The sequence below is a fragment of the Diadema setosum genome, chromosome 22 (assembly GCF_964275005.1).
Source record: "Diadema setosum chromosome 22, eeDiaSeto1, whole genome shotgun sequence".
NCBI lineage: Eukaryota > Metazoa > Echinodermata > Echinoidea > Diadematoida > Diadematidae > Diadema > Diadema setosum.
The window spans coordinates 13,205,376-13,349,554 of NC_092706.1; the positions used below are offsets into that span (position 1 = coordinate 13,205,376).

The 144,179-nt window shown below is 39.1% G+C and overlaps 6 protein-coding genes across 6 annotated transcripts in view; 2 read left to right on the plus strand and 4 right to left on the minus strand.

Moving 5' to 3' along the window:
* Window positions 1-56: 56 nt before the first annotated feature.
* LOC140245070 (uncharacterized) lies at window positions 57-10,561 on the minus strand. Its single transcript, XM_072324666.1, has 4 exons — window positions 10,496-10,561; window positions 7,118-7,290; window positions 2,927-3,073; window positions 57-1,610 (listed from the first exon to the last, which is right to left on the minus strand). The coding sequence occupies exons 1-4, from the start codon at window positions 10,500-10,502 to the stop codon at window positions 1,419-1,421; spliced, it is 519 nt and encodes a 172-aa protein (XP_072180767.1). The 5' UTR covers window positions 10,503-10,561; the 3' UTR covers window positions 57-1,418.
* Window positions 10,562-16,591: 6,030 nt separating this feature from the next.
* Window positions 16,592-39,297, plus strand: LOC140245318 (carbohydrate sulfotransferase 11-like). Its single transcript, XM_072324901.1, has 4 exons — window positions 16,592-16,709; window positions 34,486-34,738; window positions 36,147-36,280; window positions 37,124-39,297. Exons 2-4 carry the CDS (start codon window positions 34,564-34,566, stop codon window positions 37,997-37,999), a joined length of 1,185 nt encoding a protein of 394 aa, XP_072181002.1. The 5' UTR covers window positions 16,592-16,709; window positions 34,486-34,563; the 3' UTR covers window positions 38,000-39,297.
* A 2,326-nt stretch (window positions 39,298-41,623) lies between these two features.
* Window positions 41,624-45,186, minus strand: LOC140245463 (homeobox protein Mohawk-like). Its single transcript, XM_072325037.1, has 5 exons — window positions 45,023-45,186; window positions 44,158-44,308; window positions 43,069-43,551; window positions 42,443-42,515; window positions 41,624-41,880 (listed from the first exon to the last, which is right to left on the minus strand). The coding sequence occupies exons 1-5, from the start codon at window positions 45,170-45,172 to the stop codon at window positions 41,793-41,795; spliced, it is 945 nt and encodes a 314-aa protein (XP_072181138.1). The 5' UTR covers window positions 45,173-45,186; the 3' UTR covers window positions 41,624-41,792.
* An 11,886-nt stretch (window positions 45,187-57,072) lies between these two features.
* LOC140245009 (diamine acetyltransferase 1-like) lies at window positions 57,073-64,570 on the minus strand. The gene is made up of 5 exons (XM_072324600.1): window positions 64,504-64,570; window positions 59,337-59,488; window positions 58,577-58,756; window positions 58,187-58,227; window positions 57,073-57,327 (listed from the first exon to the last, which is right to left on the minus strand). The coding sequence occupies exons 2-5, from the start codon at window positions 59,458-59,460 to the stop codon at window positions 57,100-57,102; spliced, it is 573 nt and encodes a 190-aa protein (XP_072180701.1). The 5' UTR covers window positions 59,461-59,488; window positions 64,504-64,570; the 3' UTR covers window positions 57,073-57,099.
* A 2,041-nt stretch (window positions 64,571-66,611) lies between these two features.
* On the minus strand, window positions 66,612-72,239 carry LOC140245069 (thialysine N-epsilon-acetyltransferase-like). The gene is made up of 4 exons (XM_072324665.1): window positions 71,856-72,239; window positions 68,778-68,957; window positions 68,374-68,414; window positions 66,612-67,374 (listed from the first exon to the last, which is right to left on the minus strand). Exons 1-4 carry the CDS (start codon window positions 71,977-71,979, stop codon window positions 67,147-67,149), a joined length of 573 nt encoding a protein of 190 aa, XP_072180766.1. The 5' UTR covers window positions 71,980-72,239; the 3' UTR covers window positions 66,612-67,146.
* A 22,423-nt stretch (window positions 72,240-94,662) lies between these two features.
* Window positions 94,663-144,179, plus strand: part of LOC140245347 (protein PALS2-like) — a 54,011-nt gene continuing 4,494 nt past the window's right edge. Inside the window, exons 1-8 of the mRNA XM_072324925.1 lie at window positions 94,663-94,744; window positions 98,554-98,675; window positions 136,817-136,969; window positions 139,186-139,338; window positions 139,850-139,925; window positions 141,476-141,627; window positions 141,983-142,114; window positions 143,375-143,483. Coding sequence (XP_072181026.1) covers window positions 94,669-94,744; window positions 98,554-98,675; window positions 136,817-136,969; window positions 139,186-139,338; window positions 139,850-139,925; window positions 141,476-141,627; window positions 141,983-142,114; window positions 143,375-143,483 — 973 coding nt within the window. The 5' untranslated portion in view covers window positions 94,663-94,668. The remainder of the gene's footprint in view (window positions 94,745-98,553; window positions 98,676-136,816; window positions 136,970-139,185; window positions 139,339-139,849; window positions 139,926-141,475; window positions 141,628-141,982; window positions 142,115-143,374; window positions 143,484-144,179) is intronic.

Here is a 144,179-nt window from a genome sequence, read left to right on the forward strand (position 1 = left end):
ATGGAAACATCTATGTTGTACACGTACTTCTTTTTTTTTTTTAAATGATAGAATTTATTCAACATTTCTCAAAGGGTAACATAATACAAGAATACATGTAGATGAATCAATATATGACATCAAAAGAATAAAAGAACAATCAGCCAAGTCTGCCATGACAATAAAGAGTACAAACACGAAGCATGTTGTACTTGATATCGTATAGGGTTTCGTTTATTCCGATGTTTGAATCTTTGAATATCTTTGTTTAACATAGAAGATAACATGGAAAGAAACTCAGCAAGTTACCTTGAAATGTTTATTCACACAAGTGGTGACATTTTGCGATTAATACACTAATGTACTTCCGCGTAGATTAATCGGAGAATATAACAAAATTTATTTAATCTATAATTTATATAATTCATCATTTAAAGTATGGTCTATTTAGCGTGGATCTAATTTCAAACTCCACGAGCGTAAACACATCACAAACACAAATGTATAGAAGCACCTACATATTTACATTACGTCGGACAGCTCTAGCAGGAATGGTAAATACATTGTATAGACAAGGAAATATTTTCTGGTCACTGTTGAACGTGGGAAATAAATAAGATAAAACTTTCAGTTCAGTGGCCAATGGGCCCGTTCTATAATGTGTACTAGTTCGTTCATTCAGAATGCACATAGTTTCCATGAAATTAGTTTTCCCTTGACAGGCTTAAGTTTGCCGAATATTGAATAGTTGGGTAAACTCAGTAACATCCAGTTTTGATGACCTTAGGGAGACTAATCTGTCTTTAGAATTAATTGTGATATAAATTTTGCTTTTCAAAAGGTAAAATTCATCACTCACCCTCTAACACTGTTTGTCTATATTTCTCGTTGTCAATTAGGAGATTTGACCATGCTATGTGTGTGTGCTTTGTAAAAGAATGTAAGATTATATTTGCTTTCTCTCTCTCCCCCTTGTCTCACAGATATATATCAGCTGCTTACATGTCTCTTTTCCTTGCAGTTGGAATATGAATGAATATAAGCCAATATTTTCAGTTCTGTCTATTTTTGAGAGAACGGAAAGCATATACAAGAGTAAAAACCAACTCATAAATATTAGGTTGTAACAGGGAGGTGAGGGGGCCACCTCCCTGGTTGTAATAAAACTCTTATGTCTATATAAAAAATGTACTCAAATACACCTCTAGATATTGGAAGAGCTAAAGAGTTATGCCTTTGTACAGAAGAGCTGAATAAGCAGATTATTTTTTCTTGGATATAACGAAAATATTATTATCAAATCAGCCCGAAATGACAGCAATGCTTGTATTAGTATACCATTCACGAGAGGAAGTATTGTACGTGAGTACTTCATACAGTGAATAGGTGGTGACGAATGCCTAGGCGATCAAACGGTAAAATTTGAACAGTGTGTGCAATCAGCGACCATCTTGGAGGCCAGCTTGGTTCAGCAGCTGCGGCAGGATGGCTACGTAGTACACGACAAGGAAACCATAGAGAATGACCTGGATGACGATACCGGAGATGAGACCCGCCAGCGACCACCGTTTGGCTGCCCTCGAGGCGTCCCGGGCCCCTATCATATCACCAATCGTGTAACGGTTCCTCACCTGTGGATGATGGTTAGAATGGTTGATTCGTCTGGTGCACGTTGCAAGACCAACACCCACGAGTCCTGCAGCCCATGAGTTCAACACTAAGTAAACAAGGCCCAGAGACCGTCACGTTAAGCCCCGTGTTGTAATGTCGAACTTGTGGGCTGTTTTTACCCAGCGTCGAACTCATGAGCCTTATTTGCCTAGTGTCGAACTCGTGGCCTGTATGACTCGTGGGATGAACCCGACTCTTCTCATAGGCCTCTCCCACTTCACTCTCTGCCCATAACAGACGGAGATTGATATCCTACATTTCGTTCCACGTTGAATTATTTTTGTCTCTTCATGCAGTTCAAAATGACATATTAGTCAAAAGTAAAAAGCAAATTATATTAACAAAGATTCAAGATTTGATTTGATTTCCGCCTTTTTTATAAAAGGAATTTTACAAAGAAATAATCCAAAAATTATTATAAATTGAAAAGTATTACGTATACGTGTAGTAATCATAAACTCCAATATACTTATCATACAGTTGAAAAATAATCAAACATCAAGTCAAAATATTACAGCTAAATGCAGGAGACCGCCATCTTAAGCATACCTATTTTTTTTTTTTTCAATCGCGTTCCTTTTGACGCGTATTCTTAATGTTTTTTTTTTTTTTTTTTTTTTTTTTTTAAGTAGGCCTACATCAACTAAGAATGCCGTTAGTCTTCGCAAAACTTTACAGTGATGTGCGGTGTACATGATAAGTGCTTCAAGACAAGACAACAACACGTGTGCACTAAGTAATATTACTGTTTACCAACGTGTCCAACCCGAAGCAGCAAAGCCCCTTAAAATATACCATATTATCGGCAAAGTCTAAAGCTCCCATATTGGGCATGTCCTGTTGATAACTTCGTTGGATCTTCAACTCAGGCTGTATTGAAGTCCCAACAAAATTACATTTATTCGTAAAGACCATCTGCAATCAACTATTTGGCTCTGTTCTGGCGTGAGCGCATGTTTTTGTGCGTATGTGCAGGTTTCATCCAAAGTGAGAACACAGATACACACACACACACACACACACGCTCACAAATGTAACATCCGGGTATCTTTGTTCGTTCATTCATTCATTTAGTAGTTCATTTATTCATGCGTTAATTCCGAACTATATACTAAATTAATTTATTCACTTATTCATTTATTCAGTGGCGACTTATTCTATTCTATTCTATTCTATTAATTAATTAATTAATCATTATTACCATCATCATTATTTGCTAATGAGCGACGGCGTCAACTATCGTTATTGCCAAAACATACATGTACTAGACCCTTACCTCCATCGCCTTGACGACACCAATGATTCCGAAGGGAAGACAGCAGCAGACGGTTACAACGAGAGCCAGAGGAAGGTAGTCGGGTGGTTGCGGCTCAGTCTGGCGCACCATGAAGCTCGGCTGTGGGGGAGCCTGGTACTGGGTACACTACATGTGAAAATAGAATATCCACGGAATTTACTTTAAACGTAATATCGATGTAATAAGAGCGATTAGAACATTACGGTCTTATTTATCCAGGACAGCCTCTTTAGACTTATCACTTGCAGAGGACCCTGCACTTTTTACTATCCCCCAGCACACTGGTACCTGTGTATACGCCCGAGTCAAGAGGGATCTTTCAGAGGGCAAATCATCTTGTTAAGTGTGAGCGCACCGAGCCTTACCAACTACTACAAGTATACAAAAATATGCGGCGCCCCCACTGTGACGTCATAATGATATCGGGCCAACGACTTCGTTTGCAGGAAAAACTCTAGTCATATATAGCGTTTAAAGATTTCTGAGGCAGAGATGGCTCTCTGGACACTAACGAAATAAAAATAATGGTCGGGGAGCTATAAACAGTTGTTACGAATTTGCTCATGTAATCATTTTAGAATATAGTTCTATGTTTTATGATCATGTGTATGTGATCACACGTGCTCGATCGCGAATGTTTGTAAACACCGCCGGTTACGTAATCTTAATGTTGAGTCATTCGTTTTGAACCGTAGCTTTATACACTTCGCCCAGGTTGAGTTTGATGTTGTGAATATATTACGCCGGGCGTGCCTGGTGGAATTTTCCATGTATGTGAGAATACTCATGTTAAAAATCCATTGCTCGCGTCAGTCGACAATCAGACTCCGGTTAGAGAGGACCGTTATAGCTTTCTCAACGTCCCGTCCACGGTCTTGGGAGAAACTGCTTTCCCTAAGACGAGTATTCTGCGAACTGAGTTAAAGTGCTAAACAGCAGGATAATCCAGGAGATGTCAACCTGCTTCTAGCCCGTTTCCCTTCGACGACGACGGCGTCGGTAAGTTTTCGTTGACTTGGCCAGGCGAACCACCAGGCGGTCTGGAGCCAACGCCCACCTGTGATTGCTACACGGCAACTCGTGGGAGCCACGCCGAGGTCGATCCAGGGCGTCGAGACTGTGTGAGTGGCAACGCGCACCTGGCGGCCAACGCCCTTCTGCTCGGCGTAGTCGCGGAGCCGCAAGCTGACCTGAGATAGCGTCGCCCGCTGATTCGACGACGTCCCCGTGCATCGACGCGTTTTCGACGTGATAGCGTCTGGCGTCGCCTCCCGGTCACGTCGCAGATGAGTTGGGCCCCGACGTTGGTTTTCTTAGGGTAAAACCCTGGCCAGGTACTACATAATCTGTCTTTAAGTTGCCTTTCGTTGAAACGATCCCTTCTAACCTTGAATTGTTATGGTTAATTTCGCTGTAATGTTTTAAACAAGAATTATTATTCCGGTTGGAAACTGATTTTTAAGCAAATTCCTAATAAAGCTCCGGAAGATTTGTTCATTTCAATTCACTGAGACCGCCTTGCATTCATTTGTGTGAACTTGACCGTAACACAGTGGTGCACAGTGGTAATTAAGTGATCGTCGAGATGTGAGAGAAAATTGGTTTATGCATTCTTTTTGCAAGGCGATAAATTCGTTTCCATGCAGATCGAAATTGATATCTAATTTACAATAAGATAAGTTTTTACCGACGAAGATTTCTCTTTCTTGGTTGTAACAGCTCATATTATGTTTACAGCAACTAGTTTAAATAACACCGAAATATATTTAAAGACGAAGTTTTGGAAGCTTCGCGTGTTTTTAGGAAACTGGCATCAGTCATAATCCAATTAAAATCTGGATGAAGTAATGGTATCATTTATTTCCGGAAATGTCCTCCGATGACCTTTACGGAAAAGTTTACTAAATATCGATTTTTCAATGAAATAAAAAAATAGTATCTTTTTTTTTTAATGATATAGTAAAAACGGCTTTCGAGGGTTGCTGAATCATTGCTTTCTGTAGCTATTCATATCTATGATATTGCAATGCTCAATTCAATCAAAGATTTGTGAGGGTGTAATATGAGCACTTCACGTTATTTGCCATACCATTTTTGCGTGCAAAAACAAACGAACAAAAAAGATATCATGAAACTTTGAAATCTCCATGATTACTTTATATGACAAAGTGATATTTGATTAATTTGTTATACTGGAAGAACTAAATAATCTGATTCTTATTATGTTGTCCCATTCAATAAGGACCAGTGAACCAAAAATGTTTTCGTCTGCGCCCTGTCTTTATCTCATAAACCTCTTTACTACCAGTACTTGGGAATATACTGTACCAACTTTATTGATAATATAAGTTAATAATGTATAAAAAAAATATGTTTCAGGGAATTACAATCTCTGCTTACATTGACATCCCAGGTCAGCTTATACTACGTCATATGAATAGACGAAATCCAGTCTAAATATAAGTCAGTCTAATAAGAAAGAGTAAAATATTACGAATTCAACGGCATAATTTTGATCGAAATTGGATGAAAAATAAGAGAGTTACAGACATTTTGAAGTTTCGCTATTTTTGGGTGAAACAGCTCTTGAACAGTCAATATGAATATGCAAATGGCAAAGTGAGAATGTCATCCCTTCTCAATTTACCATATAGTTTGTGGATAAAATGATTAAATTTCCATTTTTTCAATCAAACGCAATTATGCCCGAGGCTCAAATCCTCGTATATCTCACTGATCACTATTCTGAAGTTATTCAATTAGGAATAAAATCATGTGTCGAGTTTCAATGACAGAACCATTGAATTTTCGGTGTTTTTTTATTTTTTATTTTTTATTTTTTTATTTTTTACACGATCAATAGAAAGTGGTAAGGTTATGACATGGTAAGCTCACTCATTTGCATATTCATATCCACTGTACAAGAACTGTTTTGCAGAAATTAGCAAAATTTCAGAATGTCATAACTTATTTTTACCGTTGAACTCGTAAGATTTTACTCTTTTTTATCAGACTAATATTTTAACTGGATTTCCCCTTTAAAAAGAAATTTCTGTTTTTCCCAAAAATTGTTCCTGTCAATTTTCTATTGCCTTTTCTGACAAAGAAATGCAATCTGTACTTTGCGTAATTATTTTCATATGTCACAGAATAAGCATGCGATTGCTTTGTATGTAGTTATATTTCCTCAACTGAAGAGCAATTTTGTTGCAAATGAATCGCAAATAAAAAAAAAATATCAAGACAAATGTGTAGCAACATGACTTGAAAGGAAATAAAAAAAAAGAAGCAAAGATATGTACACCCTAGACAGAAGATTTCCCTCAAAATATAACTTTACAAATATAATATATGCATATGTGTATATATATAATATATATATATATATATATATATATATATATATATATATATTATATATATATATATATATATATATATTATATATATAATATATATATATATTATATATATACACGTATGCATATATTATATTTATAAAGTTACTATTCTATATATATTCTATATATATATATATATATATATATATATATATATATCTAGAGTTTGTTTGCAAAAACCGATAAGTCCATTTTTGAAGATTTTGAAGTACGGTCTCTGTCATAAAGCATACAAAATAATACATTTGAAATGATATATTAGTCACTATTAAAGGTACATTTTTGAAGTTATGGTCAAAAGAAGCAAAAATTTTCTTATTATTCTCTGTATTTTTCTTGACCTTTAATCGCAAATATCTCCATTCGGCAAATATGGACTTATTGGATTTTGCGAACAAACTCTTCAATATATATTTAGTATCAGGGCAATTATCCCCCGTCTAAATACTGCTAAGTGGTAAGGTTAGAGTAACGATTACAGTAAGGGTTAGGTTTAGGGTTAGGAATTTGGGTTAGGGTTAGGATTAGGTTCAGGATTAGGATTAAGATTAGGGCCAGGGGAGAGGTGCGGGGTAATTGCCATGGGGGTAATTGCTGTAGACCCATATACAGTATTTTTATATTTATATTTATATTTATATCTACATTTACATTTACATTTACATTTACATTTACATTTACACTTACACTTACATAACTATTATAATAAATATCATAATAATGTACACGTGTAATATATTTGTATATCAATAGCGAAGATTATATTTACCGCTTGCTGGAAATTCGGATTCGACTGGTATACGGGCGGTGGCAGGCCTACTGGGGGGACTGCCCCCTCTACGCAATCATCAGGAACATTGGGAAGGGGGGCATAACCATTCTTTCCGACAGCTGGTGAGGGATGAAGCTCACCGGCCTCTCTGGCTTTCTCCGTGGCTGGCGCTGGAAGGGGATGGAGATAATATAATAATAATAATAATAATAATAATAATAAGGTCTTATTTACCCAGGGTAGCCTCTTCAGTGTTGCCACTGTTCTACCAGAGGGCACTGCTATTATTATTACCCTAGCATTGCCAGGTACCCATTTATACACCTGGGTCGAGAGGGACATAGTGGGTAAAAACATCTTGTCCAAGGACGTAAGCACTGGGCGGGATTCGAACTCGGGTCCTCCGATCGGGAGTCGGGAGTCTTATCCACTATACCACAGCGCCCCCACTGATAAGAAAGATAAGAAAGAATGATGACTAACCCCCACTTTAAAAAGTAATTGGTTGGGATGAGGATCCAGCTTTTAACTTTTTGCAAAATACTTAATAACCACTAACAAAATGTTAAAGAGCATACTAGATTCTATGAGGAACTCAAAGTATGTTTATTTGATGTAATTGATTTTAAAGTAGCTGAAACATAAAAATATATAGTCAAACAAAGCGATCCTAATGACAGGTGGATTCAACCATCAGTAGGCTACATGGATCACTTTGTTTTGGATGTCTCAGCCATTTTTATCAAACACATGTACATATTTCAAATTTATTTTACGATTATTTTACGATAAAATGAGAAATCGACAACTTCGTGAAGTACTGCTGTTTTGAAAGGGAAATGATTCGTGATAGGGGTGCTTTTGCTTTGCTTTGCATATTAATTTAGGCCACTTCTGTAATGTACAGTACTATACACGGTTCTTTTTCTATACAGCCTAGTGTAAGCGAAACATATTGTTATTCACCTAATCCATTCCATTGAAATTCACATTCTAAATAGGGAGAAATTCACATACACAATCCATCTGTAGTTGGCATAAGTTAGGGTAAACCTCCAGCAAAGCTTTGTCATAGTTAAGCATTTCCGTGTCAGGCCTTTGGGCAGTGTGTATAACCCTATGGGGCTTTCCCTGCCAAACGACACTCAAAGCAGACAAAGGGTTGAGGCGATTATTCTTTACCCCCCCCCCCCCCCCCCTCAAAAAAAAAAAATGAAAAAAAATAAATAAATAATAATAATAATAATAATAATAATAAATAAATAAAATGAAATAAATAAATGAATAAATAAATAAAGAATAAAAAAATTATAATAATAAAGTAAATAAAAAATTAAATAAATACAAAATGCATAATTTAATAGGCCTATATCACAAGGACAGTTTCTTGTGAGAATGTGAAAAGTGCTCAAAAATTGAATTTCAGCGCATGCCATCAACGATTGTGTTAGGCTGTATTTACGTGTACATGTACATAGTTTTGCTTTCAGCTTATCCAAACCATGCCAACAGAAAACTAATACTGTTAACATCCTTTTATGGACAGAATAAAGTAACACTTTGAAGTTAACAACAGCCCTCTTACAACATTACAACTTACAAGATAATACAACTCACAAGAATTTCATAGTAGGACAAAGAAGAAGAAGAAGAAGAAGAGAAGAACGACTTTCTTGAACTCGAGGTGTCAATTGGCAAAGAGACATGCAATTATGAGATAATATTTATACAAAGAGAACTGTCACACAACGATAAAGAGGACATAGAATGATCACATGTCATACATTGTATGTACAGGACTTCATTTGGTGTGCCCATGGAGCTACCATGGTGTGCCCTTACATGTATTCAATTGTGTATAGAATGTGGGAATCCCCGGGGAAATTTTGTTTTTTCAAACTATCGCTCCATGAAGGCAAGTTCTGCTATCGTTCGCGTTGATGAAATCGTAGGCATATCATAATGAACATAGAGATCTGTAATTTGAATTGTTTTTGTGACCCTGACATGCTCTATTTATCATAGTTCACATTCAGACAGATTACGTCTGTAGTGACAGTATTATCATGGACACACACACACACACACACACACACACACATATATATATATATATATATATATATATATATATATATATACATATAAATCTGTGTCATAGCAAAATTTGATTTCAGTTTCTTCATCAGCGAAAAGAATATGTATAATATATAAATGTGTTAAGAAACTTGATATTCTTCAGTTCTCATTCCTAACTGCAAGTGCAGATATGACAATTGACCGAAAGATCGGTCTGTATCTAGTCGTCAGGGATATGTTCCGTCGAAAATGCGTCTGGCTTCACGGATCCCCTCTGGAGGAGAGCGATAACGTCAAAAAAAAAAAAAAATAAATAAATAAATAAAAAATAAAATAAAATAAAGGATTCCTTCGGACAGACGGATCTTTCTAAGATGACAAAGGAAATCGGTGCGAGATATTTCTGTTTTAATATACTGGATCGAACGATGCACTTATTCTGTAGTTTTTGCCAATAAACATGATCCGAAAACTCGCTGCAGAATAGGGAAATAGGGTTGTCCCAGTATTAACTGCGCTGGCAGTTAGGAATGAGGAATGAAGAATATCAAGTTTCTTAACATTTATAATAATACGCAACAAAAGACTACAACATTAAACGTACAAAACACCCTGAAGTCTGTCTTAATCAGGGAAAGAAGCTAGCAACGGGCTGGGATTATTATCATGTCGTCAGTTTGACTAAACGTGCGCACAGCATGAATCGATCATGCAAAATCGATAATCGCACCGCAATAATTTACATGATCCTACAGACACATCGTCATCAGAGATTTTACATTTCGAAGCTATGATTTTATCAACCCAACAGGGCACGAGTTCGGTGTCTGCTGAAAGCCTTCTTATTTCAAGGATCTGTAGCATTGCATTTCCCTAATCCCTAATTCCCCTAATCAAACACTCGCAAATCGTTTGCTGTAGCGTGCACTTCCTAGTTTCTCAATCAACACGTCCTGTACTGTACATTGGGCAATTGGGGATTTGGACCTCCCTGTTTTTATGCACTGCGTCATGCTTTCGCATAACAGTACAGTTTATACAGGGAGGTGAGATCTCACCTCCCTGGTTTATACGAGCCCTCCTATACAGCGCAGCGCGCCTTCAGAATTCTGCATACAATCTCTGCTCACGGCACGACCACCATTGCTGGGTACTTCCCTGGTACAAACGAAGAATACAACGTACGAGCCGTTCTACTCTATTAAAACTGGTCGACTACAAAGTGCTATATTCTCGTTCGCTTTGCACACGTACCAATTTATTTATCACTTAAAGAAACCGCATACTGGTACTTACTGGACATGATGATGTTATAGCGTTTTACAACACGAAGCTGGAATGATGTAGACAACCAGGGCAAACCGTCTGTCTTTTGTCTACTCGTGTAACAGTCGTGTTGACTCTCGTTGGTGTCGACATCGATTTTTACCATGACGTCATTCTCAAAAATAGATTCGAAGTCTTCGCGATGGATATTTCGAGTTCGACAGATCAAACCAGCTGGGAAGATATGTCGACGCGGAATGTCGATTAAAAACGTGACAAAAATATCCTTGTTTTCCTTGATAATGATTTCAGAACGACGATATCATATTTTTCCTTTTTTCTTTTCTTACAGATTAGTTTTGCTTGTACAAATGAAAAAAGAAAGACTACAAAAATGCGTGAACGCGTGAAGACAAAGATGGTTTGCTGTAGATCGTGTCTTTCTCTTCTACCTGTGGTTGTATTATTCAACATGGCATTTGCATCTAAGTTGACAGTATTAGTAACGCATGTGATGACGAAGATACCATTTCCATCGACACGGGCAGAAACATTTCATTTTGTTGATGATTAACATGATAATGATATGACAAAAACATTTTGAAAGACATGTTGGCTATATGAATCTTTAATATTGCTACCATTACTATTAAGCTGATGTTGTGTTATCATTGTTATTATTGATAGCAGTAGAAGGCATATGATTATATACCAACATTATAACTATACATATTATTACACCCGTACTATATACATGTATTATTGTTATCCAGTCCTGCTCTTTGAATAGTTACCTAAAGTGAAATGATAATAGGTGATAACAATGATGGTATCTTAATCATTAGTATCATTTTGATATCATGACAATAACAACAATAACAAAACAAAAAGAAAAAGATACACATACGCCTCTCCCCCTAATGTGTAAAAACATGCATGATAGTACAAATCTAGTCACGGTAGTATACTACAGGACCAAACGATAAAAACTATCGGTAATGCATGCTGCCACGTGGCATATTTCAGAAATATTTCCGAATTTGAGCGAAACTCACGTTGTTCAAAAAACAAACAAACAAACAAACAAACAAACAAACCGGTGTGCATTAAGGTTGATATTATTTACCTCCTTCATAATTTTCATTGTACTTAAAAAAAAAAATCATGACGGAGATTTTCATGCTCATTAGTGAGGAGAAGTAATAGTCGCCCCAAGGCTCACAACTTGCGCTAAGATCATAACTATATTCACCAAGTCCACAGTACTGTGCACGCCGAATGAAAGGAACACACACACACACACACACACACACACACACTTACAAACTTTTCCCAACTATTGAGGTGTTGCAAATCTCTGGCAAAATGTTCGCAGATTCTTCTACATTTTTTATGCACTGAAAATCTAATTTTCTGTTCGAAAATATTCAGGACAAATTTGCTAAATCAACTTATTGTTGAAATATCTCTGTGCATTCTCGCTCGCTTCGCACGCATGCCAATTTATCTATCACTTGAAGACACCGTATACTTACTGGACATGCTGATGTGATAATGCTTGACAACACGAAGTTTGTCAAATCAACTTATTGTTGAAATATCTTTGTGCTTTCAGGATCCTTGCAATCCATTATGGTATAACATCAATAATATCGTTTAAAGGGGAAATCCAGTACAAATATAAGTTAGTCTGATAAGAAAGAGTAAAATATTACGAGTTCAATGGTATAATTTTGATCGAAATCGGATGAAAAATTAGGAAGTCATGCTGTTTCGAAGTGTCGCTATTTTTTCGGGAAACAGTTCTTGAACGATCAATATGAACATGCAAATGGCAAAGTGAGCATGTCATTCCCTCACAACTTACCATATATATATATATATATATATATACAGTCAAACCTGCCTTAGCGGCCACCTCTCTATAGCGGCCACCTGTCTGTAGCGGCCATTGAAAAATCCCCCCGAGAGAAAAGCCATGTTAAAGACCCTGTGTATAGCAGCCACCTGTCTAACGCGGCCAGCGGCCACAAATTTTGTTTCCCGCGGTAGATTTTAACCTGTCTATAGCGGCCAAAAACCCGATGGAGCCGTAGCCGAGCCGATAATTCAGGGTATTTTTCTGCTTTTTAGCCGTGCCAGTCATTTCTGGGCAACATTCAGTGATCGCCACCGTTGCATTCATCACTTATTCAGTCACAATAATGCACTAATTCATGACTGTGCACATGTTACATCTAGTGTACTGTGCAACAATTTCATAAACACCGGCATTGTTCTATGCATGATACACACGTGTGCATACCTACACACATAAATGTACATGTATATACAACGATGATACATGCACATGTAGGCAATGCACACAAAGTTGGATTACCTGTCTATAGCGGCCACCTGTCTATAACGGCCACTTTTTCCGTATCCCTTGGGTGGCCGCTATAGACAGGTTTGACTGTAGTTTGCACATTGGGAAATTTCTAGTTTTTCATTCAAACGCAATTATGCCCCAGGCTCAGGCTCGTATATCTAACTGATCACTATTCTGAAGTTCTAGTATTCAACCAGGAATAACATCATGTTTCAGACTTCAATGACAGAAACATTGAATTTTCGTCATTTTTTTTTTTTTTTTTTTGTACACGATCAATGGAAAATTGTGAGGTTATGACATGGTTAGCTCACTCATTTGTACACTCAGCAAAAAAAGAAAGTAAACACTTTTTCGAGGTCATATTTTTTGTAGAAGATTTTTCTGAAAATCAATGTATTATATACCATATCAAAGGTTATTTAATTGGCTATCAAGCTCATAGGGTAATTAAAAAAGAAAACTTTACACATGAGTGAGTACATTCGTTTTTGTCCTCCAAGGCACAAAATTAAAAATTGCAAAAATTGACATGTTCTCTTTCATTTGCAAATGCCCTTCACGATAACATTGACAACAAAAGACCAGTTTAACACAACGAGATACATGAATGAAATAGGAAAAATAAGTTTTTGTTCTCTTTATCTCGTTATTACCTCTGAGAAAAACAAAGTGGGAAACTAAAGGGGAAAGATAAGAATTTTCTGTCAAGTCAAACTTCAAATGACAAAAGGAATAGAAAGCATCAAGATGGTTAAATGAGCAGAATTTCTTTATTTGTTTCTTTTAAACTAGTGATTTAAAATCCATGTGACAATTTCAAGAACCAAACATTATTTACAATTTCCTAATTTAAAAAAAAAAACCCTCAAATTTGTACCATTTTTGTTAATTATTACTTCTTCTCTTATTTCATTTGAATTTACATTTGACATAAGATGCTTTATTTTCCTTCATTATTTTTAGCCTTAATTGGTCTTTTAGGCTTTGAAGATATCATAGAGATCAAAGGTTTGTTTTTGCAACTTAATTCATGTTTCTTTTTGTGTGAAATTTTTTGTTTGTTCTTATTGTTTTATTGAAGAGCACATCCGCATGAATCGGACAACTTGTTCAGTTTTGCAATTTTTACTTTTGTGCCCTGGAAGAGAAGAACAATGGTGTTCATTCATGCGTTAAATTTACCTTTTTGTTGACCTACCAGGTTGATAGCCAATTAAATTATCTTCAATATGGTATATAATACATTAGCTTTCAGCTAAATATTCTATGAGAAATCTAAATTTGAAAAAGCGTTTACTTTCTTTTTTTGCTGAGTGTATATTCATATCCACTGTACAAGAACTGATACAGAAATTAGCAAGACTACAAAATGCCATACGTCCTTATTTTTCGTCCGATTTCAGTCAAATTTTTACCGTAGAACTCGTAAGATTTTACTCTTTTTTTTATTAGACTAACTTATATTTTGACTGGATTTGGATTTCCCCTTTAACTTAAACAAACAGTCTCCTATTAATACCAAGACTGAACATAATATACCAACGGGATCATTATCATAATCATCTGTAAAATTAGCATTCACATCGGCATCATATAAACCCCTAGAAGAATATTTACATCTTTAAGACTTATGTTATAGTAGCAAATATTACTATTGGATTTATATATCTTCTTTTTAAAAATTCCTACAATTGTCCATATTCTGTCAGGCCTTCAAATTTTCCAGACAAAATGGGAAAGCTACCGATATCAAAATGGACGGATGAAAAATCACATTTGAAAATAAATCTTCCATCAACAAGTCTAAACAGTGGCGAATCGGTGGGGGGAGGGGTGCACTTGGCCCGCGGCACCTTTTTAATTTTCTCAAATAAAAAAAGAAAAAAAGAAAAAGAAATGAAAGGGAGGCGCGTGCGCCCCCTTTCATTTTCGATTGTAGTGTCAGCTGAATAAACCCGGAAGTGGCACCAGAAATATTTTTTGCGCCCCTCCCCCCTTTTACGGAATTCTTGGATCCGCCCCCTGCTAAAGCAGTGATCAAATCACGATTTACACCCTGCATTATTTTCCCCATGATAAACATAACAACAAACAGTTTAAATTTGTCATTCTTTTTTTCTGGTCACCATATAATCTTATTGATAGATTGCTTTCCTTTTAATTCGATCTTTACACAAAATCTTTACATAAAAATCCGCCAAAATGTATAATCATCCATTCTACTTGAGGAAATAACATTGAGGAACCACTATAAAGTGATGAAAAATATTACATTTTGACAATAAATATTTTTTCCATAAGTTTTAAATCGCACACAGACACACAAACACACACACACACACACATACACACAAACACAAATGTATCCAGATCATGGGCCAGATCACAGCACCAAATACTTATCAGTTGTTCCTTTTATCACACTGGGCCTAATAGCTATATCCTGAAAATTTCATCAAAATCCATTCAAAACTCTTTAGAATGATATTGCCATCGAAAAAATAAATAAACCCAAACAACAAACAAACAAACGTACGTTGGGTTGGATCGAATCAACAACTTCATGATTGCTACTTGTTGTTGCTGGTTTGTTTGTTTGTCAATCAGTTACAATAAAAAGGATCCCCTGCTGTAAGGGATCATGAACCATCGAAAGGTCGTTTGTCTTTAGTGGATATTATGACACCTGTCTCGCAATCAGGAGGTCGTTGGTTCGAGTCCAGCCCGAGTATTATATGACCATGATTTTTATCATGACTACTACTTAAACAGTGAACAATCAGTGCTTATTTACGTCGACGAAGGACAATTACTTATCAATCAGCCGTAATCAGAAATAACAACTCAACGCAAGAATATTAATCTAGATAAACGAACAAACGCCTGCAAGACACAATCTCCTTGGCGGTATTTAACCCCCCGAAAATCACAAAAGTTATCGTGTCGACAAGATGTAATACCAAGGAGGTACTAGGCTATACCTCCTTAATTGAATGTAGGCTTACATACAAGTTCGTATACACCTCCAAGACACCGCGCAATTGCTCTATAGAAGCGTAAGTACTGTATTGTTCGAGAGAAGAAAGGGCGACCATACGAACGAGATGACTGCGTCATCCGTTCACAGTCGTGTTAGCCCGCGGCGTCGACTGTCCTTACCCTTGTCAACAAGAAGAAAAGAAAAGAACAAAGATACATGTACTCGTATAATTGTTGAAAGCTTTTGTACCCTTTTCACTTCTTACACGAAATCAGCTGATGCAGCCGTCTGTTTATCCATGGACCCTACCACAAAAGGGTCCATGGTTTATCGAACACACCCTCCGAGCACGACCACTGATCGAGGCACTGTCGCCACACACACAGCGGCGACATCCGGATCCAAGCACATAGTGATCTTGAAGCGGTGAAGCCATGTACAGTGTATTTTCAACAGGAAGGAAAGGTTTGCAATTCAGTGAACGTGCATGATTATAGCACGGTGTATTATGCTGTGAGGGCCATTTTGATACTGGTGTTGACATGTTTTGAAGAGCGCAGCAAGACTGCCGGCTTGTTCGTATGAGAGAGATCCATTGCTTTCAAATAAGGGTTGGCGGGGATGCGCATATAAAGGTACACGTGTGTGTGGAGATCCGATAGACATCAGTACTACATGCTGTAGGATGGGGTGATGTAGCATCACCTCATCCCAGCTAGTGATAGTTCGAACCCCTCGGTCTGTTTCCGCAGGGATATGATTCGGCCAACATACGGTTTGTGGGGAGCCACATGTGAACAAGATTTGTACTCTTCGATGATGAGCGGCAGTGGTATATCCTGAGAAGAAACGCGAATGAAGTTCTAGTTTCAGACCTCCCCGATATACAAGTAAGTAGAGCTATTGTCATACCAATGAGCTAAAATGTCAAAGATATCGTTTATATGTTACTGCTTTGTAGTGAATAGGTCGCGGCCGGTAACGTAAGACTGAAAAATCCGTCCGTCCGAAGGAGTTTTGACGTACATATCCCCGACGATGAAAATACAGAATGATATTTCTGTCAAGGGACGATGAACTGTTTTTATATCACATAGTGTGTGGATGTGTGTGTTCTGGGGGGGGGGGGGGGGCTGCTATACCCCCTGGTTCCGCTGCTCCTGCACTGTGTTAGTGTTTTTTTTTTCTTAATTTCCAAAACTACCAGTTATCAAAACAACTACTAAAAAGGACCTTCGTCATTGCGAGTCAGTCCACCTTCATAATTATTATACGTGTAGGCCTATATGTGAATTTAGTTAATTCAGCAATATTAGTAGAACACATCAATGACAGTTGAGTCGGAAAATCTTTTCAAAAGTTTCAATTCAATTCTTTTCAATTTCAATGTCAATTTCAATTATCAATTTAAGTTATGCATTTTAAATTATCTGTGCAGTCACTGCTGGATGAGAAGACTACTACAGTGTATGATGTCACATACGATAAAGAAAATCTAGGAGAATTTCATAAAATTGTGTTCTTAAGAAAGTACACATTTCCTCGATTTGTCACTGACATATATGTTAAGGATAATATTATTCCCCTGCCTTCTGCTAAAGAGGCAAGTCAAGCGTTTTCATAATGCGAGAAAAGTGAAAATAATAGGTTAAATTTTCTGTATTATATTCTTTATATCGTGGTACACATGTGATATCACATGCTGTAGTTATCTTTCATCTAGCAGTAAGCAGAAACTTCTACCTGTTGGGCTCCTTGCCCATGACCAGGGAGGTGGGAAGAGATACCCTCTCCTTTTGTTTCTTTGTTTTGTGTCCCTAGCCCGTCCCTGACTGTTCTTGTTGTGTGAAGTCCTTATATGTGATTGCTTTCCCTGCCTGTTTGTCATTTTGCCTCTGGCGAAGATTCTGCTAGGATCGAAAGCTCAGGCTCCTTTTTCCACTTTATTCCATTGGCTCGCCACTATCAAAGTTTTCAGCAGCTTTTTTTTTTGTTCAAATTCATGTTGCAATGAAAACATCTCGACGGAAGAATTTCATGAATTTGAATAACAAAGCAGTACCCGCTGCATGCTATAAGGACTAGAACCAACACTCGCTGTCGGGCGAAAGCTCGGTGGTCTAGTGGAGATGACGCCTGTCCGGTGATCAGGAGGTCGTAGGTTCGAATCCTGCTCGAGTATGTACGCCCATGATTTTTTATCATGGTTACTACTAAAACACTGGTCAATTCAGTGCTTATTAACGTCGATGTAGGGCAATTTGTCAATTAGTTGCAATGAAAACGTCTCGACGGAAGAATTTCATGAATTTGAATAACAAAGCAGTACCCGCTGTATGCTATAAGGACTAGAACCAACACTCGCTGTCGGGCGAAAGCTCGGTGGTCTAGTGGAGATGACGCCTGTCCGGTGATCAGGAGGTCGTAGGTTCGAATCCTGCTCGAGTATGTACGCCCATTATTTTTTATCATGGCTACTACTAAAACACTGGTCAATTCAGTGCTTATTAACGTCGATGTAGGGCAATTTGTCAATCAGTGGCAAAGCTTTTTTGTTTGTTTGTTTGTTTGTTTTATACTTCGAAAATGTATAACTTTTGAACGGATTGTCTGATTTTCCTCAAACTCTCACTGATAATGTTCTCTACTAATACTCGGTCCACATGTCTATGAAGGTGGACTTGTCCTTTACCACTGGTATGATTACATACTATATTTGTAAAAAAAAAAGTCAACATAATGCAATATCCCACACGGAAAACGTAACAAAAGGACCGAAGTTCATCCGACGTCTTAAAAAAGCTGTCGATGTGCGAATACTGTGGGGATTAGTCTCAAATGTATGGCCCAGTCTACAACTCGACGTGTTGGTGTTATTCATGTATTTGTTCTTCATCTTAGGAAAAGGAGCTGATTCACAGTGCTTTAACCCAATTTTCCCTCTGACGTAACAATAGATACTAAGTCTCCGATGAATAGCATTTGGCAGCGCTTGAGCAGCCGGTACTCAGCCATTCATGTCGGGTATGCCCGAGGCACCCCGTCCATTTTAATATGCCTGGTCGGTCTTCGTTCTACTTTGTACCATGGCGCTACAGTGTAGCGTTATGGTATAATCAACCACGTATTTGTACCGGCGCAACGTCCCAGCTAGTCCACTTCCTGGACTGTATTCGTAGTGTGCCCGCGTGTGTACGGACGTACGTAGCTCCATGCGTTGATGGTGTCTGTATGTACAATGTATTACACAATTCACCCCTCCTGAATACAGTCCAGTCAAACCTGCCACTTTCCCCTCATTTCAGGGGGAACTCGTAAACTCCAGGCTCCACCTAATTTGCCAACTCCTCCGCTGATTAGCTTATCGACATGCCAATCAGGCTGTATGCAAAACGAAGTCGTAGTCTGTTATTCTAGACAATAGGATCAGTAACAAGGTTTTCTTACATGAGTTAGGTTGTCAGAAATTCAATTTTGTCGAATAAAAATACCGTAAAATGCATAGAAATGTATTATTATTATGAAATATTCTTGTTTAGAATTAAATTACGTACGAGTGGCCGTCACTCGTAATGCATATTCATTAAGAATGGCTACGTCTGCATATCAAATAGATGATGTCATACTACATTATCGTGATCGCTCTGGCAGGGTAGTCTGGACGATTTTTTTCGGGAGTACCAATTGGTGGAGTGTCGCAATCAGCGGTTGGGCGCATTGGGTGGGTGCCGAGTGTGTGGGGACTGCGGATGATAAAAATCGTCCAGTATCTGGACTACGTCCCAGCAATGGTTAGTCTGGGCTCCGTCCCCTTTTCCTTGGTGCGACCAAGAGAGGGCGCAAATTTTCTGATTGCGATAATCGAGAGACTGCGCGCCCAACTCGGGTATCGCAGTTCTCGGCGTATCGCAATCCTCGGTTGTCACGCCCTCATACGGCTTGTCGCGTACAATCACGGCTACGAGTAAAAAGAGTCCAGAAGCTAGACTAAGCAATGGTGTGCAAAATGGTAATGATTGAATTTACAGACGCCGTACATCATTCAGGGGCCTGTGAGTATGATAACATACCAGTAACAAATGCTGTCGCTGATGGCGCATACACTATACGTCCATGGTAGTATGAAGGTTTTGTCCGACAAATTTGTCGAACAAATTAAATTTTATTTTCTTTGCCAGTCAGACGCAAGGATTTCAGTAGCTTACGTAAGTTTGTCAAAAAAAACAAAAACAAAACAACAACAACAACAATTCTGACAGAACGCTTCATGGAATCCCCCCCCCCCCCCGACTGCCTCGGGGCGGCTGGATAGTAAGTGAGCATAATTATGGCTGCAGACGCCACACTGTCTCGAAATTGAGCAAAGACTGACACACGATGAAGGAAAATAATGTTCAAAGCCGGCTCAGGCCCCTGTTTTTTTTTTTTTTTTTTTTTTTTTTTTTTTTTTTTTTTTTTTAATGAAGAGTTTATTGCTTATATAGTTGATTAGCTATCATAAGTCTGTGGCAGCCTGTGTGGTAAGAAATTTACAATCGATTATATCTTTTGATAAAGCGGGACCCGGATCTCATAAACATCGGGTCGCTCGTGAAGACATCTAAATTGAGTTTCTCAGGCTCCAGCATCAGCAACTTGAACTTTTTGAACGGTGACAGAAACTTCTTGTAGGCATCGTGTTTCGAGTTTCGGGAAAACTTCGGAATATAATTCACATCTTCGTGTAGTCTTCGTGTGAGGTTCAGGTGCTATCGTTTGACCTTCTGTATAGGCATCGTACTTCCTTCGGCTGATGTTGATTGGCTTTTCGACCAGTTCGGTGCCAACTTCGCACGAAATTGAAAATTCCATATCATCGTATTGCTATCTTGTCTTTAGTCAACACGCCAGTTCGGGGTTTCCCTTTGCGCATGTGCAGAAAAAGGCCATTTGTGACCTACAGGGTATTTTTTTTTTTATTCACTATAAGCATCTGTTTTGTAATGATTATTCGAGTAAATTCTGATAAATGGTGCTTGCAGCACATCCACATGACGGCAGAAGTTGTTATTTGGCAATCAACAGAAAAAGATCACGAGTAGGCCTACATTCAATGCAAAATGATAAAATTGATGCTTTCCGAAATGGTAATTGATGGACCATTCAGGTCACTTGATCTAGGGGAAATACGAACAAAACACCAAAACAAGAAAGGCTACACTGTAGGTTGCCTTGACAGCAGCCAAGAAGAAGAAGAAGGAAAAAAAAAAAGATGCTCTTGACTGTTGAGGACATTTACTGCAAATATCACAACTTTCACCATTTCAGACATCTCGTTGAAATTTGTTTCAGCTAAACTCTCGACGCCGGGAAACACGATGAACATGATAACACTTCCACAGCATGACATCAAGCAGAGCAGCACACAGATTTTTGTTGTGTTTTGATGATAATAAGTATTATTTACGCACTATATACTGAGCAGGAAACCCCCCCCCCCATTATAAGTGGAGGCGCACATTGCACTTAAAAAGGGACACATTGATTGTTGTTTCATGTCCCCAGATAAATCTTATGAGCCCCCAGTGATTCCTACATGCCCTCTTTTATCTGCATTCTAATAGGAAAGTATCTTGATTATGATTTAGTTCTGTGTTGTCCCACTTCCTATGGGAACCCAGCGGGCTGGGGTTTCAGAATTCGGCATGGAACGGGTTAACATCTACGATGATAACGATATACTGCACACATGTGCAGATATCACTTGCGCATCGTCTGTCCTCTCCCCTCCCCTTTATATCCCCTTCCCATCTCTCGTGCATCAGCCTTTCTGCACGTCATGAGAAGTTGGCTGTCTTCGTCCGGTTTGCGTTTTATTACTCACGAGTTTGCACTTTGTTGCTCGAGAATACAAACTTGAATTTCATGAGGTATGAATCACTCAAGTCAAGTCCTCCGATCCGAAATGCAAACAGTTCGCATGTTTATTGTAAGATTCAACCATTTCTTCCCATCTATATGTCTACAACCCGCCTTTAGCACTCTCCTACCTTGGACAATGAATGTTTTCGTTGGTGTGAAATTGTTCATAGGTTGGACTCCCTGGTTTAATGAACAGTGCCGTCTATATGTACACATATTAGGTCTACGCTTTAGACCAATTCGGGAGGCTTCAAATACGCCTAACAAAATATGATTCATGCACTGGGTTAGCAACGCACCTGGCTCATTGCATAAGTTACTGAAAGTGCTTTTGTTCTTCTTTGGAAGCTCCCCAGCTATGGCCGCCATAAGTTACAGTGCTTCGAAGTCACCATGAGGTGATGGCACTGGTTACAAAGAATGTGCAGCGCCACCATGGGGTCGTTCATGTCACCCAACGCTTTGATATGCGCCTGCTCTGATCTTCTCGCGTGATTCGAGCCCCGTAGCTCAAAGTGCAATATCAAGCCAACTTTAGGTAAAGTTGATACTACCACCACCACCATCACCAACAACAACAACAACAGCAGCAACAACAACAACAACAAAATGGCAGGAGTTTTATCCCCCTCCGACCCCCCCCAAAAAAAGTTGTGCCCTAACCACTTTGATTTTGATATCTCAGCCATTTCAAAGACTGATTTTCATCACATAGGCCTAGACTCTGATTTCTTTTCAGAATTGTATGCTCTCTCATATTTCATAAGTACTTTCCCACTATCTAAAAAAAAAAAAAAAATCTGAAGGCTCATCTCGACCAAAATTATACCATCCCTTTAAACGGTCTTTTTGCCAAAAATGCAAATGGCGGATAACAAAGAGGTGTGTAATGATGATTATGTTCTTCATATCTAATTAAGGGCGAACTCACCTGAACGAGAAATATTTTCAGTGAAAAGAATGAAGAAAGGAAATCAACTGGAACGTTGACACTGAGAGCAGTTCACATTGAAAGAGGTGAAAGGATTGGCAAATCTTACAGAAAAGTCGATACTCCAAATCAATACATTATGATAATGGCATGAAGGGATATAACCCACTCCTTCAGATTGACATTTACTTTAAAAAAAGTCAAGTGAATAAATGTGAGAACAATATAATCGAAATTGCAAAGAAAGAGGTTCTGATAGGAAAGGGTATATGCTATATATACGCACTCTGACTACAAAACCATTCCCCCGACATCGAGGCTATACCTATAGAACCCCGATAATGATGACCCGAACTCTTTGATAACTGGTCAATGCAAAATGGACAGTTATTAAGGTGCTCCTCCTGCATACAATGGTGCGCAATAACTTGTAACCTATCACAGTAATAAGATCATTTATTACGATGTAATTAATATTTACATACATATTGTAAGCTCTGGAATGCATTCATTATTGCTCTTTTCTGTCTTTCTTTGATGTCACGGAATCTAAACAACCCACGGTGTATCAAGAGCTTCTTACATTGTAAATGTCATGTTTTTGAGTGCTTATTTGGTTGTGGTATTTGAAATATTTGTTCTCCATTTGGAAAAGAAAACCAAAGAGGTGATATAGAACTATTGTATTGCCTTCTTGATTATTGACTATGGGGGGGGGGGGGGGTTGTCCATGCACGTGGTGCGTAATAATCGAGAGGTGTACCAGATTTCCACCAGTGACCTCCCTCGTGTCACTTTGCATCGTGTACACACACACACACACACACACACACACAGCATCAAGGTGATAAAGGTGCGTGTAATGTCGTAATGTCAGTTTAGAAATGAACAGGGGCCACACACCACTTGCCCTCGGAGCCAAGTTTTTCCTTTCATTTGGTATATAGATGAGATAGGGAATAGCGAATGGCCATACATGATTATGGGTCTAGAGCAATTACCCCCTGGGCAATTACCCCAAAAAGAAACAACGACAATTTATCAGTCACGTTTGAGCATCCAAACTCACGTCCTGCTACAGATTCAGCTAGAATCAGGCCACGAGTATGTTTGATTATTCCCGTAAATGTACTTCATAATCAATAAAGATTCTTGAATGCTATATTCTAGGCTTTCTCATAATAACATATTACGCCACTCTGTATCAACATCCTAGTTATTCTATTCTCTCCTTCTTTATATACTCTGCAGAATTCTTCTGGGAACATATCAAACTTACGTATTTCTCTTATACAGATGTAAATTATCATGACAATGTCGATGGTTATGACAGTTAACTGAATTACAGGTAAAGGGGATGGCTAGTAACTGATCAGTGGGAGTGCTGGGGATGATTGTTCCAATTCTTGTGGGATTCATTTAAGAGTACATTATATATCTATTGTTGTGTGAAAATTATTCGCTTCAGAACGGTCTCATATTCAAGTAATATGCAGTTCAATGCCCCGTCACTGTACAGGCATGCTAACCTGGAAACATTAAACTGCGCATTCCTTGAATATGAGACCACTCTGAAGCAAATCATTTTCACACAACAATAGATATATAATGTACTCTTAAATGAATCCCACAAGGATTGGAACAATCATCCCCCAGCATTCCCACTGATGCCCACTGATCAGTTACTAGCCATCCCCTTTAACGTACGCCTTTTCTGTCTCTTTTTAGTAGTTGACGGTATAGTAAAAAAATGGTCTTCATCATTTGTCTGTTTTCCGTCTTTCAGTTCCACATGGAGAGAAAGAAAGGGAGTGGTTGACGGTAAAAAAAAAAAAAAAAGAGTCGAGGATTTTTCCACTGAATTCCTCATTTTATTTCCATGAGAAGAGAAAGAAAGAAAGAGGGAGGAGATAGGTGTGAGAAAAGATAAAAGCGGGGAAGGGAGGAGAGCTCGGGGTTGTGTGCAATTCCTCTCTCTCGGGAGAGAGAGAGAGAGAGATGGAGAAAAAAAATAGTAGGAAAGACACAATGCTATATTGTCTGTTGAAATGTGTTTAATAGAGCGGCGCTGCTTACATCGGTTCCAACAAGCTGGACAGATCCAGGAAAAATGAACAGCGATTAACGGGGGAGAAAAGAAGCATGGAAGCCGCCTTTTCTATCGCTGTAGTATACCAGGAGTTTCATTAATCGCCTTATTCGCCCTAGTGCCTCCATCTGATGACTGTCAAAAAAACCCGCTTTCATCAGAGGGTGTCACCAGCAGTGTCCATCAGGCCGTGGATAATCATAGGTGGTTCTACCTATCGCGAAAGACACGCAACCTTGGCGGCGGAAATACACTTCGCCAACGCGCACACACACCGACAGACCGTTCTTCGGGAATGGTTCTTGCCATTTTCAAGTTCTAGTCACTCCGTTGAAAAGCAACTGTACGGACTGGTGGTCCAGAAGCTGTGCGCCACTGTCTTCCTACACACTCCTGATACGTGTTTTGTTCCTCTATTTCTCTTCTCGCTATTCGTCGAGATCTTCATGGAAGGTAACTGAGCTCAATGTGGCTTGATAGAAATAGAATTAGTCAATCGAATATATATATATGTATATATATATTATATATTTTATATTATCTGTATGATATTTATATGCACGTGCTTAATTATTGGAAAGTGATTGGCATGCAACTGTCTCAGAACAAGCGGTATAGAAGTACCAGTCGTAACTAGTGTTATGAAAAAAGGAAAATAATTGTAAGTAAAAACCGAATGTTAGTGTGTTAGTGCAGGTATAGCAGCGATGCTATAGTATACAACAATAACACTAAATTGGATGCAATCAACGTGTAGTGGTGATAGTAGATGTAGTAATATCAAGTAATACCAGTGATGGTGGTGGTGGTGGTGGTGATGATGACGATGTATCTAGGTAGGCCTAATCATTATGGTATAGTAGTCATTATTGAGGTATTGTACAATGTATAGTAGAAACCTGTACATTCGCCCGTCTCCTGAGCAGGGAGGTACGTCTGGTAACACTCTAACAGACACGATTCCTAGAGCATGGAAAGATGTAATGTTCCATATCATTTATTGCCTCTTGAATTGGAAACCAAAAATATGGGTAGGACTTAGAAAGATATTGTTGATGATCATAGTGAAGCAAGTAAGATAGCAGACTAGGGAAGATGTTTCCAATGTTTTTGGGATGTTTTTTTTTTTTTGTTAATCATATTAATACTGTCAGTGGGAGAATCTTGGTTTCGAAGATATTCGGTTAGCGTATCCAAGTAATCTGAGGAAATATACCTGTAGTAGAAAACTATTTTGAAATGAATATAATATGGCTCATATCTATTCTTGTGACAACATAAATGATGATCCTGGTACTTGTATCATGAATCAATATAAGCCAAGCCAACATGCCTTAATGCTTAGTTGCCTCCAGATTGTGTGTGTGTGTGTGGGGGGGGGGGTATACATAATATTATTATGTTTACTTATAGGAGAGAAGTGACAATTCGCTTTGTGGCACGAAGTCGTACGTGCAATGTGTACCGATAATACAAATTTGATCTCTGAAAATACTGAGTACCAGGCAGGTGAATTCTTGATTTACTCTAGCCAGCACTAATATATATAATTATATAGTATGGCCAATGTTTACATTTGTATTTGTTTGTCTGAGACGGATGAGATAAGTAACACTGTCTTCCGATGGAAGCTAACAGCAGGAAATGGTGTACAACCAAGCAGTACCCTTTAACTGCATGCCATGAGCCGCACCTCCTGTATGCATGATACAGCGTATACAACTCTTGTATAGCAAATTTACACAGCGTCTGGTGCTGCATGGTGCATTATTGTCACATCTGTGCAACCTCTTCCAAGTACAGTGCAATTTGCCACACTAATCGAAATATGATGGCAGTGAAATTCCAATGGATTGTGACGTTACAGCAGCGCGATGCGATACACCAGGGAGCTAGGTCACCTCCCTGGATGAACTCAGTAGATGGTTGGGTTCCTTACGTAGAGAGAGCCACACGTAGAATTATTAGTCCTCTCAACATTAAAAACGCATGCGTTTTCCCTTCAACTTTTGAATTATTTTTGCTAATCTGTCTGCATTTCACTGAATTCACGAATATGTCTGGAAATTGTTCCATTTGAATTACAATTACAGGCACCTCTTGAAAGAGGGTGGGGTGTCAATCATCAGACGTAGGTCCTATACAGTTTTGGGGTTTGACCGCTGTACAAATTTTGCTCAAGAGGTTTGAATCCTGGCAAACACAGTGCGTCATGTGAACGAAATAATCTAGATTTGATTAACTCGTTTGTTTCCTTTCGTGTCGTGTATCCTATAGCAGTCATATAAGGTAAGAACAAGAACGAAAGTATGTGACCATGCCATTCCTTCATTGCGGAGATTACACATCAGGCTTAGGCTTATAGGCCCAAACAAGATTACCAAAAAATTCGATCAGATTCTATCTACTGTACTTTCCATCTGCTTTCGACCTACCTGCACTTGACAGGTATCTTCACCCTACGTACGATGGTATCAGTTCTTGTCGCGTTGGTCATGGGTTTAGGAGTTTTATGCGGTGTGATTTTATGGGGTAGGCTACCAGCATGACCGTTGTCAGGTACCGACTCTGGAGCCGATATGGATCAAGATGGACATTCTTTTTTTCTTTCTTTCTTTTTTTTTTCTTTTTTTTTTCTTTTTTGGGGGGAGGGGGTTAAAACGTTGTCCGAACATATACTTGCATCAGTTTAGCTTCGAACCCATGCATGTACCCCGTGTTTATAAGCACAGAGCCTGTAACCACGATACATGGTGTTTCTGCAATGGCAATAGTGCATGCATTGTTCTGGCAACATCCGGGGTTGGGGAGGGAAGCGTTTGTGTGGACTACTATGTTGTCTCCCATCTTTAATATGATGCTTTTTAAGATAAGCTCGAATGACAAATCAGTGTTTCATGAAGTATAGCAGTCGGGAGTGTGGTACGGACGTGGAAATTGCTTTGTATATATACTGTCCCTTCTCTCCATTTTGCCCATCATCAAATCCGATTTCATATTTCTTGCAAATTACCGAGTGTGTTTCTCTAGTGTTTTTCCTCTTTTTTGCTTGCTGCTTGCTGTTGTTGTTGTTCCTTGTTTTCCTTTAGGCTGTCAAGTTGTCTCCTTGTACAGCTTGTATCATGGTAGATAAACCTGGTGTATTCCTGATGTCAACCGACCACAGAACTTGGAAGAGTTGCCACTCAGAGTCACAATGGCCCTTTATCCTTAAACGTTTAGGAGACCTTAGACCCCATCTTCACTCATACTGTGCTAATGGAGGCTATTATTTCCTCTTTTTTCTCTTTGTGTATCTCTTACTCTCTCCATCTCTCAAAAGTTTGAGAATTTTAGATATACCTGTTTATCTACACACTCAGCGTGTGGCTCTTCAAATTTCCTTGATTAAAAAAACAAAACAGAACTAAAAAACCATGACCTTTTGTGCTTGGGTATACTTGCAAGTCGTACACGTTCAAAAGATAAAACACACACGCTCCCTCAGATGGGACGCCTATCATTCTGGATCTTATCGGGAACAATACGAAGAGCATACTCAAGATTTTCTTCTTTATTCAATTCACCCCGAACCCTACCCCTCCCCCTTTCTCTCCCTCTTTCTTTAAAGTTCGTTTCTGTGTCGCTTTGTATTTACCAAGCGACTTACGATCTCACTTTGGCCCTCAGAGTGTTGATTGAAGAATTTTTCTGCCTTTCCTCCTCAAAGTAGCAAGCTTGCCTTAATGTGCAATGCACGGTTGTATTTCTGAAGAGTATACCCTACGGTTCTTTTCGTCAGGCACAAGATTTTCGCACAGTGTGAAGCCACAGCAATGGATGAAACAAATAACTTTTAAACATTCTTTCCTCTTATACTTCTCCGTTTTTTAAATGAACTCAAACACTTAGATTTACTCTTTCAGTACACATCAAAACCCCCACTTCTCATTTTATTGACCATAGTATACTCTTTGACTAGAACGTGCAAATTCATCAACACACGGACATACAGGCACACCAACAAAAATTATATTGACTCATACACAATTTTTGTATTGTCTGCCCGCCAAATACGCCACACCGCGCGATCAGACTGGCTGCCACCATCCACTGTCTATATTGATCATGTCTGTCTTTCTCTCGAAATTTCTCCTCCCCCTTTCTCGCAGCTCTCATAACTTTCCAGATTTATTCTTTATCCCCTTTCTTCTTGTAAGGTGTTCTTTTATTCTCAGTTGTCCTTTGCGTGTGTGTGTGGCGGGTGGGGGGGGGGGGGGCATCCTACTATCCGCAGTGCAGTCCTGTCCAGGATCTAGCTCAGTCAAACGTTTTTTCTTGTTGGAAGTTTAAACCCAATCTTCCATTGGCTTCACACCATTCATGCAAACTCTTTTCCGTCATGTTTTAGCTTGTCTATTTTAAATCCCTGTCGTTGACACCGCCTTTGGTCAACAAGCGGGGAAAAAAAAAACACCAAAAAAAAAAAAGAAAGAAAGAAAGGGAGATGCAAAATAAAGAACGTCTCCGATTTGGGGACGAGCAGTCCGTGAGACGCTCGTAGAAAGCCGCCAAACTTTTAACAACATTATACAAATTATTTGCTATGCTTCGATTTTAGTACCTCAGTGCTTGTTATAATTATCGATCGCCCTGGGGTCTGGAGACCGATAGCAACATAGCAAACACGCCATGGGGGAGTCTCAACGAGTACAAGAACAATACCAAACGACAATACCCGTACTCATTGTCAGTCAACGGTCAACGAAACGATTCTGTTCTTGGTTTTAAGGGTATACTGTTATTCTCGCTGTCGTTATTGTCGCAAGTGGCTCCTCTGGGTTGCTGTTTTATTTTATGCTTCTCGTGTAAATATTTGAAGTGAGTAATCGCGGAAGCAGTTTCAGGTCTTGTAGACAAGACTTCACGATTCCCACATTACGATTGGGTGATTGCTTTGATTCTTGGATTGGAGTGAACAACAGGTGAGTTTGTGTTTGCAGCTGTTTGGGATCAACACCCAAGCTTTATTGCAATACACATGCTCATTAACTCTGTTATTAGGTGATCCGAGTATCCTCTCGGATCACCTTCTGTATCTGTACTGATTCTTTGTGCTTCTTCTTCTTTTTCTTTTTCTTCTTCTTTCTCCGCAAAAGTTGTGTATCGCTAATCTCGGAAAGTCCTCTTCCTATCAATGTCGAAATTATACCATACGTGTATCAAAAACGATCCTTCTAATAAAATCATAGTGATTAGTCGACCGTGACGTCACTATGACGTCATTATATGAAAACACATTCTCAATCATATCTCTTTAATGGAATGAGAATTTTCAATGAAATTTACGTCACATATATTTCAAGTCAAGCGCATTCTACTCATATAATCAAATTTCATATTTTCTCTTAAAACGTGCGCGTACGCGCGCGTTGAAATATTTGTATGCTCAAATCGAGCTCAAATTTTTTTGCACACGTTTCAGACCAATTGGAGCATTTTTTGAAAAATTGAAAAAATTGGACGGACGCGTACGCGCGCGCAAACATACGCACGCACAGCTCATATGCAATAGAAATTTCCCGTTTTTTCACACTTATCGGATGCCTGAAATGTCAAGGAATATTTCTACCAAGTTTCAAGTCAACCTGACTCAATATGACGTCACACGGGCCCGTCAAAGTTGAAATTCCGCGCGCGCGTCAATGGCGATATACAGCGCAACAATGCAAAAAAACCGCCAATTTTGAATCCGATTTTACTCGTCAGGATGGACGGTGACCCCCCATTTTCTTTACATATTCTGAAAGGTGATGAATTGTACATGTCATTTCATGGGTTGGCAATGCTGGAAAAATGATGAAAAGATATCAAATTTCTTAATAAAGTAAAAAATGTAAATTTTCAAAATGACGTCATCGAATTTTCAGTTCACTCAAGCATATCTCACTTATTCTTTTGTTGATTTTCATCCAAATTTCAATATGTTGTAGCTTATTAAATGGTCTTTCAGTCATATATAACAACATTTTGATTGGATGACTGCATCACCTCGTAAAAAGGGATTAAAAGTAACATTGTCAAATTTGACCAGTTTACGTGTTATCTCTATGGGAGTGCAGTTTTTCTGGAAATGAAAACTGACATGACTATCTTTATCGAGCACTAGCTCACTTATGCTTCGGTAAATTTCTCCCAGATTTTAGTATGTTGTAGCTGAGACTTTGGGCTATCGTAATGTGCCCTTCGTTTTTTCATACGGAGTCGGCATCACGTCAAAAAACTTGGTTGAAGTTAAAGCTTAATTTCGATGTATTGAAATATGTCTTTGTTTCTGCAACTTTCTTTGCAATAACTCAAGAAAAGCATACGCTATCACCACCATATTTTGCACATGTTTAGTTCACGTCACGTACATTATTTCACAAAATAACAACTACTTGATCAGACTCCATCTTGGGTATGTAAATTAGGGTCAAAGGTCATAAATGTTTTATCCGGTATCTTGGTGAATACATGTCCTATGTTTACCATATTTTGCACACGTAAAGACCATGTTACAAGGATCATTTCACAAAATAACCACTTTTTGCTCAGATGCCATCTTGTCTGTGCAAAGTGGGGTCAAAGGTCATAATTATGTACTTCTTCCTGTATCTTCGTTATGACGTGTTATCTCTATGGGAAGGAATTTTTCTAGATGTGAAAATTGACATGATTGTCTTTATCGACGACTAGCTCACTTACCCTTCGGTGAATTTCTTCCAGATTTTAGTATGTTGTAGCCAATTTAATACTCTTTTAAGTTTTGTTCTTCTTACATCAAAGTTTTAATCGGATGATGTCTTCACCTCGTGAAAATGGATATAATGTAACCTTGTCAAATTTAACCAGTTTACGTGTTATCTCTATGGGAGGGAATTTTTCTGGAAATGAAAATTGACATGACGGTCTTTATCGAGCACTAGCTCATTTACTCTTCGGTGAATTTCTCCCAGATTTTAATATGTTGTAGCTGAGACTTTGGGCTATCGTCGCTATTCGCTCCATCTTTTCATACGACGCCGAGATCACGTCAAAAAACTTGGTTGAAATCAAACTTATCTTCGATGTATTGAGATATTTCTTTCTTTCTGCAACTTTCTTTGCAATAACTCAAGAAAAACAGCCCCTGCCATCCCCATATTTTGCACATGTTTATTTCATGTCACGTACATTATTTCATAAAATAACAACTACTTAATCAGACGCCATCTTGGGTATGTAAATTAGGGTCAAAGGTCATAAATGTTTCAACCTGTATCTTGGTGAATACATGTCCTATCTTTCCCATATTTTGCACACGCAAAGACCATGTTACAAGAATCATTTCACAGAATAACCACTTTTTGCTCAGATGCTATCTTGGCTGTGCAAAGTTTTGCCAATGGTCAAATATACTTCATTCTGCTTCGTTATAGTGTATACCGAATTTGGTACCAAAGATGGCAGACCTGACTCTCTTTTCTAAATTAGAACCCAAATATCACACGGCCAATGTCTCTAAACACAGATGAAACCTATATGGTCATGCCTATTGCGATCAGGACTCGAATCATTGATTTAAAAAAAACGGATCACCTAATTTGTCAGTCTTGACAAATTCCGAGTCTACAGTAGTTGGTAATTGTCACTTTTTAATGCAGTGTTTGTGTGAGTGTGTGTGTGTGTAAGTGTGTGAGTGTGTGTGTGTGTGTGTGTGTGTGTGTTTATGTTTATGTGTTAGCAAGGATCTCCACTAAATATTCGGTTCGTACCTTGCACTCTAATGCCCATGCGCATCAAGCACAAAACACCCTACACATAACAATATGAATTGCCTTGGTGTTTGTCTGGGGGTGATCAAATACGGCATTTCCATTGTCGTGACACGGTATAAGGCACGTTCACCACGTATTGTAATACATTCCTGGGAGCGTAGGGTACCTTTGCATCTTTCTAGCAGAGACCTCCCTGTTTCTCACCACTGCTTGCCGCCTGCGAGGTGTCAGACAGAGCCTTTTCCCGATTTACCGTGGTTAGTACGTTTCTTACACTGATACAGCTGTATCGCACTTTCTTCCTGTCCTCCTGATTCTGCAGCTCCTCCTCCTCCTCTTCCTCCTCAGCTTCTCCCTACTCCTGCCCCTCCTCCCCTTATCTCGAGCCATTCTCCTCTTCCTCCTCTTCCACTTCATCCCTTCCTCCTCTTCCTCTTCCTGTTCCTGCCCCTAGCTCCTCCTCTCCCTCTTCCTCCTCCTCCTCCTAATCCCCTCATCCTTCACCTTTTCCTCCACCTAAACCTCTTTCGGGAATAATCGCGATTATTTATGGTGCAACGTTGTGCTGCGCGAAATGGCATATATAATATATCCCAATCCCATACTGCAAGGTGCGAGGGACAGCCGGGTCAAAGTCAGGTGAAACTCCAAGACTCGAATTACCGATGAGATTTTAGTCGCAATTTTTCTTTGTGAACCGGTGCGATTTACATAGATCAGGTTTTTTTCTTGTATATTGTGTAGGCTATACGTGTGAACGAGAGCGTAAAAAAGCGCTATTTAAATCACGATTCAAAGCGCAGGTTTTTTCTTCGGGGGCGCTGTGGCATAGTGGCATAGTGGATAAGACTCCCGACTCCCGAACGGAGGGCCGCGAGTTCGAATCCTGCCCAGTGCTTACGTCCTTGGACAAGATGTTTTCACCCACAATGTCCCTCTCGACCCAGTTTTATAAATGGGTACCTGGCAACGCTAGGGTAATAATAATAGCAGGGCCCTCTGGTAGAGCAGTGGCAACACTGAAGAGGCTACCCTGGATAAATAAGACCTTATCATCATACCATTATCATTATCAAGCGCACTTTTGAGTATCAGAGTTCTTGGATTAGTCTCCCTGATCCAGATTATCGCTTGTGATATGTTCCCGTGATTGCAGACCGGCAACGAAAGTGTGAGGGAGTCATTTGACTTGAGAAAGTCCACAGAAGTGGACGAAATCTACAACCAATCCAGTATAAAGATTGGTTCGAGCAAGGAGTTGAGCTTCCAGACCTTGGTTGGAGCTTGAATTTGTAGTGATATAATATATGGCACTGTGAGTTTGTTTGCTTCCAACTCGAACATGATTATGTTGCCCTCTGGATACTGCTGGAGCACAAGAATTTTTGTGTGAATGCACGCTTTAGATGACGATAAAGGTTCCTAGATTCATGGAGATTTCTTTGGTTATAGATGCTGCCGATTAGTAACAAGTCATGTAATCTTTATTATCATAATGTATTCTCACACATCAAATACGTACTTTATTATGCACGAACACACGCAGGAAAAGACTCTGGTGTTGTCTCTTCGAAATGATCAGATTGATGTTGATTCGCTACGCAATTCCCAAAATTTTACCTTCATATTGTGATTTGTTTTTTCCGTTGGTGAAACCGTTTTTTCCCCTTCAAAGACCTAAGCGATGTATGAGCGAAAACACAAACAAACAAACCGTTGTATACATGGGCGAAACAAGTTTTGCTGAAATTGAAGTTGGTATTTTCATTGCTCGTACGATATGAACAATCTTCTGAAAAGAATGAAAACGACTGAAGGAAATCGCTTGCAATAACTCCAAAGTAGAGCCTCAAAGGGACTCCGCAAAACAAGCACATTATATTCTTTGAGGGCGTTACATGTATCTGAATTGTTGACACAGTTTTAACTCATTCTGGTCCACTTTCTCTTTCATTTCGTTCTCGCAGGGTTTAGCCGTCGCCGCATGGATCATCGTCGCCAGGACCCGCTCTCCTCCGTGGTTGTCGGCAGCGGACGATCTCACTATGCAGCAGCACCAGCAGCCCGATGAACCGGACGTGGAGGTCGCCAACGAGAGATGCAAGATGACGCCGGGTGTGACGAAATCGGGAAAGAGCGCCCTTTACATGACGGGGCTCTTTATAGCTTGTATCGCCGGCTATATGTACGGCACCGTCAACAACGGCAGCTACATAGCTGGTGAGTGTACGACATCACCTTCACCAACCGATTTCCCTATATCCTCACCGCACCTGTACGCAATGTCTGTCATAATCATCTCTTGACATGACTGTTTCTGTTTGTGTTTGATTCGGCCCCACCTACAGTAATCTTTTTTATTCCCCGCGTAAAACGTTAATTGAAGTGCTCTGAGAAAATGTCTAGATCTCAAACAGCAAGGATACATTTTAATTGGAGTACATCGAGAACAACGTTGATACTACATGTAGTGATAAGGCTCTGTACACGTTAATTTCTGATCTACCTTCGACTGTGCGTGTACATATTCACAATCGGTTTGAGTACAGGACATGCAGGGCAACTGTTCATGGCAAGTGATAAAGTCATTGCAGACACGACAATGCTAATACCATTGCTAAGCACTGTACAATAAGAATCTGTTCGAGTGGGCATGAATTTAGTAGACCCTAGAGATAAACATCCATCGGTAATGGACCCAAAACTCTGGATACCAGTAATTAGTAACGATGGTTGTTCCTAACACTTCCCCTTTTCATCCCTTCCTCACATGCAACATCAAAATAGAAACAAGAGAAAATGAAGAAGATAAATAACAATAAACAATAATCGCTATATTATATGCACATGTCACACGACAAAAAAAAATAATAATAATAGACGTGTATACTATCAGGCATTATCGACCAATTCCTCTGACCAAGGAGTTACTACAACTCCTTTTTCTGACGCGGAGCGGAATAAACACCTGTTGCGCGAGTTCAAGATCCCTCTTCGCCATCAACTGACCATCACCATCGAAAATCGGTACATACCTACATGTACTTCAGCACTCCCATGGCAAGTCGTAGAAAGAGTGGCAGACTCTATTGACTGGGTTGGTGTACGCAGCCGTAACTGAACGAGACCTTGTGATTGAACTGTGACACGTTTATCGATTCTCATTCTTTAATCGATAGGTCACACTACACACCCACTAAAAGAACTATAATATACAGATCTATGCTGTGAAAAAAAAATCAAAAGGCATGCAGTTATATACGCACGCAGACCCCACGCAAACACACACACACACACACACACACACGTAGATAGAATATTTTGTTATACAGTATATTACTGTCAAATCTTATCTTGTATTATGTATATTATACTATATAACATTATATTATACATGTTTAATATTATATTATATTATATTGTATTATATTATATTATATTATATATCATATTATATTATACTATACTATATTATATTATATCATATTATATTATCATATTATACCTAGAAAACAAAAATGAAGATTACCCTGCATGTTACTAATGATTGCGTAGTTCATTAGCTTAGATCTCAGGAGTATCCTCTCAATGAGGAATGACTTGTTTTTGTATCGGTTTCTGTCTGAAGTCAACTCCTGGAAGGACAACCTGCTGTATACCGGCGATTCGAGGAACACTGTTCCAGACGTCTCCAGGACAATCCAGAGCAGCCTTCCGTTCGGTGTCTGTGAAGGCGGCGATTGTTCGGCCATACCAGCAGAGGTGAGACCGAGGAGATGCTAAAGATGAAGCTCTCAGCTTTCTTCTCCTCTTGCACGTATAGAGTTGATGATGTTACCGTGTAGAGCATGGGTTAGAACCAGGTGCTTGCATGGTTAGCAACAAGAGTATCCACAGATACTAACTACACTTGAGCCAGGTGGCGTTGTGTGGAACCAGTTTCCACGGCAATGAATAGCTATGACAACACACTTTGGTAGTCTATATAGATAATGCAGTCTAATTTACCCCAGGCAGCCTCGTAATGGTAAACACTATTTTTTCAAAGGGCTTTACCATGTAGGAGTGGCAAGATGTCCATTGAACGAGACCTCCAGACAATGTCTACGCTTTTTCGTTCGAAGGATAATATAAAATACTGTATAACACATTTAAAAATACATCGATGTGCTAAGCGTTTTTAGGCAGTGATATCTTTCAGTTTCTGTATGAGTTTAGTTAAATTTGATTGCATTGTATTTGTACTCACGCCTGTTGGTAATTATATTTTTTTGCTGATACCTTGAAATGCTGTTGGATGTGCCGTCGTTTAAATGCCTTTCTTCTGATTAGTGGAAGCGAAATAAACTTAGTTTTCTTCTTCGCAGCTTTAATCATTCAATCCCACATAAGATTTCAATGAGGCTATGAAGGCTAGAGTCATTTTCCATCTATATTCAAACACACGAGACGGATGCAGCTCTTTGGGAACGTTTATCAAATATGTGCGTTAGGCTAGCAGTCATGGTTTCTTTAGGCTTCACAGTACGAATTTTAAATCATTTTCGGGGAAGGTGCAAAAGGTTGTGTTTCCTTTTTAACTAAAATTATTCTTTCGAATGACAGGACATCAAGATAGTTGCAAAGGAGGAAGACGCACCCGTGGAGGAGAAGGACAACCAAAATACCCGCAAAGCGACGATCAAGAGGGTGTGCAGAGAGAACGAACAGCTAGTCTTGAGTAAAATATCCGACGTCACTCTCAAAACGCTGTACGTGGACGAGAAGGATAAGATAATCTACTGCTCCATCCCCAAAGCGGGCTGTACCAGTTGGAAGAGACTGCTCATGTCCGCAACGAACGACTCGGTTCAGGTCGAGTCAATCTCCAAGGACTACGCGCACCACAACAAAATGCTTCGCACGCTCTACGAGTACCCGGAGTCACAGCGGGAGCCGATTCTCCGCAGCTACCGGAAGTTCACCTTCGTCCGGAATCCCTTCATCCGGCTTCTTTCCGCGTACAAGGACAAGTTCGAGTCGCTTTGGCAGTACCGCGACAACCCCAACGGCATCTACTTTCGCCGCTTCGCCGCCGACATAATGCACAAGTACCGGCCGAATGCGACCGAAGAGGAACTGCGGAGCGGCGAAAACGTCACGTGGCCCGAATTCGTGCTGTACGTGTCGCACCTGAGAGAAAGCGATTTCAATGAGCACTGGACTCCTATGTACCGACTATGCGCACCTTGCCAGATCCGCTACGACTTCGTTGGCAGGATCGAAAACATAGGCAATGATTACCGCTATCTGCAGAAGAAACTTCTGAATTTTACACACGCGCCCACTCGGTTTCCCGGTCAATACGACAGACCTACGAACAGCTCCGAGTACACTTACGATGCGTACGGTGAAGTGACGTTACAACAGTTGCGCCAGCTATGGGACATTTACAAATGGGACTTCTGGCTTTTTGGGTACAAAAAGCCAGATTTTATTTAATTCAAACGCATTTTCTTGCAACAGTTCTGAAAAATGTTTACGTTACAGTTATGTTCTTTTTTTATTTCTTTAATAAAGAGAATGATTTTGCTGGGTTGACGTTTCCAAGGTTCCGATGTATGCCAAATTTCTATGGAAAACGTTCTAATGACACAAGCTGAAAATATATGTACACTGTACTTTTTTTCATTCATTGCAAGTGAGATCAGCGCAATGCGTCAATTTTCAATTTACGACTAACCTATGTGAAATGAGCGCACCAGTGCATGCTTAGATTGATTTTAGTGCTTGCAAAAAATAGAGATAATGCTTATATTTTAGTCAAAGAATAAATATTTCGTCCTAAGACAAGCTAGTGGAAACAAAGCAGCAACTTGTGATGATGTATTTTCTTTCTTATGAAACTAAAGATATCAAGCCTTATTACTTACAGATGCAGTATTCTGTATGGCTCAAAGTTTAGTATGATTATTCTAAAGTCACGTACATTTTTCTCTCTCTTTAAAAGAACTGCAAGTCCAATACAAGATGGTGGTATCTGAGCGCATGCGCAATAAGAAATAGAAATTGCGACCAGCTTTTTCACTGGAAAGTAATCATGGACGGCTGTGCATAACACTGGACGTGCCTAATGTTAATAAGAATAGCATGACTATTTAATGTACTGATAACCTGCAAAGCTCAGAGCTCTAGAAGTGTATATTGTTGTGAAGCAAATGCTATAAAGACAGATGCCTCTTTTTTCTGTGTTGATTAGTCTGTTGGAAACGTGAACGGGAAGAGTCCGAATACGATCACGTCCACATCGACAACTCGACTGTCTGTTTGTCTGTCTTGAGGTATCCAAATGCAGCGTATTGTTTCTTGCCATAAATTGTTGAAAAGTTGTGCTGCGTTAGTAGTCTGCCGAAGTATCCAAACGGCATAATCATTACACGACGTTGTGGGCTGCATATAGAAAGACTGTTAAACAACTAAATATGCATTCTGATGGTAACATACCCACTGCCATTGGTAGCAATAGTGGTGTAGCGTGTAGATATCAATCTATCAACTTGCAGGGTAAGTATATTGTAGAAATTGTGATCTTGTTACGCACTAAATTCGCAACTCTGAATTTTACATAATCATACTTTGATTGGAGGAAGAACACATGGAAGTGGTTAAATTCAATAAATCCGTGGAAAATTTGTCAATCAAGGGATACGTTACAAATTCTGGACGGAAATGGGCACGGATTATTCAGTGTTTAAGTGAAAGTAGCCATGATGAAAAAAAAAAAATCATGGGTATAAATTCTCGGGCTGGATCGAACCTTTATTGCCTCTAAGCTTCCAGAATTTTGCTAAGACTTATATTTAACGCAATTCCATTCCATATTCAACTGAACTTGAATGAGTTAAGTAGAATCAATCGAACAAGTGTTATCAAAAATCGGTCTTTAATTAAAAAAAAAAAAAAAAAAGCTTTTGGGACTGTTACATTTTAGTGACATTTTGTCGCAACAACAAATGCATGTGTACAGAATAAGGTGACTGCGAAATCGCTTTATAAATACTGGAAAAGCATCAAATCACAATTGTCTTACAAACTTGACAGTGGCGACTTTATACCGAGGAAAACACCTGTTGTATTTGTATATTTACAAAAAAAATATAATAATAATAATCCACGAACCTATGGGAAAGTGATGAGAGGTGCCAACATTACCACCTCCTTTAACTTTCGTAAAAACGTCAGAATACTAAGATTCAATAACTTTCTCTCTTCACGCCTGATTTCCATTGAATTTTCTTCCATTCTGGTTGGTTTGATTTTGATGTGTTAACTGAACTCGGTTTGACCTTTAAGAGATTTGTGCAGGATATAATAGCTTCATGGTTAATTTACCCAAACCATTCACAATAAGAGCGTGTTTTTGCGTTCAGTTACATTTCGTACTTTGATGGCATTCCATGTTGTTTTTGATTTCGTTATTAACATTGTTGTTTTGCAGTGTTTTCTAGACAACCTTTAGAATGTTTCCTCCAATTCCTTGCAGTTTTCACGTGCATGTGATGCTACTAAAGGTTTAATTTCTTTCCGAGAACATCAAAGAAATCGTTACAAAAATATATTTAAAAATACAGAGAAAAAACAGCTTCAAACTGTACACGCTCATCATACCAGTACTGTTAAAAAAAAAAGAAGACAAAAAAAAAACCCCAAACGTCTCCCCATTCCTAGTACCCGATACTCGTCTGACAGGATCAGAAGTATCCAGGGTTCCAACATCTGCACTAGGAAACAAAGGTATGACGTTACAGATGGAGATTATGAACTTTTTATCTGATTATAGTTCCTGTTCAAAGTCTAACATTTGTGACACTTTCGCAGGCACATACTTTATGTGATCATCAGTCTTTGTTATTCGCAAAGAATCGTTTAGTAGAATTTTTCCCTCTCATTCTTTTCTTTAATGCTTCTTTCATGACATAATACTGTTAAGACTCGGGGGAAAATTCACGTACATGTAGTTTCTTAGTTTCTTTGTGTCACCGAAAAGGAGCCTTAACGGGTGAAGAATCCGATTATCAAGATTATCCACAAGACAATTGAGATAATCAGTCGTGGTGTAAAGATCCTACTCTCCTTGAACCATTAATAACGTTTCCCTTTGTACGTCGATTGTGTCTTAAGGGTCACATATTGAACGACAACAACAGCAATTTGATAAGAAAGACTCCCGTTTTAACAGGACAATCTGACTTCTGTCAAGACAAAAGGCAAGATGTATTCAGCTATAATTGTCTCATTGCTCGGAAATCAATGACGATACTTAAAGGGGATGGCTAGTAACTGCTCAGTGGGAATTAGTGGGAATGCTGGGGGATGATTGTTCCAATTCTTGTGGGATTCATTTAAGAGTAGATTATATATCAATTGTTGTGTGAAAATTATTTGCTTCAGAACGGTCTCATATTCCAGTAATGTGCACTTAAGCATGCTAAATCTTAGCCATTACAGCAAAAGTAATACTGATCATAACGATAAAGGACAATACACTGTAGGCCCTACATGATTATTCCCCAAAAGAAGGGGAAAACCCCAAACGTCTTTATCACAAGAGCCCTCTACGTGGTATTACTTGAGATGTATGAGGACCCATTCTGTACTCAGCCAAGTACATTTATGGAAACAAATTCCACGAGAAGTACGTTTTCATCACGTAGAGAGTTTCATACAAAACGTCCTAATCTTCTGGTTATATTGTTGCAGTTTCCATGCGCTACTTGAATGTGCCTTCATCACAAGTCATACTGAAACACGATCCTGGGATACATCTTTACATGGAAACACATTTAAATATTCCTCGATGCCATCTTCCAACATATAAAACATACCTGATACCTAACACTAATGAAACTATGATAAATACAACTCCTACACGATGAACACTAGATGATTTAAACTTCTACAGTAAATCCTGCTAACTAGGCCCCACTCAACGACAAAACAACTTAATCTTGAACGTAAATGTGAGTTCGAAGTGGCATTCAGTGAAGAAAAAGAAGAAAAATGGGACTGTCAGCCCTAAGGATTTCATGAGCTGTCGTGACAAGTCCTGAAAACATCTTTGCTGGTTGAAGCAACAGCCAAGGATTTCATCTGTCTGAACGTCCTTGCACAGTTCGTCTAGATAGCTCCGACCTGACTTCAAGCTTGTTAACAGAGATATCAACCAGTTCAGTCCAGTATAGCAACATGGTCAAGATGCCGAGAATGCGACAATGAACACCAGAGGGCGCTCCTACTACTTTCCTCGATGTCGGGAACGCGCCATGTTGGTGAGCGCAACAGCTGCCACTATCTCCTGCCAGTATGTTTCCTCGTCTTCCTTGCTGTAAAGACGGATGGAAAGTGAGAGGGAGAGAGATGACACAAACAATCATTATGAATATGCGGTACCTGATGCAACTCATCAATATTCATGGCCACATGGGCAAGGAAAACCTCATTGAGGATACTGTCCTCAAACACTGCTGTATTAAGAAGCGTCTCTTGTTCAACAAAAAAACAACAACAAAAATAATTTATTTTTATAAGAGTTCTGACGATTCAGACCAGCCTCTGCTACAAATTGGTTTGCAGCAAGGATAATATCAAATTACATACTTCGACATTATGCAAACTTGGCTCATAAATATAAGGGAATTCATTCCTAACTTGTAGTATGGAATCGAAGTTTAGAAACGTCCAAACCCAAGGTACAATGTATGTTATTCGATCGTACCAGTTTGTTCTGCTTGAATGCAGAGCTCTGAGTTCAGAGCGGAAACGCTTATCATTCTACGAGGTATCCAAGTCAAGACATGTGTAATTGCATCGTATGGTAGTTTACAATGTCAATGACACACAAAGATTGCTTATTTTGAAGAAAGTAAACATGAGTGAATGACTCACCATTTGAACTCTGGATTTTTAACGTCTTTCAAAAACGACGTCCAGTCATCTGACGACGAGGCAAGAGAGTATTCTGTCAACACGACAAGATAAGGCGAGGATTAATGTCGCTTCCTTGAATGAAATGTGCATTCCCCGTCGTCTTACATTTAAAAAAAAAAAAATCATTGAAGATAATATCATTTGTTCTTCTTTTTATTTCTATTTTGTTTCTCACCTTCATCATCCCACGGTCGTGCATCACGATGAGTTACAATACCGACTGGCAAACAACATCTTAAAAAAAGACAACAACAACAGCCCAGAACGACGCATTCTTGCCCACTTCAATTTAGTGTAAAAATATATTTGATTCTCCCTATCAGGAGTTTTCACTTCTTTCTTCAGAAAATCAAGCTACTGTAATTGAATCTGGAAATATGATACAGTATTACACAGTATAAAGACACAATGACTACAAAGACTGTACTTGTATTAGTCTTGCAGAAATGAAGCAGAAATGCAACTGACGCAATATTATTGTTTTCCTTCATGGAAGTTATAGGAGGAGATACAATGTTTATTTATTTATGTTTGTTTGTTATTTGTTTTTCTGGAAGGGGTCAAGGGAAGTGAATTTTACTTACCTTCAGAGGAATGACGTTGGCGAGAACTAAGGCAGGAAATCGATGAGGTCGAATCGGGTGACGAGGAGAGATATTCGTACTCGTTGGAACCCACGGAGTCCAATGCTGTGAACTTTACCCTTTGACCTCTGCAGTGACCCGCTGTGATCTCTGCGTCGCTCAAACTGTCCGTTGTTGGCAATGGATGCGCGTTCCGCGCGCTTTCAGACTGCGCAGGATAGCTCGTGTTACGACAGACGCCGGTAAACTGTGCGTCATTTTGCAGATTCCGTGCGTGCTCATATGAGTCATTCAGATAGCGCTGGAGAATGGTGTTCTTGAACTTGTGCGTGGTAGCGAGCGAGTGTTTGCCGTCAGTGGCGCTGCTGTTGTGCTTCCAGGTTGTTTGAGTACGACGGCTGTCTTCGTCATCCCTGACGTCATCATCGTTGTCTAAGATGACATTTGCATATCCTGTGTCCAGCATGGGATGGAAATCATCCTCTGTCAAATCACAAAAAAGAATGAAAAATAAGAGAGAATATCTTTCTACGTTCTGTTGATTACAATGCTTAATGATGACTCGCAAGCGAGGCTCATGTCTGAGCAACGCAGATGCAATGTCTTCTTCTTCTGATGATGATGATTAAGTCTGCCTCCTTCAGTTGGCTGGAGATTCTTGCAGACTGTATGTCATGTGCAGCCATATTGCAATTGTTATAAAACAAATATCCCATGTCAGAAAATGATAAAATTCCAAGCTGGAGATAAAAACTCGTATATATCTTTGTTTGACAATTTTGTCTAAGTTCACTACATGGTGACATAACACATGCAACCAGCAATAGAATAAATTCAGGAATATTAAGCGACAAGATTAACCACACTCGCTTTTACTGTGTAGGCAGAAATGTTAGAAACAGATCACTATAAAAACGTTCTACCAACCAGTTAACAAAGGATCATGTATTGTACCCTTCTAAATTCAAATTCCGAGAATTTGGCTACAATATTACAGTGGGGCAGGGAGGTGAGACACCTCCCTGGTGGGGAGGAGAAATGTGTGAGCTCAAATGGTGATGACGTCAAACTTCGCGAAACTATACGAACCTGTCGCCGTGTCCCTGGAACTGACACTGAGTCTTTCCGTGTTTCCTGTCACGTGGTTGTCATACTGTCTGATTCGCTGCTCCCATGTTAGCCACGGTCTGCCAACGGTGTTCTTCATTCGACGACGGGCGTTAGCGAACCAGTTGGATACCTGGTTGAAAACAATACCACAAACAAAACGAGTGGATACACTTCGGAGGTTACAACATGGTATCTTACATCGAAATGCACACCTTCTTTGTAAACGCGTACCTGGTTAACTGTAGGGGGCTGGGGGAATCCTGATGTCCAATGACGGGTACTGATCCTGTTATTAAAACTATCATCAAATTTTGTGCAAAAATAAAATCAGACAATCACAAGAAGTTCAAAGCAAACTCAATTCAATTTCATACGATTCCTTACTTGCTTAATACAAACTGATGTGAGAAAGACCGTTTATATGATCATCATCATCGGTGACAAACTGTAGAGGGCGGTGTTACGTGCCCTGTTGGTGACAGGACGTATTTGCTCAAGCGACAATAGCTCCGGTCTTATTTTCTCCAAGGACTTAGGGTTAGGGTTGGGATAGGGTTTTAGGTTTAGTTTGATGTGAGAATTAAGATTATGGTTATGGTTAATGTTTGTAGATAGGTTTTATGTTTGGCTTAGCGTGCAGATATTTCATGGGAGCAATGTATTGTCGCAGGAGCAACTGTCATGGAACCGCCCTGTTAGAGCCCAGCTGCCCAGACATCTTTACCCTGGTATACCATCCCCTCGGTACGATCACTGCGTCACGTACAGCATTATAGGCCCAAAATTATTAATATCATAAGTGACTATTATCATGACTTATGTCATAACCGAAGAATTCACAAACCTGTACAAGGGTCATCTTTGAGTTGAGCGAAAGGAGTAGCTTCTCCCTCTTGTTTGGGTACGGGTAGTCCCTGTGGTTATACAACCATTGCTTCAAAGGTTTCGTCATGTCTTGCATGGTCTGCCGCTTGCGGCGCGCTCTGTTTGACATCAGGGACGGGTACAGGCTTCTGTTTAAATGATATCAAAGAAACAGATGGAATGGATTTGTTTATTTTTCATTCGACAGTTTTGTTCAAATGTGCATGTATTGATTATATGACGTATGAGTATTTTTCATACACCTGTATATCTTGACAATTTCCGACACATTCTTGCTTGTGAGTGTTGGAAAATCTAGTGGCTATGGAATCCTCCATAGCGGAAGACACATAAACCTGCCTCAGCGGCCACCTGTTTGTAGCAGCCACCTGCAATCACGAACTGTTGACGACAAATCATTTAATGCAGGCAGCGCGAAAAATCAAGAAATAGGCCGTGAATTACGTATAGGTTTGAATCGCAGCAGTAATATAGGGTCATCCATAGTCATATTATATGCTGTACATACATGCATGTCTACTAGATATTATTATACATGCCGCGAAATAGAGATGGTCGCTAACCTGGCTGTAGCGGCCACCTGTCTAAAAAGTCACTTTTTCTGACATTATCCTTGAGTGACCGCTAAAGAACGGTTTGTCTGTCTACATTGAGAAGATAGCAACGGAACGACATAGGCCTAATTAGATATTCATGTTCGCTTGTGCTGCCTTATTTCAGATCGTCGGTATTGAGCCAAAAGGGCGATCATAACCACAAAGAGTTTGCAACAGTTTTAGCCCCGCGGATACCCTGCCATAGAAAGGGAGACTTAGTTTTTCTTTACGGAAACACTTCTCATTCGTATGGCAAAATAGAATTCACTGTTTGCCTTGCATACTACATTTTTTCTCAGAAAGAAAAGAAAGTGAAATTTTGAAGTAACAAGGTAACTGAAGCCGGAACAGCACGATTGTTGCCTTGCCCGCTGCTCATAACTATGACTTTAGTATTATACATCAGACATTCTTAACGAATGAAATGTATGATCATATTAGATATTCAAATTTCGCAAAGCATGCAAGGCATGTGTGACAACATAATCAGGGAGGTGTTAGAGAGAGAGAGAGAGAGAGAGAGAGAGAGAGACGCTTACTTATTATTATTCTGTTTCACTGAAAAATGACCGATGTAAAATTTGAAATATTATACACTATATGGGAGGATATTAGATTCTTCCACCTCCCTGGTTGCACGTGCGACAAGTGTAGGTAACGTATGTACATGTATGAATATTTCCCCCTTTGTGTCCCTGAAGCAGCAGGGTGCCACGCCCCGAAGGATGGGCTTCTACCAGGGAGGTGACAGGATAATACCCCCATCACATGCTAGCCAAGGAAGTCTGCGTACCAAGGAATATTTTGTGGTCGAAGTAGAGAAACGAAACTAGATTCTGCACATAAATCCTGCAAGGTCTTCGTCGTGGGGTACTTCGTTGCAGACATGGGCCTGCAGAAGTGAAGGGACCTCGTGCATAAAGAATAGTCTATCTTCCAGACTGCACGGAATCCCAGTCAGAGAGTTCATATCAATTATTTTTCTCCCCTGATAGTAACATGATATAATTTGGTAGTCATCGCTGAACCAGGGAGACGGAAGTGACATTCCTGGTCCCTGTAGACCTATATTTCTGAAAAGCTGGAGGTTCATCTTGTCCTTAAAAAGTAGATGGGCGGGTGGTTCCATGGTTTTGGGCTATACCCTCAAAGTCCATGAATTATCTTGTCTTTCATTTGTTAACTATCACAAGGAATGAACCACTGAAAGCAACTATACTTGCATTTAAAGTAATTGATAATTGCATTTCACCTAGGGCGCTTTCCAATATTATGGCGATCACAGTCATAATTCGTTTTATGCCATTCGACAATCTACATGTATGTGACTGGCGTAGAGAAATCTTGTTCAGTATTATATCAAGGAGTTTACCACGAACGATAACTCCTTGGAATCAATACGAACACCACGCTGTAGCAGAACACATACGATATTTTCACTTGCACTAACGCCCGAGTACTAACATGAGCTAGATGTATAGAAGACACATAATTTATGTGAACGCAATCATTTAGGTTTCGTTGGTCAAAGTGAGCGTGTACCATTTATCAGCTTTAATAATGATTTTTACGATAATGAATGCCTTGTGATGACAGATTTACTCCACCTCGCCTTTTTTAATCAGCACGAACTTCATCCTTTTGAAGTCGTGACATTTATTCTTTTTTTATTTATTCATTCATTTATGTATTTGTTTATTTATCTATTTATTTATTTAGGCTACTATTTATTTATCATCATGTCTGGCAACCTTCGCCAACTTCTTTGTTTGTTTTGTTTTGTTTTGTTTTTTGTGAGGAAGGCTGAAACTCAGAAGACGGGGGTAGCACGTGTATGGCAGCTGAAAAGTAGTTTATAAGCAAAAGCATTCTGTAAATGTCGTTAATAACTCGTGAACAGGTGAATATCGATTATTACGATTTTTTTTTTCATAAATTGATTGTTTGGCGTGCTCCATCACTATCATACGTGAGTATAAAAGTATGTGTGTGTGCGTGTGAGTATGTTTATGTGTAGTGATCATGGAGAAGTTGGCAATAGGGAACGTGGGTTTAATATAATATAAAAAAAAGACAACAGGATAAACGAACAGTCAAGTTTGTGTGTGTGTGTGTGTGTGTGTGTGTGTGTGTGTATGTGTGTGTGTGTGTGTGTGTGTGTGTGTGTGTGTGTGTGTGTGTGTGTGTGTGTGTGCGTGCGTGTGACAGAAATAGTGTAGCTGGATTGTTTTAAACGCCTAACACGGAGACAAGATGGCAGGCATTCCTCAACACTCTCCCCCTATCAATTTTATTTTCTTTGTCTGTGCGTGACGCTACACAGATTTCGAGACAAAACAGGTTCATGTTGTGGGGGAAAACTCGTGGGTCTATCGCAGATTCCGGATCATGACCTGGGGCGGTGTGTAACTTTCGAAAATATGTCTGCTCACATTTTCCCCTGTGAGATAAATGTCACGAAGAAAAAAAAAAACCCGTCGCCACGAGGAATTCATAATATTTCTCTCTGGTTATCAGAACGAATATCAACTGGAGTTACTGTATTTCAGTTGTCTGTGTTTTATTTATCGGGACTACTATTGAGTTGGTATTAAACGGACATCCGTATATACTTGAATAAAAATAACTTCTTCTCTTTGAAAGGGTTGTTATAATCACGATCACAAATGGTTTGGTTAAGATCGGCAGCTACAAGTACAACTGAAGGACATAAAATTGAGGCAAAATAAGTAATAAATCCACAAATTTGGGTTTCTTTCATCAGCTCGAAGGATTTCCAATGATATTGGGATTTACAAAAAAAAAACACCTGTAGCTCTGCGTGGAAAGGTTGACCACTGAAAACCAAACGTTGTGATACCCGCTTGACTGGTGCTCCTGAGCATTGCGGTCAGTTCGTGGAAATTGATGACCAATGGTAGTAAGATCACTGACAATGAGTCGTATTTTGCAATAAGATTTCAAAATGGACTTTCACTTGTATGCATTTTGTGAGATTATTTTGCGTCTACTCGGCATTTCCTAGCGGCAATATAAGTTTGTCTGATAAAAAAGAGTAAAATCTTACGAGTTCGAAGAAGAAAAAAATGGCTGAAATTGCATGAAAAATAAGTTCTGCTAATTTCTGCGAAACAGTTCTTGTACAGTGGATATAAATATGCGAATGAGTGAGCTAACCATGTCATATACGCTCACAATTTTCCACTGATCGTGTACAAACAGTAATGAAAATTCAATGTTTCTGTCATTGAAGTCTGAAACATGTCATTATTCCTGGTTTATTAACTTCAGAATAGTGATCAGTTGGATATACGAGGATTTGAGCCTCGGGCATAATTGCGTTTGAATGAAAAACTGAAAATTTCAAAATTTTATGTACAAACTATATGGTAAGTTGTGAGGGAATGACATGCTCACTTTGCCATTTGCATATTCATATTGAGTGTTCAAGAAAAAAAAATACCGAAACTTCAAAATGTCATAACTTCCTTTATATTTTTCATCTGATTTCGATCAAATTCATACCGTTGAACTCGTAACATTTTACTCTTTCTTATCAGACTAACTAATATTTGGACTGAATTTCCCCTTTAAAGACTCAAGTTGAACTGCAGGCATTATCAGGTCCCTATTTCTATGTCCATAGAAACTTCAATAAATTCCTGCAGAAGACACTGCCAGCATCAGCAGGACAGCAGAGGAAGTTCAACAATCCAGTCTCTTCCACCTCCCTGCTCTGATAATGCATTTGATGTGCATAAGATCGCCAGCAAACAAGTTTCACTTGATTACTAGCACTAGACAAGAGAGTCCATTACTCCAGATAGTGATTTTGAGTGGCATTTGCTTCGCTTCATTCGTTGTTGACCCCCCCCCCCCCCGCCCCATCCGCATAGTACTCGTAGAGGATTTGATTACTTTGTTTACCAAGTCAACCATTAAGCAAATAAATCTACTACCTTGGTTGTGCGATGTGTGCGTGACGTCAGTTTAATTACCGACTGTCCGTACATCCTGCATGCAATAAGATATGACTGAAAACCAATTCTTGTTGCAAAATGGACACCAATATCAGAGAAAAAGCACCCAAAACAATCCAGAATGGAGGCATCGGAATGTTCACTGGTGACTGTCGTTTTTGTTTTATTCTCAGCATATTTCAGCTCATTGTTTTGCATCTTTTGAGTGTTTTCTTTTTTTCCAGAAGTGAAAGCGGAGTCTGCACAGGTAATGAAGTAGACATGTTTGCATTTGTTTTGTTGAACGAACACATTTAATATCTATCATGAAAGTCGCAGTGTCGAGATCATTTTAACTCATTTTTGAAATGCAATGGCTTCATAATAAAAAAAAAAAGCCAACATATCCTAATGAATATTGTGTACCTATATCAACATGAAAACTAAATCATCAAACTACATCAACAAGAAAACTATATTTGATCCAACTCGTGGCTTCCACAAATATCACACAGGTGCGTGGTGACTGAAAAATCTTCACACAGGTTGGACAAACATTTCGTGCATGCATGGATAATTAATCATGACTTCACTGAGAAACTTACCAAAACTATACTTACTTCACAGATTTCTCTTCTCGTGACGTTATCTTGACGGTATCAAATTCAAAGGTTCGGGATAATACCGCATAACTTTTACAATATTCTTCTTTACTTTAGATAGAGTCTGTGATTTCAAACTCTGTCCCTCACGCATGGCTGTGCATTTTGTGTCCTTTCGTGTAAATGTTGGCAGATTTCAATCACGGTACTACTACGGTGTATTACTACAAGGTATTATCATGCCCACAAAATACCAGCAGGCCTATGTCATCCATATATCCTTGAAATGGCGCAAACTCGCCACGTTAATATCCTTCTTGTAGATTCCTAACTCCTCTGCTCTCTGCGGAAGGCCGGGGACCAACGACATACCAGTGAGTCCAGTCCATCATCTTGATAATGTATGTTGATCATTTCATATAGCTAACAATCTCAGACACAGTAATCGTACTTATTGACTGATTAAGGAGTAAACTCATGTATCTCAGCTATGAACCGAAATCTGACATGACCAGAATATTACAGCAGCTAGCAACACAACAATATTTCGGATAGGTAGGTGCATAACAATATGTTTATATCAAAATTACGTGCAGTGATTTCAGTTGCATCAAGAACCTCCTTGGTCACGTTGGTTTATAAATGAAGAATGAATGTTTATAAAAGTGGTTGACTGGTAGGACGTACATCACGTACATAGGGATCACAAATGAAATTGTTAAAATAAAGGAGAAAAGTCAAAAGCTAGAGCTGATATCGCCTCTCTGCCTAATTTTTACTGATTAAACTGACTTTACTCTACACTGAATGGCATTCCAGTAACCAGTATATGATAAGTAAATCTCACCGATTCAAGCGATTTCTCAGTCGCAGGTTGTGTCGCCGAAACGTTCCACAGGAGTCAGCTCTGTACGTGGTCGAATCATTGTTCCCTCCATTGTTACTCGGAGCAGCAGCAAGAAGATCTCGAACGGAACTGGATGCTACACCACCTCCAATTGACGCCGACTGGACTCCAACAGTAAGTCCGTCGAGCCCAACTCCTGGCCCAGCCCCACGCCGATCTTCAGGGCTCGCCACTTCACAAAACACCTGCTCTTTCATACACCTGTCCATTGATGGGGCAAATGTATTGGTTCCAGTAGCTTGTAAGTCATTCTCCATATTCTGTTGAATAAGCTGTTGAATAAGTGTCAAGTTAGGTTTCAGTGACTGTCACTTCTCAGGCATTGAACCAAGACACGTCGGTTTGCAAACATCTGAACAAGACAACTCAGTGACGTGAACCACGAGCTACAAGAATGAGAAGCCTGTATGATGCGAGGTTATTCATCAAGGATGTTTAACTAGTTGCCACTTTTCCACGAAGTACAACTGTAATCCATTCAGGCGCAGGTCGGGTGACGTTTCTGCGAACAGAATGAAGCGAACGGTGCGGGGGCATTGACACTATTTACACACACAGCTGATTGTGTTTGAAGCTCCTTGTCTGTACGCAGTAATCTCGCGTGAGTCACGGGCTCGGTCGTACAACAACAAAGGCGCGGGAAACCAGACGACACCGCGAAGTTTACAAAGTCCAGACGACATCGACGAGAACGAAGAGGTCAATCGTGTGTGTATGAAGTTTGCCCTCATCTCATTCTGGTTCTTTTCATAGCGTCGTTTCTTGGTCGGCATGGCACCATCTTCGTGCCTTTATAGACACCGAAATTACTAGTTTCGAGTGTGATCTGACTCGCAAAACGACGATTACATGAAATCGTGTTCATCCGTTCTCCTGCCGCGGCATCTCATTGTTTCTCGCTCTTTGCCTCGGTCACCACGGCATTTTTTTTTTTTTTTTTTTTTTTTTTTGGCGGTCACATTCCAACACGCTTGATCATAATACCAGTACGTTTTTGCTGAAGCTGTATATTAGTCGAGAGCTTTATCACCCAACCATGGGGAGTGTCGCTACACATACACTGTATGATGCTTTTGTGCAAGGAAACACAATAATGTCATGTGGTATCACAACTGTATTTTATTCATCCACAGCAATTTTTCGTATTACTTCACTTGCTGCGAAAATATTTTCTGTTTGTTGGTTGTAGTTGTTGTTTTTCAGGACTTTTCCTCCTGTCGCGCTGTGTGTGTTGGTGTGTGTGTGTCAGTGTGGGCATGTGAGCATATAGGGTACTTATTTACATATTTACACATGTATCTATATGTATAGGGCCTATACCATGATTACATAACATTCTGTGTGCGTGTGCTTGTTATCACAATGTGTACAATCCCATTACAGTTAAGTTTCAGTAGTCATTTTAGTGAATTATCATTAAAAGTCTCCGAAAATTTCATCACTTATACGTGAGAGACATTTATAACTCATTCTGATTGATTGCTTTTATAGACACTGTCAAAGCGGCTTTTGTCGTCAATCCAGAAATCTGGTCTTTAGACTGCCAAAAAAAAACCAAAAAACCAAAAAACATACATGTAATTTCAACACAAGAAAGGATACTGCTTCTACGGCAATGGTTGCATTACAAGATGGGTAATGAAATGAAGCCTGGATGGAACCATTGCTTCTACAATCTACCTTTCACATCCGACCGTTTTCTTAAGTAAGAATCCATAACATGCGAAGAAAGAGTTTGCAAGCAAGACTCTAGGTAGAGTGTCAACAAACTACATGTACTGTACTGGAATTAAACGACACCATTTCTGGCTCTCCGCAGCTGACCGCAGTCCAGCTGCTGGTATCATTTGGCAGATATCATCAACAATGCTGTTCATGCGATGGCATGACAACGTCTCGTGTCTGTCCTGTTTTATCCCCCTTGTGTTGTCCTCTACGGTCAGACGACATTGAAAATACTTGGAAATTTTACGTCATTCATTTTGTGTGTATATGTGTTCCGTTCCTTCAGTTTAAAAAAAAAAGAGAGGATTGTTACAAGCTATAATGTCTAGAGGCCGTTGTCCAAGTCAAGCGATTTGATTATCAGTGACGGTCTCCTCCACCTGTATGTATACCATGAAGTATGTATGTACGTATAATCACATAAATCATATGTAATCATTCATGACTCGTGAATATATTTGATTTCGTCATTTTTTTTTTTTTTTTTTAAATACGAGTGGAGAAATAAAACTTACTGAAACTGAACCGGAAACGGAAACTGAAACATAAAATACCGCTCCATTCAAGTTATCGAGGGGATCAGTTTTGCAGCCCTAAAAATTAAATGTTGATCTAATCTGATAGTATTAGTAAACGATATTTCGATCTGAACAGATGAAATTATGGTTAAAGCGAATTCTCCACCCGATTGTAAACTATGTAGCGAATTTCCATATTTTTATAGCCGAGTACATTTCTTCTTTTTCATTTGGCATTTCATAGTAACAGAAAAGGAGCGAAGTAGCTCCAGGGAGTACATGTTGTATCATTTGTTTAAATATCATATCTTTTTATTTTGGCATAAATCTCTTACCTGTTCGTATTAATTTCAATCCAAGTAAAACCTTTTTTTTTTACGTTTTGCTTTAATTTTGTTTGGTGATGGCTGTGTTGTTGTCTTCATAAAGTACTTTAAGAATACAGCACATTTAAGTTGTACTTCGTACTGTTCTCGTATTTTGATGACCATCTGTTGATTTACTTCGTTTGTGTTGCTATACAGAGACATGAGTGAAAAATGTCAAGATCCTGCGCAAATTTGGACGATGTCTGCCCGTTGTGTGAACGAAATCTTATAGAACAATCGCCTCTGTTGTTTTGGAAACTGCATTTCGCTCCTTTCTCACTCAACTCCTGAATGTGCCAAGAGCATATTATCACAAATGAATGACTCGTAAATTTACCCCGCGCCACTTCAAAACTTGTTGATCGACGCAAGGTAAATCAAAATTCAATAAACGATTTATTCAGTTCTTTCACAGAGACCTTGCTGCACCCATGGACCACAGAGTTGGGACGGACCCCCCCCCCTCTCTCTCTCTCTCTCTCTCTCCCACCCCTGCATGGATGTATCGGCTTGGTTCATGCAGGTCTGTGGTTCATGACACTTATGGGAAACCAAAACCTAAAGAGTAATGGGGATTGAGCGAAAGTAGCAAAATTGATTGTAGAACACATCAGTGAAAGTTCGAGGAAAATCAGACAGTTGATGCAAAAGTTTTCACGAAAATTACACATTCCATCAACTTGATATTGACATATACGTTGTAGTACGAGTATATCATTCCCCCTTCTTTCTGAAAGCGGTTCAGGGAAGTGTTCTTTCATTACGCTAGAAAAGTGAAAGCATATTGAATTTTCTTCATATCTTCTTCATATCGTTGTCCACACATTCATGACGCCATAAACTCAAGTAGTCTCTTTATCCAGTGGTTCCAATACCAAAACTTTAAAAATTCAAATTTTTTTTCACCGATTGTCTGATTTTCCTCAAACTTTTACTGATGTGCTCTACTTATGTTGCTGCTTTCATTCAATCCACATTTCTCTTTGGGTCTTGGTTTCCTTTAAAGGTCCCGTGACATGATTATACACATTATCTCGTATAAAATGAAATGCTTTCATGGATATACATGTATTTCAATACATACTTTCATGAAAGCCATCATTCGGAGAGGCATTTAATACCAATTCACGAAAGTGATGGTATTATAACAACGAAGTACTACATTGTAATTCCACGAGTCCCTTGGAACAGTTTTGACGAGTTTTTATTACTGCACACTGAGGATTGTTTCTGTGAGATGATCAAGCACTCTGTCAATACTAAAGATTACTTTAGAAATTCTACATTTATCAAGCATTTTATATAATCATAACCAAGGAAAGAATATATAATATTCACACAGACTTTAAAAGGAACAAATTGAGCAATTATGCGAACAGTAAAATCATTATTACATGATGATGGGGGTAAGATGAAAAGGAAGTTATGACATATTTTGACACGTGGTCATGGAATGATTAATTAATTGTTTGGTCACAATTTCATAAGCAACTGTAAGTTACAACACATAGCAAGGTGATGTAGTTACTGTCTCAGTCTCGTTTTTATTTGCACGCATATCTGTGATTCTTTTTTTTTCTAATTTCATTCAGCTTGAGGAAATTCCGATGGCAACCATATTATCATTTTATTAAAAAATAATAATTATTGCGGGAAAATCGGTTAAATATTACCAGTAAACATTACAGGATTTCTCCGTTGAGGAATTCTACTAAAAGTTGATGTGCTTGATGAAATTAATCATGCACAAGCACATGCACTGTGTGTATATATTATGAGTGATTGTTATGATGATACAATGTATACAACAGGAGTAATTTTTTACATATTGGTAAAAGAGAAAATAAGAAAACTACTTTTACGTCAACAATATGCACAGAATAAGTAAATATGAAATAGTCTCTTACAAACACTTCACAGTTGTTATACGAATGTGATGACATAGTGCGTATGCACTTCCAATATACAATTTGTAGTAAGAGACACAATTCGACGAGAGAGCGCCGTTTTAGAGACTGATATGACAGCAGTTCCACTTTCATGAGGATAAACTAGACCAAATTCTTGTCGACTTTGCCTTAAGTACGTTGCAGCCAAAGTTGTAACTTATTAAATCTATGAACTGAGGTTGGATGGAGTGTTACTCGTGTGCATTGTAACTAGGCGGAAGGGGAAGAAGGAGCTGTAATTTCGTCCTTTAAAGGTAGGGGATACCTTTTACAGACCTCTCAAAATGCAGCAAAACATTAAATACGAACCTCAGGGGACTTGTTTAGGCCACTGCTGAGAAATTTGGAAGTCAACAGTTATCTACAATTTGAATAATGCACAAAACTCAACTACTCAGTAGTTCTGCGCGTCAGCCACACTTAAGCCTTTTTGTTGCAGTCTTCTGTATTTTTTTTATCTATAAACACAAATCTAAAAGTATAAGAGCTGATGTAATAACATATAGAGTGTGTGGCAAGAATGTATATAGAAATGTTTTGTAAGTTTTGATGAACTTTCTTCACAAAATATACATGATGGACACACATGTAGTGCATGGGTCTGCAAAGGTAGCCTAGTAATGTACTGGAATTTACGGTGAGCCCCGAAAAAAAAATTCAGTTCAAAATCTAACGGTCAATAAAAATGTACTAAATGTTACCTTCCACATTCAATACTTTATGGGAGTTTCTAAAATGATACTCTCTTCAACATACCACTGTATTTATACAACTCTTCATTTGAGGCATGCAAATGGGATTCCCTACCTTTAATGGCTTTGCTCATTCTCCGTAGTTTTCCAACCTCTGTTATAATATTATCATAATGATCATAATGACCATGTTGCAGGAGGTTCCATGACATTTGCTCCTGCGACAATTGCTCTCATGAAATATCTGCACGCTAAGTCAAACATAAATTCTACCCACAAACATAACCCTAACCCTAATCCCAATCCTCACATCAAACTGATAAACCGAAAACGCTATCACAAACCTAGCCCTAAGTCCTTAGAGAAAATAAGACCGGAGCAATTGTCGCAGGAACAAATGCCATGTCACCGTTGCAGGAATAATAGTGTACTAAATTATAGCACCTCATTACGCACTCCTTTTCACCCAGCGCTCTGTCTCTGAAATGAAACAAAACTCGAAACCCACATTTTTGACGAGTCAAATCACTCACTTCTGAGCGTCGTCATAATCCCTAGTATGCCAAATCATATCCAACTTCGCATTTCATGAGGTCAGTTTCCATAGCAACAACCGAACTGCTTCCAGACGATTGGGCGTTACCTGGCTACCACTGTCGGTGATCACAGTGCCCTATATGAATGATAGTTATTGTAAGCTGTTATTGTGGCGAAGTGTCTTCATGAATCGGGATCTTGGTGTGTCTGTATATCAATCTTCACGTCCTCCCTCGATTTGAGTTCTCTCTCGGCCAGGGCTTGTAATTTTTCGTTATCGAGGGCGAAGATCTCCAGTTCCTCATCTTTGGTGACGTTGTGCGCACCCAACTTCTCGTAAACCCTGATCGTCTCCGAGTCCCACGCGTAGACGCGCCACGTCATGGCGGAGCATCCAGACTTACGGGAATCCTGCGGAGGAAAAATGAGCAAAATGATTTCGCCTAGCCGTCATTTGGGAGCTTTAGATTTGCGACGCGGTCGTTTAGGCGACGATTGCATTGGCCGTTCTTCTCTCTCCCTGCGTCGTGTTACAAAGAAGCTGTAAACAGATTACTCGAGGACGTAACCTATACAAAGTAAAATGGCGCCCCCATACAGTGCATCAAGTAACTCTCTGCGTCGTGAATTTGAGCAGACGCAAAAATGGCCCAGAACCAACCGTGAAAACTCAGACTACGAGAGATTGATTCTGACAAGCGATTTTGCGCATGCGCAGAACAGGTGTCTTTCCTCTGAACGTCCGCGTCGCGAATTCCGACAGGCAGAGCCAATCGTATAATGGAGGCGTATATGACTCCGGTTGGAATCTTACGGTGTGATACGTGTACTCGGATAGGAAACAAGATTTCGCTTCAAGACACGACTCCATTCAACTCGTTTCAAAAACACTGCCTTTTGCGTGTTTTTCCACAATTTCATTCCATCTTGTGTGTGTGTGGTTTTTTTTTTCGTTATATGACTTATGTACTCTTAGTATTTCACCTTGGTAATAACATATCAAGAAATAATATGCATATTCAAAAAGATACTTTTTTTTCAGTTCAAATATAATGCAAAGAGCTGGGACACAGGTCAACAGAAGCCACAATAATAAGATGCTTTGCTAGAGAGTGGGTATCAGTCAACGCAGAATTTGAAATAATTCCAACTCAATGGTTAGTATAATATGTCAGAACATGCAAGATAGTTTCTATTATGCGCTTGAATTCATCTCAAACTTTGAAAATAAAGATGCATTACGACTAGAAATAACAAGAAAAAAAGTTACCTTTGCCACCGTGTTGAGTAACGCCGATGCAAGTCCCTTTCCTGTTGGAAATAAAACGGGTATGTACGAAATCATGTAAAATAACAAAATTACATCTGAGGAGGGTTAAAACAGGGTGTTTCATCACATCGTATCTCTAGCCGTTTGAGGATCAGTTGCGCGCGCACACATATTGTATCGTATCGTATTATCACATTAGCAAAACACATTCCATCAAAAAAATAATGATTTTTTAAAAACAATGGGACACATAAACAACAACAGCAAACAACAGACGAAATTTATGATTTTATATGTGTACACAAAACTGTGATATCGGTAAAACCCAATTGTGCAAATCGGATGTAACGGTTTTAATATTCTGCAAAGCTTCTCCACCACTATACTCACGCCTGTGCTTGGCTGCAACGAAGAGACTGTTCAGATAAGTTGACTTGCCGGTGTAAGCTTGAACAATCGTGTTATAGACTGCGAAGCCCGCCAAATCTGCTACATCTTTGGAAGAGTTTTCGTCTTCGATGACAAGACACGTCGCCGGCGAGTCGGCGGAGAGAATGTGCTCCCTTACCCCTAGGCAGTGATAAAACAGAAAATAGTAAGCCCCTATCATCGTAGATATGGACCCCGAAAAAATAAATAACTAAACGGCAACAACAAAACAGATTCATCAGACGGATGTAACATAGGTAGGTTTAAGCGTGTGAATCAATGTTATGCTGTCGTTTATCCATTCTTTTCAGTTGCCTGAAATTCCTCTCTAAAAGTAAATGATTACAAATGCAGACAACATCATAGAGCCTACTGCATTACTGCATTTTCCAACAACCGTGAAATAAGGCCGGAAACTGGACGTAATGGCTTGATTCCTACAAGGTTTTGTTTTGATTCGTTCATCAGTCAGAAGCAAGATTTAAAAATATTAGAAACTATTTCGATTAAATATCACTGTCGCATTCTAAAAAAGATATTAGTAAAAGACAAAAGGTCGAAACAGTTATTCTCTTGGATGTTCAGTGGTCCATTGCCTGTCCATGATGATTTTCATGTGATAAACGCATTAATGAACGAGAGTTCATTGACAGCTACCATATTATCCCTACCCCCCCCCCCCCCCCTCCTCCCAGACAGAGTTATGACGTCATTTATTTACCGTCAATCGTCATCTGAAGAGACCCGGCGGAAAGTTTCTCATACTCTGACATCTCTTTTATCAGACTATAGAGGGCAGCAGCATCGTCCGCTTGCCCGCGGCGAATCAAGTACGAACTTTCCATGGCTTTACAAGTCCCTAATATTCCTCCACTGGAAATGAAAAACAAACAAACAAAAAATATCGTCTTTCAAGAATGCAAGATATCCAATGCATGAAACATGAAATAATTATGTTTATAGTGAAACAACAATTCTTACTGCCACGCGACATCCATGAAAATTTAATGGTCATAGGCCCTTCGTTTTTAATGCGCCATGTCATTTTCTGTTCTGCTTTTGCCAGTAGGCGTTAACTAGTTTACAGTCCACAGACCATGACAGACTGTAATTTGGTGATCAATTTCAAAGACTGTTGTGGAATATTTGTCTCTGTCCTTTCGATGTCGGCTATCATTACTTTGTACAAATTCATGAAATTATTATTTTGTAGTAGACGCTTTTTTTTTCCTTGTAAGCCTAAATGCCTCATGGTATCACTTTGTCTTTCTTTGTTTGTTTTTTTCTTCAAGTGTTTTACGCACACACACACACACACACACTTACATATATATATATATATATATATATATATATATATATATATATAAGAAGAGTTTTATCGCAAAACGAGCTAACTCCATTCTTCTTAAGTTGAGATATTTGTGATTAAAGCTGCTAAAAAAACAAAGAAAATAATGAGAAACTAGAAATGTCGCTACAGCGACTGGTTATACCCCCGCAAAACAACATTTCATAAGCTTTGGTCAAAACAACATTTCATAAGCTTTGGTCAAAAAACTGAGGAAGTAGTTAAATCCGCAAGATCTTTCCTTGATCTTCTGCCATTAATATGCCGTTACCATGGCAACGTACTTTCGGGTACTGTCGAAAAATGCGTCTTGCACATCTACAACCAAAGGCACACATCTGTACCAAGTTTCATGGAAATTGGGCAAAAACTGAGGAAGTAGTTTGCAACACAAAATTTTCCATCATTTTGGCTCATAATATGTGAGCTGTTACCATGGCAACATACTTTTTGTCACTGTCAAGAAATGTGTCATGCTGACCTATATCCTAAGACAAACATTCAATATGAATTCCATGAGAATTGGAAGAACACTGATGAAGCAGTTTTGCCATGAAGCATTTTGCCCTACATTTTACCAATAACATGCCGTTACCATGGCAACGCACTTTTTGCCACTGCGGAAATATGTGTCTTGCACATTAACATATTCAGATGAACATCTGTACCTAATTTCATAAAAATTGATCAAAAACTGTGGGAGGAGTTCGCGACGCAAGATTTGTACCCATTTTTGCCCATAATATGCCGTTACCATGGCAACGTACTTTTGGGTACTGTCAAAAAATACGTCTTGCACATCTACAACCCAAGGCACACATCTGTGCCAAGTTTTATGGGAATCGGTTGAAAACTGAGGAAGTAGTTCGCGACGCAAGATTTGCAACGGACCGACCGCCCGACCGCCCGACCGCCCGACCGACCGCCCGACCGACCGCCCGACCGACCGACCGCCCGACCGTCCGCTGATTCCTATATACCCCCTTCAAACTTCGTTTGGCGGGGGTATAAATATGGGATATTTTTAATCATAACTTCTAGAATGTTCCTTTATGTTACAAATGAGGTATTACTGGAAAGGTTTTATTTCGCTCGATCAAATGATGGACTTACTTTGAAATGTTTAAAAATGGCGCTTAGCCCATTTTGCAGTAAAACACTTCCCATATATATATATATATATATATATATATATATAAAGAACAGTCATGACGACTAAATCAAAGGTATGTAGGTATGGGCCTTCTGATAGAGACAAAATACCTCCGAAGCTGGAACCAACTTATATACGCCATTATACAATTCAATTCAATTCAGTTCAGTTTTTATTTTTCCATCCAGCAAGGAGTGAAACAAAGTGTAATATAATATAAAACCGAGTTTATTAAAACGAGTGTATAGGAATATGAAATTTAAAAGTCCTGATTGGCCCGCGTCGGGTAATAAGCCAGTTCGTAATTAGCTCATGTGCACGTTGGTACAAAAATGACCTTTCTATTTTCGTAGTTGGCTAGGCACTTCATTCATATTCGAAGCAACATAATACGTACCGGTAAGTTTGCCCGGTGTAACAATTTATGGAATTTGTGTTCAACAAAAAATGATCTTGCATAGCGAGACCAGGGGGGCATTTCATGAAGGAACTTGTCGGATAAAATGTCCGACAAGTCAATTATATCCGACAAGTTCAGAGAAATCAGCCAATCAGACTAAAGAATTTCTCAAAACTTGTCGGATATAATTGACTTGTCAGATATTTTATCCGACAAGTTCCTTCATGAAATGCCCCCCAGGTGACCAGAATGGTCCGTCAAACAAATCTCGGGGGAAGCACCATTTCTTTGTTTTGTATTGAATGCATTGAAGCATGTTTACATTCGTATTGCCAAATATCACGTGTGCAGTCAGGTGGATGTAATGGCAAGTATCATGTACAAGGATTGCATGAATAATCATTATATCACAGAACATGCTTATCTCCGTGAATTTAAAAACCATCATGAGTTTTGGTACCAATGACCTTTTTCTGCTCATGCGCAAAATAGAACTACGAACTGGCTTATAACTGATTGATAATCATTGTAACCTGTGATCTGCTATGAGATACTATAATATCCAACATCCCTCTCGGCAAAAGGTTTCAGAATGTCCTATCTGGAACATGTTTGACGTATAACAGTTTAGCATTACATAAAAAAAAAAACGCACCTTCACAATAATTGTTTTGTTACTGTTGTGGTTGTTTTTGTTTTTTTTCCGGAGGGTATGAACGTTCGTTCGTAAGCATTCTATCATAGTGGCCATATCAGTGGCAGATCCAGAGGGGGGCGCAGCCAGTGCACGCCCCCCCCCCCCCTCCCCATTATTTTTCGTTAAAAACAAAAGAAATAAAAAGAAAAAAATGAAATGAAACCCGGAAGTGGCACCAGAAATATTAGTTGCGCCCGCCCCTTTACAGAATTCCTGGATCCGCCCTGCATATCCTCTTGATAAGTCCAAAGTTTGAGGTCCAGAGTTTGAGGCCAAGCCTGTATCATCTCAAGGCCAACTATGCCATTACCATGTAGTAGCATTCACGATTAGATAGAGTACTCTTGTTATCAATGATCATTATGTAGAACATGTCAAGAAATGGATTGCAGTCACATTAGGATGATTAGTCGAGAGTTTTGCGGGGTGTTTTTTTTTTTTTCTTATGAGGCGAGACTTTGGATATCAATTATTTATTACGATAGTTTCTGTAAACACGCTATTGCGTACTTAGAAATAAAAAGAGTTCTTGCATTACATAATTAGGCCTACTAGCAATAATGGTGTTTACACATGTTGACAATGACAAAACTATTTTTATTACTATTATTGCATTATTACGTTTTCGCGTGGTAGAGTCAGAAACATCCCAAAATTGTATTTCGCTGAACAAGAAATCTTACACTTTGGTTGTCAATGATGATAATCATCTTGAAATAACACTTATTCACCATAACAAAATCATTCAACGAGGCACAAGAAACACAATCAAACCAAGCTACAGGACTATACGTAGGCCCTACTATGTTTTATTAACTAAATCATAAGTAATTTATTAGATCTGCCAGTTGAAAATTTATGAAGTTATTTGCCCGCATTGGAGCGTGCAAAAGCTTGGATATGTTTAATGTGCAATCTTGTAAACGTATCGAAACTGAATAGACTGGTAAGAAATAGTTGAAATTAATACAATGTACAGTATGCCCCCCCCCCCCCCCCAAAAAAAAAAAAATACAATCGGATTTTCGCATTGATGACCCCCAATATGATTAAACTGTCTAAATGCTACTTCAGGGTCTTAAAATATAACATCTAGCTCTATTTTGCAGAAAACCCTATTCAATTTGGTCACAGAGAAATGTGGATTGTTGTAAAGCATGCATGTCATGAGTCTGATTCTTCCAAGTTTAGCACTTGGATGCTTTTGGAACTGCATATTAATGTATGAACACAATGGACAGAACTTGGAGGGAAGAGATTCCCGACATGCTCTGCAAAATTCATCATTTCTCTTTAACCACTGAAGCAAATCGAATTGGGTTTTCTGTAAGATGCCCCTAGTGAGCAATGAGTCATAATTTCATACCCTGAAATTGTATTTGGATTGATTCACTATTTTTAAAGTTATCATTGAGGAGGGTCCCATTGTATTTTTTTTTCTGGGGGAGGGGGGGGGGGACATACGGTATTCGCAATACCTTGTACAGACAGGGATGCAGTGAAATTATGATAAACTGCCTTTAAACTGTGCACTTTTTCAAGAGATTGCTATAGCCATGCTTATGCATCCAGTAGATTTTGCAATGCATCAGAACTTAATGGATGCATAGCCATGCATCCAGGAAATTTGCTACTATTATAGGCCTACGCATCGGCAATTTAATGCCAGACGCATGACTGAAAAAAAAAGTCCACTGTTCTATAAAACAGATTATGCACGTGTCTCATTCGGGTATCGGCAAGAATTAGTATGCCTGGGGTACAGTAATCACGGAAATCTACTCTAAAACCCCATTCGGCTTCGCCTCGCCTCGCTTGTGGGTTAAAACAATAGTTACATTCAGACGGCTAAGAAACTTCGAGGCTATCATAGGGACCGTGTATAGACGCACTCGTACGCGGGGGGGGGGGGGGGGTCCCCACTCGTGGACACAAAAATCAACGAACTCAAAGGGGCAGGAGTTTAACCTCGAGGTTAGTGCTTGTCTGAACGTAACTAATACCATAATAGTTACCTTATGTACACAATACGGATGCACTCAGATAGGTACAACTGTACGTACATATACATGTACAGTGTACATACATTGTGTCCTAGCACAATGGGAAATCCCCATTCTTCACCAAGATCACCGTTCACATGCAGTCGCACATTTTTCAACGCATCAACTCGCCTGCCGTTTGAGTACAATGTAGGATGCCTGATAGAGAGAATATTAGCTCAATTGTCAAGATCAATGATACAATATGTATTATGATGGTCTGCAGTACGTTCAGCTCAGCTTACCTCTGCTGTACAGAATTATAATGCGGTGCTCTGATGTCCCGTTTTCTGGTGCGATGACAGGAGAACGAAATTCCTACTAGCTTGACCAGTAAGGACATGTGATTCCTATTGCTTGGAACACGCTGTGAGAGGAGCCGCTGCGCGACTATGCGCCGAGTGTATGGAAGCTGCGCATGCCCAGCTACAAGAAGTCGTCTGCTGCATGGTTATTCGTAGCTCTGAACCAAATTGGACCAGCATCTAAATTCGAACAGCTGGCTTTCTTGTATGATCAAGGTACCAGGCGCTCACCTAGTACCTCCTTGGTATGATTGTGTTTATGTGTGTGTCTATATACGTGCCTATGTGTTTCTGATGATAAGTTACTTCTGTAATCCTTCAACTGAATTCAGACCGATTAGATAGAGTACTCGTAGTAGACACTTGGAAGCTCCGTGAAAATCACAAAATGGACGGCGTTATACACCTTTGAGAATATTGATAGAATAAAAAACATAAGTTATTTTTCTCTCCTGGTTTGCCACACATGTAATTACACCTGCACAATGCATTTACAGCTACCATTCAAAGTCATTCCAATGTTGCATTGCTCATGTGCGATCATGGCCATTTCAATTTATTTGTTATTTGTGACTCTTAGTTCATGAAGAAGTCATAATTAATTATTTAAATAATTTGTTTGCGAATTCTATTGCCACGTAGAACTTCCATTCAACTTTTCTTTTGATACACAGCAAGCTAGAGGGGAAAAAGTAGGCCTACCACGGAAACAAAATCAAGAAGGGAGAGTATTGACGCCATTAATGCTGCTTCTGCTGGGAGGAATCCTTTCACAGATTCACCTCTTTTCTGCGTCTTTCTATTCATACAAATTTTAAAACCCAAACACATAAATACAACATTGTAATTGCTCAGGTATCTGACTATACGTGACAACGATGTTGAACATGAGTCTTTCTGTCATTTTTCTCCTCATCTTTTCTGTACTATCATATTTTATGACGCACGTAATTTTGAATTTAATTTTAATTTACGCACAGACATATACACACAATTCTGCTGATAAGAACACAGTGTATACAACAGTGTGAAATAAAAAGCGTATAATACAGTGTGCACACATTGTGAACACAGTGTGAAATCTCTTCGCACTATTAAATTCAAGCGTTTTAACAATGTGAACACTTTGTGAATCATCAATTCACAGTGTGAAACAGAACGTGAGACTATGTGAACACTCTGTAGAAAAACACACCACAGTGTGAAATCATGTTCACACTGTTAAATTCGAGCATTTTCACATAGTCGATTATGTGAACACATTGTGAACACACTGTGGGACACTGTGTTCGTCCAGCATGGAAATACACAGATATGAACACACATTCTCACAGTCTCAAACATCAGCGACTGCTCACGATGAAGTCTTGGACCAGAGAATATCAGCACGCATTGATTATGATATAATTACTGATTTATTCTGTTACGTTTTGTTGGAAGAAAAATTAGAATGAAAATGAATGAACAAATCCTTAGAAACATTATAATGATCCCTTTAATGTTTCCGCAAATAATTACATTGCAAAATTGTTTTGTTCAGATTGCAAAGTGACACATTGTGTAGCTTTACTTTTTCTTCACAAACCTCCCCCCCCCCCCAAAAAAAAAAAAAATAAATAAATAAATATCATCGTAGTTATATCATACTGTGACTTCTGGTGCCACGAAATATTTCGCATACTATCATTCAGTGTAAGATTTATGTTACGAAAGTTTATGATATGAACTTATTTCAGATCGACTACGCACCACTCTTCCCTCCCCCCCCCCGTCTGTCTGTATGTCTGTATGTCTCTTTCTCCATATTCTGTTATCCCCTCTCCCTCATTCTCACTTCTCCACTTTTCTTTGTATCATATCTTTATCTATCTATGCATATCTCTCACTCTATACATCTAAATCAGCCCATCTGTATCTATCTGTCTATCTATATATCTGTCTGTCTGTCTGTCTCTCTCTCTATGTATATGTATGTGATTATATATAATATATACATATATATATATATATATATATATATATATATATATATATATTATATCTATTTGTCTATCTGTCCGTATATCTGTCATTTTGTCAATCTCACTCCGGCACTCGATATACACTTTGCACATATAGGACTCACCTGTGCACTAACTAAAAAGTACCTGTCAAAATGTATTCCGTGAAAAGATGACAGAGATAATAAACGTGTCTCGTATAACGCGTATACCATTAAAAAAGGGTGCCTTTTTCACTTTGATAACGATGCCTTATAGTATGTCCGTTACAAGCTCGATACTCGCGAGTCACACAGCCTATGACACTCTGAAAAAAAGAGGCCCACGGGCTCGACATTACATCACGGGGCTTTATGTAATCTCATGGACCATTTTTGCCTGGTGCTGATCTCGTGGGCCTCATTTGCCTGATATAGGTCCTATAGCTCATGGACCTATTTTACGTGTGTATAGCTATGTATATAGTGTGCCTGTCTTGCTTGGTGTCTGTGTAGCTCGTGAGCTGTATGACTCATGGACATTTTTTTCAATGTCTAGCTCGTGGGCCGTATGACTCGATGGTGTCGTAGGCCTACGCTCGGTGTCAGTTTTCCTCAGTCTTGCACTTGTTTTTGTCTTTCAGGCTTCCACAAGTCTCAGCTGTCTCCATCTCTGTTAGCGCGGTGAGCTGTTCGCGCCTGAAAGTGAATATGTTTTGATCGGTTCCCGCAGATAGGTCGAGCGCCCCCAACTTTTCGTACAATCGAACAGCGTCCTTGTTCCACTTGTAGACATTGAAAGTCATGGAAACACACCCCGAATCCTTGACATCCTTGAAAAATATAAAAAGAAAGGGAAAACTATTCTATAAAGGTTTAATTTTCACACAGTCAATTAATCTTTATGATATATGCCTTCCACAAGTCTCAATAGAGTCTCTAACAAGAGAATAGGGATCAGTCATGAAAGATGTATCATAACAAAGTATACAAAAAAATATACAAGGTGTAAAATAATGTATGTAATGTATAATGCAAAAAAAAAAAGAAAAGAAAAGAAAAAAGCATGGACCCTTTGTTGTACAGGGTCCATGGTCTAAGCAGGTTCAAAGTCGCGTAAGACAAAATTGTTCATTCATTTCACGTCATCTACCAGTTTATATCAATATATACTAATAGACTTATGTCCTTATTCTATCACTACTATAGTATCATGTACCTCATGGCAGCGGAACGTTGTTAAGGGTTTTTGAGGGTGCTGCCGGACGGAGGGGGGGGGGGGGGGGGGAGGGGGATGGTGGTTGAAGGTCAGCCCCAACCCTCCCCCCCCCCCCCCCCCGACGCACAAATCTGCAGCTGCGTGGTCCTTAAAGGCATACCATTTGCAGATGAAAGCATTAGTGCTTTAAAATAGTTCTAAAATGTGAGTTAGGGATAGAAACAACCACTGTCAAAATTTGAATCCGTATAATCGATGTTAAGTGTTGTTAAATACACAAAATGTGAACAATAGTTATAATAAAAATGTTTCCAGACTAAACCGTATACAGTTACGGTTTACTGAGAAAAACCCTGATATCTCCTTATATTTTAGGTTTTATTGCAAATATTTAATATGGTAGGATGTTTTATGATACAACAGACCTACACATATGCATCAAATGTGATATCTTGAACATTTTTGAAATCACTGCTCCCAAAGGTAAACTGGACCTTTAAAGTCAAATGGTATCAATCCATTAATACTTGAATTGCATTCTTTCTTTCAAACAAGCAAACAAAATAAATAGATAGATACATAAATAAATGAATAGATAAATGATAATATTCACCTTGGCTGCTGTTTGAATTAACGCCGTTGCAAGACCTTTTTCTGAGATGAAAATAATCCCAAACATACAGGTGATACAAAATTAATACATCCATATACATTCTTATGTGCGTACACAACTGTCATAACACATATCAAAATATGCATCCATGAGCTTTATTTATACTCTAACCGTAGACAATTATTTCAAAGGTGTATCATAATATGCCAGGTGTTGTTTACCTATAACATAATTAACACAATCACACCTCTATAAACCATTAATTGTTTCATACATTCTCAGATAAAAGCTTTTGTCTAAACAGTTTCACAGTGTGGTGGTGTAACTATTCCTGTGGGGAATATACATCTTGATTTTCAACCCCTGCCCTTCGATATAGTAGCCGTCATCGGACATGTACTTACTTCTGTGTGAATTCTTGACGTACACAGCATTGAGGAAGGCGGTCTTGCCATAGTAGCACTGGACTATATGGCAATAGATGGCGAAGCCTACGAGCTCGGGCTCTTTGGTGGAAGAATTCATGTCCTCCACCACCAGACAAGAAGTGGTCGGGCTGTCGGAGAGAACGTGGTCCCGTACGCCTGCCAACAAAGATGGGAAAGATTGGAAGATGCAGCGGTATAAAGGACAAGAATATAGCATTACACATAATGATGATGATGATGATGATGATGATGATGATGATAACAATAATAATAATGATAATGATAATGATAAGGTCTTCTTTATCCAGAGATAAGTCTTTTCAGCGTTTCCACTGCTCTACCAGAGGCCCCTGCCATTATTACTACCATAGCGTTGCCAGTTACCCATCTATACATCTGGGTCGAGAGGGACATTGTGGGTAAAAACATCTTGTCCAAAGACGTACTAGTAAGCACTGGGCATCGAACTCGGGTCCTCCAATCCGGAGTCGAGCACAGCTCTATGCTGTGGCATAGTCTTATCCACTATGCCACAGCGCCCCCGTTATCGTCATAGCAATTAGAAAGAAGAGGACCTCTCTCATTTGCAGAGACGTCGTCGCGACTCAGGCGACTCGGGAGATTTTTTAATAAGGGCTTTTAATTTTGTGCTCGACAGACTCCAGGGCGATGTCCGAGATGAGTCCAGACTACCAATATAATTTGCTAGTCCGATCATCGCATGACATCTATACCTCATCTTCTCCAGTGTCAACAGCTGATTTACCATCCACAAACTGGGCTGATGCTGCTACAACTGCCCCAATCTCCCCAGTCCCCAATGCCCTGGAATTGGGTGTCATGCGATGGAGATTGGAGGGACAGGACTACTCTGGAGTTGGAGCTGTCCCTTATGGCAAGACAAGATGGTGGGACCTCCAAGGCAGTAGACGGAGAACCAGCAGCAGCAGGAACAAGCTCCGATTATAATAATGAAGACCTTGACCGAGATCGATGTATAGGCCTACCTGGATTTGGAGCTGTCCCTTATGGCAAGACAAGATGGTGGGACCTCCAAGGCAGTAGACGGAGAACCAGCAGCAGCAGGAACAAGCTCCGATTATAATAATGAAGACCTTGACCGAGATCGATGTATAGGCCTACCTGGCTTGTACCGGGAATGAATGCGACTTGATAATGCCAGCACGTATGTGCTCACGTGGTCTCTGAAGTGGGTAAATAGCGTCGTGGGGAAGTCGCCACAAAGAGATCCTCAGTTCCCTTGGTGTCCAGCACGTCTTGGAGACGTCGCGGAGATGCCTCTGAGACATCGGTGAATCGTCTTAATTTCCAGTCACGGGCAAAATTAGTCTCAGAGTTGTTTCCGAGACCAAAAGCACCGGACACGTTTGAATTTCTCCGGATACTCCCCGGGAGACCCGGCTGAATCAAGGAAGTATATAGGCTCGCCTACTGAGCTGCCTTCTTGGCTGAGCTAGTATGGTCTCCAGGAGACATTTAGAAAACCCGAGTCGCCACTTGGTCAAAACTACTACCCGGTCATTTCCCATACACACAGCTGGGCCCATGCAGGAGCGCTCCAGAAACACTTCAATCGGGGACGTGGAGCTTCCACCTCCCTGCTTCAATTATGCTCTTTCTGGAGTGCTATACAGAACATTACAGAATTTAGGGTGCTACAGGAGCGATCCTGAGCCTAGGCCGGATATAGGGTCAAAGCTTAGCGCTCCAGGGCCCCTGTCTGTTCATACAGAGCTCAGAGGGGTTCAGAAGCGCACTAAATGCCAATGATCTCAGACTATAAACTGAACAGCAGTAAACAGCAAATATCCATGGATCAACCTTCCATAAAGATGTTCGACTTAAATGCAAATGACAAAACATCTGGGTTGAAAGTATCAGATCTACGAGAGAATACTGTAATTGTGAAGCAGGAAGACTTTGTTTTTCTTATCTCACTTCTACTCATTCTCTGCTGTTTTGAGTTTCATGTTTGCAGCATATCAGGTCTACTGGCATAACTACTTAAACTTCATTTTTAAGGTGCTTCAGTTCTTGGCATATAGTGAATCCATAGACAGCAGACATAAAAACGGAGGGATATATTCCAAATATCATTCCATCACACACATCGACTCACTACGCATAATGCGAAGTGCAGGATACATTATTTCGGACCAGTGTCGGATTATAGCTCAACGCATATTCAATGTCTCACACTTGTTATAATAGTTCTCAGTAGACACACAACAAACATAATGTACATAAAATGATATACGGAAGCCTTAATGTCTTCAGAATTTCATATCTATGTCAAACAGCTTGGTTCCCTTCCGCCCTGATAATAATTTCCAGGGGCTGATTTATTTATTCCTTCTGAAATTCGGCTCAAAGGTCCTTAAAGGAAGACGACGGTTTTACCACGCAAAAACTACTCATGGTTTCTAAATCTATTCGTCGATTCGACCCTCTAATACTCCAGTGGGAAGCGTATCCTGCCAAATGAAGTACAAGTACAACGTAAAACAGAGAATTTGTCCTCATCAACATTTTAGGACCTTTTAGTTTATGAAGTTATAGAATTCTTTATTTTTCTTGAAGTTTTCCAGACATATTTGAGTCAGCGACAAAGCATGGACACAGCGATGGACAAAGCGAAGGGATATACGGGATTGGGCACTCTGTATATTATTTACGATAGGATTCGAGACCTTGAGTTGACATCATCCGATTTTCGCAAAAATCTCGCCCGTGACCATCGGTGCTGGTCAGTGGGTGGAATCATGGCGTCGTAACAATGAGTCGATTTGAAAATCAAAGCTGGTTTAGCGAGAAAGACGGCAATGAATTAGCACCGCTAAAACATGAGAATCATTTACTGTGCCTTATAATATTCAAGAGGTACTGTCCGGTGTTTCTTAATTTCTTTCTTTTTGAAGTCATTGTTGCAGTATTGTCTGTATTGATGTGAAAGGAAAATCGAAATTTATGGATATTGTTGGTGAAAGAATTGTAACCACGTGGTAACAGCAGTCTACCTGCTATCACACTCACCTTCGACCGTCATGTAAAACCGTTCGGGTGGAATGTTTTCGAACGTCGCTAGCTCTCTGATGAGGTCGAAAAGCGGCTCAGCATCGTCCATCCGACCTCGACGAATCTCACAAGATGTCTGCATTTTGTTTCCTTTCTCTCCTACCCCTTACAGTTTTGAGAATAGCTAGCTGTTACTTGGCTACAGGTTGCTCACAGGCGAAAACGTAAGCTGCAATTTTAAGTTTCCTTCTGCGAGTCTTCTTTCCTTCATGGTACGATAACAATGAAGGTGAGCGAAGTCCGTCGATCTTTATACCTGACCATGAGATTATAGTCCATCATTCATAGACCTTCTTGACATGCGAAATGAAATAAATCTGACCTTGTATACCCTGTGCTGCATGCGGGGACTTTGCATGAAACCGCTATACGGGGTGTGTCGTGTGTGTGTGTGTGTGTGTGTGTGTGTGCACGCGCGCTTGCTTGCTTGCTTGCTTGCTCGCACGGGCACCCTTTTGGGGGCCCTGGGTCCTGGGACGTTTGAGGGTACGTGGTGCACCTGCCCGTGTTTTTTCCATGCTTAGGACCTGCATATGGGCAAATACTGTAGTACTTTGCAGACTGTTCGGGTGGTGAAATTCGGAATTTTCTGCACGTTTTTCTTGATTGCAGTACAGTCCGCACCTACACTGCATGGAGCCTGTTGTTTTTCTTTTTTAATTTGCTAAACTCAATTTAAATTTGATTTCTGATGATTTTTTAGTGTCTGTTGATCAATTTATCGCAATAAAGAAAGATGCATTTTTCAGAAACGAGTAGTGGAATGTGCCAAATTGCCTTGGGCAAACTATGTTGTGTCCCCAGTTTTGTTTTTTTGTTTTTTTGCACTTTTCGAGAATGTATGTGTCTTAAACAGCAAAAAAAAAAAAAAAATCGATCAAATGAATCATGATGTTGGTTCTGTAACTTTTGACATAATCTTTGTACAATGTTTGTGCATAATGTTTTGTTTTATCTTTGTGAATGTGAATTCCGTGGCACTGAACGAAATTCGAATAAAGAATTAAAAACGGTGTAGGACTAATCTTTTGAAAGGTAGAAAGACAAATCATTGCTGTCGGTATCTCTTTAGTAAGTAAGTTTTATCACACGTATAGCATGTTGACGTCGTGTTCTTGTTTTATTTTTGTTAGAGTGCCTTTGCTTGGAAAATACTTCATTTCACCTTTTTTTGCTCGATAAAAATGAAAAGTCCCGACACATCCTAGCCTGTCTATTCATGTTGAACAGTCCAAATATAATGTGGTGTAGCGAATAATGGCCTGGATCTTTGACACGGGAAGTCCTGGGATCGAATCTCACGATGTGCCTGTACAGTGTGTGTATATAGAGTGTATGTATCTTTATTTTACTGATCATGTAGACAAGAATATGTTGTTAATCCTGTCTGGTTATATATATTTACAACGAGTCGCATGTAAAGTTCATGATATTGTTTCTTATACATTCTGTTGAAGAAAGAAAGTGAAAATAAAGTTTGAATTTGAATTTGAATTTGAATTTGAATCCTTGGACTAGAATTGAACGATTTAACAATGATTCATCCCCCTATCAATACTGGCAATACCTGACAGGCTCTTTGCGATGCTTTTTATGATAATAATGACAATCATACAGGACCTTCCTACTGGTAGAGTAGGCCCTGAATCATAGATATACAATGTCCTTTTCAGCACCGCCAAATTATCATCGTTATATTGTAAAGAGTAAAGTTCCAACAACATGAAAGCAGGAACAAGAGGCAACAACGTAAGACTGAGTAAAGGATGTGCTGGACGATGACAACACATAGTCGTGTTTAGTTTTATATACTTACAAATGCTTCTGTATTGTCTCTTAAAGGAATTGTATGCAATTTCATCTGTTTGAGTTACAATACGATTGTACAATATTATTGTATTCAGCTTTAAATATTTCCATTATGATGGATTTTTATACATGCATCTAAATTTCCGTACAACACTCAACTGTGTAAGTCAAAGGGAATTTGCCTGTACGTGTGGTGTATTCATTTTATTTATATTTCCCAGTATGTGTAATGAAAATTCTGCGTGGCATTCATAATGTGATTATATGGGACTCAATAAGATATCAACATTATCAGGTGCATGATAAGATCTATATGTGAAGTTTTACCAAATTAGCTACATTTTGATGCGCTCAGTGTATATGGGCATACACGTAATGACATAATCAACATCTGGACTTGCGTTTGATTAAAAAATCGTTATAAAGTGGACTCAAGAATGTGGCCAATCAGAAGCGTTGAAATTTAGTCACTTGTGCGCTCTTTATTTTTACGGTTATGCACTGGAGGGCAAAAAGTGCAACAAAAAAAAACATAATGCATTTTCACGTAACAATCTAGATTCTTCAGCAGAGCGCACTCGATTACATAGCGCACTCAATCACTTATCTACTGTACAAAACAATATCTAAGTTCGTATTCAGAATTATGCTTGGAACATTTCGTCGGGCATCTTGGCTTTTGCGCAAGTTCTACGTTTAGCTGACTGGTATTCACCCATGCATAAGGTAATGGAAAATCGTTCATAGACCCATTTTATAAAACAAGTAATGCATAGGCTTAAGTTCGTGGCGTTATACAACTTTTCAACATAAGGTATACAATTGATTTTTATCTGTCTTTTAAACCTATTGTGTCTTCATTGTTATCCGTCACTGCAAAACTTGAAACATGTTTGCAAGACCTGAAAATCTGGTTCCATTCCAAGAACTGCTCCCATCATGACAGCACCCCTAATTGGTGCTGACGAAAATCAGTTGTTTCTCCAAATTGTCCTATCACTCGACCCAAACCAGCAGGTTTCGTTTAATTCCTATTATAGCTAAATCAAAACTCTCAAAAGACGGCTCTCATGCGCATACAGAATGCTCTGCGCCTGTTGTTAGCAAGCTAGCCCCTTTTACACATTCACGGATCACCATCGCGGGTAACGGAGCATGAAGAGGGAAAAACCCCACTCCTTGGCCTCGAGACAAAATACTTTATTTCATTAGTGGAAACAAAATTAGCAGTCAGAAAAAAAAAAGATAATATTCATGCGCCTAAGACTTTAACCTTCCTAGTCAAGATAATCCTTTCAAAAGTCGAAACTATGATTATGCGTGTAATCTCGATCTCGCAAGCTGTGCTGAGCAGGACCAATTAGTGTTGGCTTGCCGCAGAACTGCTACTTTGTTACAAAATGTGTTTAATCTGTTGTCTTATCTTTTTTGTTGTTGTTGTTGCTTTTCTCATAGTCTGCCTGAAGTTAGGGTGTTTTCTTTTTCGTTTCGTTTTTTTGTTTGTGTGTCTTGTTTTGTTTTTTGCTGTTTTCGTTTTATGCCGTGGGCTCTTTCTTCGTCATGTTATCAGTTCTGCCGCGCAGGGCTGTCTCCGGGCTGTCCCATTTACAGTCAAGAGGACCGTTTATAAGTACTCGTCCCGCGTACACTGTACTTCAATTTTGAGGGAAGCGCCGATGCGGGAAAGTCCCGATTTGTCCATTGTGTTTATACAGCACGCCCTCTGTTGGTTCCAAAGTTCTACCCGCGCCCTCCGCCGTCGTCGCCGCCGCGCCAACCCTGAACGTATCGTTAGTCCACCCATTGCCCAGACCGGCGGGTATGCGATGCAGCGGCGGTACGTGTAACCGTGTCTATGCTACATTCATTGTCAACCTGTACCTGCTGGATATAACTGTAGCAGTTAGCTGAAGGTTGAGACGAGTACCAGTGACAGAGGCACGCGTTGTGCGACTTTTTGCTGGAATTATTTAGCTTTGGTGGATGTTGTGGCATTGCTGACATACTGTTTCTCAACATTTCTCGCCAGAAATACCGGTGATCAAAAGGTGAGTGTATCTATTGTCTATTTAAAAAGATATTCCTTTGTGTAAAAGCGAAATCCCGTGGAGTGTTACACACAGCGGCGACCACGTCCCTGCACACCCGATGGGGACACACGTCGCACCCTTCTCGGGTTACTTGCCGGGTAGATGATCGGCGAGAGCGCTAGAGCCGTATGCAGCTGTCAGTGTCAGTGCATGGGTGTACCGCCTGGAGTGGAGGGTTTGTGTATCCATTGTTGGTAGAAAATATTATTGTCTGCCTGCGTTGGACAAGGTGCCTGATGTACGCCCTGGCCTAGTCGTGCAAGGCTAGAAAGAAAGTAGAATGCCCCATCCCCAAACAACAAACAAGCAAGCAAACAATGCAGACCCTAATTGAAGGAGATATTTGGGCAGATGCTAGATCTATGTAACGGTTAAATATACATTTACCAGCCTCTTCCAGTAACCTCCAATATGTAGATCAAAATCAAATTCACAATGGTGTACATATCTAGAATCGTTTGTAGGCACAGACACTGACAGACATAAAAATATGCTTGCTGAGCCACCATAATGCAATGTAATCCAGGGTTGTTTGTTCGTTTGTTTGTTTTTAATACTCCATATTTGCCCGCTGTGCAAATGGCGCACCTAGATCGTGTATGTGTACACTTCATTGCAAAACTTCTCTTACAGTAACAGTAATGTCAGTCAAAGTAACAGTAAAATCTATCCTGATGTCACAAATTTGACAACTGCCACATAGACATGAGATTTTTGGGGTCATAACACAGCTTTGAAAACAAACAAACCTTTCGCTAATGTGTATTATACTATTAACCTGTTGAGGATGGGTCCCGAGTATACTCACTCGGACAGGTGTCTATGGGAAATGCATGTTGTAGCAAAATCAGTCCGTCCTCAGCGGGTTAGAATGGAAAACTAGTGATACAGTTCTTGTTCACAGCAGCTCCCATCTTTGCTATATTATATGTGCCATATCCCATTGTACCTGTACATGTAGCATCAGAAGGGACAATATTTCTAGGGTGAGAAATAGGCCTATCTGTTATCAAATCATATTTCTTGTATGCATGGGTGTATGCAAGGGGGGGGGGGGGGGGGTCGGGAGGGTCGTACGACCCCCCAAATTTTCAAAAGGTCCACTTTTTGTAAAAGACATTTTTGTTTTTTGAGGGCTTTTTACTCTATATAGGCCTACAACTGGGAAAAAAAAGTGACCGGTGTTCCAGCAAATTGTCAAAAACCTCGTAAATTTCGTAACTTAGTTTTAATATGCCATAATTTACCTTATTTCTAAGCCGCACTGCCATGCCGAAAAAGTCACTTTTGTATGCACCAAATGGCCCCATTTTAAGATATAATATTCAGAAACTCCCTACCGTGGGAGGGGGGACACCCCCCTCCCACACCCTCCCCCCGTTCGGTCGCTCCGCTCCCTCGCAAAGGTAAAGGTCCAACAATTTTGATTACGACCCCCCCAGAAAAAAATCCTGGATACCCCCCTGGTATGATAGCAATTTTAGTCTTCATCCCTTCACCCCTGCTACACTGTATGTTCATTGTTATCACAGAAAAGGCCCCCCTGCTCACCATTCAGTGGAAATAGTTACAGTTTTTGTATGGTTTGGGTGATTTTATTTACAATGAATGTCTAAGCCCTGCTTATATATACACATTTTGCAGACTTTGAAACAACCTTAAATTCTTTCCTCTTCCTAGTGAAGGAAAACTTCATCAGAGTTAGAACTAGCTGAAAAACCGTCATACTCGTACAATTATATCAAAGGATTTCTAATGCTAGACCTGCAAAGCATTTAGTGTTATGATCAGCATTGAAACTTTACTCCTTGTTCAGAATGTTGATTTCAGTGAATAGATTGAGTGAAACAAAAAATATCATTAAAACAATATGTTATAAAATAATGTGAATTAGTGAAGTTTGTTGTGTTACATGATTTCATAAAACAGTCATAGAACAATGTGATTCAACCTGTATACAGTATAGATGCATTATGTGCAGGTGTATTTGATATTTCCAAAAACTAGAACATCTACCCTCATCTAATTTTGCTTTAATGTGGCAGAATTGTCAACAGTGTTCTTTGAAAACATGTCAGATGCTGTGTAAACTTTCATAAATTTCATTTCTCTCTTCTGATTTTAATTTCACATGTTATGTTCTGTGATATATTATGTTTTATTTCATCAGAACATAATAGAGTGGATCTCTCTATGAAAGACTTATAGACAATCTTATCTATGTCATGTCTTCGAGAAAAGACAGTTATTTGTTATGGATTGTAATTAAGTGGTACAAGTAGATGCTAGGACTTTACTCTAATTTGGTATATCTGCCAAATTGTTCTCAGAAAACGTGCCAAACTTCATGTAAAAATCCATATGCTTCTCTGATCCAATTTTAATATTGGTAATGGATTGTAATGAAATGAGAAGTGGATGACTAGGACACACAATGATCTTCAAGACATGAATGATCCTTGAAATAAAAGTGAAAAAAAAAGAAGGAATTGTATCAGTGCCCATTTACACTATACAGTCAGCTCTAAGTATACACCGTAAGTCAATGGCATAGTTCAGGTGGAATAATTGGCTAAGTTGATAAAAAGTCCTATGTACAAGTCCAAACATGTTATTCCTGTGTAATGCGGAGAAGATGAATGCCGCCAAAGTAAAATATTGTTAAAGCAGGTGCATTTTCCTCTGTCCCATCATGATCGACCATTGTGTTGACTGAATTTCATTCGTAGTACACAGTGTTACTTAGTATTCTCATCTAGATGAGCATATTATGTATACTGTACAAGGAGAGTTTAGGGGTTTATACCTGCCACATTACAAGCATGAATGTTTGATATCACTGAGGATAGGGAGTAATATAGGAAAATCACACATAGTCATTGCCTTTACCGAAACCCTACCAAAAAAGAAAAAGAAAAAGGAAAAACCAACTAATAATTTTCTGTATACTGTAAAACAAGGAATGTTCGCGTGCATTTGAATTTCGCGAATTTCGCGAGCGCCAAGATTTGCGAAATTAAGATGCATGCAAAAGTTCTTGTCTGTACTACATGTATATGCATTAAATGCCAGTGGCAGTTCACAAAAATTCCTTGCTGCGAAAAAGGCCTTTGGCTCTAATTTGCAAAAATTTCATGCCTCGAATATGTCATGTTTGACAGTATACATGTATGGTGTATACATGTGCTACGGTTGTCACTAATGTTAATGCACAATGCACTGTCCCAGTGGTATGGATACTGCACATAACAAATGCTTCTGTGGAGTAGTGTCATATGATTTTTTTTTTCAATGTATTTCAAAGCTTTGAGTACTTGAGCTTCTCAGGCACTAGTAATGTCTGGTCATACTTTTTTTTTTTTTTTTTTCTGTACCCTCTGGACACCATGGCCCGAATTCACGAAGGTGGTACAAATGAAACCATGGTTTAAACCATGGACAAAAACCATGGAGCGCGAAGTGTCGCATGGAATATTTCGTCACGAAATCAGTCATTTCGTCAATGAAATTATGTAACAAAATGACAACATTTTGTAACTAAATGAACATTTCGTCCACGGAATGATAATTTCGTTAACGAAACCTGTCATTTTATCGACGAAATGACCAATTTCGTAACAAAATATTCCGTGCGACAGTTGGCACTCCATGGTTTTTGTCCAAGGTTTAAACCATGGTTTTGTTTGTACCACCTTCGTGAATTCGGGCCCATATGACTACAATGTGGTGAATGTATTCACTGAGAATCACACATGTAGAGGTGATGCCTGCCAATTTTGAGAATAGCCAAACCCTGAAGTAGTATGCAATTGATGTGTGTATGTGTATTTGTGTGTGTGTGTGTGTGTGTGTGTGTGTGTGTGTCTGTAGCTGTATTTTTGATGTAACCCAATGATATGGCCCCCAAATGTTAATTGAAATACAAGCAGGGGAACTCGAGGCGTTGCGGTGAATAATATTGTCAATGCCCTCATTTTCTCACAGCGTTCCCTCCTTTTCTCTGTGTGTCTCTGTCGGAAGGGGGGGGGGATTCAGACTGCTAAAAAACTTCATAGTTTGCATTTTATTCCTGAAACATTCTAGAAATTGTGTTTTATGAAAATTAAAGAGCACCAACGTCATAACAAAATGAATACAAGTCTTCACTGAAAGCTGACTGCAAATGACATTTCAGACTACACGCTGTACATCTCTGTCTTTGTAGGCTTTCAATCAACTGTATGCAACTAAAATAAAAGCCAGTTCGAAGTTAAAGGGATAGTATAGTTTTGGTTGAGACCTAATGTCAGGTTTCTAATGTTTTGGTGAGATAATGAGAAACCTCTTATGAAATATGAAAGAGCATGTAATTCTACGAGGAATTGAATGTTTATTTGATGAAAATTGGTTTTGAAATGGCTGAGATATCCAAAAATGAGCAATTCTAATGAAGTGTGGGACCCACACTTTATTATGATCATTTTGTTTTACTTTGTTTTTGGATGTTTCAGTCATTCCAAACCCGATTTTCATCAAATAGCGTAAACTTTGAATTCCTCTTAAAATGGTATGCTCTGTACTATATCATAAGTGTTTTGTTGGTATCTCGCAAAAATTTAAAAGCGCAATTTTCATCTCCACCAATACTGGACCATCCCTTTAACTCATGGGCACATAGGTCCAAATGACTTTTCTTTTTTTTTTCTCAGTCGGTTAGGGGCACTTCACTCGTTTTAGAGAAACATAATGCGTAAGCTTTACATAACAATTTATGGAATTCATTGAACCTGTTCAAACAAAGAATGAACTTGCGTAGACCAGATCACCAGAATGATCCATCAATTAACACTTAGGAAAGCATCCATTTCATTATTTTGCATTGAATGTATTGACAATCTCTTTCTATTGATATCGCCAAATGCCACTTTTGCTGTCAGATGGTGAATGTGCTGGCAAGCAACATTTATAAGGATTACATGAATAATCATTACATCACAGATGCTTATCCCAGTGAATTTAAAAACCAAGATGCCTGCTGGTATGAATGACCTTTCTTCTGCTCATGCGCAAAGTGGAACTGCGAACTGGCTTATAGAATAGCGTATAACGGTGAACTGTTGTGCATGCACTGAATTGAATTGTGGTATGAATCCTGTATACGCGTTGACTAGGCAGTTGGCTGAAAGAATTATGTAATTGCCTGATATTCTTCTTCAAATGGGGCCGCTTACAAGAGCCTGTTTTGTGCGCAATTTCCAATGCATTACAGAGATTCTCAAACATATTCCATGTCGGACCATCCTTGGCAATACACATATTCTTCAGACGATGTGATCCATTAAACATGCAAGTGTATCAGAGTACAGACTGATAAATGCAAGCATTATGAAGTATAGTGAATGCAAGGTCAAGTTGAGCTCCCCTCATCAATCCTGTATCAGATGTTGAACTTTTCAAACCTCATCCAGGCATCCAGAATTGGAGCAAAAGTGGACAGGGGAAAAGTTCTCCATGCTTGGTTTGAGATTTGAGACTTTTAAGAAATTATGTCTTTTAGAGAAAAGCTGTACTTTCTCTCGTACGATAATACAACATGTGCATCTCGGTTGTGAAGTATGCTTAAGCACATTTAGAAATGAATTTCGTTCAATACAAATGTATAACGTTATAGTTAGAATGGAGTTATTTGGCTGCTTTTCTGTTTTAATGTGTTCAGTCAACAGAACAGATTTTAGTCTATTATGATATTACACTGGATAGTGGGTAATCAAGTGAAATTCGTAGTGGGTGAAATCTATTTACCCTGTCATCAGTAATATAAGGATATTGGTCGACAGATCTCCTGTGATGACAATTAATTAAAAGCATTAAGTGTTTTCACAAGTGCTTTTAATACTACATGTACCTACACTGTACATTGTATAGAATATCATACTTCATACTATGATAAATGGAAGAATCTACATATAGTAGATTTAAACTCAAACTTGAGCTCTACTTGTACAGTTTTACATCCCCTCCTCCAGCACTGGTATATGACCTATTACAATATATGAATTTAAACTGCATTGTGTCACAGTGGAAATAGAAGTGCTTGCAAGCATGAAAATGCAGCCTGTTTGTGACTGTCTTGTCAGTTTATTTTCCCCCTATTATTGTGATTAGCTGAGGCATGTGAAGTGTTCGCCCTGTAAATCTGATAGATTAAACCTGTGAATCAGATAATTCATTTCACAGCCGGGTGTGCAGTGCTCGGCTATGAGAAATCCGCATCGATTTTCCCCCTGATCCGTGTCAGCTTTGGTTCGTCTCCGCTAAACCAAATGATGCCACTCTCTCGTGCGCAGAATGAAGATCGCCCCCCAAAAAGGCAACATGTTAATCCAGCTAGCCTGTCATTCCAGGCTCGCAAGTGTCCACAATTTCGTCTTCAAAACCCACATGTAAAGAACACCGACTCAATAAATGTCCTAAAAATTGTGTGAATAGATCCTTTTTATAGAGTTGTACACTTTTTGTAAATTCAATGCAGTTCTTTTTGTGGATAACCACTGCTCATTTTAATTGAATCACATATTACTCTTTGTCCGTAAGCAAAGAATAATTTCTGAGAGCTGAAATTGTGTGAAATTCTGTGCTCCAAGTATTCTTTGTTGCTTTTAAGCTCAACTCTTCTTTCTTTTTCTTTCTTTTTTTTTTTTTTTGGGGGGGGATAATTTTCCCCAATTGCTATCAACAGTTGAAGCTTATTTTACAAGCTTACTTTATGTAATGATGAGTCATGTCATTCCTTATCTAGATGAATTATTCTCTAATTCTTAAGAGCTACACCTTATGCTGTATCTCATCCAGAATGGGTTGCAAAGAATTCAATAGTCCAAAGCTCTCATTTTGTTTCATTGCAGTAGGGTATGTATTCATAAACTGGGGTGTTTTTAAATGTTTGAGGGCTATTTTCTGATGCACACCGAGTCTGAAGTGACCAGACTAACATCACACCCCCCCCCCCCACTTCTTTCATGAGCTTTCAGCTATTCTATTCAGGCCATGTTCCTTAGCAACACTGTAGGATGTCAGAGCTTTGTTACCATGGAAACTGGGATGAATTCTTTTTCAAGCCATTCATTCATTCATAAAGGCACGTACACATCTCATATGGGCAAGAATTTTTTCCTCCCTCTTGTCCCCAATGTAGTGGGCATTTAATATGCTGTGTATGGATTTACTCCTTGTCATTCATATTAAGCCAAAACTGTTGGCAGAGAAATTCTTTTCCTGTCATGGTAATTTGATAATGATTGTAATTTTGTAGTGAACTTTCATAATCAAATATCCTCAAAATGTTGGTTGAATGCAACTTTCAGAGGTCACAGTTATTGTGTGTTTCTTGCCTACTTCACAAAATTGAAAGAATGTACGCTTTTATGTGCAGGGAATAGTACAAAACATAATTCTAGAATTTTGCCATTTCAGAATTTGAAAAGTACTTGGCATATGAGATATTTACCAAGTGTTATAATTACATTTTCAGTTCAGTTCAGTTTATTTTAATTTTCACAGGGGTCCTGCTTCAGCCAATGGCTGTTCTTCAACTGGTCTACCATGCCGATAAAGAAAGCATTAATACATACAGGAACATTATAGAATAATAACAAAAATGAAATATATAAACAAAGCCAAGAATATAATATATTGAAGAGAATACAAAGGAGACCCAAAACCTACCCTTCCCACCACCCCATCCATTCATAGCAAAATAATATTCTTACTTTATTCTTATCAATTTTCATTCAATAGATTCAATAAAATTAAATGCCATTCAGTCCAACACCTACGCACAACATCTTAAATCCAGCGAATTACACATTTTTCAAGTTCACAGGAAGTTGATTCCATTACCTAATTCCCTGTTTGATAGGCTTCTCCAATACTCCAACCAATTGTTGGCCTTTTATAGATAATTTCATTTTATGTAGGATATTTGTTGCACCCATTTCAACACAAATAATTCCTTTTGATACAATCTGTTTATTATTTCCGTTTACACGTATCCTGTCTGTACATGGCAAATTTAAAGACATTGAAGATGCTTACAATGTATTTTTTTACTCTATATTCCAATCTTATTTAACTAATCTAAGGAAATCATGGAACACTGCATCCAATTCCTAAATTATATTCCAGTCATTATTGGTTTTGTTTTTTTTTAATCAATATATCCAATCAATGCAATACAAAAGACAAAATATAGTGTAAGTGTTATGTAAATGTATTCATTGAATATTCCAAAAACTTTTGACACATCAAGCGTCTTCTCCACTATTTTGGACAATGAATTTATAGTAAGACGATGACTCCATTTTTAGTGCTACCTACACGATGACTCCATACTTTACTCCACATGATGACTCTGTTCTTAGTGCTTACTATATAGTGGTGGTAATAATGCATTAAAGGGATGGTACAGTATTGGTGGAGATGAGAATTGGGCTTTTAACATTTTGCTAGATACCAAGAAAACACTTATGATATAGTACAGAGCATACCATTCTAAGAGGAATTCAAAGATTGTTTGATGAAAATCGGGTTTGGAATGACTGAAACATCCAAAAACAAAGTAAAACAAAGCGATCGTAATAAAGTGTGGGTCCCACACTTTATTAGAATCACTCTTTTTGGGATATCTCATCCATTTCAAAACCAATTTTCATCAAATAAACGTTGAATTCCTCATAGAATTACATGCTCTTTCACATTTCATAAGAGGTTTCTCATTATCTCACAAAAAAATGTTAGAAACCTGAAATTAGGTCTCAACCCAAACTGTACGATCCCTTTAATCTCTTCTTTTCATCTTTTGTGTACTGGAACTAACACATAGACTGAAATTTTTATCAAATGTCCAAATATGCACAGATACATGTACATACAGTAGATCTAAGTATATGATATTGGAGAAATGGATATGCCGACATCTCACATATCATGCCAGGTGCCTGTGCATAATATCATAACATCATGATATCAAGAAAGAAGACTAGAAAAACATAAAATATATTTCATACTGTGTATACTACTCATGCACACACACGCACACACACAAACTCACTCCGAAAGCACAAGGTACAGCTATACAAGCATCGCTGAAGAAGAGTGCCACCCTGGAGGTGTCGGACAAACCACCTGATAATTACCACTGGGGTACAAATTCATCCATCCTATCCTCCCAGCTTCTTTCTCCCTTCAAACCCCTCCTACCTCACCCTCACCCACCCCCCCCCCCATCCCCTCATCCTATTCTTGCTGAAGATGCGAAAAGATGAAAGGCAATTTTTGCTCCGTGTCGCCATCATTTGATTCTGGAGGAGGGAAAGATTGAAAATACACGTAGGGCACGAAAAAAAATTGGCCCGCAGCCGTGCCATCACTCAGGCTGCGGTACGATTTGCACGCTGTCATAGTGTGATGTATTTGCCAGGGGGAGGGATGCGCCTCGAGTTATAATAGCAAGGATGTTTTCAGTGAGGAGGATCTTGCCTCGGGTAATGTGAAGCTACAGTAAGGGATGCCTTACCTGTAGAGCTGGATGTTTGTGTTGAAACTTTACAGCAGGTAGATATGATCAGTTCCATCAATGGCATTCTTGTTGTTGCTCTAACACAAATTACAGCCTGTCGGTATAGTGTCTGTGCACTGTAATCCTCAGCACGTTCATTCATACAGTATGCAGTGTGATCTGCCCAGTACAGTGTACAATGGGCTTGAGAACAATTGCATGATTATTTCACGTGTACGCGTACACCTGCGCACCTGTACATCAATGAGCATGACATGTTTCACAAATAAGATCGGTACAGTACTTCATTATACGCTAATAATAATACAAGGTCTGGAAAATGATAATTATTATTTACTTGACCGTACAATTGCAATATATATTATAACATAGATACAGGGATACATGCATGAAATGTACATGTAAGGATATTGCATTTCATGAATTTTATGACATCACATCTTATTTGTTATTAAAAAGCACATGAAAACAACTGTATCTAAACAGAAGTAGAGTGTATAATGCAGTCATTAAAAAAAAGATTAACAAAAAAGAAATAGAATGCAGTGAATATTTGAGTAATTTTGATTGAGTGAGTGCCAGTCATCAATTCCCCCTCTATCCTTTGACTACAAAATTTGTTAGTTATCATAGTTGTAATACCCTGCTGGACACACAGTACATACATGTACCCATGTATGTATACCTAACAAGTGTCTTACAGGGTCACAGTATGAATCATAGAATTACAAAGTTTTGTCATTTTGAAGTTCATGCAGGCATCATGGAGAAATACAATGATATTTGGTAGGCTCTACAAAGAGAAACTGCATGCAGATTTCTACAATTACAGTGTACATGTTGTTATATTTTTGATGTGTGTGTTTTATTTTTGTGTGTGTTGAATTGTGTACCAGCTTGAGCTGTGCTGTGTGCTAGCATACATTGTTTTCTTTCTCCATAAATTTCCCCTAAAGAATGAATTTAACATACCCATACCTAGTTGCTGTCAATGGCAGGCTGGCATGCTCCATTGCACCCAGAGGAATTTCAAACACTCAAGGTGTGAGGGTTTTATCAATGTCAATATTGACACAGAAGTGATGTATGTAGTCTTAGATTTCCTAACCTTGATGTTGTTAATACTGTCTTCTTTCTATGCTAGCATCTGCATACATGTACATAAAAGAAATAGTAATCTATATGAGCATTCTAGATAAAGTTCACATTTTTGACATTTTAGATGCTATATTGTTGTTGACCCCTAAAGGGGATGACTAGTAACTGATCAGTGGAAATGATTGTTCCAATCCTTGTGGGATTCATTTAAGAGTACATTATATCGTTAACGATCACCTAGACACTGTACAGGCATGCTAACCTGGAAACACTGAACTGCACATTACTTGAATATGAGACCATTCTGCAGCAAATACTCTTCACACAACAATAGAAATATAATGTACTCTTAAATGATTCCCACAAGGATTGGAACAATCATCCCCCAGCATTCCCACTGATTCCCACTGACCAGCTACTAGCCATCCCCTTTGAATGCAGAAATTTTCATGGTACATTTATTTTCGTATATTTTTGTGTTACATTCGGCTTGCACGATTTCTTAAACCCATGAAAATATCTTCACAATTTTATCTAGACATTTTAAATAGGCTGAAAATTTTGCACAGCGTGAATTCAAGAACCCGCGAATATGTTTTTGTGCTGCGCAGCGCCAAAAATTAATTGTGCCAAATACTGACTTGTACAATATTAGAACTAAAGAGGTTCTTTGATTCAATATATTTTCATTGCAGTGTTCCTTGTGATAGCTTTCAATGAATCTGAACATAATTTTTAACATGTTTCATATCTAAAGTATTGTGTAGTATTCATTTGAATAAACTGTTCTTTGAATTCCAGGGAACTGTTTTTTTGTGTGTGTGTCATGCAAATTTTGAGTAGCTAAATTGATAGAGTTATTGGTAATTTCAAAGTGCCTTTTATGTGTCATGTGATTATTCTCAATATCACAATGATCAAAATGATAATTGCACTGATACTAAATTAATGATAATGATCATATGATACTTAAAGGGAAGGTAAACCCAAAGAGCAATGTGGATTGAGTGAAAGCAGCAACATTAGTAGAACACATCAGTGAAAGTTTGAGGAAAATCGGACAATCGATGCAAAAGTTATGAATTTTTAAAGTTTTGGTGTTGGAACCGCTGGATGAGGAGACTACTAGAGGATATGACGTATGAGTGGACAACAATACAAAGAAAATATAAAGGATATTCAACAAAAATTCACTTTTCTAGAATTATGAAAGAGCAGTGGACCAACCGCTTTCAGAAAGCAGGGGGAATAATTGCTACCCTTAACATATGTCAATATCAAGTTGATGGAATTTGTAATTTTCATGAAAAATGGATTTTTGTAGTATTTTCTTTATATTTTCTTGATATTCTAGTCCACTCATACGTCATAACCTCTAGTAGTCTCCTCATCCAGCGGTTCCAACACCAAAACTTTAAAAATTCATAACTTTTGCATCGATTGTCCGATTTTCTTCAAACTTTCACTGATGTGTTCTACTAATGTTGCTGCTTTCACTCAATCCACATTGTTCTTGGGGTTTATCTTCCCTTTAAGGAAATGATAACTAATATTATATTGTTATCACTATTATTGTTATATTTGTTTTCTTAACTGTTAAATACATTAGATATCATAGTAAATGTTATATGAGAGACAAGAAGATTAAAAAGGATAACACCCAATGGCCTGGAGATAAGACTAGATGGATGCTTGGGGGGGGGGGGGTTGGGGAGGGATGCAGCTAGGGGTGATGACTGGCTAGGATTTGTCGCAATTCAGGCAACCATAACTCATTCTTTTAGACAGTGGATGAACCTCAGCCCAAGCCATTCCTGAGATTGTACATGCTCATTGCCTTCAATGCTTCTCCCACAAATACATAACATTCAGGAGAGATTTATTCAGTCTGGAAGATGGATTAAGAAGGTTCTTGCACACATAGACATAGCACATTGATTATTCATTTATAATCTACATGGGATTCTCTTTTTCTTCTTTCCCCCGGAAAAACACTCATTAATCAGGTTCTCTGGGGACATTGTACAGTAGTTTAGGATTATGATTCTGTGTAAATAGATGCCTAGCACAATATCTAGGTTTTTTAAAGTAATAATTTTCGTTTCTTTTTGTTTTGCTTTTGTTTTGTTTGTTTTTTTGCATTGTGGTCAAAATGTAAAGAATATATGAACAGTGGCATCATTTTGCAAGTTGCCATGGAAATCATTTCAGCCATGTTGAGATTATTCTTGTATATTGTTCAGAATGATACAATTACAATGTGAATTGGGCATTATTAGAATGGGTGGGTTTGTATATTTCCCGGAAAGAAGTGGTGCATTGAAACTACACATTGTGGTCAAAATGTATAGAATACATGAATAGTGGCTTCATTTTGCAAGTTGCCATGGAAACTATTTCATCCATTTTGAGATTATTCTTCTATAAATGTTCAGAATGATACAACTAAGTTGGGCATTATTGGAATGGGTGGGTTTGTATATCATAAGAAGTGGTGCATTGAAACTAATCAACAGCAACAACGATGTGTTACAAATGTATGATGATCAGAACTCTTGTGACTTTAATGCTGTTGATTATTCCTGTTGGTTTTCTATTTCTTCTGGTTCATAAAGACATTTTTCGGTGTATCATTTTTTAAAGCAGTTTGAATCTGCAGTCAGATGCCTTTGTCTCCAAAGAGTGTTTGAGATACCGGTATTACATTTGTATGTTAGCCGGTTCTTTATCAGCCATATTCCAGTCATACTTGTATAGCTGTAGATGATAGTCCTGTGTGTGAGGTCAGGGTCAAATGTCATCATGCTTTGACTGAAGATGCACTTTGCAGCTTTAACCTCAGAGTGGGAATGTACAGAAATCATTCATTTCATGTGAAATCCAAAGAGTATTAGAAAGCCTGCCGCACACTATACAACTCACAACTATATGACCTTAAGACCATAAGACCCAGTCGTACGACCTACCAATGCACACTACTAGTGTACGACCTGACCTTATGAGTAGGCTCTCGTGATTGTTCTGTCTTCAGTAGATTTTACCGATGAGTACTGAAGCGCACGCAGTCCACTGCGTTTGCTTGCATTCTACTGTATCTTGATTAGCTGAAAGCCCACGACTGGTCGTGGTCGTGGAAATTCAACATGTCAAATCTCTTCGACTGGTGCTAAGACCCAGTTGTACGACTGGAAACTGGCAAGACTGGTGATGGCACACTTCTGGTCTTTCGGTCGTATGACCAGTCGGATCGTAGGGTCCTATAGACCGATTCAAGCAACTGTTCATGGAAGTGCGCCCTCTTAAGGCGACGCCATAACTGGGGGCCAAACAGGCCGGGTCGGCAAGCGCCCTGCGTGCGTGGCAAGGATGCCGCCAGCAGCAGCCAGTGCTTTTACCACCCGGCGCCAGCCGGCCAGCTAGCTATATCTGGCACTGGCAGCGATCGACGCATCTGGCTTAGTGACAATTAGAGTCTACATTTTTTTTTTTCCGCTAGCTGAATAAATATAAATAAAATTAAACAACTTGTACCGACTGTGAGCGAATGGGTAGATGACATACGGCTGTAGCCAAAACTTGAATTTCAAGGTAAATATCGGTACGATCTGTGAATGTTTGTACTTCTAGACTCTATTTCTTTGGCGATGACTTGGGTACTCGCGTGTAAGCCCCGTATATTCACATTTGTGTAAGAGAATAAAAACCGCTGGGGAGAATTTTTGCTAGGCGCAGGCAGACGTCTTGCTAGTAAGCCCAGACTGTTGACAAGTTAACTGATATAATTAAATACAAATAATGAATAAGAATCTTGAGCTAGATATAGATCAGTTAACTTAACCTTTTTAGGGCAGGCTTTTGCCTTTACTCGGGAGTGTCGGGCCAGCAGGGTAGAATCTGTCTAACGTTAGATCTTGTCTAGAAATCTAGGCAAGAGTCCAAACTAGATCTAGACCTATTGACTTCTAGAACCCTACATCCTATATCATTTTCGGTTGTCGATAACTTCAGGCAAGCCTAACAAAGTAAACCAAACGGAATATAAATCTAGGCGTTTCTAACGACTACGTTGCCTGATGTGTACAACCAAAACTTCTACTGTTTTAGGTCTAAGTAACCTTGCATAACATCACGCTAACGCCTAATATTATAATCTACAAAAGTGATTTTTAAATCATACTTTCTTAGTATGATTACGAAACGGATATGTTTGTCACCCTCCATGGTTTAATATTTATAAGTATCACTTTATCAAAAGTCAAATTCAGAGTTCCAGGACAAAATTGAATAGTAGACATAGTTTGTTTCGAAATCTGTGCATTTTTTATACCGTTGTATTTCACTTAATTGTCTTTAATTCTTGCCTTAATTTATCATGCGTCAGCGGTGTCTGAATTTCACACACTGCCGTGCCAGCTTCCATTTCCATTTTTTCTGTTATTTGTGCACCCAGCAACTGCACAATATGTTTTCCTGATCCTTCCTTTGAAGCTTTCATTGTAGATCAATATGTCTGAATCACTCATATCAATTTGTCCAAAAGAAAAGCATTAAAAGCCGCTGAATGACTTTTCCGACAGTGAGTAAACAATCACAATATTAGTGCGGCGGTCGCCGGCCGCGGCGCAGCGGCCAGGCCCGGCTAACTGTGCGCGATGGGTACGCTAGGCTGCTGAGCTGCAAGTGCAACTCGCTGGGTAGCTAGCTCGCTGGAAGCCCCCGTTGGCCCCCAGTTATGGCGACCGTTATAGCGCCGCTAGCGGCGGTAGGTGAATCGGTTTATAGTGTGCGGCGGTCTTAAGGAGGGAACTATTTTATGCATACAGTGACTGGGGTGAAAAGACGGATGTCAAGATCAAAATTCACTCTGATTTCCGTAAAGGTGCAATCTGCTTTTTGTTTTACTATGGCATCCAGCATCTGCTCTGAGGAAAGTCAAATGATTTATTCAGTATCATCTGTAAGCAGAAATGAGTATGGTAATAATCATTTCATTTGTGCCAAAAAGGTCTCAAGGTCAAACCTTTATCAAGGTCACTGGTTAGAGTCACTGCACTTTATCTCATTGTAAACTAAATGGCCATAGATGCAGCTAATATGTACTATGATTTGAAAAGACAGTAGACATCTCTATAAAGTGTCTAATGATCTATGAAGGTATATTGCAGCCAATATTATTGTCTCATACCCCTTTCAGGTAATCGCGGTTCAATTATCCGCATCCAAATAATGGGGATGAAGTAATCAAAATCGCGTTCATATATCCCATGAAGTGCGCACTACTTTTACGAGCGCCCGTTCATATAACGGTGCGAAAGACGGGAGTATTTGTCATGGTTACTGCGCGCGCCTCTATAATGACGTAATGTTTCCGGTGATATATACTCACGTGTATGCACAGCTCTCGCTCAAGCTCAGCAATCAGCGGTTGTGCGGGAAATCGAGTGACCTTTGACCGAACTGTGGAATGTTAGTGCACATAAGTCGTAAAATGCGTTCATGTATTCTCGATCAACTCCTCATGCTGCAATAATGCGGATAATAGCAGCATCAAAATAATGCGCACTTTTTTACTCCTCTCCCGTTCAGGTAATCAAAATTTTACGACTTAGTGCTCCTATTATCCGCATCCACGATTACCTGAAAGGGGTATCAGTCAGTGATTTGCCAATAGTAGACAAGCCTTTGTACTAATTAATGCACATATGTATGATCAATCACAGTTCTCACTGGAGTACAGCTCTCATGTGAAATAGTCCAATCTTGGTGTGAAAACACAGTGTGTGTATTTTGTGCAGCATGGATGTATTGCTGATATGATCAGTAGAAAGGAATATCCCAAAGGGGGATGACTGTGCATAACGATGAACTTTAGACAATGTCTTGGATGTTTTAAAATTCCAATTATATTTTGCCAGGCACAGATGTATATGTATCCCCCTGTAGAACACCAGCTAAGATCTCAAAAAGGTCTGTTTCACCATCAGGGGATATAACTTTCGCAATAGTATTCTGGTACATGTATGGAATTCATCATAGTCAGTTGGGGATTAATTTGATAGAAATATGCCTGTTCTTTCACTTTCATGCCCCATTTATTTTCTAAGTGCCTCTCCCTGATGAAATCATTCTAATCAACACAGTATTCTCTTACTTCAGTGTTATGCCAGGGAGGTGAAAGGACTCATTCACCTCCCTGGTTATGCTAATCAACACTGTTCAATGTAGGCATACTCAACTTGCATATCATCTGTTGAGAATGAGAAGGGCGTTAAGTTATCTTGAACACTATGGCCCGAATTCACGAAGGTGGTACAAATGAAACTATGGTTTAAACCATGGACAAAAACCATGGAGTGCCAAGTGTCGCATGGAATATTTCGTAATGAAATCAGTCATTTCGTCGATGAAATGATTATTTTGTAACAAAATGACAACATTTTGTAACTAAATTAACATTTTGTCCACGAAATGATAATTTTGTATAACAAAACGGTCATTTTGTCGACTAAATGACCAATTTCGTAACGAAATATATTATATTTTTGTGCGAGACTTGGCGGTCCATGGCTTTTGTCAATGGTTTAAACCATGGTTTCATTTGTACCACCTTCATGAATTCGGGCCTATGGGTTTTGTGACAACGTAACGCCCTTATCATTCTCAACCGACGATATTCTGTTTTTGTATGCTAATGTGTGTATTCATGCATAGTTTGTGTGCATGTTCAAATTCTATACAAATAGCTTGTTCTTGATTTTGTGAAAATAGATGAAATGTACCATGCATTCATTCATTCATGTCTGTATCTATCAATGTAATCATTCATTTGTGTCCTTCATTCATTAGTTTGTGTTTACATTCATTCATTCATTTATTCATTTATAATGGCATGGTATGCCTAGTTGGTAATGTGTGGAGGCTCTTGTATAAATATGGGAGTTTTGGGCTAACCAGAGGGGATATCTCTCACGTCTATCTTCCAGGGTGTGGATGGTGGACCACCTCACCATGGTCCATGTTTGTATTCTGTTCTTTGCTCAAAGTGGAGTATTAAAGATCTGGATAACATGCTTGAGTTATGCCTCTCTCACACACATAAATATGTACATGTACACCCTATGCTCTAGTTCAATTCTATCCAAGGAATTGATACCGTACTGAATCAGTCAATGTGTCCAAAACCCCTTTCAGTTACTCCTCTGGCACGGGCCAGGCCCGAGCTACATGTAAGTCGAAAAATTTTGAGTTTATGAATGGGACGGACCAATGTGGCCTGCGCCAGGAGCGGCTATTTTGGCGCTGCTGAAGCTAGCACCAAGCGTGGACCAGGCTTTGGCTTGGTGCCGATCGAAGAGTTTATGAATGATAGCAGCGCCAGGCTCAGGCCAAAATTCCTTGCACAGTCAAAGGTCACAATTACCTGGCCATGCCCTCCGCTGGAGTGCAGTTCAGTTACCATGGTAGTTATCCCTTATGTGGCCGAGTTCGTGAATGGGTCATCGTAAAAGTAACGTGGCTCAGCTATAGTTACTGAACATTATTTTTACTGCTTGGCGCGGGTCAAATTAGCTTGGGCCAGGAGCTGGCCAAAAATGCATGAGTTACTGAAAGGGGTACAAGGCTTTGTTTATAGATGCTAACTCAGAAGATAGATTAACCATTTTTCAAAACTTGTTTTGAAAATTGAATGGCGTATATGAGCATGCATGGTTTGAAACATGCTTCTTGAGATGCTGCGTTTATCGAGAAATTATATTGTGATTTGGGAATTGTCATTGTGCGGGTGCATTCACCATTTGACCCAGGAAGTAGAGGTCAGCTATAATTTATAAAGGAAACAGTTGGAAGTTGACGTAGGAAGCCTGGAGATAGTAAACACGTTTCAAAATGGCTTTATCATTTTCTACTTCGCCAAAATTTGTTTGTGGCTCAAACGTATTTCAAATCAGCCTTTTATTGGTGTTTCAAATCTTCATTTCTAACCACAAATGAAAACACAGACTTTGCATTTATCTATTGCCAGAAAATGCCTCAAACATGCTTGGAATGGTGATTATACCTCAGAAAGTTTTTAGATAAATGCAGCCTCTTAAAAAGAAGGGTATTGGTGTTATATAAATGCCGAACAATATTTCATTAACTTTGATTTTTTTTTTCTCCTTACTGGCCTTGTCAGGCAGAGAGAGGGCGCTGGTGGTGCCACAACGAGGCCATTTTCATGACTCTGCTGGACGATTGCTGCACGGAGCATGACACCATGCCAGCCACCGATGGGTCAACGGAATCCGGTCAAGGTGAGGCCGATCATCCAGAATGGTCAACCAACAAATGTTCACATTATCCATATCAGAGGCTAGCTATCTCAGAAACCCTGTTGTAACAGAACCTTTCAAACTTGAGGTGGTACTGTTACAATGTCCGGGTAGCGTCCAATAATCTTGTTTTAGCCTTGAAGTGTTAAAACGGTCACTGCGCAATGTTGCCTGGACGTTGTTGCAGTATAAAAACATTTGCCAAATTCTACCCTAGCCAGCTGATGTGATTACCCTGACATTACCCCCCTGACATTACCTCAACAACCCTTCTATTATGCAATAACATTCATGTGATACACTCAACATGCATTAAAGTATGGTTGACAGTGTAAGCTGTAAAGGTCCGGTCCCACTGCACTTACGGATGCAAAGAGGATGTAAAACGTAAAAAAATCTTGCCATCCGTTGGAAAACGCTACGCATCCGCTGTGTACTCATCGCATACGTGTTTCATACGCTCTATCCATCGAGCATCCGTCCACTGCGATTTCATCCGCGCAAAAAGTTTTAAGCTGCTTAAAACTTTTAGAACGGATGAACTTTCCGCCGTGTATGTTGTAAATCCGCGACATACGAGCAGCAAACGTTGTATGTCCGTTATCATCCCTTAAACATCCGCTGTATCCTCTCTGCATCCTCTGGGCATCCTCGCAACTCACATCCGCTGCAGCTGAAAACTGAAAGAGGGAGGAAAGATATGGTACATGGATTTCATCCGCGCAAAAAGTTTTAAGCTGCTTAAAACTTTTAGAACGGATGAACTTTCCGCCGTGTATGATGTAAATCCGCGACATACGAGCAACAAACGTTGTATGTCCGTTATCATCCCTTAAACATCCGCTGTATTCTCTCTGCATCCTCTGGGCATCCTCACTACTCACATCCGCTGCAGCTGAAAACGGAAAGAGGGAGGAAAGATATGGTACATGGAACGTCTATACATCGTTAATAGCATGGAAATAGAAAGGATGTAAGCGTATGCGTCTCGTATATAAAGTATTTACAATGTAGAATGGACAAAGCGTTTGTTTCTGTTAGGCGTACGTGATGCATCCGCTTCATCCGCTCTGCATCCGCTCTGCATCCGCTCTGCATCTGCTCTTTCCGCTATGCGTCCATTTCGCAATTATCTCCGGTTACCCCTTCGGAGCTGTCATCCCCTTCCATCCGCTTTCATCTGCTAGGCTTCCGATGAACATCCGCTTAACATCCCCGCTACAGTGTACCTACTACCCACGTCTGTTCTTTTTCTGTTCTGTTTTCGCCAATTTTCGCCAATTCTGTCAATTTCTGGAGCGGACGAAAGCGGATGGAGCCATCCCCGAAATTTTGCTCGTCCGCTGTGTCCTTTCTGCATACGTTTTGTGTCCATCGGCCAGTGGGACCGGGCCTTTAGCAGGGAAAGATTAGACATGTGCTATTTGAAGCCAGCTGGGTGTATTCTTTACTGCTGCTAGAGATTTCAAGTTTTCTCCCAAGGAAATGAGTTACAGGTGTAACCATGCACTTTCAAAGTGATTTGGTCTACTACTTCAATATTGACCTTTCGGTGTTTCTTAATGTCATACTCATTGTATTCTCTTGAAAATTGTCAGTTTTCAAATGTGCCTGGCAGTGTCAAATCAATTGTTGTTTAAATATATGTTGTCTAAATATCATTAATCTTACTTGAATTTCTTCTCATCATTGTACAGAAATCTATAGACAGTCCAGCTCTTGTTTGTTCAAAAGTCTGTTGATGTGTTCACATCATTCATTATTATCATAGTTTTTGATATTTTAGTTGTGATACGGGTATTTTCCTATAAGCCAAAATTTATACTGTGTCATGTGGTGTAGCGTCATCTTCAAATAAATATACGTACAGTACTTGCACTCTCTATCCTTTATGTGAAAGGGCCATCCAGGGGGGAAAACTTTCAGGTATGAAAGGAGAAATGATTGCACAGTGATGCGACGTGGTTGTGATGACTTATTGCCAAATCCACGTACAGAGATCCTCTAAAGATGCGTCAATGGTGATGAAGGATCCTCGCTTGGATGCTCTCCCTGACTCCACGATTCATCATTTAGTTCTTTTTCCTTCCACTTTTAGTTGATATGGATCCCTGCTATTGTGCAGTCTTTTTGGCTCCACCTTCAGAAAGAGAGAGAGAGAGAATCAATTTGCGATTTGAGAGAGTACAACCGTGTACATAATGTATATCTGTGTTTTGTTTGTGTGTGTGTGTGTGCATGCTGTGATATTGGTAATTAAAGTCGAGGTGGGGTGAGAAAAGGGGGATTAAAGAGTATCAGAGTAAGAATGAATCATAAAGTATGCCTAAAGTTTGATGCTTGTTTTTTGTGGTAAGGAGAAGAATTTGGTGTTATTTCATTTTCATTTTCGTACCTAACATTTATTCAACAGACAATTTATCATATTCAATGATTTATTATTTGTAGTTTGAAGTATACATTCAAGATGAATGTTTTGGTATCTTATCAGTGAAATTGAATAAAGATGACTGAAAAACACACAAGAAGTGGATACAGCCTTACAGATGGGGTTTGGAAACCTCTAGAAGGTAGTTGCCTTCTTTTGTAAAATACTGTGGTAAATTTAATACAGAAAGGACTGAGTAATTTCATAAACTGAATTTTCTCGTTATTTATGAATTACATGTCAAGTGAAAGCTGTTTTTTGTGATTGTTAAGGACAGTTTTTAGCATTTTGTGTTCAAGGCACCTTCCAGTATAATAATGGCAAGAACCCAACATAATCTCACTTTTCACATCTTCACTGATAAATTGTGCCAGGATATAAATTCATGCTATTGCACTTCTAGATGACAGTGAGATTTGGTAGAAATTACGTTCAGATGTGCTAGAATTTGAGATAAAATGAATGGAGGGATACAGTCCTTGAAGAGTACACCCCTATATCAGTGCACATGCCAAAGATTGAATCCAACATCTTCTGTATGTGCCATTTGATACCACTGTCACTCTCATACTCAAAGGTCAAATTGCCATGCAGAATGACAATGAGAAGCAAATTGTGGCCTTTTTTGTATTTTCTGAAATGTTCATGGTATTACCGAAGGCATAATTTCATCTTCTAAAGGAATAAAAGGGGGGGGGGGGCATTTGTGAAGTCATATTTTGATAACAGATTGAAGGAATTAATATTAATGATTTCCCAAAGACTCTGTATTGGGCGAACACGAGTCGATGCTGAAAAAGGAAATTCTCTTGCATGCAAAACCAGATGCACTACATGTCGATCTGTATAAACTGTAATAGAGAAAATGATATATTTGATTTGGCATTAATTATATGTTTTAGAGAAAGACAAAATATTCATTTTGTAGAAATTAAGGTCACATGCTCTTCCAAGAAAAACCAGATGCATTACATATTGCTGTATATATGTAAAACAACAACAACAAAAAGATGTCAGACATTTATTTCTTGCTAATGGACACTCTGGCCTGAATTCACGAAGATGGTACAATTAAAACCATGGTTTAAACCATGGACAATTTGTATGGAGCTTAACGGCCTATTTCATTAAGAAATCGGTCATTTCATTACAAACTGATCATTTCGTTGACGAAATGACTGATTTCATAAGGAAATAGGCCATGCAACACTCGGCACTCCACACAAATTATCCATGGTTTGAACCATGGTTTCAATTGTACAACCTTTGTGAATTCGGGCCTCTGTGTTTGATAATGTTCCTAACGTTGAAGAGCAGTGATGGTAAAGTTTTCCTCCTTTTGTTCCCTCCCTGGTTGGTCCAGAGGCCATCGATGCAGTGGTAGGTAGCCTGGAGATGCTGGAGAACTCCGCCCACGCCTGTAGTGTCGACCTCCTCTTCCTTCGTGAAGTCATGCAGAGCAAGCTGATGCAGAATCTCATCAAGGTAACAGCAACAGAAAAAAACTAAATCAGTAATGACACCCATATCAATGGGAGAGTACTCCCAAAATAGTTGATGGCTCATTTTCTTTAAAGGTACTAGCCCTCATTTACAAACCCACAAAAATCAAAACTGCATATTGAACAGGTCCAATATGACTTCAAGTACAAGTTATAACAGTAACATACCTCACCTGTTGCTCTTTGTCTGTACCATTCCATAAAAGAGAGAAAATCATCGTTTTAAAATCAATTTTCAAACCGGGTTAACCCGACCCAAAATCAAATTACGAGCGCGGGCTAGCTACGCACATTAACTTACACATGTATCGCATGCATGTAGTACGTGCGTGGACCGGAGCTAGCGAGCGTTTTTATACGCATGCATACGGTACATTTTCATTTATTTTTATGAAAGTAATGGACTAATTGGAACGAAATTTTGCACAGGTGTTACTGCAATCATACCCAAACTCCATGCTAACTATGAGACCAATTGCTGCAGGTTTACAAATGTGGGCTAATACCTTTAAAAAGCTTATTCAACATTGATAGAAGTGAATATGAAATATGGAATCGGAAATAGGAGAGTGTTACATTTGGGGCACCAGAGCATGGTGTCAATCTCATTAGTCCTATGGGAAGTCATGCCCGAGCAAGTTGATGCAGAATTTTTATTTGAGGAGGGAAAAAAACGGGATGAATAACAACAGCATGGCAAAATTTTACATATATGGCGACAAGTTGGCCAAAAATAGTTCAGTAGCTCTTTCTGAAAGCCCAACGCAACATAAATGGCTGTGAAGTGAATGTGAAATGATGTGATGTTGGGGCGGTCTGTTTGGTATTGATCGTATCCGAGTATAGCATCAACACCATCATCCTGTGGGGAGTTATGCTGAGCAAGTTGATGCAGAATTTTGTCGAGATATACAGAAAAAAAAACACACACACACACACACACACATACAAAACATACCCACAATTGAAAGATCTCACTGGATAAACAGCAACAGCTCTGGCAAATTTGCAAGAGTTAAGTCCAAAAATAGTTCAAAGCTCTCTCATGCTGAAAGCCGATGCAAAATTGAGTGCGAAGTGAATGTGAAATGATGGAATTGGAGGACAGCGGGTTTTCTATTGATAGTATCGGAGTATGGCATCGACCGCATCTTCCTGCCGAAGCAAAGTGATGTAGAATCTCGCGTTGGTGTAAGAGGTAATGCAGCGTGTCAAACGTAAAGAAACGACATTAATAACAACAGCAACAACTAAAACTTGAGACAAGGAAATATTGTTTGTGGCCTTCTACAGTAGCTGTATTCACAGTTTCAAAACACTGTTTTTATGTCGGCTAGAACTGGGGGCTTCCAAAATGAGATGAAAAGGTGCTCATTGAGTCAGGTGCATTGCTATGTCAGGAGATTAATCTACTGTTGTCATTCATACTTGAAGTCCCGCATTATTTTTGAAATACATCGTAAATATTTGCATTTAAAAATACTGCACTGTTATCATAGCAGCACTGAGTAGGGACATCCCTCCATTTAAGTGCCTATTTTTATGTAATATATCTTTGTTTGTATGTCTTTTTATGATGTAAAAGAAAAGCAATACAAGATGATATTAGAATGAAACCAACAATGATTTTTTCCATGCTCTGCATTGTGTACATGTCCAACTTCCTTTAAAGGAGAAAGAGGAGAGATAGATAGATAGATAGATACTTGTAGATCTAGAATGATAGAGGGAAATAGAGGGAAGAGGAAGAAGAGAGAGGAGGGGAGGGATGAAAGACAAGAAGACGAAGTGAAGAGTTTGTTCGCAAAACAACTTTACTCTAACCCTGACATTCTTCTTTAGTTGAGATATTAGTGATTAAATCTGCATGAAAACAAAGAAAATTTAAACAAAATATTGGATATTTTTAATCATAACTTCAAGAATATTTCTTGTTCTGTTACAAGTGAGGTTTCACTGTCCAAAGGTTTTAATTTGCCCTATCCGATGATGGACAAACCATAAAAGGGTTAAAAACAACACTTTTGACCCATTTTGGAATCAGACACTTGAAATGTATTATAGGACAATCGTGACATGTGGTGCCTCCTCTCGTAGCTTTTTCCATTCAGGTTGCCCATAGTGTTGCCCTCTGTAAAATTCAGTAAGCTGTGTTCAACGTTGTGAGTGCTAGAAAAAAAATGGATGCTGATATACTACTCGATCGGAGAACGTGGACCGTGTGTGGTGTTGATACCGACGTGTCGCAGGGACTTGCCAAATGAGCCCATTAGGAAAAGGAGGAAGAAGAGGAGAAAATTTGATCCCATGTAGTGTGTCATGGCATCTGTGCACACCCATTCAAATGCAATCAATTTTCTCCCAAATTAGTTGATGCAATCCAATCCCGGGTTACCACGGCAACGCAGCAATTGCCAAGCGTCTTGCGTCACTGAGGTTCCGTAAGAATGAGTGCTGGTTTAATATGATTGTAGCTACAGGCATTCCATGTATACAGTGCAACTTTCTCTCCCTCTTCTCTCTCTCTCTCTCTCTCTCTTTCTCTTTCTCTTTTAGATCAAATTTTTCAATGACTATGCAGAGTGTAATATATTCCCTGTCCCCGCGTTCACATTGGTCCCCGCGACGCGGGGACAGCCACAAGAGATCTTATCTTTTTTACGACTGACCGTTCACATTGGTATCTCATCTGTCCCCGAGCTGTGGGGGCATTTTGGGGCTTGGAGCGAGCTCTGCCACTTGAATCCAGGCATACAGTACGCGCAATAGAAAACGCCCGACGAAAGTGCGTCCAAATTTCGTCCCAACGCTTTTAGCGTTGTTGATTTCGCCTGGGACGTTTTCAACGCTTTTTGCGTCCAGACTTCATGGACGGATTTTGGACGAATTCAACGAATTCAACGAAATCCCCGAACGCTTTTCCGAAGCTGTGGACGCTTTCAACGCTTTCAATGCTTTCAACGCTTTCAACGCTTTCAACCCTTTGTACGCGCGATCACACACACACAGCTACAGTGTATACAAAGTTTATAGCTCTAATCGCGAATCGCTAGCTCTTCTTTCGTCGAAGTTCTCTAGGTTTCCCGTCCATTTCTCTCATTTTCTCTCTTTTGCTTCCGTATCATTGTATCCCTTTCTTTTCAGAGTACAATCATACTTCTGAGAGTGTTTTTTTCTCATTTTTATTAAGTGATTACCCTGTTTGCCACAATTTTGGGTGAGTTTTTGTTCGAGTGTTTGTTGAGTTTTTCGATTGAACGATGTGTCGATTATCTTCGTGTGTGCGAGAATATCGTACCCACTCGTTTGTTTCCGTGTAAGTATTTTTACCGTAAAAGTGTCTTCATCGTTCGTCTTCACGCATCGGGTTTTCACCCTAGTTTTCCTCATCGTAGTTTTCCACATCCATTTTTTTTTTTCCAGTGTAAGATACTCTGTGTATTTTCTGCTACGGTAAAATGCCATCGTCGATAGTTTTTGTGTATTCATCGTAGTTTTCCACCTCCATTTCATTTTTGTGTGCAAGATGTGTAGCTAGGTCTGCGATGTCTGAATCGTTTACAGATGTGTTTTGTGAGAGTATTAACCACGATGATTTTGAGGATTTTGAGGGTTTCGCTTTGGATGAGATTGACTGGAATGATAGTGATAATGATAATGATTCTACTATCTAGTGGTGTTGATATAAGAGCTCTTATGATGATGCAATTTATTTCGTGTGACCGACCATCATGACGTTGGCGATGACGAGTACGAAACGATGTATGTACAATGTAGGCCTGTATGATCTAAGACGAGAGTGACACTGACGACATGGCCTGGCCCTGGGGGCTGTTTTAGTGTTGCTCGCTCGATCGTGCACTGTAGTGGTCTAGAGACCTGCATTTTATTTTTTCACTTAATTGTATCCTTTTGCTTGTTCACTCTGGTTTACTGCTACCAAAATTTATGTCTCTGAAGAAACTCAACCAGAAGCTAGACAATATGTTTGCATCAGGTCCAAGTCTGTAAATTGCGATGTTCCTACTCCTATTGAACTCGAAATCCCATTTTCTTTGCTCTTTTTTCCACTGATAAATTATTTAGAACTGTACTGCATTTCTGATGAATTGCTTTTGCGTTATATCAAGAGCCTGCTGAGTAGGTGTTTCATTCTATCCTTTCAATTATCTTTCTATCACTTTCTTCTTTTGACCCTGGATGGAAAAAAACCCCTATCTTGCCATGTAAAGACAGAACACATGCCATCATGAAATATCATGACATTACGAAAGTAATAAAAGAAATAGGTAAGCGATGAAAATTCTTGTTTGTAAAATCATAAATCAAAGGTGATTTCATATGAACCAGCTCTTTGAAATGTATTTATTTTGCCTATTGATACTTGCTTTGCAAGTATACATTTTCTCTCCCATGGACTTTGTGTCCCCCTTTTTTATGTGCTTTAATGATTATTATTCTAATTTGTTTTGTCAATATCATCATTATTACTGTATTAATATTACCATACTTTGATATGGTTAATTGCATTTGTTGATTGACTCTCACTTTCATTTTGTTGCATCCTCTTGGTACTTGTACAGATCCTTTCTAGGGCTTGCTGTTTGCTCACCCCCCCCCCCTTTGCTGTTGCTATTTCACGCTTTACCTTTCTTTATCTCTCTGTTGTTCCTTATCTTGTTTGATGTTGCCTCCATATTCATCCTTTTCCTTCAATGGTTGCCCCCTGGCCCTCACGGCGACCATTACTAACCTTCCCCTGTCTTTTGTCTGTCCATCCTCCTGCTCTATCCCCCTGGCCCTCCCTTTACCTGTTGGGCTCCTTGCCCATGACTTCCTACCCTCTCCTTTTGTTTTCTTTGTTCCGTGTCCCTTTGCCCTGACTGTTCTTGTTGTGTGAAGTCGCTTTACATGTGTGTGGTTGCTTTTTCCGCCTATTTGCCATTTTGCTTCTGACGAAGATTCTGCTATAATCGGAAGCTTAGGTCCCTTTTGACTCTATCCGAAAAACATTCATGTACACTCCCAAAACTTGCTGGGCTAGTAATGAAAACTTCCATTATCTAGCAGGGGAGGGGGAATGCTTTCATTTTCTCAAGAGAGCTTTTGTGTGAGAAAATGAAAAACTTGACTGAGTGTTGCCAAGTTGTTTTCAAACTTCTTCATTTTATTTGATCTTAAGCATAATAACTTTCGTAAGTACATGTACAGTATTACGATTTCTTCTCCCTTGACTGTAATCGGAAAGTTTGCCATAACGACGATCGCTAATGTGTTTGGATGTGCCGATATGCGAAACATGTGGTTCAAAGGAATGCACCATGTGCTACAGCTGTACTAACTTACTGCCTTAGAGGTTACTGCAAGTTGAATGGATCGAATGCGCCATAGGCTTAGTTACGGTAAACAGTTTACGTTCGATGCGAATAATTATTACGTCTTTAGGGATCGAGGAATTATACACACAAAACATGGAAACAAACAAATCCACGAACGAGTGTTGATAACCAAAATTCATATGAAAAGTAATAGGCAGTTTTGGTGAGCGTGAAATTTTACTGTCATGATTTTGCTGTTTAATCGGGTGGTGGCTGCATCTCACATAGGACATCTCAGTGAATTTGTCTTGGCATATGAGACCTTTCATAATCTGTGATTGCATTTTTGAGTGATTAATCAATTCCTTTTTACAGCTCGGGAACATATAAATACATTGTACTTAGATCAAGTACGCAATAATCGACTGTTCGATGTATGCGCCTAAAGAAAGGCGAAAGAATCAGAACATCTTTGCAATGATTCCTTTAACTCAACTCACCAGCGAGTTCTTACACCAGTGCGCGCATTCTTTCGTCTGGCACCTGGGGTCTGGCACGCACCTGGTTTTGTGGAAATTTCCACAAAGGGATCCGAGGGTGGGGTTTTTCCAATCCCAAGAGACCGCATTATACACAAGAAGACAATCTCGTCGCTTCTATCATTTTCCGTCACTCGTGTTTTCCCCTTATTCTTTGCTAATAATGAACGTTTCGATTGAACTTAACGATGGTTGTTCACACGTGGTTCCTTTTGTTGTGAGGTGTAGGTACAGTATTTTCTTTTTTTATCATTCTTGGGAGGGGAAAGAAGAGTAAAAGAGGGAAAACTTATTTAAATAAACGAAGGACACGTATAAACGCTCAGCATCCACAGCAAGCCGTCTTTTACATCAGCATCGTTGATTATCATCACCTGCACTATCATCAGGCATCACTCAGATAATGTCCTTTTTTTATAAACATTTAGAAACACGATCACCATCACTCGAGATAAACACGTAGCAGTGGCAGATCCAGAGGGGGCGCATGAGGCGCGCGCCCCCTTTATTTATCGTGAAAAAAAAAAAATAGAAGTGAAACCCGGAAGTGGCACCAGAAATACTAGTTGTGCCCCTCCCCCCTCCTGTACAGAATTCCTGGATCCGCCCCTGCCTGTACGAAAATAAATGTCAACAGACAAACTATCAACAACCTCCCCGACAACTACATAAACATTACCACAGAGCACACCGAAGCGGCTGGCATCAAACACCCTTCGAAATACTGCAGCAAAGCGGGAAATCGCCGTTACGAAAATGCATGTACACAGTGCGAGGCAATTGAAAGAATTACCTTTAGATTAAGAATATGAAGGGAACAAATACAGTGATATGAAACGAAAGAAATCGTACACCAAACGAGAGGTATAACGACCTCCAATAGGCCCTTAGCCGCAGCATATCAATAAACACGACGTATAATAAGCACACGGAATATGCGTGTTTCGGATTCCTCCCTTCTGTTTCTTTCCTGAACTATTCCCAATGCCCGAATAAAATAATGACTAGTTTGTTACTCTGATTTCTTCTTCTGAGGAAAGGAAATTCGTTCATCCGAAAACAAAAGGATTGACACTCCGAAGGTTTGCTAATCGGGCAATGCCCCCCCCCCCCCCAAAAAAAAAAAACAGCCAACAAAATGCTCGTTAATCAAAATATTGGTTAATAATGTTAAAGACGATAATAATAATAATAATAATAATAATAATAATAATAATAATAATAATAATAATAATAATAATAATAATAATAATTATAATAATTATAATAATAATAATATAACAATAGACAGAAATAAAACAATATATGGCCCTATAGCAATTACCCGCAGCATGATTACATTTTCGAATCAACAAACATGGATAGGCACAAGGAATATGCGTGTTTCGGATTCGAAATAACGCCGTAACCATCGGAATAGCGCACCCGTTTTCTTTTTCGGAATAATGAACACCACGGAAATCAATAAAATGATTTCAAACTAAGAATCCATCGTAATTCTTGCCTTAAAGATTTTCCTGAACTACGTGTATTCTCAATGCCCGAATAAAATAATGACTAGTTTGTTACTCTGAAAGTGGTGTTGTGAGTTAAGGAAGTTCGTTTATCCGAAAACGAAAGGATTGACACTCCGAAGGTTTGCTAATCGAACAATGGGGAAAAAATAATAATAGTAATACATTTTATTTTCACACTAGGTACGAACATCTATGGTGTAGGGAATTTGCGTGTTACGGAACATTTTATCACTTTCGCATCAGCGAACTTTACGTGCAGTGGGTACTACAAAAATGCCTCCCCCCTAAAAAAAAAAAAATAAAATAAAAATGTATATATAATTACACCAACACTTGAGCATAACAACAAACAAGCAAGCAAACAAACAAATAAACAACTTAAGATTTAATCTCATAGCTGCTTTGAATATTTCATGTTCCGTCTGTATACTTCTTTTCAGAATTATCTCTCGCTTCCCGCTTCACAACTAGGAAATAAACGATGTCAAACTATAATAAGAATTAAACTTATTGTCTTGCTCTGAATATAAAATTCATTATTCCAAAAGTTCGTTTATCCGTGAATACAACAGGCTCGATACTACAGTACTCCGAAGGTTTGCTAATCCGACAATAACGCACCTATCCAATCACAAACATTCGTGCATTTTCGGATTATGAATCATAATTTGACTATCACATTTACGAACATCTATTTTTCGTGTAGGGAAGTCGCGTGTATCAGAATGTTTCATTTTCGTACTAACGAACCTTATGGGTGCATGGGTACAACGAACATGACCCTCAACCCCCCACCCCCCCCCCCCCAAAAAAAAGAAAGAAAGAAAGAAAGAAAGAGCCAAGTCAAACTAAGAATCAGTCTGAATTAGTCGCTTTGAAAATTCCACGTACCGTCTGAATTATCTCTCTGTCCAATAAAGAAATAAATGATATCAAACTAAGAATTAAACGTATTGTCTTGTTTTGAATTTTTTTTTTTTTTTTTTTTTTTTGCTTTTCTGGGGCCCGTTGCATAAAACTTACCATTGAATTTCAATGGTAACTACCGTCAAAATTAGGCATCACAGCCAATCAGCATCAAGGATTATAAAATTTACCGCTGATTTGAAGACTTACCGCTAGAAAGGAGCGGTAAGTCCAGCGGTAAGGGTTTTATGCAACAGGGCCCTGATTCAATAAAAAAACGGGCAATGTAACGCGCAATTGCTGAAGAAAGAAATATATTTAATGACCAAATAACGGCGAACAAATCCTTCTAATTTCTTTTTTCCTCTCTTTGGGGGTTAATTTTCTTTCTATACTCAAATGGATTTTACGTACACGCAATTTTAGTGAAACCATTTTCTTTTTGGTCGGCATTCTACGATAAGGTTCCTGTGGGTTCCTGTGGGTTCACCCTCGCCAAAATTGCGTGATTTCTCTTAAATACTATGAACCCGAATGATCTCTGATTGGTAATTTAGTCTATTTCATGATCAACAGTTGTTTATTTTCTGCTTGTAAAAAACAAAACAAAACACGTGAACTACGACATCGTATAACATCTCTGTTTCGTTCAGCCGAGCGAGCCATGCCATAGCAATGGCGACGCACATACGGCGCACTCGCCTTTCCCATACGTGCACATTCCCTGGTTACATGCAGCCCGCATACCACCATGTGATGTATCAGGTGACTTTCACTAAATGCAGTGAATAATCTGCTAACGGTGCCGTACTTACAGCTAGGGTAAGGAAACTAAAACTTTTACAAATTGCTTCAATGAAAACGGCATCGATATATGTATACATGTTACCATTTTTAATATTATTATGTGTATCAGGTGAATTCCACGCCTGTCTACTGTTCTCATTCCCGACCGCTGTGCTACTTGTTGAGTCTAATCTTGCAGTGATTCTTGCCGGCTAGCGGCTGTGGATGTGGCCACTACACACACACGTGTGTACTGTATTCCATGTGCGCCTTGGATCACGGACGCTTCTAACGAAATTTGGACGAAACTGCCGAGCTCCGAACACGCATTTTCCGAACGAGCAACGCATTTGCCGAACGGAATTGAGCGGGCGGTCGTGCGTGAAATGCGTCCACAAAGCGTCCACAAAGCGTCAGAATCGTTGCTAATAAATCGATAACGAAATTTCGTCCAAATTTCGTCCAGATTTCGTTGCTACTCGATCGATAACGAACTTTCGTTGGAAAACGAAATTGACGGAGGCGTTTCTTATTGCGCGTACTGTAGCGCATGCGCACATTTGATGACCACAGCTGGACGCTATCAATTGCGCCCCAAGGTCACTCTCCCCTCCAAATCTTGTCCCCGTACCCGACTTGCTTCGCGGGGACGAGGGGACAAGTCCCAGCGAGCGTTCACATTATGGTTTTTGAGGAGAAAGTCCCACAGCTCGGGACTTTCCCCGCGTCGCGGGGACCAATGTGAACGCGGGGTCTAGAACAGTAGAAGCAATAACAGAAAAAACTCCTTGTATTAAATACACTGTGCATATGATCATGCCATTTTTACTCTACTACTTCTCATCCCATATTCAGTATCTTTTTCGCTGAATACATTTTGTGTGAACTATGTAACTGCACCCATGTGCACAAGTTTTGAGCAACATCAGAACTTTTTTTTTTTTTTTGGCATTTGGAGGTATTGTATACAAAAGGTGTATTTTACAACAGAAATGTCACAGACCAAAATACATGTAGGCAGGCTTCAGATGTTGAAAAGGGAAATTTCTAAACTGGGATGAATATGAATATCAAGTGGTTAGCGCCAATATGAGTATAAATGACTGTCACAATGGTTTTATTTTAACATATTGATGACATACAGTACATTTAAAAGTTAATAGCGTATGACTGAAGTATATTGTGTAGTTATTATTTAAAGAGAAAAAACAATGTTCTTCTCCCAATAGTCAATATTTCAGTGGTGTTGTCCCATAGTTCCGTCTGCGCAACATGTTATCATTCCCACCCATGACAGTAATTATAATAGAAAATGAATCTAATTTCAATTCTGTAGCTAACCGTGATGGTGGAGCTTTTGATTACTCTATAGACAACTTTGTCCAATTTATGAAGTGAACATGTTCATGTATTACTACTCTATGTAGTCTGTGGACTGGGAAAAAACTGTGTTGATATTGTGCGTCAGATATTGGCATGAGGCACTGTAGCACAGCCCTGGAACTCATCATGTACACAAAGTTGATTTGGCTGTACAATTCAATTTATCAATTGCACAATGAACCGTAACAGGCATTCTAGACCATCTTCATTGCATCAAAGAATTTGATTTGCGTGAGAAGATGTGTGCTAAAAGGACAGTGCAGTGAAGTGAAAGTGATATTGGCATCAATAAACTGTGGATTGAGATTGTCTTGTTAGCCAAGTAGGATATTTCTTTTTTTATGGATCTCTTTATAATAATGTAAAATTCATACCTATATTTCTGATACTATGTAGAAATCCCCGTGAATTTCTGAAAGTGTGATTAGCACTCATAAAGCAGTCAGTGTTTTTATATATGAAATGAATTTCATGTACTTTCACACAGTGTACAAAATGAAATATTTGAACACCTATTTAGAATGTACAATGTAGCTATCCGATTGGTCGATTGCCCATTGATCATGTGACATTTAGTAAAAAGTTCCATTGCACGCTCTGGCTGTCTCGGCAGTGCAATTTTGTTTGACCAAAATGTTCCATTGCACGCGCTCTGATGTCATAATAAACAAACATGTGCCGTGCGCACTCAACAATTACAAGCGCGCTTACAAGCACATACTTTTGTCACTCATTTTTGTAAAAAACTTCGTTTCGCATACGTACGTATACACATATACACATATACATGTACATACACGGTGATTGCGACTGTGAGGCTACTCATTCATCTTTCACGGAAAATGGTTGCCATTTCTGTGCTAAATTCAAGAATCTGTGAGTACCCAATCTGTTGACGTTCGAGGTGTTGTATAAAACAAATAGTGTGTGGTCTTTACTTGTGCAATGGAACCAGATTTCGCACTCGGTGAAAGATGAGGCGCACTATTCAACTCGGCTTCGCCTCGTTGAATAGAGCGCCTCTATCTTTCACCTCCTGTGAAATCTTGTACCAGCGCACTCGTGACCATTCACTATTTGTATAATAATGAAGTCATATTTTTGGTACCCTAAGGTAAAAATTAACAAATTTCATATCAAGGAATTGCACATTTTGAGAGAAGAAAAAGGTACGTACTAAATGAATTACCAGAATACAGCAAGTGAGTCATCAACTCATTAGTATCAAAGAGATCTTGACAGTGAATAACATACACTACAAATGTTACAGAGGAACTGTATGGGTTTTTAAAGATTGATATTCTTCCATTCCGTTAAAGTGTTTTCCTGCCATTTAAAAGTGATTGTCATTCAGCACATGTGTGCTTTATAGTCAAGGAGGGTGAGAAACCAGGGCGTGTCAGTGGTCCACTAGGGGGGTGGAATGACCCCCTAAATATTTGGTGCGTGTGACACACATGGTATTACCCGACCTCCGGTTGCACACCAAGTGGTATGATTGGTATGTAGGTGGGACGAGATTTATTTAGCAGGAATCTGTCCATGACCCCAGGGACTTCAAGATGTTTAAAACATGCTGTATGATTTCACACTCTTGCACGCACACGTATATTTGTATTATGAATCTTCTCGCGAGGCTTTTGTGAGCCATACAAATTGAGCCATTACACGTGCATTAAGAAGAGCTGTCATGGCTCATTGTGTGAGACTTCAGACTATTAATCATGAAGTTCCTGGTTCGAGTCCCCTGGCTGCAGCCATCACGCCCCTTATATATGTGTAGGTAAAGCACCTCATTTTCATCATGTTGCTCACATGAGTAGGATTTACACTGACATGAATTAGCAGGATACAAATCTCAAGGTTTGCATCGTGATCAAAATCTCGACTTTTACTTGTATTGACGTAATTATCCCCCTAAATTGCGCTATCAGCATCCCGATCCAAATCCAAAGAAATCTTGCACATATTTCAGAATTAATGGGATAACTCACACCGTGGTGACAGTGTGAATGCTGACGCGAACAATCTCGAGATTTTCTATCCCATCATTCAAAGCATACATCACAACAGCACACACATGAACACAAGGGTAAGGGTACCGGGCCACCAGTTTGGCAGATTTTTAGGCATGTGCAGTTTCATCTACAAATTATTGCGATCGGCAGTTAGCGGCATACCTTGTATTTCTGTCCATGTAAACGAGTGCAAAAATATCTTGAGATTTGGATCATGATCATTATCCCACTATTTTGTCTGTGTAAATGTGGCTATGGTTGCTTGCTGCTTTAAAGGTAGGGAATCCCATTTGCATGCCTTAAATGAAGAGTTGTATAAATACAGTGGTATGTTGAAGAGAGTATCATTTTAGAAACTCCCATTGTAAGGTATTGAAAGTGGAAGGTATCATTTAGTACATTTTTACTGACAGTTAGATTTTGAACTGAATTTTTTTCGGGGCTCTCCGTAAATTCCAGTACATTACTAGGCTACCTTTGTAGACCCATGCACTGCATGTGTGTCCATCATGTATATTTTGTGAAGAAAGTTCATCAAAACTTACAAACATTTCTATATACATTCTTGCCACACACTCTATATGTTATTACATCAGCTCTTATACTTTAAGATTTGTGTTAAATAGATAAAAAATACAGAGGACTGCAACAAACAGGCTTAAGTGTGGCTGACACACAGAACTACTGAGTAGTTGAGTTTTGTGCATTATTCAAATTGTAGATAACTGTTGACTTCCAAATTTCTCAGCAGTCGCCTAAACAAGTCCCCTGAGGTTCGTATTTAATGTTTTGCTGCATTTGGGGAGGTCTGTAAAAGGTATCCCCTACCTTTAAATAAGTATTCATTGCTTTTGAAGTGGCCACATGAAAGAAATCAAATACAAGGTTTTGATTTGATGATGTCTGTGCAAGTACAGATAGATTTTTTGCTCTATGTTGAAAGACAATTAAAAATCATATTTTACCTATCTTGTGAAGATGTTAAAACATTCCCACCAATTATTGAATCATGAATTCATGTTGCACTGGCAAGATATTGAGTGTGCAATGGAATTTAGTCTTTGGTAGACCTGCATATTCTCTCTCTTTTTTCAGGCTTTGACAATGATATGTATTCATGAATGCATTTTGTTTATCATGGCTTTCAGTCTGCAGCTCCATTACTGCTATAATGTTACCCTCCATTATTTATTAGTCACATGCTGTTGATTTCAGCTCCTCAATTCAAGTTTCTCTTCACAACTGCATAACTTCACTGGGTTTTAATTCAGTTATTGGCTGGAAGCGTGCAGCTCTGGAGCACAATATCATAAAGTCAGCCGAGAGCAATTAGGCGGCAAAGAACCCAGCTTTGACCTTGAGTCCGTCTCATGCATTCTTAACTACCGGAGGCTTAAAGGGTAATAGCTACAGAATACTCCGGTAATTAGCCGGGATGCCCGTACCCCAAGAAGACCTTATGATATAAAGCCTCAGCCAAGTCACACTCCCATAGGACACTCTCTATACTTTAAGAAAGTGAGTACCGGTACCATGGTGAGTGGTAGCAATTCCCTTCCAGGAGCTTTACAGATGGATGTTCTCTCCCCATCCACCACGTCCTCCTCCTCCCCCTCCTCCCCTCCTCCTCCTCCTCCTCCTCCTCCTTCTCCTCCTCCTCCTCCTCCTCCTCCTTCTCCTCCTCCTCCTCCTCCCCCTCCTCCCCTCCTCCTCCTCCTCCTCCTCCCTTTTGCCTTCTCCTCCCCATCCTTCCTGCCCTCCTCCTCCTCCTCCTCCTCCCCTCCTCCTCCTCCTCCTCCCTTTTGCCTTCTCCTCCCCATCCTTCCTGCCCTCCTCCTCCTCCTCCTCCTCCCTTCTCCCTTCTCCTCCCCTCCTCCCCTTCCTCCCCTCCTTGTCCTCTCCCCTCCTCCTCCACCACGTCCTCCTCCTCCTCCTCCCATTCTTCTCCTCCTCCCCTCCTCCTCCTCCCTTCTCCCTTTTCCTCCCCATCCTTCCTCCCCTCCTCCTCTCCCCTCCTCATCCTCCTCCACCACCTCCTCCTCCACCACCTCCTCCTCCCATCTTCCTCCTCTTCCCTTCCCCCGTCTCCTCCTCCCCATCCTCCTCCTGCCTTTTCCTCCCCCTCCCCTTCCCATCCCTTCCCTCATGAGTATTCAACACATCGAACAGGCAACTCCTTGTATGCTTTGCATTGAATTTGTTCTGCATATGTATGTGTGTGTGTGTGTGTGTATGTGTGTGTGTGTGTGTTTGTCTTTGTATTTGTTTTCCAGTGAGTATTTGTGGCTCTGTCCCTGGTATCATGTTACTTTGTACTGCTCTTTTTCACGTATTGACTCTATTTTAGGGTGCGTTCGAGCGCTCTCCTAAAGTGAACTGTACCGTACCGTACCCGCGCCAGAGGAGCATTCGAACGCTCCTAAAGTGTACCGTACCGTACTGTACCGAGCCAAAAGTGGACCACTTCCTGATGTGCTCCAAAAGCGTACCAAAGCGTACCAAAAGTTCGTTGTAAAGCATGCGCGTATCATGCGCATACGTCACAATGCAAAAACATCATTCTCTTTGTTCTGGACAGCTGTAAGTAGTTCAAGCGCCAGGGGTGAATGACATTCTTGCTACAAACAAGCGTGACCTTTCTAAAAATAACTCGTGAGTACGCTTTCTCCACAGAGCGCTCGAACGCTCCAAAATTAGCATGGTTTAGCTCAGTTCAGTTCGCTTTGGTTCGCTTTAGAGCGCTCGAACGCACCCCTAGAGCAAGTTCTTCCATCCAACCCCCCCCCTCCTACTGCAAATGGATCGACTTTGTGTTTGAACAAATGAATACACTGTTGGATTTTAATAGGCAAACAATTGTCTTTTCACCCCAATTTTTGATACTCCTCCATAAATGTTAGCCATTCTGCACAAGTTGTATGACTGTCATATGCCAAAAGGATGCATTATCTCTGTGGACTTTCTCTGAATTTAAGACATATTAGGGCTAGCACAGATGGTGAATTTTGGAAAATGTCAACATGTCCCCGACCCCTGCTGGAAGGTGTTGAGTTATTTGTGTGTGTGTGTCTCACTCACTACCTCGGAGACTGATGCTGAAATGCTTTATTACCCATATCTGTCCAACATGTCATTTACTAGAACAAATATTCACAGCATAACGTATGCATGATAAACACTTAGACAGTAGATTACCTCTTTGTTAGTGGTGTATGTAGACCTGCTCTTATTATGATGGATGATTGCTACATTTTTTATGAATTGCTATATAGACTTTGTGTCAGCAAAATTTGAAAGTCTGTCACAAAATAGCCTTGTCATTTTTTTTTTGTTTCAAGCATTATAATTGATCAACCCTTTAATCCAAAGAGTGTGTTAAATATGTGTGAAAGGGAGGCCAGGGGTGGGAGCATCAGTGCCTTGTCTATAGAGCATCGTTAGAATGCTGAGGACAGGTTCAATATTTATGGCCATCTCTGGTTTATGTGAAGAAGAAGAAGAAGAACAAAAAACAAAAACAAAAAACAGTGAGCAAAGCAAAACACTCTGTGCTATGTCAGCATCGTGCATGGGGCCTGTGGTTGACTGATTATCACGGAGGAGTCGGGTTTCATTTCTCCTCCGACTCTGGCGGCGTCGCTGCTGCTTCGATGACGTGCCAAGTGTGGGGAGATGCTTCACACATCCATTCAGCTCACGATACACACCGTATAGTATGCACGGCTTTGATCCATTGTTTTGCAGTTTACACTACTGCCACGCTTACATCTACATGCGGCATCTTTCCAATGCTCACAGTGAACTCTGAATTCTTCAGTTGCCCATTCTCCAGTACTTGAATAGCATGGGGTGGAATTCTGATCACATCGTAACCGTGCAGAATTGATCCATCAAGTCACAGAAACCAAAATTCTGTCTTTTGGTGCCGCATCTTTTTATCCTAATTTTGAATCTGTATGGTGGTTAGTGCATCATAAGGCAAAGTAAAGGGAAAAAAAAAATCTTTTACTTGAGCTTTTATTTGGTCATACATGTATATTGGTGGCAGAGTATTCAGAAGCTCATTGATTGCTGCAGTGGTTGAATATGAACACAGCTGATTCTCAGATCAGCAACTAATCCTTGAAGATTTGAGATCCTGTTTTTCCTGTCAAATTATTAGTAGATTTTTGTAAATTTCTTTCTGATTTTTTTTTTTTTGGTGTAGTTAGTATGAAGCTAACAACTTCCATCTATGTTTTTCTAACATTAGATAATGCAGTAAAATTCAGAGTTGTTATCAAATTTGATGATGAAAGAGGAAGATTTCTGCAACTAAATTTCCCCAGGACCTGATGGTTTAAACAACCAAATTCATTGATTTCTGCAAGAGTTTGACATGATTTTATACATGCTCTTTGCAGTGTGCAGTCTATGGCTTGTTTGTAATGTAAGCATGCTTACTGCTCTCAGAAGGCATTTAATGTGCAAATGGATTCTAGGTTGTGCATTTTTTTTTTGTCATTATCAGTTATGCATCTTTGCATGCTGCATATTTTGTCATAATGTATGCAGCAAGTAGAATTAATGTACTTTGAACTCATCATGCACAAGCTTATGTAAAAAAAAAGAAAAAAAAAAGAAGCTTGGTCCCTTGATTGAAAACCAGAATGTCTACAGTTTGCATACTTTTTTTGTCTTGATTTGTATTTTTTATACTTCAATTGTCAAGTGGTTGCCCATGGTTACTACTGTGTCTTGTTTCTGATATTTATACACACACCCACACACACATATTTGAACATCAGTGTGCTCTGGGCTCAAAGTAAAATCTAACAAAAGATTGCATTTTTGTTGTTGTTTTTCACAATGTTAAAATGCTGGAGAAAATGCAGCTATTGAACTGTATAGATGTATGTCAGAAATAGTCCTTGAAATAACCTTGAATGTTTGATATTATGTAAATGCTCTATATTTAGTTCATGGAATCCATTCTCAATTGTAGTTCAACTGCCAGAGGAATACTGAATCATACAGCAAGCACATACCGCAAACATCCCCCAAAACAAACAAACAGCAACAACAAGAAAACAAACAAACATACAAACAAAGATTCATGTACTCTGTATGCAAGGTAGCTGTTTGTCCTCAAATTTATGAAAAGAATGTAAGAAAATGAAATTGTCATAAAAAAAAGAATTCGAAAAAAAAAAGATAACAGTGAAAGTCTGTCTGTGGCTTTATCTGGAAGGTTGTTGTTATTGTCTGTTATTTTTTTTTTTATGTCAGCAGAATTCCAGATGTTAACCTGAAATTTCATGTTTGAAAATCTATTCTGAAATTTGTATTATCTCCCTGTCTCCCAAACATGCTGTCTTGGGTCCCCTCCCCCCCCCCCCCCTCCTCTTTTGGATAAAAATGTTTCTACCTTTTTCAAATGGTTGCATACATGTATTTCTTGTCTTGATTTTGTTCACTGCTCATTATATTCAATATAGTTTAAGTGGTTCAGGGTAAATTCCACTCAAGTCACTCACCATCTTGGGACCTGTAACCGTTCTTGTTCCATGTGAAGAAATCATTCAAATTTCCAGTTATGAATACTGCTTTGGTATCTGGCATATCTAGGGGTGATGTGCATTTTTCTGATGTATTCAAATGTATATATATTGATGCAGTTTGCTATCATTACAACATAATAGGAAAAAAAAATTTGGGTAAAAAGAGGATACTTTGGCAATGCAAAATCTTCCTCATGGCTGTAGTGGTCTCGTAAGTGATCAAAAAATGTCTCTTTTGACCTGATTGCTGAAAAACTAGCCTTTTAACGATGCCAAGGGGACTGATATGGATTCTCTCAGAAGAGAGTCAGTCCACAACCACTGTAGACTTATTTGCCCATTAACTTTTATAAGGCGGATTTTATCCTCGCAGCATATTTCTCGTAAACAATGTTCACTTTATGCAAGATGAAGCCTCAAGTAAACATGTAAAGTTGCATGTTCCATACGTTGAAGCTTTTAATGGATGCCAACCCATTTTGTTTAGCAATATATCTAAGATATTTTCCTCTGCCCAACTTATTTGTAGTGTAAGTATTGGACTTGTTAGAGTGTGCATTGATGCAGATACAAGTGCACATAGTGTAATATGGGTGCCAATGCAAATAAAGATGAAATGGAGCTCATGTCTTCATCTCGATCATATCTAGATTTCACGGCCATTTTCCCCTCTTTTTAGACCTCACCACAGTTGTTGTTTCAGGTACTAGCTGTGTTCACAGGCAGGAGCTTGTGGTTTATGCTTCGCAATATGATTTTATATGCCACCATTCATACACACTGTTCAGGCTTAATTGTACAAGTTTAAAAAAAAAAATCATGGACAGTGACTGAAACATGACCCCGGGCATCTGAGTGTGCAGACCAACCACATCAAGTTGCTTGTATGGAATTTAAAGAAACTGATAAAGTCTCAGTGCCCTGTTCACTCACACCATGCAGGGCAAATTATTATGATAGTTTTAAAAAGAAAAAAAAAATCAAGCTTGACTGTTTTTTTGCATCATGATGCAGATTGCAGTAGTTTATGTATGTGTGTGTCCACACACAGGAATTAATGGTTTTTGCATCCTGTGGCATTGCAGAAAAAAAAAATGATTTTCAATTTTTTAAAAATAATTTTGGGGTGTGTGCAAATGAGGCTAGTATGATAAATCATTGTAGAAAAATCATTGAGTAATGAATACCAGCCTGATGCAAAAAAGGACTTTTGATAGTGATAATTTATGAGGATGAATTCATGTCAGTAAAGATGTACCATCCTAGGAGGGTAATCTTTTTTTTTTTTTTTTTTGATGGGGGGTAAACTTAGGGATATATTTCTTCCAGTGTAGACACACAAAACATTTGACATTCTGTAATGGTAACACCACCGTCTACCTGTAAGGAACTCTATATTAAAAAGTATACCGGTAGTTTGATTTGAACCCCCTTCCCCATTGTTTCTTCAGAAATAAAGTGAAACAAGTTACCAATACCATACTTTGAACCTGAACACAATGCACACTGATTCTTTCTTATATTTCACAATTTATTTCATCCAGTGTGTGTTTCAGTTTAATAATAACAAGTCTTCTTGGGGAAAATTATCATTAGTTTTGAGTCCTTTAGCCGAGTTTTGCTCAATCATTCTTAATACTAGATCCGACTGAAAGACATTGATAAAAATGCATCTTGATATGGAAAATTAAGCTTATCATTGTGGCTAGTACTAGGAGTGATTTGAAATAGACGAACAGAATCCGCAAAGGATTTTAGAGGGATTTGTGCCTTGATCAAATGCCTTAAACACATTGTAGGAGATCTGACTCCATTTACAGGATTTTGTAGGCTTTTCCTGTCTTTAACGGGATTTCTTCTGTGAATGACAACTAACATCAAGATGGGATGAATAGGATTTTAAGCGAAATTGCCTCTCTGATCTGTCGCAGGATATTGTTAAAGTTTCCTTCTCGTGTTTCATTGACAGATATGAAATGTCTGCTGGTTGTGTGAAGAAGAAAAACTTGTGATATTCTCGCCAAAGAGGCATGTATGGCTGTTTAATATGCCATCTTGTATTTCAGAGGATCTGTATTATAATCACCAATCAAATCCCACTTTGGGCAAAAGATTAACTGAAATGGTATAGAATCCTAAACTTGCTGAAAATAAAAGTTGAATTTCCACATCACTGCACCTCCATTTGGCTGATCACCTTGCTGTTTGGACAATCATTGCTGGATTTTTAATTTTGTTTATTCATTGACATGTGTGATAGTTGAAGCCATCGGTATATTAATATGATAATGTTTTAATGTGGTTTATCAGCACTACCAGAAACGTGTTTGATCTTCCATGTTTGAACATTTACAACAAAATCTTGCTAACTTCTCTCCATGCATGCAAATCGTTTGCAAAATTTCTCACGGTGCTTTCAGTTAAAGAAAAAAAAATGGGGGGGGGGATATGAGAGGAATTAATTCACAAGTTCACACATATTTGTTCATTCTCTCCAGGTCCGTGTAAATTGCAATATCTAATTTCTCCCTGGTGGAATCAAATGCAATTATTTCCTCAGCCTCTGGAATGACCTTGGTTTGAAATGAACCCCAGTAAATATTGATTACAGTATTAACTGACCATAATGGATAGTCAGCACAATAGGTTCCCTTGTAGGCTTCATACGCAGACACTGAAAAAGCGTGCAATTATCAAAATAACAGTTGTGTTCCTGCCGTCAGTGAATTGTTTTTGTGTTAGTTTCCAAACACACTTTTGAATGTACAAGTGTGAGATTTAATATACATGTGTACAGGTAAATAGGCATGCAATAATAGATAAATTATGTACCTGCCTTGCACAAATTTATTTTGTGTGCATTGCATTTCTATAATTAGATATATAACCCCAGTAATGTGTGATAATTCTGTAGAGGTAGGCACGTGTGGTGCACAGTTTCATGACATTTACTCATGCGACAATTGCTTCCGTGAAATATCTGCAAGCTATTAAAGTCATATGTAAAACCTACCCACAAATAGAACCCTAGCCCTAATCCTAATCTTTCTATTAAACTTAACCTAAAACCGTATCACAGCCATAACCCTAACCCCAAGTCCTTTGAGAAAAACAAAGACCGGACCAATTGCTGCAGGAGCAAATGTTGTGGCACCGTGGTACACATTATCTCTTCATTTGCACAAGGCCGAATATAATTGCTAGTCTGTATTGTGTAATCAAATGAAAGATTATTAAGCTAAAATGTATACCACGTACTGCAGATCATCTGCATTTATCAAAATTACTGAGTTCATTCAATTATACCCCCGCCACACATAGTGTGAAGATGGTATATACAGCTGTAGGAATCACCGCGATGTTGGTCGGGCGGGTGGGCAGGCGGTCGGGCGGTCGGGCGGGCCGTCGGGCGGGTGGTCGGTCTGTTGCAAAAGCACTCATTTTTGTATCAAAATAAACCATTCAAGCTATGAAGGTCAAATTTGGTGTGTATGATGGTCTTTAAGTGTAGTGATGATGGGGGAAAGCATGTTTCCATTTGCTGTAAGTTTTATACTCGGTGTCAACTCTGTAATTGTACAGTAAACTAAAATTATTCCTTTTCCAATTCGACAAATGCACAAACTTGGTATTAACCCGTTGAGGACGGACTGATTTTGCTACAACATGCATTTCCCATAGACACCTGCCCGAGTATACTCGAGACTCATCCTCAACGGGTTAACGTCATTGCCCTCATGACATCACATACTAAAAAGCAACACTAGGGGCGGGGGTATTAATCACCTTCAGTGATAATTCTAGTTTCTATGTACATAGCATTCCAGATTCTTCTTAGATTGTTGACATGAACATTTTGTAATATGTTCTTCTTTTTTTTTTAAATCATGGGCTGTAGGATCTCATTATCCTGTTTTTATAGTATTCGTTGCAGATACATTTTGACCATACATATCAGATGGCCATAGATGTTGCATGGTAATTAAATGCATGTCCACGGGAAAAGAGAACATTGTGCATTTGTGAGAGATGCATATATTTTGCTTTACTTTTACAGAAAATAAGTGGCATAACCTATGAGTGATACTGAAACTATCTACTGAGTGGATGCAAACTATGCACTGAAAAAGTGCCAAAAAGACAAATAACTGCACTGAATTATTCCAAAAGTTATGGGCAGTCCTATTGGCTCATTATTGGAATGTCATTTGAAAAGGACATATGACATTGTGTTCCAGGAAAACTGGTTCTACAGGGAAAGTAGGCCCTATGTCATATTTGTTCTCTTTTTTTTATGTGTCAGGATCATAATTTTGTTACACTGTTGGTCATACATATGTGGGCGTCCTATGAGATGCTAGACAATTCATGATGCTTTTTTTTTCTTTTCTTTTTTTTTTTTTTTGCTAAGAAAAATTTACATAATGATTTCAAACCTTCAGTGTGTATTTTACCTGCATTGAAAGGGCAGAAGCATTCTGAAACTATGTCTGTGACAGACTAGTGTGCAAAGTGGTCTGCGCACGATTTTGTATCATTACATTCTCCTGTCATATTAGAAATCAGTTTTTCATACAGGTAGTATTATGGTCTCATCAGTGTGTATGCAATTCATGCAATGGTAAAAATAAATAAATAAAAGTCTGTTGCAGAAGACTAACCAGATCTTTGCTGTAGGTTTGCTCCCTGTAACTCAAGAGGACTTTTGTGAATCATGTTTAATTCAAAGAACATATATAGCTCCTGCGCTGGCTGTCTTGTATGACAATGCGTGCCAGTAGAAGTCTGTTTCCAAAGACTAGCCATACATTCTGCACATTTCTCTGAGTTTGACCCCCTCTCCTGCAGGTCATTGGAACCCTGTTGCTTTCTTCCTCTCTTCCTACTCAGCAGGATTTATTTGAAAACATTTTCCATCAATGTTTACTCTTTGCTGCCAAGAAACACTTACCGGCTGCAGCCTGTCAATATCTTCTGGAAAAAACAGTTTTTTTTTTGTTTTGTTTTTTTTAAATCAATATGTGACAAATTGCTGAATATTATTATTACTTTTCAGAATCTTTCCAGTCAGTCTTCTCTCTAATGGGCAGGTTTACCAATATACTAGTAAATTCAAATGTATGGGTATTTTTTTTTTTCATTGAGTTTTTATTGATCAAATCAACAAGATTACAAAAACATCACAACAAAATTCGAAATGATAAAAATACTACTACTAATAAATAATAACAAAAAATTAAGTCAAAAAAATGAAGAGAATCAAAGCAAAGCAGCGTAGAATAAAGTCAATAAGAATGTTGTACGTATGCAATGGTACAGTCATAAACAATAATATCGCTTCAATATGTTAAATTCAGAGTGTTCACCGCAACAACATACAGTGTGTGTACCTTACCAATTTACATCATATGTCAAATCTCCATTTACGGAAATGAAATACAAGTTTTCAATTCTTATTAGCAATGCGATACTCAAGTTCTTTACATGTTTTTAAATACACCTTAAATCCTTGAAATGAGGGTTGGTTACCTCTGAATTTACACAAATAAATATAATATTTCAAGATAAGGAAAATATAAGTTATAAATTTATCATCTTTAAACCCGAAAAATTTTTCAAAAACGGAGGGGTTATAATTTTTCTTAGTGTTTTGATTTATTACATTAATTATGTCATCCCAAACTTTTTTTTTACGTGCTGACACTCAATAAATATGTGAATAACAGTTTCTGGCAATCTCTGACAGAATGTGCAGTTGGGGGAGTCCTTCCTTTTGATTTTGTGCAAAAAATCATTTAGTGCTATAACTTTATGATATAGCTTGAAATAAAAGGAACGAACTCGAGCGTCAATAGAACTTATAAAATTTCTCAGATGGATGTTATCCCACAATTCTGAATCTGGATTTAACGACAGGTCTTTCCAAAAACAAATTTGTTTTGCTGGAGCACAGTCCTCTGACGTAATTGAGTAAACATATTTCGGAACTTTCTTTGCAAACATAAGTTATTTACTATCGTGTCAAAAATTTCATTATGATCCCAATTTGATATAGTTAACCATGTTTGAGGAATATTGCTCATTAAAAAATTAAATTTTCTCCTTCCTGTGGGCGAAATACCAAAATCAAGAATAAGTTCTTCAAAAAGTTTGCTTCCAGGGAGTGGTGAATCTAAAAGATCACTGACAAAGACTATACCTCTATGTATGGGTATTTTTGCTGAGGACCTTGTTACGAGCCGCTCTACCATCACCTGCATTGATACATATACAAAATAATAGTAGGCCTATATACATAATATACCAATATTTGAAGTCCAGTCCGCATACACTAGTGTTGGCGATGCCAGGCAAGTCTCAGACAATCTTCTGGTTGTCTTGAACATCCTGGTAAGTGCAATATTATACACAATCTTTATTATTCTCCTATAGATATTTTTTTTTTTTTTTTTTTTAATTCATACGAGTGTTAGTAATGAAGTGTGCAGAGTTTGGATTTTTTTTCCTCTTTTCTGGGAAGGGCTGGTTGAACCGGTTGATTCAGAACTGCAGAATATTGCTGCATGTTGACTATCAACACTGACAGTTAACCCGTTGAGGACGAGTCCCGAGTATATTTGGGCAGGTGTCTATGGGAAATGTGTGTTGTAGCAAAATTAGTCCATCCTAAATGGGTTAAGAGGATTTAAAGGTGCACATCTAGCATTACAATATTTTTATACACTTCTGAAATTCTGATAAAACTAAGTGGGGCATGCGTTCTTGCCAAAACACTTTAATTCTTCATTACATTTACAGGCCCCAACATGCAAAACAACAACAGCAAGCCAAAGTGACCCCCCCCCCCATAAAAACAGGCTTTAGGGAGAAGAAGAAAGTATATTGCACCTGCAGCAAGGGTTGTATTTCTTCAAAACATTTTTTTTTTTTTTACCCCTGCAAAGTTACCGCTCTAGGTGCTGCCCCACTGAGATAGAGATTTCTATGCTTTGGTGATGTATTTTTCTGTTGTAATTTTTGCCCCTTATCGCCAGTGTTTCATTAGGAAAATATTTCAAGAAATTCATTTTCCTTGTTTTTAGATTCCTCAGCCATTTCAAAACCGATTCAGTGAATAAACTTTGAATTCCTCTTAGAATTGTATGCTCTTTACAATTTCATAAAAGTAGTTTCTAAATATCTCACAAAAAGTTAGAGGCTGAATCCTCACCTCAACCAATACTATACCTTCCCTTTAAACATGAGATTTGTGCAAATATAATTGACCCTTGTGATATGCCCTCTTCATTGCCAATGACTCTCTAGACATCTACAATGTATGCTAATTGGCAAAGAAAGCACCCAACAAGAGTGTTAATCCGGGAACAAAGCACAGTTAGGCTTGGGAGGTGCCAATTTGATGAAGAGAAGAAGATTTTGAGAAGAAATTTAAAAGCCATCTGCGTATTTTTAAAGGGAAGGTAAACCCAAAAAGCAATGTGGATTGAGTGAAAGCAGCAACATTAGTAGAACACATCAGTGAAAGTTTGAGGAAAATCGGACAATCGATGCAAAAGTTATGAATTTTTAAAGTTTTGGTGTTGGAACCGCTGGATGAGGAGACTACTAGAGGATATGACGTATTAGTGGACAACAATACAAAGAAAATATAAAGGAAATTCAACAAAAATTCACTTTTCTAGAATTATGAAAGAGCAATGGACCAACCTCTTTCAGAAAGCAGGGGGAATAATTGCTACCCTTAACATATGTCAATATCAAACTGATGGAATTTGTAATTTTCATGAAAAATGGATTTTTGTAGAATTTCTTTATATTTTCTTGGTATTGTTGTCCACTCATACGTCATAACCTCTAGTAGTCTCCTCGTCCAGCGGTTCCAACACCACAACTTCAAAAATTCATAACTTTTGCATCGATTGTCCGATTTTCTTTAAACTTTCACTGATGTGTTCTACTAATGGTGCTGCTTTCACTCAATCCACATTGCTCTTTGGGTTTATCTTCCCTTTAAGTGTAGGCTAATCAGCAACCAAATTGTCCCGGGACTTGATCAGTTATAAGGGAGATATAGTTTCATGGAGAGTCATGTGGTGTGAACATTGCTGGCGACCTCCAAGTGTTGGGTAAATCCACATCTAGCAGAGACAGCAGTGCGAAATTCCGGGATGGAAGAGGAACGTTCAACCCTCCCCTCTCCAAGCATCCTTGTCACAAGTCATTGCGATCTTTAGGATAACCCCCTCAACATCACCATCTCAAAATGCCAATGACATTGCATGTAAATACTTTTCCGACAGCAGTGAAAGAGTTAATGTGGGGAAACAGCCTTCCTCTTCCTGTAGTCTCAGTTTCAGCAAACCACTGAATGTGTGTGTGTGTGTTTTGCTGAAGGATGATCTTGTGCTTACTTGCATTCGAGTGCCACAGTTTCAAGCACTGAGAATACACACAGTGGAAGACGTGAGTACCATATATTATGGGATGCCTCCATAAATGTCAGAGTGTGAATATGACAGTTTTTGTTCTATTGTCTTTATTCAAATCCTTCTTTCCTGTAAAAAAAAAAAGTACAAGTTCTCATATACGTACAGGTAGAAACTGATCGATTCCAGATTTTGATTCTTTCATGACACAATAAAGCTGGTTCTTATGAAGTAGAAACATAAAACAAACAAACTGAAGATACACTGAGCAAAAAGCTGTTAGCCACGTAGATGACTTGTAGATTTCTTGGAATAGCAATCAATGACATTATTGATGCTGATGCTTGCTGCGAAAAAAAAAAGAAAAAGTATTTCTGATTATGTATAATGACTACTACACTGGGAAATTATGTATTATTTCATTTTCATTTCAAGATTCAGAAATTCAAAGAACTGTCAATTGATGAGTCAGTTGTATACAGGAGGGCAATACAAATGCTCCTAAAAGAGACTTTGAAGTGCGGCACTTCAAGGGAACATACAAAGTACAAACGGGAGTATTTCCGTTTCTGCCGTTTTTTTTACGTCCGTGCGAGGTACAGTGATTGAGAGGAAGTAGGAGTGAGAGTGTCGTGTCCGCTTCCGTCGCTTCGACCGTCTATAACACGATGACGTTTGAATGCATATATGCGCAATGCGGGGAGGTGTCAAGAGTGGATCTATTAAACTATCTAGTGATTGATGGATGCTCTCGATCAACAAGGAAGTATTTTACGCCGCAACATCCTCAGAGAAGAGGAACTCGGGGTTGACCATTTTTGTAAGCTTCAGCGTGTGTGTTGGACATTGTAGAGGCAGAGCTGACTCTTATGGAGAAACGGGCAGTTTGTGGGACTACTACCGTTCAAAAAGTGATTCCATTGTGCAGATGAATGTGCTGCAAGCTCATCCTAGCAACATCCATCAGGTAGAACCTCTTTTTGGATACAGACTTAACTTTTTTCCTTTGCGGCAAAAGAACTGCAATAAAGATCCTCATTGTCTGCAGATATCCAAGAAGAAAAAGACAATGAATGCTGTGAGGCATACTTTTTTGTATCCATGGGACTAGCTGAATGTTGAAGAGTACGTTTGTAGTGCTGATAATGTGATAAGATGCCATTGAACTGTTGTACTGGTGACGTGAGAGAATGTCGTTGAATTGTTGTAAACTTGAATGCTCTTCATCTTCTTTTCTTCGCTTGTTCTTATTTCCAGGTTTCCCTAGAGCTGTGCATTTCTATTTGTCAAATCTTTCAATTGTGATTCCTTTCATGTGAATAATCACAAAATTTGCTTTGTGCTGCTCACTGTGTTGAATTGTATGTGTATGCCCTAGCATCAGAAGAGTGGTACAATCAGTATTCTTTTCCAGGTTGTACAATGTAAAATGTAAGTGTATTAGAAATTGTCAATGACCTTTGATAATCTCATTCAGTGCAACGATGAAGTTGGCAGTAGCCTGTTGTGAATGCAAACTTTCAAGTGCTGGAGATGTGGAGATGTTCAGTCGCAGTGAAAATCGCCTGCACCTCTGAGCTTCCCGAGCCTCTGTGTTGTCTTGGGGAGAGCAGAATATATGTGACCGTGCACCTCAAAACGAACATAAAGTCGCACACACTGATTTTGCGTGAGGACTGAAAATAAGTGAAATGGGTCAACCTAGCCGAACTTGACTTTTTCATATTTTCTGAAAGAGCGGGTCTTCTTTTACATTATGCTAAAATTTGGTATCATAAAACGGGCAGGAAAGTGTGTTTTTTTAGCAGTTTATCTCGAACATTTTTGGTAGAATAGTGTGATTAGGTGTGTCTTTAGAATCCCTTTTTCATTTCTGAAAAACCTTGTCCACACTCTTCACTTTCAACTCTAATAACTTTTGAAGGGATAGTGCTACTGCTTTGAAAGTTGGCATTAATTATGGACAGAATGTATTAAAGAGGCATGCTTCATTTCAGTTTAATCTAATAATCCCTTCATTGTTGTTACTCTGGTGGTTTACTTCCTGTTTTTTGTCCCATTCATCGCACAGCCAGTATGGTTTGGTAAAGATTAAGCGCTTGAATAGACACTGTACTTCAGAGCCTCTTTTCTCAGTTCACACTTTTCCTGAGTTTGTGCTTTCTTTCCAATATTTAGATAGGTTAGGAGAGTCCATTTGATTTGAGTTATACATCATTTTAAAGCTTAAAGTCTGCTCTTTCAGAATATGGTCTTTACTAAAAATTCATGTCTGGCGACTTTTTGTTTGTTTTGAGGTGCAGGGTCACATGGAATTGATATTGCTCCTTTTGTCCTGCATTCATATCATTTCCACAAATCATTGGATGTACAGTGTGCACATTGACACATATATATATATGCACTTCTTAAAGGCAGAAGGAAGTAAGTGACAATGACATACAAGTAGTAATCCACTTTCTGTTTCAGCTGACTGTAATCAATAGAGTAAAATGAAATGAGCAGAATAGTGAAAGTTTGATCAAATTGGATTCAAAAGAAGAAAATTGCAAAAAGTTAGTTTGAAAACTTTGAAGTATACTGTAAAAGCAGAAACATTCGCAAGTAGAAACTTTCGCAAATTGGAGCCGATGGCCTTTTTTTTGTAGCATGAATTATTTGTGAATTACCACTGGCATTCAATGCATTCTGAAGACGAATACTTTCATGTGCATGTTACCGTAACGAATCCTGGCTTATCGCAAAATTTACGAAAGTTTCATGCATGCAAAAATTTCTGGTTTTACAGTATTGAAGCAAGCCATACCCCAGCTAGTGCTGCATGTTTCCCTTGTGTTTGGCATGTGCAGGAGTGGCAGTCATGGGACAAAATTCATGATTTTTCTGATTTTAATGTTCTCGTTGCAATCTGTCAGAGCAAACTTGGTGCCAGGTTTGAAAAATTCAACTCTGTTGTGCGATTTCTTTGGCAATGTTTCCAGTGGTGTGTTCTCACGATCTTTCCAGTGTCACCATCTTTCATTGGCAGTATGAATGGCCCTTCTCTTTGAGTAAAAATATCGTTTCTCAGTTCTTCCTGTCTGTGCTTACAGATTTGTCAAGGATATCACGCTTTTACAAGTATTACATGTCAAAGAGAGTTAAAACCTTTTATTTGAAGAGTTTAGAAAAGAAACGTGGGTCAGTTAACTACACAAACATTTAGGATTTGTATTGTATCCAGTTACTGAAGAATTAGCAACGGTGAAGCGTAACAGCATGTGACCATGTCAGACTAAACCAAGGAACATTTCAGTGGTTGCTGCTTTCCTGTTAAAGTGCCTCCCCGATTTTACTCAAACTGCAGCATACCTGTGGCATTGATTTCACCAACTTACATTTAAAAACAATTTCTTCTTTCAGGTTTAAAAACTCCCTCTCGCCAGAATGGTTATTTGATTACTGCTAAAAAAAGAACAAAGTGCGCATACCTCCACAGTCCTACTGCAGATAAAAGAGCGCATTGTAAAATGTAACCAGTGGCCTCCTATTCCATGTCATTAGTGCGGTAATGAAGCCTGTATTAGGATGGCTGATCCGCAGGCAAAATGACAAGGTGGAGCTAACAAGCTCAATCAATAAAACGGCAATGCCTACCACGGGCGCCGGAGTCACCGAGATGAGCAGCATCCATGCGAAATGTCAATATTTGTCCAGTCACTGAGCACAATTATTGTGTTTTTATCCCTTGATAATGAGATCATATTGCCTTTTTCTTTTTTTTCTCTAGTTTTGGCCACAGATCGACTGTTTCCACAATAATGAGTAATCCAATTATACAGGAATGTGTCATATCTGTTCAAATTACAGTGTTACTTACAATTATTTATAATGTTTGCAGTTGCTAGAGCATGGACAAAATTGATTTTGCAGACATTTTTTTTGGGTCTCTTTTTGTCAGTAGGTAATGTAAAAATAGCTAGCTGTTGCTTGAATATCGATGAACATATTTAAAAATCATCCACAATAAGATATAATCATGTGAATGTCAGTGGATGATCTTATATGGATTCATACAAGGGCTTTATATGGCTGCCTTCTGTGATATACTGCAAAACATGATATTTTCACGGCATGAAATTTTCGCATATTGGAGCCGACAGCCTTTTTCGTGGCATGAAATTTTTGCGAGTTGCCTCGAACATTCAGTGCATATAGTGTAGACAAGAACTTTCGTGTGCATTTCAATTTCACGAATCCTGGCTCTCGCAAAATTTGCAAAATTAAAATGCACGCTAACATTCCTTGTTTTACAGTAAGGTATTTAATTTTGAACTCAATTTTTCAAGTAACAGGAATGTTTTCCCATATAGAATGCAAAGGATAAGAAAGACATTTTCACCTCTTTTTCATCTGCCCAAGACAGGGAATCTCACATGCCAAATTTAGAGAAAAGAAAGAAAGTATGGTCTATCATTTTGCTGAGTTTTAAAATCACACATCAGTGAACATTTCAAATGTATCTGTTGGGGTGACACAATATTTGCTCCTTCTGACAGTTGCTCTAGTCTTATTTTCTCTGTGAACTTACGGTTAGGGTTAGGGTTGTGAGATAGCATTTTAGGTTCAGTTTGATGTGAGGATTAGGATTAGGGTTAGGGTTACATTTGTAGGTAGGATTCATGTTTGGCTTAGCGTGCAGGTATTTTATGGGAGCAATTGTTGCTGGAGTGAATATGTCATGGAACCATGTATAGGAGGTCATGACAGATATAGGTCATGACAGATGAATCACTATAATTCATTGAATTAAAGTTCCTACTGTAGCCATTTGTCCTTCTGTCACTGACATTCAGTTATACATGGTTGAATACGATTTGTATTTGCTGTCTTGATTAGTCATTGACCACAGTGTGGTGTAGGAATTCTGTCTCAGTTCTTACCACATTTTCACTTGTATTTTGTTTTTCTAAAACTTAAAAGTGCAAAGTTGGGCCTTGATGTTTCCCTGTAAGTGTTTACTCACTCTGTAGACATGTAGGTTCCCAAAGTTCCATTGTCCATCCGTCTCTTTTCTTCTCAGTCCCCATTATTGTCTGTCTGTCTGTCTGTCTGTCTGTCTGTCTCTGTTATCTATCTGCCACTATCTATTCATATGTCTTATGTCTCCCTCTCTCTGTCTCCTCAATTTTCCTTTGGTATTTGTCTCTCACTATATACTTTAAACATATTTCTAAATGTATGTCTCTTTGTTCTGTATTTCTTCTGAAGTTCTCCCCCCCCCCTTTATTCTCTCTCTTTCTGGTATCAATATATTTACTTATGTATCTCATTTCTTTCTCTTTCTCCTTTCATTCCCTATCACTTTTTCTGTGGTATATATTTGTCACTATTTCAATACAATGTGTTTTAATATCTCTCTCTCTGTTCTGTCTCTCCCCTTTATTCTCTCTCTTTCTGGTATCAATATATTTACTTATGTATCTCATTTCTTTCTCTTTATCCTTTATTTCCTATCACTTTTTCTGTGGTATATATCTGTCACTATTTCAGTACAATGTGTTTATATCTCTCTCTATCTCTCTGTTCTGTCTCTCCCCCTTTGTTCTCTCTTTTACTCTCTTTATCTATCTGTAACTATATATTTATATATCTCTCTATGGCCCGAATTCACGTAGGTGGTACAAATGAAATCATGGTTTAAACCATGGACAAAAACCATGGAGCGCTAAGTGTCGCACGGAATATTTCGTTACGAAATTGGATCATTTCGTCGACAAAATGACCGTTTCGTTAACGAAATTATCATTTCGTGGAGGAAATGTTCATTTAGTTACAAAATGTTGTCATTTCGTTACAAAATAATCATTTCATCGTCGAAATGACTGATTTCGTAACGAAATATTCCATGGGACACTTGGCATTTCATGGTTTTTGTCCATGGTTTAAACCATGGTTTTATTTGTACCACCTTCGTGAATTCGGGCCTATATGTCTCTCTATTCTTCTATCTCTTCCTCCCCTCTATCTTTCTATCATCACTGCCCCATGCCCTGTTTGGTAGTGACATTTATTGCGACAATTGCCCCTGACAGCCACATAGCCAGGAGAGAACAACAACATAATACAGCTTAGTTTTAAAGGGGAAGGCTTGCTGTGGACAGATGTGCGTTATACAAAATATACAGGGGGGCAGAGATAGCAGATCAGTAGTATTATTAGAATAATGAGACAAATATGAGACCAAATTTTGTACCATTTCAAGGGTGGTAAGTCTTGGAACTGTAAATATGAAGCATTTTGATAGTCTATCAAAAGGGATCCCAACATCTCCCCCCCCCCCAAAAAAAAAAAAGAAGAAAGAAAACCAACATTTTTGAATGAAGATGAATCCCAAGGTGCTACAATGAGTTGATATTTTTGCATGAACAGGACACTACACCACCACTGCCATTGTTACCACATAAAAAACTTGGCAAGAATGGTTTTAAAAACTTTAACCCTTTGAAATCTAGTCGCTTGTATACTTAGGCAGGTATCTATCAAAAATATGTGTTATAGCAAAGTCAGGTACAGTTGTAGTCCTCAGCGGGTTAAGGGAAATCCCGGAGATTGGCACAGCTTGACTGGTAGAGATGGGATGGGGGTGGAGGTCTAATAGGGCTGTCATGCTTGCTTGAAGACGGAATTCATCACAATACGAGGACCGTGTGTACGTGCGTACATGCATCCATCTACCTTGGCACACTCTCTCAATCATGGTGTCTGCATGTAAAGATACAACCAACTGAGTTTTAGTTTGGGTTATTGTGGCATCATTGTTTGTTTCATGAAAAACAACAGCAACAACATGATATTACCATAATCCTCAATTCTAAAGAAAATGTTGAATATAAGGAAGGATTTTAAAAAATTACTTTTTAGATGTTTCCACATGTACACGTTGGATATGCGCTTACCATGGTATTCTTATGGTTTGTAACAACAGGCCGGCTTATTAAGTATCAGATTTGTCTGACAGGATTCTACTTTGAACGTTGTTAGTCAATTTTATTCTTTGTACTTTTTTTTTTCTTTTCCATTTTAAAATAGGAAATATTCATTTAAAAATTTTTACCACACTTGAATATGATACTGTCATGAATATAAATGTTACTTCTTTATTCGCATATTGGCACACATGCTGGAGTGCTGTCTTTGCCGATTGGCACAGGTGTCTGGAAACTAATTATTGTCAATGAATATAAAAGAATTGCCTAATTCTGCAAACCTGTTGTTCCACCATTACCTTCCTGATGGGATGAGGCACTTTGCTACACCTGAGTGAGCTTACTTAGCTTTTAAAACTATGATGTCAAGTTTGGATGGATTACTGAATGGAAATAAGTATGTTTCAATAGCCTAATAGGAAATTTAACTTGTTATTAGGCTCTCATACTCTGTGTGCCTGGGCTTGTGAAGAGTTAAAGGGACTGTACAGTTCTGGTTGAGGTGAGGATTTAGCTTTTAATGTTACGATTGCGAGATATTCAGAAACCACTCTTTGAGATATCAAAAGCATGCAATTCTAAGGGGTATCAAAAGTTTATTTGATGAAAATCAGTTTTGAAATGGCTGAGATATCAAGAAACAAGGTGAAACAAAGAGATCCTAATAAAAGGCGTGGCCTGTCGCCTTTTATTATTATCACTTCTTTGGATATCTCAGCCATTTGAAAACCAATTTTCATCAAATAAACGTTGAATCCTTCTTAACATTACATGCTCTCTCATATTTCATAAGAGGTTTCTCATTATCTCACTTTGATGTAGGAATGTTATAAATCTGCATCTCCACCTCAACCAATACTGTACAGTCCCTTTAATCTGACAAGTAAAAAATAAGTCATTTTAATATCCTTGATTTGATGCAGGGTATCATACCAGTTTCCTGTAAGCAGTAAAGTTTGTTTATAGTTGAACTACCTAAGGAACGCATCAAGTGAAACTCAATGCCAAAGTGTTGAATCAGGTTCGATCATTTAGAATCAATGATGAAATCACACAAGCACTCTCTATGTCATTAGTGTCTCACTGTCTGACCATCTTTACCATGCAAGTATCAATTAGTCAATGAGACACACAGAGCAGCCTCTGACTATAAACGGAAGGGGGAAACCCCTCAAATTGTCAGGGTGTGTATGTTGGACTGAAAGCTTAGTAGTGACACATGACATGACAAGCAGATCACTCATCTTGTTCTCTGCCTGTTGGAGAGAAAGACATTGCTTAATTCAGTTCTCACTCGTTTGTATCCCTCTTTCTAGCTTTTGCTTTCACTTGTTTCTTCTCTTGCATTCTTTCAGTCATTCAATTATTCATTCTTTCATTCTTTAATTTACTAATTCTGTAATGGTTTGACTTATTCATTTTTCATCCTTTCATTCATTTATTGGTTCATTAATTCATTATCCATTCATCCTGTCATTCTTTCATTCATCTTTTCTTTTGTCCATATATTCATTCTCTCCTTTATTTATTGTGTCATTAATTCATTTCTTTTTCTTCCATTCATTACCTCTGCCAAGGGAGGAGGTTATGTTTTCGTTACCATTTGTTTTGTTTGTTTGTTAGTTAGTTTGTCCGTGTGCAGAATAACTAAAAAGGTAGTTAATGGATTTTCATGAAACTTGCAGGAAAGGTTGAAAATGACACAAGTAACAAACGATTAACTTTTGGTAGTGATCCAAAAATTTTGGGGGAATTTATGAAGGATTTTTGATATTTTGGCACGTAGGGTCAATGAACTTGGGAGTTCAGGCTGCGTGTGTTTGAGGTTTGCATGCGCGCACTAAAGTGCGTGCTCTAGTTTCTGCCAGGGCAAGGCGCGCCGTGCAGCTTAGGGTTTGTGACGTAACAAAGGCTTCTACATGTATATTGGGAAATCGGATGACTTTCAGCACACAATGCTATAAGTACGTATGGGTGGAAATCACTGATATCTCTATGGAAGAACAAGATCAGTGGTGGAAATGAGCTGCATGCTTGGCGGAAGTCTGTGCTCTCAGAGTGCTTCTCTAGTCGATTTATTTGTTCATTCATTTATATTTCCTCTCATTTATTTATTTATTTATTTACTCGGTCATTCATTCACCTAAATGCTGTCATTGTCTTATTAGCTCACCTGAGCCAAAGGCTCAAGTAAGCTATTGCGATCGCTCTTCGTCCGGCGTCCGGCGTCCGTTGTGCGTCATGCATCGTGCGTAAACTTTTTACATTTTCATCTTCTTCTTGAAAACCCCAAGACCGATTTTCACCAAACTTGGCAGGTAGCATCCCTAGAGGGTTAGGATTTCAATTTGTTAAAATGGGCACCATGCCCCACCCAGGGGGCCCCGAGGGGGCCCCAAACCCCCCAAATTTAAGGAATCTTTAAAAATCTTCTTCTCTAGAACCAGAAGTGATAGTGCTAAGTTAATACTATGAGTGAGTACAGTAATGACTGTAGTTCTAAGTTTGTTCAATGGCAGATTCAGGGGTCCGAATTTGGGCCCTAATTGTACATTTTCATCTTCTACTTGAGAATGCCAGGTCAAATTTTGGTAGAGCTGTGTGTAATTTAGATTAGTGACTGTGTGAAAGGTGAACTTGCGATACTCAGGTGAGCACTAGACCCGCGGGTCTCTTGTTTCTTATATTATCAATAAGATTTTTGTCCCATGTACAAAATTGTAACTACCCCTCATATTTTTTCCAGTTTCTTCCGGTGAAATTCTTTTGAAGAAAGTGCATGCCTGTCTTTGTAGTCTTCATTTCTTAATATTTTACCAAAATACTGTATACGCCGAATATTTCGCGAGGTTTTTATTTTTGCGAATTTCGCGAGTCAGCTGTAATTCACGAAATTAAAGACACGCGAAAATATTGACTCTGATGCCGATATGAATGGGATGTACGCGTACACATTTCTGCGTTCAGTAAAGGACTCCATCGTCGCGAATTTAACCACTCGCGAAATCGTTGGGAAGTCTCGATTCGCGAAAATTTAGACTCGCGAAATATATGGCGTATACAGTAGAATACTCATGAGTGAGATGTTCTTTTCATAGATTATACTGTCAGCTATGACATTATCCTTGAGCACTGTGAAAGGAGATGGTTGTATATACTAGTCCCTCCCGTGATACATGTATTCTTTCTTTACCTTTTCTCCATTATGCATTGTTTATTTGCTTGTTTTTCCTTCAGGACTTTAGTTCCATCTATGCCATCCTTGCGGTAGTGATTCTGTGAAATTCTTTAAATGTTTCTCCTTTCCTTCTTCTAGTACATTCCGGATGTAACCGAAGACCTTGAAATGACACATTCCTTTCACAATGATTGCATCACTGATCTGGTCTGCTTGGATGGAGTTTGGCTGAACCATCCCTTCTTTCATTCCTTCTTTTGTCTTTTCTTTCTCCTATTCTCACTCTTTTCTACTTATGTTCTTAGATTGAGGACACTTTTTTATGTTCTTTGTGTGTGTGTGCGTGTGTGTGTGTGTGTATGTATGTTGCAAAATCCTTAATCTGCCTTCGTGATGATTAATGCACCCATACAAATCTCTGTCCAGTAATCCCTTTTTCTTTTCTTGCCTTCTATTCTCTGACATATTTAGTCTTCTTCAAGGGCCCCTTTTATTCTTTTTCTCAGTGCTCATAAATCTCACTTGGGTGGTAGAAATAGAGGCGTAATCTGTTCAGTATCTTAATTCCTGACTTCTCACTGCCCTTGCCATTTAACAGAGGGACGTGTAGTATTCTGAAATAATTGTTGGAAACTGCAAAGTGCACTGCTGCGACTGAAGAATTTTCTCTGTGCAATCAGCAGTTTGTGTCAGACTAAGTTGCTGAGTGTCGACTATACACAACTTTGTCAGTGTGGATACTGCTGAATGTCTACCAGTGTTTTGGAGCATGAAATAATTGCAGTGTTGTCACAGGTAATGTCTGCCCCTGTTGCCAGTATGCTTTAGTTGAGTGTATGAAGGTTTTTATACATGTTTTCTTCTGGCTTCTTTTGAGCTACATCAGTTCTCTTACCAGTGACGTCTCTCAACCCAACCCACTTATGCCCCAGATCCTGATGAAGGCCATGACAGGCCCAAAGCTTGACTAAAGGGAAAAGTGGAGAGCAACGTCCACCTCAAACTTGATTTCTCCCACGTATATGCTTCACAGTGAGACACTGCATATGTTTCGTTCAGGATCGATCTCTCGCATGATATATATGGGCCGTGATGCGAGAAAAGGACCCTTAGCACTGTCGCGCACAAACGCCGTAAAACGGCACGGAAGTTTGACAGACCAATACGTCCAAAAAAGATCAGCTAGCTAGCTAGCTGCGTGCACATGCATAGACACATAAAAAAGTGGCAGGATTTGGACAAAACATGCTTTTATAAATGTCATAATTGGGGCATTTAGGAGTGGAATTCCAGAAAATGGTTTTATGTATCTTAATATGTCAGAGTTCATTCTACATTGTGGTGGTAAAAACTAATTTTCTGTATTTTTATGCCCTAAGAGCCCTTTTCTGGCATCATGGCTCATATATATAATGTGACTTATGATACGTTAAAGATATTTGTGTAAAATTTTTCACACGCTGTCATTGTTTTAATCTTCTCTTTCTTGCTTGTTTTTCTCTCTCTCCCTTTCTCCTCTTCCTCTCCGCCTCGTATAATTGACAGGCCCACGACACCCTGGAGGATACCGAGCTGAAGCCTCATCGCATGGATAGCCTCGGACTGGCCGGAGACGTGATGGCCGAACTGACCCTCGTCCTGGGCTGCAACGATGAGGCGGCGGAACTCGCCGGCATCCTCCAAGACCTGAATTTCATCGTAAGAAAGAGTAGACTTTCTTAGAGTTCCCTGATTGAAAAGTTTCATCTTAAAATGAATGAACTCCATTCTTGTCATTTTAAGATTTTTGCAATTATGCCTGCTGAAAAACAAAGAATGGAATATTACATTTCATCATGATTTTGAGGATATTCCTTTCATTATAAATGCAACCAGTGGGATATCATTGAAAAGGTTTTACTTGCAATTTCTGATGATGGACTTTCTTTGAAATACCGGTAGTTATAAATAGTGCTTAAGCCTTGTGAGATCAAACGCTTTAATTTGTATCTTTATGTGTCATTGCACAGTTTAGATAATGCCTTGTGAAGCTCACCTTAATGATACTCTAATAAATGGGCCTACTAGTTCTCTCCCCATCAAAATATGGTGACATCAAAATTTGGTATGTTGAGCTTATAGCAATCATTCTGCAATGAAATAGTGTGCTGTTAGTAGTATTGTGAGTTTTTGCTGCCATAGTTTGCATGCATAGTGTTTGCTAGGCAGTCTTTTGCAGGCAGCTCTGGCTATTGCAACTGATTGACAAATTGCCCTACATCGACGTAAATATGGCTATTATATAACAATATTAGCCTGAGTAGATAGCTGCATATTTTGGCATGATGCCTTGAGATGGAATTCAAATCCGATTTGAATTCATGAGACAAACCTTGCAATCTTCTTTCCAGTGAGCATTCTCATTGCAAAAAAAGTCACGGCAAACTTCATGCTAAATTAAGAAAATTTCAGTTTTTGAGACAATGCCTTGGGTGTCTGTATGAGTGACGACTTTTGCTGAAATGTCACAAAATTTATAATGTCACAATTTTCAACAAATAGGGTCAATGGGCCCTTAATTATATAATGTTCTTGTACATTTTGAACAGTTGATCGTCATTAGGATTTTCTCTTTTTCCCCTTTTCAGCACCTAATGTAACTCAAAATATTCTGGTTTGGAAAGAGTCCATTCCTCTTCCTCTACTCCATGACCCCGTTTACAGTGCAGGGCCGGGCTCGGCCGCGGCTCGTCCGCGGCCGAGTCCGGCCTCAATTGCGCGGCCGAGTCTCGCAATTTTGTCCGTTTACACTGCTGGGCTGGGCCGCGCTTTTGATTCAAACCTTTCAATATTTTGTCGTAGTGGCGCTCTCCTTGTAAACAAACGCAATTTGGTATTGTCTGGTTTTCAGACCCTTTGCCAAATGAATTCCGTGGCGACAAAGTCGCCGTTCGGGCAAAGGCCTTTGCCGAAGGAAAAAATCCTTTGCAGGACAAAACCACCTTAAACTATACTAGTTTTCCACGTTGAGGGGGTTAATATCCTGAATAGCGAAAGATACAGGCAGAGGGTTTGGAAGCCAGACTAAAATTGGCCGCGCAATTGGCCGCGCAATTGGCCGCGCATTTGGCCCAGTTTGCGTTTACACCAAGAAGAGGCCGAGACCACCTCCAGAGCGAGGCCAAATGCGAGGCCAATTTTGGCCTCGCATTTGGCCTTTTGCGCGTTTACACTGAAGCGGGGCTGGGCTCGGCCGCGGCCGAGCCGCGGCCGCGGCCGAGCCGCGGCCGAGCCTCGCACTGTAAACGGGGTCCATGTTTGATAAACTAGGCCTGGATAAGTCCATTTCTTCATTTTCTAGGTATTTGTTTATGCAACTCCATCAACTGGAATGCTTTTCGCACCCTTACCCTTTTAATCAGCACTCCTCCCTGCACCTGTCTTGCATCATTTGCCAGTCAAACAATGCAAGTCATGATTAGAATATGTATGACATGTCGGAATGATATTCACATATGGAGGAAAGACTAACTCTGTGGACATAAGCAAATAAAAGAGAAAAACAATTATTAATATGAATATGAAGATGATGATGATGATGATGATGATGATGATGATGATGATGATGATGATGATGATGATGATGGTAGAGATGAGATACCAGTGATGGCAAAATTATATTTGGTAGTGGGGATGTTGCCAGTGTAAACCAGAGGAGCGGGGTTGTGATGATGCTCATTAGGGCTTATTAGACACCAGTTAATTGGTTCTTCGTGAGAGCACACAGCATGAGCGAGATAATGACTTCTTCTGCAGAGACTCTCCTTCCTGGAAATTGAAACCTCAGCATCAAAACAAAGCTTCCTAGCTGGGAGGCTGCAGCTTTGACAACAATAAAGTGTGTAGTTCTAAAAATAAATTTCTTCTCCAACCAGTCATTACTCAGGACCCACGATGACATCGCCTCGGGGAACCTGGAATCGCCGGACGTCATGGACCACCAGGAGGATTTCTTCACCCCGGACTTCATGGCTACGGGGGACGCCATCCGAATGGTGGGCATCAGGAAGTCAAAAGACGAGCCTCTGGTGAGGATATTTTAAGTCTTTGGTGCGTCAGGATTTTTTTTTTCTTTTTTTTTATCATCAGCTGGCAGGAGGGGGGATTCAACAAATAAAGGAATGTACAGTGTATTTTAGCCTTTCATTCATGATTTTTTTTTTGTTGTTGTACAAAGCCTCTGTCTAGTTGGTATGACAGAATTCTGAAATTATTTTCTCTTTAAATCTGTAAAATAGGTTAGCTAGCTTAAGTTAGTGATATCAAATACTAGTCTTAGTTGAAGTAATTAGTGCAATCACTTTCAAATAAAGTGTATCAGGCTTCTTCAAGAAGTACAAATGCATTTGAGCCTTTGTGAAATTTGAATTTTGGGATTTATTTGCTCGTTGAGCTTATTATCTCAATCAAAATACACTTATGGGAGATTTCTTCCAGAGACGGACCAACTTGTTTCACAGAGCTGTAAGCCTTAGTGAATTATTAAAACGGTGATGCTGTACAATGCAATTTCTCGTCTTCATCGATCTTATCATACAGGGTGTCACGTTTAAAGTGGAGGACGGAGAGATCGTGGTAGCAAGGATAATCCACGGGAGCGTCATTGACAAACAAGGTAATGAAATGATGATGCGGAGTAATTATAGTAACTCTTTGTTTACCATAGCAGCATGCCTGACGCAGTTGACGGCTTGCCAATTATGCATATTTTGCTCAGTTGCACAAACTGATTGTTTATGGATCACAATATGCCACAAAACACTGAAAGTGTCATGCGATTTGATTCCTCACACATGTAGCTTGCAATGGTTGGTGACTAAATATAGCAGTAGTCCATAGGAATTTTTTGAGGTTATGACATCAAAAAGCCATGCCTCCCAGACCTATTCATGAAATTATGTGTAATCATGACCAAGAATACATTTTTGCAGTCTGTCGGGGGGATATGTATTGAATACTGGACATTTGTAAGAAAAAGGCAAAAGCTTTGTCATGAAATTTCCCAGTACATCGAAACAACACTTCCAGTTTTCTCTAAAGCTTCAATTGCTATATTGCATTTCTAGCACAAGAGCTTCTGTGAAAAGCTACATTGCTTTGAAAAACATATTGTTTTTGAACAGGGCTCATGCATTGTGGTCTCGGAGTAATATGGCACACAGGGGATACACACAGTGGTATTCAGAGAGTTGAATGAAAATATAATTTCTTGTTTCATATTTGTACCGGTCTTTTTCAGCTCATGTCTCGTTCAAAATGTTGTAGTACATTGTGTCATGCATAAAAGGATATGACCTATAGCTACCCAGCTGGCCTCATGAGTGGCAGCAGTACAGCTGTATCACTGTTCATTTCCCCTGCCATTCTAAAGATACTCTCATTGAAACCTTGCATAAGACAGATATTGTTGGTAAAACACCCTTCAAAAGGATCACGCTCTGAGCCAGAGTCAAACTCATCATCTCTTCACAATTGGAGAGTGCTGTGTGCCTTCAGTAATGTTTTCATAAATGTAAAAGTGGAAATTTTTTCGCGGTTGAAATTAACCAGAAGCTAGCATGAAAATAAAAGTAGGCAAATATTTTTGTGTGCCATATGTTCCAGTAGTTGATGTCTTGATTAAATTAAAAACACGCGAATCTCTTCTTACCAGGCCAAGCGCGAAAAAAAATTGCCTGAAAATATCCACTTTTACAGTAGGTACAATTACCTTGCAGTATGATATGCACTTATGCATAAAGAACATTTTCTCATAAAGATCTTTTCCTATAAGCCTAACTCCCTAAACATTGTGTCATGAATGGAATAGGGCTCACTTATTGAACAAAAAGTCTGTAATAGAGCTGCTGAATATGCATTTAATGTTTATCACGTGTTGATCTTCACAGAAATTGAGAAAAAATGTTTTTGTTTGTTTTTAGAGATTTGACATAGTATTCATAATGTTTGCAATTCTGCCATTTTTAAACTTAAATATGACCTTTGCCTTAAAACTTTGTTGTTTTTTTATAGTGCATCTGTATATTTGTGGTATGCAGAGGTTAACTGCCTGGTTTTAATCAATAGTGATGGTAAAATCAAAAACTCTCTGCAACAGGTTTTCATTTCTTTTTTATCTGTACAACAATGTACAACACCCAACACACAACTTTGCGACACCTAAAGGATTGTTACACGTAGGAGACATTATCCAGGAGGTCAATGACCACGACGTCACCAACGATCCAGATGCGCTGCGAAGACACATCAAAAATGCTGATGGCCGGGTCACTCTCAAGATTCGTCCCAGCTACCAAGACTGTATAGTATTACCTCCAGTAAGTTTGAGAAAGAGAGAGAGTGTTGCCAATTTAACAAGATGATCCTTTCTATTGTCACAAAATTCCTCCAGGATTTGATCAGTTAAAAGAAAAATTGTTCACTATCGCCTGAAGATAGTATCTACTTTTTGCGAATTTGTACCCAAATCCCACTGCAGTTTATCTTAAGATTGATATTACGGCCAGACCTGATTCCTTTCAGATTTTATTGCTGAAATACTTCTTTTGTGCAGTCTTGCACCTGTAAATTAACCAACCAGTTATTTATTCCTCATCAACTCATGGATGCATCTGGAATCACCAGTTCTTATGTGTGAAACATTTTTTTGGTCTTTTTTTTTGTTAATGGCAGATTTATGTCCGGGCCTTCTTTGACTACAATCCTTCCAAAGACACCTTGCTGCCGTGCCAGGAAGTAGGCCTCCCCTTTAGGAGGGGCGACATCCTCTGTGTGGTGGAGAGGGACGACATGGATTGGTATCAGGTAATATTGGGTGGGAGGAGAAAAGGTTGGTAAGAGATTTACATGGGGGGCTCACAAAATGTGGGATAAAAGAGACTGTGATTGGCTCATAATAAGTTTGATATGATAAAAGCTATCCCTAACCATGTCTGATGCAGTCACAATGAAAACGTCGATGGCAGTGCAGGCAACAATTCATTAATAATATAAGTGTTTGAATTGGCTGGTGTGATCGCAATTAACTGTGTAAAGTCTGATTTAATTTCACTTGATGTATAAAACAAATCAAGGACAGTCTTTATCTGGGGCAACATTGACTTTATTGCATCTTGGGATCTCAACAGTGCCCTAAAAATCAGTCCATATCTGTGCTATGACAGTCTTTACAAAGTTGTTTCATGTGAATACTGTATGATTTTCTCTTTTCCACATATGTATTATGTCATTTCTGTGTTTATGTTTTAATATGTGACCGTGCACCTCAAAACGAACATAAAGTCGCACACACTGATTTTGCGTGAGGACTGAAAATAAGTGAAATGGGTCAACCTAGCCGAACTTGACTTTTTCATATATTCTGAAAGAGCGGGTCTTCTTTTACATTATGCTAAAATTTGGTATCATAAAACGGGCAGGAAAGTGTGTTTTTTTAGCATTTTATCTCGAACATTTTTGGTAGAATAGTGTGATTAGGTGTGTCTTTAGAATCCCTTTTTCATTTCTGAAAAACCTTGTCCACACTCTTCACTTTCAACTCTAATAACTTTTGAAAGGACTGTGCTACTGCTTTGAAAGTTGGCATTAATTATGGACAGAATGCGTTACTGAGGCATGCTTAATTTCAGTTTAATCTGATAATCCCTTCATTGTTGTTACTCTGGTGGTTTACTTCCTGTTTTTTGTCCCATTCATCGCACAGCCAGCACGGTTTGGTAACGATTAAGCGCTTGAATAGACACTGTACTCAAGAGCCTCTTTTCTCAGTTCACACTTTTCCTGAATTTGTGCTTTCTTTCCAATATTTAGATAAGTTAGGAGAGTCTATTTGATTTGAGTTATACATCATTTTAAAGCTTAAAGTTTGCTCTTTCAGAATATGGTCTTAACTAAAAATTCACATCTGGCGACTTTTTGTTTGATTTGAGGTGCAGGGTCACATATGTCCTTTGATATTTATGGGGGAGGGGCATTGAGACATTGGCAAACAAGATGTGTGTGTACTAATCTCCTGACTCTACCTGTGTGTGTATGTGTCAAATTTGATTTTCTTTTTGGTTCCAGGCCTATGTGGTTGGCAGAGAAGGGAGGTCTGGCCTGATCCCAAGCCAGGAACTAGAGGAGAGGAGAAGGGCATTTGTCCCCGCTGAAAATATCTACACAAGTGAACTGGGTATGTGTTGGACATCGGTGGTGATCAATCCAGCGTGTGTCAGAATATGCTTTTTAACCCATTCACTATGGGAACCTGGTGGCTCGTGTATTAAGTCTATGGGGATTTCAGGATTCAGTATGCAATGAGTTAATTGGGGTATGTTTCCTGCATGTGAGTTTGTTTGCCCTCACTGCACTGGCTAGATATTTCTGTTCTTTATGTGATGTTATACAAATGATGCACAGGATAGAGTGCGTTAGTGGAGATGTAGCGCACTCGAGGGTATTTACAATTGTGAAACATGCACGAGGCGAAGCCGAGTGCATGTTGCACTACATTGTAAATACCCGAGAGTGAGCTGCATCTCCACTAACGCCACGAAATAATCCTGTGCATCATTTATTTTATAAAATGGGTCGAAAACTAACAGCATTTTTCACGTACCTGTGTGGGTCAATACCAGTCAGCTACATGTAGCACTCGCTCAAGAGTCAAGATGTCCGAAGATGTTCGTCCCAAACATTTATGCACGTCGCACTAGGAAATCCCGCACATATAAGTACTGTACGTAGAGTATACGTATGCCACACATGTTATGCACACAAGAAAGGCCGGCCGGCAGCCCGAACTAGAAGTTGTTTACAGGATTGACAGCGCGTATAGTAGCGCACAACGCACTTGTAACAACTGATTGAGTGCGCACTTCTAGTGTAA

Bases quoted from the DNA above. Each gene is read 5' to 3' on its own strand.
- LOC140245070 (XM_072324666.1), bottom strand. The intron at 3,074-7,117 runs GTAAATATAATC...TTTCACATGTAG, and splicing joins ATCCGAATTTCCAGCAAGCG to TGTACCCAGTACCAGGCTCC. The intron at 1,611-2,926 runs GTAAGGGTCTAG...CATCATCCACAG, and splicing joins GTGTCGTCAAGGCGATGGAG to GTGAGGAACCGTTACACGAT.
- LOC140245069 (XM_072324665.1), bottom strand. From the start codon at position 71,979: ATGCAGACATCTTGTGAGATTCGTCGAGGTCGGATGGACGATGCTGAG. The intron at 68,958-71,855 runs GTGAGTGTGATA...CTTTGTTGGCAG, and splicing joins GTTTTACATGACGGTCGAAG to GCGTACGGGACCACGTTCTC. The intron at 67,375-68,373 runs GTGAATATTATC...ATATTTTTCAAG, and splicing joins TAATTCAAACAGCAGCCAAG to GATGTCAAGGATTCGGGGTG.
- LOC140245463 (XM_072325037.1), bottom strand. From the start codon at position 45,172: ATGTCAAACAGAGCGCGCCGCAAGCGGCAGACCATGCAAGACATGACG. The intron at 44,309-45,022 runs GTTTGTGAATTC...GTTTTCAACCAG, and splicing joins CAAAGATGACCCTTGTACAG to GTATCCAACTGGTTCGCTAA. The intron at 42,516-43,068 runs GTAAGTAAAATT...TCGTGTTGACAG, and splicing joins CCAACGTCATTCCTCTGAAG to AATACTCTCTTGCCTCGTCG.
- LOC140245318 (XM_072324901.1), top strand. From the start codon at position 34,564: ATGCAGCAGCACCAGCAGCCCGATGAACCGGACGTGGAGGTCGCCAAC. The intron at 34,739-36,146 runs GTGAGTGTACGA...TTCTGTCTGAAG, and splicing joins CAACGGCAGCTACATAGCTG to TCAACTCCTGGAAGGACAAC. The intron at 36,281-37,123 runs GTGAGACCGAGG...TTCGAATGACAG, and splicing joins GTTCGGCCATACCAGCAGAG to GACATCAAGATAGTTGCAAA.
- LOC140245009 (XM_072324600.1), bottom strand. From the start codon at position 59,460: ATGGAAAGTTCGTACTTGATTCGCCGCGGGCAAGCGGACGATGCTGCT. The intron at 58,228-58,576 runs GTGAGTATAGTG...TATTTCCAACAG, and splicing joins CGTTGCAGCCAAGCACAGGC to GAAAGGGACTTGCATCGGCG. The intron at 57,328-58,186 runs GTAACTTTTTTT...TTTCCTCCGCAG, and splicing joins TACTCAACACGGTGGCAAAG to GATTCCCGTAAGTCTGGATG.